This window comes from Anopheles marshallii, chromosome 3 (genome assembly GCF_943734725.1).
Source record: "Anopheles marshallii chromosome 3, idAnoMarsDA_429_01, whole genome shotgun sequence".
Taxonomy (NCBI): domain Eukaryota; kingdom Metazoa; phylum Arthropoda; class Insecta; order Diptera; family Culicidae; genus Anopheles; species Anopheles marshallii.
In genome coordinates, this window is record NC_071327.1 from 70069782 (window position 1) to 70193165 (window position 123384).

Genomic DNA, 123384 nt, shown 5'->3' on the forward strand with positions numbered 1-123384 from the left:
TGCGCTGCCATTGTGATATCATGTGCTTGCATTTATCTATGCCTGCTGAGGTTGTTGTGTCTTTTAAGGCCGTTGAAATGTCTTGTGCTGCGTTTTTCTGTCATCTAAAAAACCCTGTAATGTGGTTATGGAGGGTTTAAATCAGTTTGGTGATGGAAGATTGTTTCTATTTTATTTATTTCATTTAATTGTAGATTTTTGTTTACAAATTTGTATTAAAAATATAGTTTTCTATCCTATAAAAAATATTATATTTTGTTCGTGTTTTCGATAGTTTGATAAAATGTCGTTCACTACTAGCCTGCAGATTAAACACTTGATTTGATCCGTGTAGTTTGAAAAACCCTTTGTTACCTTTTTCGTATACTTTAATAATTGCTTTGAATCCGACCTAAAGCAAGAAAGATCTTCAAGAATTTGTAAAAGTGAGTAATTGAATAACACTTGCACTAGAATAGATACCAAGAAAATACTGCAAAAAAACCTTGGGTTTTATGGAATACGCCGAGGAAATTCAGATATGTTTAGGAAGCTTAGTGGCACAATTTGGTATTCCCAGTTAATATATCCAACAGGTCGTAGAATTACTGTTAAAAGATCCATGTCATTAATATTTATATGACTTCACTAATATATTCTTCCGCTACAACTATATTTTGCTCACATTTTAATTATACAGTCCGTTACAAAGCTATATTACTACCCTTGATATACCATGCCACACATTCTTCAACAATTTCAGGATGTGGAGCCGCCTATAACACGTGTTTCCGTGTTTTCGATGACTTTGGAACATCAAATAGAGAATGAATATTAAAAAATGGATCTTTTTTTCTACTTTACTCCTACAAGGTTATCAAATTCTCAATCAATTTCATTTTCAATACTTTGTAAAAATTCCTCTATTTCTTATCTCTTCCTTAAGCCTTAAGTTTCCCAAGATTATATATGGGCTAAAAATTACTAAGAAAGTTAAGATTATTTTAACAAACCATTTATTCTGGTTGTCACTTTATACTTCCACTTCAGTGTAGTCAATTTGTAGAACTTAAATCCACTTTTATCGTATTCGTTGGATATTTATGTGAAGTAATATTATATAATTCTTCAAGCAAAATAACAAATATATGCCATAAACTCTTCGAAAATTTCATATTTTTGGAGAGTTTGTAGAATTTGCACTTAGAATATCATTTTCACCGTATTGTAAAATAAAATATGAATGATCTTGTAGCACTAAAGCGAACTGTATTTTCACTATAGAAAATACTTTCTAATATTTACTCCTTTTTAAACCATGATTTTGACAATAGTTTCGGAATTATTAAACCTTTTTGTTTGGTATTGCGCACTTATCTAAAGTAAATCTAGTGTTTTTAACTGACTGCTTAAATTAATGTTTCTATTTAATACGGTTGAAAACACAACAATACGGTTACCACTACTGATCAGGCTTATGTAACCGTTGTTCGAATTTATTAAATTTGGCTTTGTTATGGCAAGCTTTTTCTAGTCTTCACCCGGTCGGTTCCATCCAACTCGGCGAGTGCCTATTTTTGGTGTGTCCGTACGATCGCTTCAATGTCACCGATCGTTTTGTGATCTCATGACACAGATTTCCTGTCCCCGATTGCCATTAGACAGGTGACGGGTCGTTATCATCTCCCTCGTCACACAGCTTTCCGCCCATCGGCCGGTGGTCCATCAATAGTGCTTCCATTTTGATCTGTTTTTCCTTAGGGGAAGTTTTTTTTTTTAAACGGTCAACCGAATCGCCTGTTCAATGGCATGAATGGGATGAAAATGCTGAAGCGCCAATCGCTCAGCTTTTACGTAAGCGCGACCCATCGGCAGGGCGCGGAGGTGCATCGACAAAACGAAGCTTTGCCAATGCGTTGCAGAATTGTGATGCGGTTACGCACAATAGTTTCACTTGCGCTTTCGGGGGGGGAGGGGGGGGGGCGATTGTCTCGCCGCTGTGTTGCGTAACGTTGGGGCAGAAGCGTGCGTCCCAACCTTGACGCATCGCCATACCGCCTCGCATCTCAGCGCGATCGTGTGATAAGAATCGCCAACGCGTATCATCGAATGCACTTTGCGTGCGCACGGTGGGTGGGACTGCCTCACGGGCAATTCGGCGCTGCCGTTCTACACCACCACCACCGTGTGGAGGTACCCGCAGGAGGACGAGCAACAGAGCAGCCGTCCGGTTTTGGGTAGTTCGGTGCACAAAAACGCGACATCAATATGGCCGCTGACCGGCAGAACAGGTCCCAAACACGTTCCATTCGACGGGTAGCTGCCGACTGCTTGCCGGTTGTGTTTGCACTGATGCTAGGTGAGGTGACATTTCGATTGACCTTGGCTCGTTTGATGTGGACGAAGAATGTATGTTTAGGCTTGGCCGGTACGGTACGGTATGTACGAAGCTACCCGTCTTACACTGGAGCTGGCCAGCTTATTCGCGTCTATTCCTGAGGATATAAAAAAAGGGTGCAGTTGAAATCATTTTTGCTCGAAGAATTCAACCTTGAAGGTTTCATATTTGCATATTGTAGCTATTGCCCTAAAGTCGTCGTTCCTGTAGGAGTTGACGATCTCCCACAGTCGCTTTTCCCTATTTTTCCGCAAACAAATTGCAAACAGAAGAGAAACCATTAACCTTTCCACCATCATTAGCAACACAATACGATTCGAAATGCCCACGGGAAAGTGCTCAGGTGCTTCTCCATAAACCAATTCATTAAAACCTCGATCACCGGCGAACATGCAACATTGGGACCGTGCTGAACGGGCCATCAACAGTGGGAGGCAAAAAAAAAACAATCGATACAAAAGATCAGCAACGTTTGATTGTTGCATCGATCAAATGTGGTTCGCTTGTTGAAATAAGATAACGCACTGCAAAACACCGCGCCAACCACCGACGGAACGGTTGGCGGGATGCATTTCTGCAGCCCGTCGAGGACGCTTCAGGCTGCATTAGGTCCACACCACTTATGCCGTCCACTTTCACCCATTATGTGTGACCGTTATGAGTGTTTCACAGTCCACCGTAGGCTGTCGGGGCTTCGTTTGCCGATAGGGCAAACTGCCTATTGGTAGGGCCATCGGGTATCGGGCTGACTTTCGTTTATGTCGCCCGTCCGTTCTGTCCCTGATTGACGGTCCGTGCAGCCAACCGGCGGGACCATTAGCGTCTAACCTACCGGCATCATTACCATATGTTGACATTGTGCGCTAACGCGAACAGTTTTTCTTTTAAATTCCTTTTTAAAGACAGTCCAACAGTGATGTTTCTGGCGTTGTACGAAACGAAAGGGATTTTTTCATTGTTATCACAACGAAAAACGAGGTAAAACTCAAGCGATACTTTTACTGCGTGTATATTCCCTTACACTTTCATTTCACTTATTCGCAACTGGCCTTTAGCAGGATGCTGTTAGATTATTGGACGCAGACCAAGATGGATTGACGGAAGCCCGAATAAAGATTGTTAGCAAATCCGAGCGGGGCAACGTTCACTGGCTATGCAATCGAAGCTTTTTCGGAAGGGGGAAACATTCCACCGTTTTCCACCACCGCGTTGGCACCATGCGTTTGCGACCGTAGCAGGTTTCAGGTTGCCCTTTCCAATCGACCAGCCTTGCTTTCATCTAACACCTTGAACGTGAGCCGGGAACATGCAAGCCTAGCAAAACATAAAAGAGAAAGTAAAACCCTGGAGAGTGTAGTGCACTTTCCTAGCGGGCAACATTGACTGCTGCTGCTTGCCAGTCCCATGCCTGTCACACGGAACGTTTCCTGTTTTAATCGCACTACTTATCTAGGCAGACTTGGGCAACGAGTTTCAGGAGACACATCGCGTTGTGGGGTTTTTTTTTTTCTTCGGTTCTGCCCCATTCATCAGTAGCGGTGGCGCAAAAGGCATCCGTGTGATTTATAAGCTTTTCGGAGGCGGAAGAATTTCTGTCCACGGTTGGTTGACCATACGAAAGCATAAGAGACACCGCAAATTACTCCGCTTTGGGTTTTGTATCGCACTGCGTAGATACTATTCATTTCCGGTGCTAATGTATAATTGCTAGAATTTGAGTTATTTGTTATTTACACCCCGTTCTCACATAATTCCGCACAGCGCAAATGGAATCGAGAGGAGTATGTTGGAAAAGGCTAACAAAGAACTTAAGCTCAAGGTCTCAGGAAAGAATCGAATCATTGTCCAGACTTAGAAGAAGCGAATTTACAACCTCAAGAGGTAACTTATTCTTATGACAAAACGATATCATTCAACGTACAATCGAGAATTTCTTGAAGATTTGTAAACTGATTGTCTTAGTATCAACTGATGTCAATTGTGGTATCAGTGAGGGGACTTAGACTTCTGTTCTGGTCAAACTTCTGGAGTAAAATAGGCAGTGAACCGAAGAGGAACAGCATCTCAAATTCTTGCAACAAATTCTGTCTAGCAACAAAACAACTTCGCAGTGCCCAAACAAATTTGTGACAATCATTTTTAGCCACTCTGGACATCAGTCAACCTACGACTATGCGCTAGTCGTATATACTAGTCGTATACTCACTCGTTTTGCTCTTCGATGCTGGGGCCAGAGGCTAGACTACCGAACCAGATGTTAGCTACTTAATCTGCCTTCTTTAGGAGAGCGAATATCCAAAGCCAGGCTGTCGTTTATCGCGGGACTCCTTGATGGCCGCGTTGACTTCCCGAATCTACTGGGGACAGTATTCGACTCCTCTGATCCGTTTCTTGAGATATGCCGTGTTTTCAACGCCGTCAGCGATGTTTTTGAGCCGGGGATCTCGGCAGCTGAATTGTAACACAGGATATCGAGTGGACTCACCTGTCCATCGACTGAATAATTGGGACAAAAGATTGGGAAAACTCAACTTGACAGTGCGGCTTCAGTTGTTATGTATACTGGAAAGATGATATACTTTTGTTGGAACTCGAGAGCCCAGATGGTTGGCAATACTACTGTCACTATCTAAGAAAAGATCCGGCTGTGCATACATGAGCCAGAACTTAGAGTATTCTGAGAGTTTGGAGAGTGTCGACGAAAGCTTTTATTGTCGTGGATCTCAATGTGAATGAAGTTGGGGAATGAATGAAGCCTGAGAAAGCTAGAAATTAGTTTATTCAACTAAGGAGAATCATTGAGGCCTAGTATTCGTAAAATAAAGACACATTTATCAATTCCGGCCTGACTAATGCCTGGTTTTTTGACAAAAAAACCCTCAAAATCACGGCTTATTGAAGAAATTCCTAATAATAGCTAATAAGAATTCGTAACAGTATGGCACAAATTCTAACTTCCCTCAACGTAGCCTTTTCTTAAACATCTTGCAACATGCTTTATAAAACAGAAACTTCTTACTCAGCCAAAACAGGGCCGCAATGCATTTCCAAACCAACCAACCATTTGCAACAACTGCAACAGTCCACCAACGTATAGACCCGGGGCGCCCTTTCGCACTGCATCGATGGGATAGTTTCAAGAACGCCATGCAATAATGCATGCAGATTGGTTAATATGGCCATTCTGCCAGGCGTGCGTGTGGGTGGGATCGTGGATGTGCAATTAAGATGTGCTATTGTTTCACGGCGTGAAGTTTTCGCGCCTATCGCAGCGCACAAGTTGTTTCGGCATGGTGTGCTGGTGCACACATGGGTTCAGGCGCTCACGGCGCAACGGGGGACCACATGCCAAGTGACCTATCCTTCACGCATGAGAGAATGGTAGGGTTTGTTTTTTGTTTTTTATTTCGCTTGCTGCTCGATACTGTAGAAAGAGAAATCTTTGTATGTAGAAAGAGCCCCATCGTACGTCCGTTTGTGTCTACATACGGTGCGCCGTTTGCCGCTGCCATCCTCCATTCATTCACTGCATAATTCATAAACATATTCAAGGCTAGGTTATGTTTAAGATTGGCTAGCTGCTGAGGTAGGGTTCTACGAGCTATAACCTGCACAAATTAAAGTAAGTAAAGTCATAACGTGCTATTACCACAACTTGCCAATCTGAACTGTGTGGATGTTAAACAAACCTTTAAACAACAACCCCGAACCATTCCTGTTTTTATACACGTTTCGCAATTCGGCGTTGGCAATAAAATTCATCGCATAAACGAACCGGAGAGGAGCCGTAAAGCCTCAAGTAAAAACCTCGTGCCCGGTCAAAAGGTTGAATGTAAATATGAATTGGTTTTGTGAAAAAGTTTGCTCACTTTCCTTTTGCCACATCCAACCTAAAGCACAATCGGACGAGTCTTTGGGTCGTTGGGTAAAAGTAATCTCACAAACCCGAATCGTTCGCTCATTATGGTACGGCAATCAAAGGAAGGGAAAATGATCATGCTTTTTGGGGGTTGTTATTTTATTACACGCGCAGATTACTCCATCCACTGCGCGGTGCGCCAAGTGCGCCAAGTGCGCAAGCCCCCCGAAAACAAAATGTCTCTGCAGGTGGTGAATGCGGTGGTGCAAATGGTTCACGCACCGTTAGGAAATAATTCAAAGTTCACAGCTCCGAAGAGGTTCCGGAGTAGGTGTGAGGAAAGTTTAACCTCGCGTAATTTGTTGATCCGTTTTTTTTTTTCGTTTACTTCCGATCATTTTCTATCGGACGATCAGAGAAATTCTGGTACGATCATCTAGATACAGGCAAAAGTTGGTAGCAAAATGGTAGCAAATTGTGTAAAAAAAAGTGGTTGGAGACACTTTGTGCCTCTGCTGTGTGAATTTCCCATCAGCCGAAAACAAAGCTGTGGATGAAGATCGCCAGATGATCGTCAGATTGTTATGGCATCGGTTCAAGTTCATGTTACACGGGACGGTATCAGCCAGTATCGCCTAGTAACTTTCGTGTTCGTACCCAAACTCGGTAGCCGCACTGCCGTTTGTTGATCACTAACGGGTTCGTGGTCACGCGTAGCAGCAGAAAGGTTCCATCGTGGCACACCTTACGCGTTACGCGTCGTGATCGTGTTCAGGATTAGCAGCGCCTACCAGTCGTGATCGCGCCAAAATGGGGGGATCGATTTTGATGGAATGTTTTGTTCGCTGTCTCGGTCCAGTTTTATGTCCACCGTGGTCGGACCGTACTATTATGGGCTCACTGTCAAGTGGAGTGTATCGACAACAATCGGAGTTACCTCTCTACCGTCCACCCAACGACTGTGACGGATTCTGAAATGTCTATTCACTGACTGTTTCGTTCTGGCGGGCTTTACAGCGGGGTTTGGAGAAACAGTTATATTGCGAAGTGTTGTTTCATTCAAAAAGCCATCAACCGGTCCTCTTTGATGATTCTCTAACAACGCTACTTGGTAATTTGAATTTTCGCCTTTTCTCTGATTCTTCTTGTTTTATTCCCGAAATAAAAAGGTCTAAGAAAAATTAAACATTTAGAAAAAATAGAAAAACAAGCTTTGAATTACTTGAAGCAGAATGTAAAAATTTAAAATGTAATAATAAAGATTATTCCAGGTAATAAAACAAGAGGAAACCGTTCCCAACATAACATTGGCTCAAAACTTCTATTCAACCCATCAACATTATTTATTCGTACAAAAACAATCATACATTCAGAAGCAATCACAACACAAGCCCAACATACTGTCTTTTCTGGTAACTATTTATAGCACGGTACACTAGTGGAAATAAATATAATACTAAGTTTTAATGTTTTATATCAATAACCTGCGAAATACATTGAAAAAAGATGTGAAATTGGATTATCAGTTAAAGAAACTCAAATTAAAACAGACAGGCACCAAACCATCGAACATGAAAAAGAAATATAGTAACAATAGGCTGCAATCCCTATTAAGTCGTCCAGAGATAAAAAAAAGTCATTCGACGACTTGAAGTACACGGTTGGTTAAACTTGATAAAATCATTTTGAATTGAAGGCTTATGCCTCAGAGATTTAAGCTGCAAGCGTATCATCGCAAAAAAAATGTTATACCTTCGAATGCCGTTCATTTTTCTTCAGAATTCGCATGTCAAATATTCATATTGATACTGAAGAAAAACCTCCTACCATTATACTTATTTCCACCAGTGTAGAAATCTATTTTCTATCAAAGAAACTAAGGGAATTGGCGTCTCTTAGCCTACTTCCTGAGGACCGAAAACAATGACCATGTTTTCCGTTCCCTGTCACCGAGAATGAAAGAAGCATAGATTCGTTGTGGAAAGTAACAATTTTACTTGCCCATCATCCGCGTGGGAACGCACACAGCATAATAATGTTCGCCTGTATCAGCTCCAACCGATCATTCGCTGCGGCGTCATGCATATTTATTACGGTTTGTCAATTAAATGTCTACCGACGCCCAAGAAGCTGAAGGATATGTTGTTCAACAAAATTTCATCGATGTCTGGCCATGATTGAGCGTTTTATTTTCTTCGCGTAGTAGGCTATGCTACACACACTGCACATCGCGGTAGCACCACGCGATATGCTATGTTGAAACATCCACTACGCTTGCATGTTGTTATCGTTTGGAATTTGGTTACTCAAACTTCAGCCATCGAATTTAGAGTTCAACTTTCATACGCAAACCCACCGTGCTGCCACCGATTGTGGTCCACAAGGCGACACTACGGAAAGCTCTCACCGCGGCGATTTTCTATTTCTTCTACGCCGGACCCATTCATTTTCCGTTTTCCAAGCGTTCCGACGCGTACGAAGGTATTGATTTAAACAATTAGCATACCGCACCACCTGCACCTGGGTGTCCCCCGAAAAAGGCTCGTACTTCAATGCTCACGACTTTCACATTTCACCTCCAGAAGTGCGGAAAAAAGATCACTTCAATGCGCACTCCAACCGCGTATGTCCAGCAAAACGAAGAGATCCCGGCATTGCAGCATGTACTTTGAAGATGGCTCCACTCCACTCGTACCTCGGCATCGCTTAAAGGTCTTAAATTACCGCTCACGTTACCACCATTGTCGGGGGCTTTTGTTATGTCCAGCGTGTACTTTCTAAAACTGTGCAAAAAAAAACAACCTCGAACGTCTATCGAATGCCTGGCCGGGGCAACCCTGCATGTGGGCTGCTGTAATGCAGTTGGTTCACTTGTCGTTCGAATTTCCTTTCGGGGAAACCGATAGGTACGCCTATCACTGGCCAAGTGTGCTTATCAAGGCACTGAGAAAATGGCCCTCCAGGCCGCATCATCACCGGGCAGCACCTAGAGGAGTTCAACGCGAGACACCGCAGTAAGCGATCAAGAGCATCGATTGAAGCTACTTGGCAGGTAATCAATCTCTCGAGAGCTCAATTTATGACGATCAAGTGTCCGAGAGAGTGAAGGGATCCTATCATCTTTAATCATTTTCTATAGCAATTCGACTTGGCTGCTAATGGTGTCGGATGGATGAATGTTTATCAAAAAAAAAAATCTCTCTCCGTTGTAATCACCTTATTGTGATCCAAAATCTCACGCAGTTTTGATGGACCTTTTTAACACTGTGAAACGGTTCAAAACTACCAAAGCGCCACTGCATAAAGCAGCACCGGCAGCATTAGCGCAACGGTCGACATTTAGGTCACTTCAACACACCGGTGTGTGCACAATCGATGGCGCCGGAATGCAACCGATATGATCCAACCGAAGTCCAGACCGAATTCAAAACATGCAACTATAATGGTACGTTACCCACACTAGACACCCATACGGAACGACACGCAAATGCATCGGCTCATCGAAGTATCCTGCCGTAGACTCGCATTGTGTCACAACCTGCCGCGCGATGGTATCAGCAGCAGTCGAAAGCTGTCGATTTCATTACTTTATCGTTGGAAGAGCTGGAAGTCTGCTCGTCTGTGCATTACCGTTCCCCGATGCCACACAGTTTGTTGCCGTGGGATGAGAACTTTAAGCTACGTCATACCATCACCAATGAAAGAGGCAAAAATACTACGGCGTGAATGTTTTATTCTCGGCCCAGAACGGTCCGGATCGCACTTCAATTCTGGTACGCTTGAGTAGAGAACAAAGGCAGTGTTCCAATTTGCCAGCTACTGAATGAAGTGATGAGTATGAACGTTATTTACCGCCAATTAGGTCAGTGTCTGGGAAAGTGAAATTGAATCCAGTACGCATATGTTCATGTCGATATTTCCCTATTTGTGGCCGTGAGCTGCATTAGCTAAATCGCTCCCTCATTTGAAGATCGTATTAGTTGTCATTTATACGTGAGATTCACTTATATCTTAAAGGTTAATATATGTTTACAAGATGTAAGCTGTGGATAGAAAATTTTTTTAAGCTCATAGATATTTTATAAATTCTTTTGCAATAAGTTGGGTTACTTTGTGGAAAGGAATGATTCTAAAGAATTATTTTTAATAGTTATAAAACAGCAATCTCTGAAGATTTATGAATCTCTACTTAAATGTTTGCTTCTAAAGCTTTTATATTTCATATGTCTATATTATCTAATTTTTACAAATAATCTAAGCATTCTTTTTCATCATCGGCACAACAACCTCAAGAATTCTAGGCCTGCCATTTCTGGCTCTTCGTGACTTTTCTTTACCCGTAGCTGGATATTCAGTCCTGCGTTCGGTTTGGCGATTGGTCCGGATGGGATTTTGGACCGATCATTTCGTGTGAAGGCCAGCGCCACTATCAATACACCACCGAACAGCCCCAAACCCCAGCATTGGAAGCCTCCATTTTAATAGAACAACTCAGCAAATAATCTCAATATTCCATGATCAATACGAAGTGCATAATTTTTGAAGAGATTCGAGATTGGATTACTTTATATGCTTTTGGGAGTAGAAAACTGCACAAAAATATGGTAAATAAAGTAATACAAATAATAATATTTAATACAGTACTCAGATCTCTGAGTAATCCTTTAATTAAAGAAGATAATTTATTAAAAAAAGAAATATTCAATGCATCTCTTTACCTATTTGCATTCAAACTACAGAAAAAAAAAATATCATCACAAGGAAATCCTCTTAATGGAACAGAAACAAAAAACCATTAATTACACAATTAAACTTCTTCAACATTGCCAAGGTGTTTGCATTTTTATCTAAACAGTGTTGCATCATCACCTTCGCCGGCCCATGAGGCAACTTTCTCCGGCGTTCGCCTAGGAAGGCCATTCACGTTTCAATACCGGCGCCCGATTGACATTGGCGTACGGTGCGAATCCTACCCCGTCACGGTACGTGGTTAATCAACCGATGATCGATCGGCCCACGGGCAAAGCAAAACCTCTATTTGCATCCGCTAAAACCGGGCCGTGGCCCCCGGAAGCTTCCGATAAACCGATGTCGGAAGTCGAAACTACGGGCTAATGCGAAAATTACGCCCCGAACAGAAAGGGAACAGGATCAAAATTGTCACAACTCGGTAAAGAGAAGATAATGTTCCTGTTTCAATATTTCCATTATGAGCCGTGTTGTTTATGTCTCGTGAAGTAATATTTTACATTTTGTTGTATTATTTCCTGCATTTGAAGTGAGTCACGTACTTTATGTAAATGTTCTGCGCAAATTGTGGACGGCTCGGTTGTATAAAGTTGAAGAACAAAACGCACAGCAGGGAAGAGTGTGATGATGATGATGAGGGTGGTTACGCAAAGCACCATCGGCAGTGACCGTTGAGAGAGAGATGGTAATGGCTTAAGCAATGCCACTTTTCCACTTAAATCGACCATACGCGTCGACGCATCGAGAAATAGCGCGTAGGGTAGGGAGTGTTGTTTGGCGCAGTATGGTAATCCGATCAAAGATCCAGCTAAGCTGTAGCAACGGACTATGCTTGAAATGATTTTTTCTAAGCTGGACATAGTACCATTAGCCAGCGTGTTTCCCTACGGTTGAACTATATCGAATCAATTCCATACGCCCGATGCACTGACTTTCTCTGAAGTTATTCCCTTCGAATACGTATATGAAACGCATTTAATGGATCTGAGATCTCAAGACATCTGAAAATATCATCAAAATGTAACTAGCTCAGCACCATAACAATATATAGGGTCGCTTAAAGAGTAAATAATGGACGAAACTTGTTGAGCAACGAATGGCGAGAGTCTTTCACACGACAGAAGCGATACAAAATCCCATCAGAACTCTCTAGCTGACTAGATCTAAAGAACAGTTAAGAAAAATCCGAAATGGCAGACCTCACGATCACCAAGGTTTTAAAGTTGGTTATCTTACATATTCTTGGGAGTTGTTGCACAATTTTAGTATTCTAAATTTAGGCTTTATCTGCTTAATTTGCTATAATAAATTCGACGCTCCAAACAATGTTTTTCCGGATTAAAACCAAAACAAAGAAACGCTGTTCGGGAACGATTAACTCGATCAGAGCAATTCTGGGAAGAATTAAACCAATTAAGCTGTGGAATAATTGTTTCAAAGTTGCACGGTTTGTCCGCCTGGCACATGTGCGAACGCGTGGACGTGGTTTTCAATCACGCGACGCTGCTGACTTTGACCTGCCCAAATCAGCTCTTCCGCTTGATTTGATTAAATTCTCTAACGGCGAGCACAAACACGGTCGAAATTGTGGTGATTCCTTCGCTGACGTTCGCATGGGACGATTCCGTGCTGCTCCAAACGTACCAACCACGGGAATGGGATGTCGTTTGTGTGAAGAAAAAACAAATGATCCACTGGTAATTACTGTGGGTTGCTCGCACGATGCTGTAAAGTACGATGTTTGTAAATTGAGGTTCCACAAACAGCCCCGCTCTCTGATGTTATCTTAGGTACGAGCTGGAGAGCAAATGATGTTCCACAGTTAACCTGTAACCTATTCTAATTCTGGAAGCCGCTTGTGGTGTGCAACTTTTTTCTAACGTATCTAGCATTATGCGACACACGCTCGGACAAGCCAAACTCCTCAGGTTGGAACTGTCGTAAAGAACAATCGCTTATATGTGCAAGACACTGAGGTTCGTTCTGAGAACAATTTAAGATATGTACGCAGCTAGTTTCCTGCTTCACTGCGTTCACTGACTCCGCTGTAAGGAAGATGACATTCTAATCGATCCCCGTCGTTTTATCTCCATTTCAGGTCATCTGCTGGTGTCGAAGGCCCCGACAATTTCGATATCTCGGCCATCGCTACGCAGCGACAGTGCGCAACGTGCTGCGATCACATATAAGACGCGATCTTTGACCGGCAATCATCAACATTCCGTTAACAGACGATCTCTTTCACCATGGGGTGCGACTGTGAATCATGCATAGCGAAAACGCTACTGTCCGTGTTCAATTTTCTGTTCTTCGTAAGTACACTTGGCTTGATCCAGGATCATGCTATGGATATAGACATAGACGAGCTGATACATTTCTTCGCTTTATTTTAGGTCCTAGGCACGATCGTACTTGGTGTAGGCGTATGGCTGGCCACAGATAAGACATCGTTTATAGCGCTACTGAAGATGGTCGAAAACGATCAGCTCGAGGTGAGTAAAGCGGTAGCACCTTTCGCAATTAACCAACGTTCCCAGCAACATGTTCCGAATGCACAATTACACGCCCCCGGCGCGTTCTATCGGTGCGGCGTCATCGTTTGTGATAATTCGTTACTTTAAATGCATCATTTGCACTCGCAGGCACGCATCGTGTTGCGAAACAGACACTGGCAATAGTGCGCACACCGCACCCCAACTAGCCCTTGTGGACACCATATACGACTGCAAAGAATACTATACTTTTTAAACTCGTTGAGTGATTGATTACACTACGTTGCATCATTGAATGCATATATGAGGTGCAGTGCATACCCTCCAAGCACCGCATTTGTCGAATCGAATTTGCATCCGGTGTGTGTTGGCGTCTTCAACTAGCGTTTGAACAAACGTGGGATGCATGCAACACCACGGCAAAGATTGTTTGACTGTTCAGCATATTTAGTATATAGTGTTTGTCATAATTACTACCCATCAATTTGTCATTTCTGTTGCGATGAAGCAATGCAATGTGTCAGCTAGTATTACTTAAATAATAACAATAAATCTACATACTTTACAACATCTCCATTCTACCCTAGCATATTCGCATTATGCATGCTAGACTAGCTATAAATCCGCATCGATAGTGCATAGATTCAGGTCATTGACATTAAGAAATGCAATTTCAACTGCAGGTGGTCTAGTACCATTTACCGTCAAGACATTGGACCACATAATCGCATGGTGAATATTTTATTCATTTGTAACAAGCACCAGACAGTCGGTCAGTCAGTTTATGATAGGGACTTGGTAATGTACTCATACTATACCCCAAACCTAAATCAATTTTTAAATAGTACTTCAAAGCCTTTCAATCGTAAAAGGAATGCTAGAATTCCTTCCAATGTTCCAATACTCTACGACGAATGGCAAAGTTTACCACAGTGGAAGTCGACTGATTTTGTGCTTCTCTTTATTTCTATCCAAATATTATTCTATCTCAACGTGGATGACATTCTTCCCACTTCAACATTTTGTTACGAATTTGATCGTGATTTATGTATTATTTGATAAAAGTTGCTTTTTATTTTTTATAACCTATTTTCTACAAACTCATTAGTCATCTGGTATGTTAAAGTCTGCGCGAGTAGAACGTGTAATGATTTTGATGTTGATTTTCATGTTAATTCTGCATACATAAGCATGCACCATTCGTAACCGAAGATACCTTGAATGTCCACGCATTCGTACGCATCCGTCGAGTGTGTTTAATTTGTTCAAACAACACCTTCATACGGGGATGTTGCAACACAACACAACAGCGAACGATTAAGTGACACTTCGTTTGTTAATTAAATAAACGCCGTACGTCCGGTACGCCACACTTCCACCCAGTAGTTGGACCCTGATCCACGAAAATGGTGGGATCGCTGTGACGATCACTAAAAAAAAAGCACGTGGGATGAAACATCTATGAGCAGCATGTAATAGTGGCGTAAATGTGTTAACAGTTAATTTATATCATCTTATCACTTTACTTTGCTTTCTTCCACAGCATTTCACGCAGCCGGCAGTGATAGAGCAGCTAGCCTATCTGCTGATTGTGATCGGATCGGTGATGTTCTTCCTCAGCTTCCTCGGATACTGCGGAGCGATACGAGAAAGCCAGTGCCTTCTGACAACGGTAGGTAAACATGGGCAGCGTGTGCCGGAAGGGTACAGTAGAGAGGTGATACAACAAGCCAACTGTTTACACACGACCCTAACCCTAAAAGGGCAACCGTTTTAAAGCCATGCAGCAATGCGTTTTGGGTGCTTGCAATGTATGCACATCACACGTTTGCAACATTAAACTAAAAGATGTATGTGTCCATTTGAGTAAGGAAATGGATTTGTCACGGTAAACAATGTTCAAACTAGACAACGCAATCGTTGATTTATTTCCCACGTCAGTCAGCGTGCACTTAACGTTAGTACTGACACGTTATTAGTTTGTTCTTTATGTAGATACTTTTACTACTTATTTTAATAAGCTTTAGACATACAAAACTGAAACTTATTATCCTACTAAATCAAACTCAAGTACACTAAAGCAGATAAGAGCTAGTGCAACTATCATTCTCATCGTGTAAAAACACCTCACTAAAGATGATCGCAGTCGATCGTGTTAGTGAGCATCGTTAATGAATGGTTCCGTTTAACATACGCTAAGCTTGAACCATTACTTTTTTGTACACATTACGCTACAATTGGCCATTGAGTAGTTAGTTGCTTGGATCGTTTAATTTTTTTTTCTCTTCTTAAGCTGTTCGACCCACTTATGTTAGGTAATAGTGCGCTCCTACAGTGGCTGAGACCTGCCTGCGCCCTTGCCTTGTTCCAGTAACATTCCATGTTGATGTGTTTCGGTTTTGTGATGTTGAAAACGAAAGCTTCGACGAAGCGGCTTGTTCGCTTCGTCGACGATTTTGTTTCGTTTATTTTTTCTGTGATTGTTTTATATGCATCGCCGAACGCACGTTTACTTTACGTCATGTGCAAATGATGGCCCCGTAGATAGAAGATACGGCTGGAATAGCAGCATCCGCTAATGATGAGTCGTTTTTAAATTTCTTGAACTTTCTTCAGGCACTACTATTTTGCCAATACGTTGTTAGATTGTTGTCTTTTTTCCGTTTTTCTTGTGTTGTTGTTGTTAGGCATGAATAATTTAACATGAACGATGCAATTCATTAATTTCAAACACGTAACCATTTGCAGTTATGCAATCTGTTAAATTAATACATGCATCAAACGAAGGAGATTATTTATGATATTGATGATTAAATGTTATGTGACGTCCAAGATTGAAAGAGCACTCTATTTACGACCTAACCTGTTTAAAAGATGATACTAATAATTCTTTCTTGTCCACGTTGCAGTACGGTCTATTTCTGTTGGTAATTCTAGTAGCGGAAGTGACTGCCTTCGGACTAGCCGCGGCGTACAAGGATCGGGCACGAACGGAAACCAAAAACTACCTCCAGACGACGATCTCCAATTACTACACCAGCAACGAACGCAACCAAACCGATGCCGTGACGTTAATGTGGAACTACATGATGTCGGAGCTGCACTGCTGCGGTGTCGACGACTACCGGGACTTTGCTCTGTCCGAGAAGTGGAACGAAAGCAAACGGGATAAGATTATACCGACGGCGTGCTGTGTGCAAACGGCCCTTTTCCAGCCGCAGGATAAAAACTGTCCCTTCTCTCCCACCGAAACGAACAGCTACTTCAAGAAGGTAATTCTCGAATGTTTTGGGGGCACTGGATAGCAATTGGTTTAATATTGCGTTCATTCTTCTATTTCAGGGATGCTACAATGCGCTCACCGACTGGATCATGTACAACCGGAACCTGGTCATCATCGTTGCCATAGCGGTGGGGTTGACGCAACTGTTGGCAATATTCTTGGCCTTCTGTCTATGTAAATCGATCGAAAAATATCGAGGAATGCGCTTGTAGACCAGCCCGCCAGTGTCCTCGTACCTCCTGGCCTGATTCGCAGCATGATGCTGCCTGCACAACATCATCATTAGCACACCTTTTGCATCACAGACCAGTACACACCGAATTGTTTTACGCTCTCATCATTCTGCATTGCACAGGAGAGATTAAACCCGGTACGGTAAAGTGCACTTTCGACGACGAAGTTAACATACAACTAGCCCGTTTAGTACAGCGCGAGTACTATTACTTTCGATAGCCTCTACACATCATCCACCAGGAATCTCTTGAATTGTTACTGTTAAGTCGGACCTATGAAATTACACCCATCCGTGGGTGTATTCGTTTCACGAATGGGGTAAATTAAATTACATCTGGTATGGTAGAAGCATAGTACTACAGAATTGCAGTAGTAAGCAATTGATTCATTCATTTCGCCCAAGCCATTGTTAGACGTGAAATCCTTTTTGTGGCGAGTTTCGATTCAGTTAGAATGTATTTCGTATTTACTCTTTTTTCCGTTCTCTTTTTGTGTCGCACAAACAGTGACATCTCATTTCTCGAATTACTGTTTTTTTTTCTTCTTTCCCTTTTGTTAAGTTACGTGTTTTTAAGTGACGAAAAGTAAAATATAACGATATATCGTAAGGAAAATCTAAATTTCTGTGTTTTGCTGTGTTTCATTTGATTATACCTTCACGTGTTTGCATACAGATTCCCAATCAAATGGCCAGGTGTGAGTAATTTAAAACATTGTAGCTGCGTTTGAACATTTCTTCACACAAATAGGAAGAAATTAAGGTACGCTCTAAGACAAGAGAGAAAATTGTCTGGCTTCAAACTGTTATTACCGCCTTTGGCAGTCCATCTAAGACGTGTAAACTAAACTATCAGAGTTCACTCAAGATATAAGATAATGAAAACAAAGCATACGTTTAATAGTTGTCATATGCTTTGTCCAAACGTATTCCAATCGAAAAAAAACCCTATTTACCAGCCGAAGCAACCACCTTCAGAACGATGTTATGCGCTCTATTGAAATTCCGTTGAACCAACTTACCAAGCTTGTTGAAAAGATCACGCTTAACATCCAAACAATTTCTCAAAACCCTCGGTTCTCATCAAGAGTCTACGCTAGGCGACTGAACTTGACTATCTTGAAAAGGTCTTCCGAAACTAGAGTGCGATGAACAGTAACGATAGGACCGACACAATGATATTGAGATTAGGTCAATGATACTGATGAAGTACATATTCCAGCCTGGCTAAACTTCTATACTCAAAACACTTATCCGGATCAGTCTTGTTATTGGAATGACGCCCGACACACTCCGTTGCGTTACAGGTCATCCAAAGGGACACTGGAGCCTTAATAGGTGATGCCAATGATAGACATACGACGGCACTTTAGACGACTCTGGCAGCAACTCAAAAAGCACGTGTTTCCCCTACAAAATGGCAAATTGATTGGTATATGAAAAAAATATCCAAGACTCAATACACTCAATGCTAGGGTGCACTCAGTTACTGTATTATAACTACCTTAAAACAATACCAGTTTTGTTATAGTTACTCCGTATCTAACTTCCAGAAAATGGGTTTGAGGAGCAAATCTTCAAAGCACCTGTACACAATCGATGGATTGCATGCCAGGCAAGATACAATACCCAAACCAACAACAGTGCTACAAGCATATATCACTACCGTTAACCCATTAAAGAATAATCTTTCAAGTGTTTCCGATAAGAGACCTTCGTCTTCAATATGTTTTCAAATTTCCATTGTGAAGTAACCGGTTAATCTTACCTATCACCCAGTTATCGTCATACTCTATCTTTACTGCTACGGAAAAAAAACCAAAACCAGTCAATTTCTATACGGGTAGCGAATTGGCTTCAAATTAGCCTCCTAACCTAGCCTTTTATCTGTGCTCGTGATAAGATACGGAATTTCGCTGTGGTCATTAAATCTTTCGCCATTGCGTATAAATAGCGGACACCGTTGGTAGCACTCGAACCGATCGGTCGGTTGTTTAGTTGCGATGAAGAAATTGTGTGGTCTTAGCTGTGGTGTGCTGCTGCTATCGGCATTCGTTGCGGTAGTACCTAGTGGCGTTCAGGCACGTGGCCTTAAGTCCGGACGAGCCTTCGACACATTCCGGCTGCCGAATAGTACAGTGCCGACGCACTACACCCTCCGGCTGGATACGGATGTGCACCGCGGTGTGTTCGACTACACGGGCAATGTACAGATCCGTATTAACGTGGTGGAATCGACCAATCAAATAGTGCTGCACAGTTTGCGCAACGTAATCACGCACTTGGAGCTACGCAACAGTGCGGGTCTGAAGATTGCCTATAAGAATTACGAATTCGACGAAGAGAAGGAATTTCTCGTGATCAATGTGGCGACGACGTTGCAAGCGAACAGTGGTACCTACACGCTCGAAATAGACTTCACCAACAGTATCGATCGGAACGATCAGGCAGGATTCTACCGCTCATCTTACGAGGATGATGAAGGTGTTACTAGGTAAGGTATCGGTGTAAAAGAAGACCACAGTGTGCGAAGAGGGAATCATTATTTCTCCTCCGTCAGATATCTTGGACTAACGCAGTTCGAATCCGTCGATGCAAGAACCTCGTTCCCCTGCTACGATGAACCCGGCATAAAGACAACGTACGACATTTTCATCGTGTGTGGCATTGAGTATCATGCCCGGTCCAATGCACCACTTCTGGGAATCCAACTGATGGAGGGTGGCAAAAAGTTGTCCACCTTTGCCAGAACGCCACGCATGCAGACCTATCTGGTCGCTTGGTTGGTATCCGATTTTGTGTACGAGCGTGAAGTACTGTCCCAACCCCAGCTAGCGGTCGCAACCTGGGCGAAGCCTTCTTCCGCCCATCTGCTTACCTACTCGGTCGATGCCTCCACGCGTTTCATGCGTGCCATGGAGGAGTACTTCGGGCAGCAGTACAGCATGTCCAAGATCGACAATGTGGCAATCAAAGATGCGGACTACAGTGCCGGAGCAATGGAGAACTGGGGCCTGGTAACGTACCGGGAGTCGGCTATCTTTTACGAACCAGAGCAAGGCGAAGCACGGCAGGTCGGAGTCGTAACGATCGTGGGTCACGAATTCACGCACCAATTTTTCGGCAACCTGCTGGCACCGAAATGGTGGAGCTACCTGTGGCTTAACGAAGGTTTCGCGCGGCTCTATCAGTACTACGTGGGCGATATTGTACGTATTGTAGTTAGGTTAATTCCTGCGACACAAAACCATTTACCATGTCCTCTCCATGCCTTTACCACCCAGAGCCACCCGGAACTGAACCTTCGTCAGCGGTTCATTACCGGACCACTGCAGGCTGCACTAAGGGCAGACGATTCGCTCACTGTTCGCCCCATGACGTACTACATCGATACGCGCCAGGGTATCTCCAGGCTGTTTGATTCGATTGCATACGACAAATCGGCCTCTGTTCTTCGTATGATGAACTATGCCTTGGGCGAGCGAACATTCCAGAAGGGACTTCGCTACTATATCCAACAAAAGTGAGTGGCCCTGGGCATCAATTTACTAACCGCTTTCATTCAAACCTCTACCTTGGTTGTCAAACTTACAGCAAAGACCATGGTGTGGTCGAGGAATCCAATCTGTTCGACAGTATTGCACAGGCTGCCGAGGAAGACGCGGTCTTGCCCATTTCCCTTTCCATGCAGGAAATTTTCGGCTCGTGGTCCAATCAGCCCGGTGTCCCGTTGGTGAAAATTCGCCGCGACGGCGATGAGTACTACTTCACGCAGGAACGTTACGTTGCTGCAGACCCGCCAGCGGAACCGTTCACAAACGCTTGGTGGATACCGATTTCCTACTCGACACCGAGTGACGCAACGTTTGAGATGTTGCCCGCGTTCTGGATGCCACCGAACGTGTCGGAGGTAGCGTACACGATCGCAACTGCCGAGGGCGAAACGGTTTCGTTCAATCCCCTTTCGACCGGATACTACCGGATCGAGTACGACGAAGCCATGCTGCAGGAATTGGTCGAGCGAATGAATACGGATCACACCGCCTTCAAAGCTCCCGCACGTGCCCGGCTGGTCGATGACACGCTCAACATTGCGCACTCGCGCGGTGGCAACTATGCGGTGGTACTGCAGCTGCTGAATTATCTGGCAAAGGAAACGGAATATGTGCCCTGGATGGTTGCGTACGATAACCTGCGCCACCTGCAGACACGGCTGCGCAGCAACGCGAAGGCCTCTGGTTTGCTGCAAACGTTTGTGGAAAAGCTCGCTGCGCCCATGTTGGAGAAGTACGGTGTCGATCAGGGATTGGGAGACTCCGCCTCAGTCCAGGAACTGCGCACGATCGCGATCGAGCTGGCTTGCAGTGCTAGTGAATCGTGCCAAGCTGGCGCCCAGTCGGCCGTTAACTCTGTAGCACGCGGTGTAAAGCGTCACTACAGTGCATCGGAAGGTGCGCTGCTGTGCAGTGGTCTACGGCAAGTTAATGCCGACCAACGCAAAGCATTCGTAGAGCAGATTTCGCACGCGCTCGTCGATAAGAATCTGGACAACATTTTCGCTAGGCAGTACCTGGAGCAATCTCTCAGCTGTACGGGACTCGATATGACGAAGGTGGAATCGTATGGCAAATATCTATTCGCACTAAGTGAAACCGATCGGTCCAAAGCGCTACATCGGTTGTTCGTTGAGTCGAAGGTGCCACTCGCCGATGTCGTCGAATCCCTGCAATCGGAACTCTCGCAACGAACTAGGTACGTTTTTGTACCGGAACGGCAAGACAGTGCGTTAATGTTTAACCTTTCCCATTCCCTTTAATTCATCACAGCAACTCCGTTTACCGCACCAACATCCCGAAGGTACTGTTGGAGGTAGCTCGCTACGTAACGGAGCCATCCGAGATGGAGTTATTAAACTCTGCCACAGCTACTTACGCACCTTGGATTGCCCCAGAAATCAAGGAACAGCTTGCGGCTAATCGTAGATGGCTCGATCGCAATGTCGAACCACTGGTGGACGCCCTGACACGCTTCTTGAACGTTTAATCCTACTAGCTCAACAGATGCGCCTTGAAACGCTATTTCTAATGTCTAATATGCACACAACAAATCAATAAACCTAAACGGAAATATTTACACTTTATTTTTGGGTCTATCATTCGCCAATAAAACAATAATTCTATTGTTCATCTAATCAGGGGCACCAACACTTTTATCATCATGATTGGTGTGTTTCGAATTATCACGCGTGTACCTCAGTGCGGTGCAATACATCAGTGTGAACAAGCTCACAATCCTATCTTATGGATTCGTAATCTGAATATGTATCTTATCCTAATTGATTGGTGGTTGTCTAAATGACGTAAAGTGTTTGCACTTATCGGTTACCGACATAACCGTCTGGTATGGCGCGTGAACAAGCAGAATTCCAAAAAGCACGCCGGTAGAATATGCTTCCTATCATGTAGATATTTATTTTTTATCAGCGTTTGCATCTGTTTATCTGCTTGAAAGGGGTAGTCAAATGAACTGATTATCTATTGTGTGGCAATCATGACCTAGCAGATCATTTTGCCAATGGGCTTCGATGGGCTGATCACGTCATGAGAATGACACCGGACGACCCAGCCCGTAAAGTCCTTTAAGGTCGTCCAAATTGAGTTGCAGTGATGGAGTTGATGCGTCCACCAGAAAGGTCGGGATAATGGATTGGCAGACGATGGCGCTCGATCGTGAGCGGTTTAGAGGACTGCTGCAGCAGACGAAGATCGCGAAGCGATTGTAGCGCCGAATAAGTAAGTAAGTAAGGTAATAGTGCCATCTTTGTCGCTTCCGACGTATATCCTCAAATTAGGAGCCCAAGTCTAAACATTACATAAACCACTGCACGATTTCAAAAATATATATATCATGCAACCAAAAGAGAGGAATCTTATAAAGATACCCAACAAAAAATTCTCATGATACATTTAGAATGACACAAGCAATACTGATTTTATTTCGTATCAAGCACTTTAAGATGTTTTAAATTCCTCCCATCGATCTTCTAGCTAACTGTCTTCAAGGGGTTTGACAGCTTTTACTCATTTGAACACGTTTTAGGCGCTTAGACTAAGATAAGCTATTTTTTATTTAGATTTTATTTCAACGAATGGGTTACACAACAGTGAGAGAGTGAAAAATATTAAATTCGCGAGCGATCTGACGATCGTGGTAAACACGTTCAGCGCCGCATCACCCAAGTTTGGGTGACGTTCTATGAAAATTGCCTTGAACGATTTTGACATAGAGATCGTTTGAATCTCATCCTAAAGAACTTCCCAACGCTTTTTATGACTGTTCGATCACGTGGTAAAGATCACTTCAAACTAACCAGAATGATATTTTGAAGATGAGTTTTCCTGATGTGAATTTCTTGTACTTGGACGTAGGGTCGCTGCTTTGTACAGACACATTGATTGGCGTTCTAATCTGCTCCAAAAAGAGAAATAAAGATCGAATACAAAATACCACACAATGAAAGTAATACAATTTATCCTTTTGATCTTTAATTCTTTCTTTGATCTTCAAATGCTTACTTGTAGTGCATGTGCGTCTCAGACAAAAGCCCTCGAGCTTCACACAAAAGCACAGCAATTAACGAGACGAACCGTATTCCATCACTAACACCGATGCGCACACGAGCAACAGGTTCTACGTTTGGTCCTATCCCATTCGCTGCACATTTCGTATCGGATCGCGTTACAAAGATGAAGTCATTTGCGGTGATGCTGCTTCTATCGGCGTGTCTGCTTTTCGCTGTACGCATACGGGGTATCGTCGCCCAAAACAGCGACCAAACGTCTCACATCGTAAGTGCAGTGTATTTTAAGCTCATTTACAACACGTTCAGAAAGCCAATGTTTGACCACATGTTCATTTTGGTGCCTCATCGTACCAGGTACTGCTCGGATCAACAAGACCCGATGGCACGCGTGAATTCCGGTGCGGTGGATCATACCTCGGCCGTAACATAGTGCTGGCCGGTGCACACTGTATCAGCGGGAAAAATCAACCCACCCTCGACACGGTGCGTTTCGGCAGTGGTACGAACAATGTTATGCATTTTCGCATCGTCAACCACACGCTGCACTATCGCTACAAGCCCCAGTTCGAATACCATAACATGGCTGTGTACTATCTGGATGCGAGTCCCGATAGTGTCGGTGCCGGACGCTTCAAACCGGCTTGCATACTGAAGCCACACATGAAGCAGGGCATTGTGCAGATGGTTGGGGACAGCTCGGACGGGCGCGGATTGTCGCTTCAGTCGACCTCGCTGGATGTGGTACCGTCCGAAAAGTGTCACGAATACTACAATCCCATACCGAAGCTTCGCTTCGGTGTGCTGCTCTGCTGTTTCTGTGCCATGAACTCCGACACAACCGAATGCTCTGTAAGTGAAGTGGTGATCGCGATCGCTATCGCAGTCGCTCTTCTAAGCTAATACACTTCGATGTCTCATTGTTCCAGAATATGCACAGCTCTCCCCTACAGCTGGTAATCAATCGGAACGGGAAGCGGGTACCATTTCTCATCGGTCACAAGTCGATCGGTAAGGCTTGCGGTGTCAAAAGTCCAGCCGTCTTCACACGCTACGGATCGTACTACGAGTGGTTGGAAACCATCACCAATTTACCGTTGGAGGCGACCGGTAAAATCATGCACAACCCTGGCCTTCAGTCACCGATTATTACTATTAACATGTGTTTCCACTTACAGATTGCTTTAGCCGCTACTGATGAACCGGGAGATAAATTGTCATCTAAAAGCGGCGCATGATTATGCCCAACGATTCTGCCCCACAGCAAATTGGGCCATGCGCACAAAACCTGTTTACAATTTGGAATATTGTTAACAGTAGACAGGAAAATCCCACCAAATGATTTGGGATTTTTGAATGTGCCGTGACGCATTGGGTCGCCAGTAAAGCTGAACACGGTACACATAACTTAGTTATACATTTTCCACGTTACTGATAAGTTCATGTAACTGTTACTAACCAGACAAGAACAAAGTTTCTGTAATCAGGAAAAAAATAGTACTGTCTCTGATACTACGTCCATATTCAAATAAATGTTTGTATTTTGCCATTCTATTCATGCAATAAACATTATATTTCTCACTTCAAACTTTTGCCTTTTTGGTTTGTCTCTGCTTGTGAGTATACGCGTTGGCGTTGTTTAGTGTCAGTATCATTTGATGCATCCGTCATTTTAAAACTGTGCATGCTATAAAATGCGGATGTACTGCTGAATATAACACATAAATGAGTCAGAGTTCAGTGCATTCCCTATATTCCTACGGTATGAGCAGGTTTAAGCTAATTGAATCAAAATTAACAGTAGATCCCCTCTACTCTACCTGATTAATTACGACTTAGTATTAACAAGATCAAAGCAAAGTGGTACGCCGTGTGATTTTTTTTTCCTATCTCTCCCCAATTATCACCATCAACGGAGAGGGTACTTTTAAGATATAACGTTTGATTAATTAAAAAAAAATCTTTTACACAATCCTCCTCATTCTATTCGTCAAACGTAACGACAAAAATTCCCCCGGCGAAGCGTCGATCAACGAGATGCATCACATACATACATGCCTTCGAGAGGTGTTGTTGATCTTCCAGCAACTTTACAGCAGCGTTCTAAGTGTGCGTATTAAAGGCGGACATAAAACCGGGCCCTCTACCAAACCCGAGCGCGTCCGATAGATCCAGTAACGCGTGCACTGCGAAGTTGAGCGCAGGTGCTCCCGTGAGGGTAGAAACCGGCTTCTTCTAACCGTGGTACTGCAGTACGAAGGCTGTTAAAAGTGGCTAGAAAAGACAAAAAAAAAAGCAATGGCATCAATTAAAGGAGTCCTTCTCGTTTTGTTTGTTCGCTTCTTTTGTGTCGTTCACAACCGGATTCAACCGGCGGAGCGTGTCTTTCCGACCGACATCAACAAAGCTTTCCTGCCGACTGTCCGTCAAACGCTTAACGGTGAGTAACATTTCACGCTGTGTGAAGCTGTGCAGCCGGATTGAACAATTAAATTGTGAAATAATCGAGCGCTTTAAATATTGCCCGCAGATTGTCATCTACGCTATCACAAGTATGGTGATTATTATCTCGTCTATCCCATCTACGGCGTGCCGGCGAGGCAGGGAGAATTCGCACACATGGCAGCGATCGGTTGGAGACAGGCGAACGGTTCGATAAGCTTCGATTGTGGTGGATCGCTCATAACGACGCGCCACGTGCTAACGGCAGCGCACTGCGGTGTAAACGCTGATGGGTAAGGATTGGAATCGACCAGTGTGTCTGCAATGCACGACCGCTACTTAACGAAACGTCCTTGAACAGGGTGGCCCCGCAAGTGGTACGTTTGGGTGTGATTGACATCACCGCAGGATTGTACGATCCACAGAACCAGTTTGCCCAGGAACACAGCATCGCGAGCTTCAGGCGCCATCCGGAACATGAATATCGGGCGGAATACCATGATATTGCGCTCGTCACGCTAGACCGTGCCGTCACACTGAACAGTGCGGTAGTGCCGGGGTGTCTCTGGACCGGTGCCCAGGTCCCGATGCGCCGCCTGGAAGCAGCTGGCTTTGGGCAAACTAGTTTCGGTGGCGAACGTACACCGATTCTGCTAAAGGTACAGCTGTCGCCCGTCGATAATGCCGCCTGCAGTCGGTTCTATCCAGCGGGCCGTCGACGGCGCCAGGGTTTGATCGATCAGCAGCTTTGTGCGTCCGATGAGAGGATGGACACGTGTTACGGAGACTCGGGTGGTCCGCTGCAGCTCAAGCTGATGGCAAACAACCGGCTCATCCCGTTCATTGTGGGTATTACATCGTTTGGAAGGTTTTGTGGAACAGCTACACCGGCAGTGTATTCCAGAGTCTCCTCGTATGTCGACTGGATACAAACGGAAACAGGCCTATCGTTCGATGCTAGAGGTATGGGGTACTGTACATTTACTTTTACCACATATTCGACTTATATAGCGGTTTGAACTCTTCCACATTTGTAGCATGTGCCGCCCGGCACATCAATGAGCGCGAAATTGAGGAAGCCATGGTAGCAAATCGTATAGGAGATAAAGTGTTTGTTGAGCCAGAGAGGAGCTACATGGACCTGGAAACGGTAGCGAAACATCGTGTATATCTTGGATATAGCACCTCCACCGGGCGCATCCAATGGAACTGTGGCGGTGTGCTGATCAATGAGAACTACGTCCTCACGGTGGCTCACTGTGATCGCTTCGTTCTGAATAAAACGCCCGATTACGTGAAGGCTGGTGATTTAGATATCTTCAAAGATCACCCTCAATCGCAGATCGTGCAGATCGAGCAGTTCATTAAGCATCCTGACTACCGGCCCGGTGGTTCAATCGATAATGATATAGCGCTCATTAAGCTACGGAACAACCTTAGGTAGGTACGGCGGCAATTACTTACTGTGCAATGACTGACTAACGCGACACTATTCGCATGGGATTCTTGCAGATTGGAACCGAACGTAGTACCAGCCTGCATACTGAACACGGAATCGCTTTCGCTTCCTTTCTACGAAATGGCTGGATTGGGTCCCTACAACATGAACAACTTTCTCATGGATGATGATCCTGTATCGACCAGTAGGTATTCTCGTTACGCCCTATATCCCTCCACTATTATGCAATGGTAATTTGCCCACAGATAATACGCTGGTTTTAACCAGAATGAGGGCAGACAGCAGCGCTTGCAGTTGGCAATCGGGCAGTAAGATTATGTGCACAAGAAATAATCAATCTCTGGTACCTGGAACATGCCGGGTAAGTGTGGAATTCACCATTACAAACTCGCCTGAAAAACATACGCTGCCATCTTTTTTCCCCACAGATCGAGCACGGTGGTCCATTGGAAAGAGAAATCTGGCATCACGATCGGTACTACACGTACGTGTTCGGTTTAACCGTTGCCGGTGATGATTGTGGCTTTGGGACGGACGCAAGCTACGTGAAGATCGCTTCCCATATAAGGTGGATAGAACAGACGGTATTGGGTAACAATAATAGGAGGAGACAATTCCGATCAGTCAGAACCAAGAGGCAGATCGTGTTTCCAAACTCGGGCGAATATGTCGCCACCTATTCGGTGATACAATCCTGTCAGCTACCAGATGGACAAAGAGGATCCTGCGTGCCATATTCGTCCTGTTCAAGGGGCATTATGGGAACAACCATTTCCATATGCCAACACGGCATCGAACCGATTGTTTGCTGCGGTACTACATCCACCACCCCAACACTAACACGGCCAACACGCCTATCTGCTACCGGACCCGGCTATAAGCTTAACAATTGCGTCTCGTACTGGAAACAGTACAAACGTCCGCCTATAGAGGAGTTCGAAAACATCCCGTCCGAGGGTAGACCGATCGGTGCAGAAGAGTACCCACACATTGCTGCGATCGGGGACGTCCAACAGAACGCATGGCCTTGCACGGGTGTTCTGGTGAGTGATCGATACGTAATCAGTGCGGCTAGCTGTCTGGCGTCTGGACGTGGTTTGAGAACGGTCGGGTTGGGATTTGGAGCTGGTAGTCCTGCTACATACGAAATAGACGAGATCATCAACCACCCATCCTATGGGCGAAGGTTAAAGGACAACTACAACTTGGCGTTGATACGGTTGAAGAGTCCGGTTCGATTCTCTTCCAGCATGTTGCCAGCTTGCTTGTGGACCAAGAGTGAGATGGTACCTTTGAAGCTTTATACCGTTGGAAGAGGCACAGGTGGTAAGTGGAAACATCAGTACGTGCTTTAAAGACCATTTGAATAATTCAATTGCTTCCTCAATCATGTTTCAGGACAAATGCATGTTTATCCGAGAAGCGCCATGTACAATGCCGACTGCCGTGCATTACCCAGCGGCGACAACACCATTGCGGACGCAGAAAACGTATGTATTGAAAACTACTATGCCACCGATACAGTCTGCGCGGATGTGGCCGGCAATCCGGTGGAAGGAATCATTGATTACAACGGTACTCGTATTCCGTTGATCGTGGGCACTACGTCCTACACCGCGGGATGTTTAAAATCTGCAACGGGACAAACAATTTCAATCTTGTCCCGAATTGCAGTACACATGACATGGATAAAAGACATCGTTGAACGATAACGGTTTAAGTCAACGGGAGCAACAACAGTTATCTGTTGGCAATGGACGAAAGTGAGAAAAAAGGTTACAAGGGACTTTTCACTCTATGTGGCAATATGAAATACAATCTAACAAAAGTTTAAAATGTCGCATAAACTTTACACCGTTCAACTGGTTGCGTTTGTACACTTAGGAATGTTTAGGTGAGTTTTATTTACTCGAAGAGTTCGGTAACTTAACGCCTATAGTACTGAGAATTTGCTGTCGACTGTTTCTGGATGACTAGTTTTGAAGTTCCCCCCGGGGGTGTGGAACGAACAAATGTGGCCGGTGAAGATTCGCTAAGTCTAAGGCCACTCGTCAGTACTATCAAACGAGTGTTCGTACGTTAACCATGTCAGTCCATTGCCTTCCGGTTTGTGTGAGGAGGGTAGCATTACGTGCCGCCACCAGGTACGCTTACGCGTTAAACCTAGGAACAGTTTCCAGTTGTTGCGCGATCCGAAATCGTACGGATTTCGGTAGGTTTTGTTCATAGCTGCTAATCGCTTTGTTTCCGATTTGTTTATGTGCGCCTCAATGCTGGTTTCACCACGTGTGATCAGCGTGCTGTGCCAAGCGGTAAGGGAACCAAGAGCGAACAGAGTGGCCACGTTTATCAGCGCCATAAAAAGTATCGCCCCGTGAATGGTACCAGACCGGTGGCTTGGGTGTGGTATAGGTAAGTCATGCTCAGCAGGAGCCATTCCGTCATGTTCGTAGTCATTCATTTCAGTCTAAAATGGATGGTAAAGACGTAAGACCAACGCGGTGGATCTATCTGTACCCATCCCTCATTGCTTTAATATTTACCACTGGAATTATGTGCCCGGAAAGGTTGAACCGCACTGGGTGTCCTTGCAGTGGTTCCATTTCCTTCCAGTCATCTTCATCGAGAAACAGTACACCATAACCCAGATCAAATCCGAACGATATGATGAAGAGAGTGCCGATTGTAGTGTACAACATGTACAGGAAGAAGTATCTATGGTTGTGATAGCCAACACAATTATTAAGCCATGCTGAAAGAAAAACACCATAACATTACCATATCAGTCAGCTAATAAAATAAGCTACCAAAAAGGCTCGAAAACTTACGACAGTGATGGTCCATTCGAAGCACGCATCGATTGCATACCGAGCAATGATGTGTGCGAGGAGGTTTTGGGGCTACGCACTTTTTGCATATGCTAACCGCTTCCACAATCAATTCCTTCTGTTGAGTTGCAAAAGCACAAAAATACACCTATTACACATACACCTGTGGCTATAACCATTTCATATACCTTACCTCCGGTGGATAACCCGGCGATACGGAGGCAGCTTTATAGAAATTGTACACTACATTTAACAGCAACCAATGGCCCACAGTCATCAAGAACACAGTCATGTAACGATTTCTGTTCCACCAGTACGGCAATCCGATCCAGTAGCATATCGTTACGACGGCAGTTGTTAGACATACGACAGCAAAGACAAAAAACTGGGAAACACATCGGAAAGGAAATTGGAAACATTTTAACACAGCCTTTCATTCACGATGCCAAACGTTCCGTACTTACCGGGCCTAGAAGATGGGTGAAATTGTCAACGAACCAAAATATTGGTTCCATACAAACGTCCGACGCGTACGACTGGTTCATATGGTGGTTGTATGTGAGCGAGCGAATGCATTGCTTACCGTACTGAATGCGAAACCGAATTGTTTGGCTAAAAAGTAGCAAATAATAGTGGATAAATGGAACGCTGCGCCCAAATACAACAGCTAGCTGTTAAGAACATGTTTACATTTACCAATTACAGCCACAGTTATCGTTTCACCAAAATATTTACCATATATTCTTTGGAAGCTCACGAAGACGCCACTGGATACGACTCATGATGTGCTCTCACTACACGGATGGTAACATAATACAATTTACTTTCTTAATTCCATTGGTGCCAAAAAAGCGGCTAGCGGTGAAAAAGTGGTTTGCTGTTTTGTTGATGTTTGGAACAGTGCTGTAGGATTTGCGACTGACGCACATGTCAGCATGCATAGGGCCAAGGTGTATACATTGCGTACCAGCAAAAGTAAATACAAAAAAGATGAACCGGTTGCTGCTTTTGGGTTCGACAACCATGACAAAGGTGTGTTTATAATCGCACATGCACAGTTTGCCTCGTTTTGCCGTGTTAAATGTGTTATCACCGGTTAATTTTGTGATAAAATTTTGCATTGGACATGCTTCCGAAATGTTCTGTGCGACACCTGCTTTCCAACATAGAATACGAATATTTCTCCTTTGGCCGATCCATTCGAATTACCAGGAGGAATGATGAGAACGTTTCGCTGGCCTCTGTCCGTTAGCACCGCTGAAATACTGGCTGCACAAAGATACGGTAAGTACCCTCTTCTAACATTCTGAACCACGAGAAAAGGTAAATGCTATAATCGTATTCGTTGACAAAATCTGGCGCGTATGTTGGTCTCCTTGTTAATAGTCGTAACGATCTTCTATAAGGCCTTTCTTAAGTCACGCAAGATACATGATGTGTGAAGTCCTTAGTTTAACACAGTCATGGAAAATGCTTTTCCGTTCTGCAAATGCATATAAAATCTGCACCTAATGTTGCCGCGATTCACTCCTCTTCATCCGGTCTCCGACAGATTAAGCTTCACCTTATTCAGCTAAACGCATCCATCTAATACAGTATGCCCATCGCATGCCTCAACCTAGTGCCTAGTAGGTATCTCTAGATATCTCTAGATCATCGATGTCTACAAGGATATTACTATTGATTGGCTCTGCACATGTTCGGTATCTTCAGAGCTACTCGCTTGCCTGTCGATCAATAGCAGATAAATCCGCTACATAGCAGATCATCTACATCAGCATCATTAGAAAGGCCAAAACCGGAACGCGAGTTCGTTCGTTTACGTTTGCGTAATCAATTATCAATGGTGAATCAGATTAAAAGTTCACACCATATAACACACACACACACATACAGCAAACGATCGTCAGCACTGAGTGCACACATTCTTTGCATAATTTAGCATAGCATCATCAGAACACCGGACTTATGGGCGGGAAAAGTTAGACTGTTTTTATAATTAACATCTCTTTGCTACATTTCGCGCTTTCACTTTAACTATAATCCAGCTCGTTCACACCTCGTTTGTACATATAATTTTACAACACATATTAAGTTCACGAACCTTCCCAGAGATGGTTGTGCTGATAGTTAGTCCATCGAATTGTTTAAATGTTTCAAAGATAAAAAACAATCCATCACTGCTTTGTGTACCAAACTTTTAATCTCATATCATGATTTGTTATTTTACATCATTTGTCAGTGTCCCGTTGCCCAGTCGGAGTATATAGCTATCTCTATTGTCATGGTTTCATGTTGGCCACTATCCAATCCATGTAGCTGGTCACACGCGTGTAAATTCCCGGGACACTTTCCTTACCGCACGATTTCACACCAGCCGAAACGATACCGAACTGCACGAACTTAGCCCCTGATACGTCCACACTGAAGCCCAACGGACCACCGGAGTCACCCTGGCAGGAGTCAACTAGCCCTTCACCGCCCGCACACAGCTGCCACTCGTCGGCGAGCGTCACGTACAGGAAGTTATCGTTCATCTTTTGCTGACATTCCGGTATTGCAACATGGTTAACGATGGCTTGCAGCAACACTTCCGACAGCGACTGCTCTTCCGTCGTACCCCAGCCGGTGATGATGTACTTAGTCAATACTTTACGTCTTACGGCTTCATTTACCGGGAGGCAAATTGGCTTGATGGAATCTAGACGGTAACATTATACATCACATCAAACATTACGGTGCGGATTTTACGGAAAATTACGCTAAGGCGACTGCTCTAACTTACCACTATACTGAACATCCTGGGCCATCCGGATTAAACCAATATCGTGTCGAAATTTGATCGGGCGATTGTAGTTTTTATGTACGATCATCGACTCGATATCAATTTCGATCGCTGGATCTGCACATTCGGTTTCACCATCACTATACACGTGACAGTCCTCTTCCTTGCGTTTGTCATGCTCACCGAGACGCACCTTTGTTCTGTGAGGATGTAGAGAGTGTAGAACAGCACATACATAGCAGAAGTAACAGTTTGGTCGATCTCTTTATACTTACAGCTGGAGCCTGCTGGATGTTTTAATACAGTGTGCCGCTGTTAGCACGTAACGCGTGTTGATCAGCGATCCTCCGCAACCGTCCAGCAGCTGACCGTTCGATAGATATCGCAGCAGCACCATCCAGGGGTATTCAAACACACGAGTCGCATTACCGTGCGCTATCCGGTTGATCGTGATTGTTCCGCAGTCCGTCGTCGGTAGCAGGCTCCAGTTCAATGTGGCTGGATCGGGATCGACGCCAACCACCAGCACTGGCCCAGTGCCGACTTTGACCGGAGGCGCAAGGGTGGTAGTGGAGGTAGTTGTGGTCGTAACGGGAACCGGCACAACCTCCAACGGTTGACAGCATATGCTACGCACCACACCGGGCAGCGTACAGGCCGCACGGTTAATATAATTCTGTATGCCCCTCGACGGTGGTGTTGGTGAGGTAACGATCGAGTAAATGTTCCGGCATCGTTCAATTGAAACGCAGAATCCCTCCGACTTTGTCGGTGTTTCGCACTTGGGGTCCTCTTCTGTAAGTGTGTACAACGGGAATGTTTTGATCAGAAAAAAAAGCTTACACAAACACAATCTTATACGTTGGATGATTTGTTAACCCGTTTTGCAGTAATGGTACGGCAAATGGAGTAGGGAAGGGAGCAAAAGGTCACAAAACTACTGTACGCTTATTAAGATGAAATCCAAACTCACGTGATAACACTTCGCTGAAGGTTGTAATCAGTGCAAGCGCCAACAACACTTTTGGGAGACCCATCGTACCGACGGGTACCATGTACAAAATGACGTATTACTTCAGGGATACCCACTTGCAGCAGCCACCCAACATTCGGCCAACACTTCAGTTTCTTTCTAGGTAGCCCTGAAAGCGCTACACGCAATGCTCTAGTGCGATCTCCTCCCGTACGGTCAGAGGTCCAAAAATGACTGATCCGATCGTGCATGCTCAAATCGCTAAGATCCCAGTCGCAAGATCATCTTTCGTTGAGCAGCGCGAGAAGCTGAGCCGATTGTGTGGACACACTCACACACCGGTATGCCGGGCGCACGATGAGCGCAGCAATGGGTGAAAACAACGCATGGAGAAATAATGCTTTAATCGTTTATTTTTTCTCTCTCTTTGCTACCATATGGTAATGAAACGATCACGATCATTCGGTGGAAAGTGTTTGGAAACCATGGGGTGTAGTGATGTACAGCCTAGAATGTGTAAGGAAAAGCACGATTTCCATTTGTTTCTGTCTTGTGATTGCCGTATTGTAATTCTTATATTATTTTAGCATTCATTGGCTACCAATGTGTTCAAGTTGTAGAGCCACATTGTCCATAGTGCCATTGTTTTCACAACAGTATACTCACACCGGTACATTAACGGCCCCTTCTCCTACAGTTATCAAGGAACTTGGAGAGCTGAGATGACCCCTACAAACTTGATCCGATCAGCTAACACAACAAAACGAGATGCTGCGTATTCGTCCCTGTGCGAGTCCAATGCCGTATTCATTCTCTGGACGGATTGCCTACCGTAGCAGATGCACACGTTCGTGCCGTGCCTTACTAGTATTCAGGGATTTCTTGGTTCCGCGGGGATTCCCAGTAAGCGGTCTTTCATAAACACGTACTATGGACGTGCCGCTGGGACCGGTTTTGACACTCTGGGTATAATATTTCGTGTTAGTTGGAGGCAGATCCTTAAGCGAATGTACGAACCCCGTACGAAAACGAATGCCGTACCCAACGAAGTATTCACAAATTTGTTTCGAACTGATAAGCTAAAACTGAAGTCGTGTTTTTTTTTTTCATACGTTTTAATCTGTCTTATCGCACAATAAAAAATTGTTTAGGAATACATTTGTTTCATACCCGTCCGGGGGGGAAATCCTTGTGATGGATGGAAATCCGTCATGAAAGTCTGTTTATTTAAGCAAACGCTCCACACTGCGTTTTCTCTCAGTTCCGTGTAGTGCTTTGCTATTAAACTGCTTGTGTATAATTAAGGTTGTGGTGCGCAGTTGTTATTCTTGGGAGGACACTTTGTGATCGTTGAGAGCAGTTTTTGTGTTTGCTATTATGAATGATCTGGGTTAAAGAAGTGGCGATGGAGATATAAGGAAAAATCAAAAACCGGTTTTGGGCTTACAGTTACTGTACACCGTACACCCGATAGGAAACGTTGGAGGCTCGCCTATGAAGATGTAATGAGCAGAACTCCCAATAAAGTTAGTCATCAAGGCTTAAGCATGATATAGCCCATTGCGCACATATGTTCTGCCTACAATTCTGGTTGGATTGCCCATGAAGACAATCGCAGATGCATTAAATGCATTCTACAGCCCATGGCTCTATGCTAGCTTGTGGAAGAATATGGTTGGGATTTGGGAGTTGGTCAATTTGAGTTTTTAATTATCAACTACGTGATATGTTCTGCTTTACATTAACTTCTGGGAAACGACCAGAGTAGAGATCAGGTTCGTCTCCGCGAGGGAAAGACCAAAGTCAACCTGAAGCTGAGTCAAAGCGTCGTGATCTTAAAACGACGATCGCTTTAGCCGAGAGGCTCATGTTACGTTAATATGTGAGGCTCTCCCACACTGTATATCTCCCATATTGAGAATGTGTAATCTACGTTACAAAGTGGAATTGAGGTATGAGGAACTTTAGGTGCGACGGATCCGTAATATTCTGCCGTAAGTGGTGCAATATAGAAACGTAGGATTTAGCACTGAAGAGCCTTGTGATAAGTGATACAAAACCCAATATTTAACACACTGTTTTACGGATAATCTTGATTTTTTTGTATTCTTTATTACTAAAACGAAACAGAGCTGCATAATTTAATATTGGGGATGATTTCCTGTTTCCTACCACATTGTTCACAGCAACGCACACAAAATAATTCTAACCCTTACGGTCTGGTCCAAAGGTGCAGTAGAGGTGCGTGATGCGTGTGGTTTTATGAATGGGCAGAACGTGCTGCGTCAGAAAGTTTTCATTTCCCCCAAGTCCTGTGAGACTGTTAGCCATGTGAAGCCTTATCATAGAGATCTACACCACCCCTGTTTGCGCAGAAACCGGGATGCGTTAGGTTTACCATACCATAGCAAAACAAGAATTGTGAATGAATTCTTACTTATTCAAACTATGCCCACTGTGTATGTGTGTGTGTGTGTTGTCTATTTCGAACCCAAATTGCACAAACATGATATCTGGAACTGGATGGTCTCGCGAAACATTCTTCATATGGTACATTTTTAAAAGTACGCATTACCTATTAGACCAGGTTCTGCATTATTAACACTATCCCTCGCAGAGGAGTCGCCGTCGTCGTTGTCGCCACACGCTAATGCACAAAGTATTAAAACAAACCTATTGTAACTAGGCTGGGTATTTAAAATGTGTGCCTATTGGAAACACGCATCATCACATATGATTCTTCCGCAAGCAATCGGGACAACGCGCAAATACATGTGCCAGCATCTTGCACCGAAGTATGACGGCCGACAGTAGCAGGCTCCTACATACATACGGTTGAATGCATTACCAGTGCGTGTGTCAAGCCACTATCGATCTCATCCTCTCCCCGATACAAGAGCTATTGTAATGCTCAATGTGCTGCACGCGAAGCAACAGAAGAACAAACGAACATGTGTAAGAAAAGATCGTAAGGATGTGTCGATGTGGACTACATTGCCAAACTCTAGGTACCTTTTTTTGTTGTTGTTGCTACCACTACTCACATTTCTAGCTTTTCTACCAACTAACACATCTTCTGCACAGGTGAGGGGAGCTATACAAGCAGAAGTGCAAAACACGTACGAAACGTTTGGATTTTTTTCCTTCAAGTATTTTACCTTGCACGGCACTATGATGCGATCGTATCAACTAGGGACAATTCTGCTTCCAAAAACTTATCAACTAACGAAAAAGGAGCCTAGCGCCTAATAATTTAAGCAATACTCCCTTTTGCTCTCGCACACCCATCGTCTCACATCATCCATTTCTTTTTTTGTTCATTTAATTTGACCTCCATCATACAAAGGATGATAAGAAGTCAGCAGGTGGGCCTTTACCTATTTCTTTTTACACCCTTCAACTCCATCGCGCATTTGTTGCGAAACAAACTGTCAATTCTCCGCGGGAATATACTGTAGTTAGTATATGAAAAATTCAGTCCAGTCCAGCCCCTACGCTCACTTCCAACAACACCGCGGCCGTGTCTCGCTTATTTTTAAGACCGTTCGTTCATGTACCGATGTGTGGTGCTTCATCATAAGCTTTCTACATTACTCTGTTGGTGTTGTTCTTGTCGCTGTCTGTCGGGCTGTTGAGAAGGACCGTTGGCTCCGTTGGAACTTCGGCTCCCATTTGCCGATAGTGCTTCCACTGCTTGACTAGTGCTCTCTAGACAGAGTGTTGTCGGTGCGACACCTTTAGAACCGTAACGCATTGGAGCCTCTTCCTTCACATTGATGCGTTCCGGGGAAATGTCTAACGGTTCCGCCTTTATCCTGCCGCTTGCGAGCAATGGTTTCAGTATGCCCGATTCGTCCGGTGGTTTACAACCATGGCACCCATTCCTTCCCAGCTGTCCGGCACCGGCAGCCTCACCCTCCTCCTCATCGTCGTCCTCATCCTCTGCTTTCACCTCATCCGCCGCCTCTTCGTCATCTGGCTCGTCGTCCCCATCGTCATGCTCGCCAAATTTGAACGAAAAATCATCAAAACTGCTTCCGACGTCTGTCTCCACCGTTGCCCTTTCGTTTGTTCCTTTGTCAACAACAAAATCATCTTCCGACAATGTTTTGATCTGCAACAATTGCTCCATGGCCGACAGATTAGTTGTGTTAGTAGTAGTGGTAGTAGTACTAGTAGTAGTTTGTTGCTGCTGATTCTGCTCCTGCTTCAAGGCCACCCTACTGTGCCGTTCATGGTGCCGGCAATGATGGTGATGCTGCTTGTGGCGATATTTTCGCAGCACGTTTGCTTTGGCCACCATCTCGTAGCATTTGGCGCAATGATACACTACGTCGCAACCGTTGCTGCTTAGACGATGTTGCTGCTGTTGCTGCTGCTGCGGCTGCACACTGTCGTAGCCGCCAACCATGTGTTTGTCACTACTGCTTCCAATCGCACCGTCCGTTTCGTTCCAGTCCAACAACAACTTTGCCCGCAACAATCGCTTATCGTGTTCCCCGATGCTGCCATCTTCTTTAAGTTTTTTCATAATCGTTTCCAACCCTCTGGTAGGAATGACCGGATCGTCCAGGTTCGAGATTGATCCGTTCCGTTTCCGCTTCAGCGACGTCGAAGGCGATGAAGCCGTTTTACTGCGCCATTCATCACTGCTAGCACCGATGAAACCACGCGAGTTGAACAGCAACATTTGGCCGCCGTTGCGATTGTAACAACCACCACCGGCGGTCGTTGTACCGAAAATGGTTTCACACAGCAATTTGCTCTCCATCTCTACCGGTAGCAACTTGGCGCGATTCGCCAAATTTTGGAGTGTGTGGAAAAAGTTGTAATTTTTGCTACTCTCAAGCGTTTCGATCGCGTGCAACCATTCCTTCGATTTATGCAGCACATCCTTCAGCTGACCGGCAAGTGGTAGAAATGCTTCGATGTTTTGCGCCCGCTCCAGCAAACTATCGATCTCGCTGATCTTGTGTTGTGTTTCCGTCTTGAAGCACTGATTAGCGGACTGCTCCCAATCAACGATCTGTCAAAAGCAGAGAAAAGAATGAATGATTAAGCGTGCATTTTATAGTATTTTATAGCATTTTACATTACATACCTGCAGCATAATGCCGTGCAACTGGGACAGCTCCTTCTCTAATACTGTGTGCGGTAATATTCGCATACCTTCGTTAATGAGCTTCTTGATTTCCTCCAGCGATAGCCGATCGACCGTGTTTTCGCGCAACGTTCGCACCTCCCGGTACCATTTGTACTGCGTCAACCGATCCTTCAGCTCCGTTATCTGCGGCAGCTCGATACACAGCGCATTCCCGTCCTCGACCAGCTGATTAAGCTGCTGCACATTGGTGTCCTTGAACCGCTGCTTCAACGCTTTATCCGCCTGCCGCAGCCATTCCTGTCCGATGCGCTGCAACTCCCGCACACTATCGCCCTCCCGTATAACGCACCGCAGATTGTTGATTTCATTGATAAACAGCTCCAACTCATCCATCGACAGCTTGTACTTGGCGCACTCGAGCGAGTTGCGTGTTCGGGTACGTATTTTATTAATATCAAGCTGCTGTATGACCGTAATGCACTTCTGGGCCTCCAGTATGGACAGGTTCAACCGCTCCAGTATTACACTGTTTGGGAACTTTTGGCTTTCTGCTTCGTGCGCAATGCTTTGCAGCTCCTCCAGCGTGATGCTGCTCGCCACCGACGGATCCAGCACGTCGCGCACCCGGAACAACCACTTCTCGAACGATTCGGCCTTCACTTTCAACTTTTGCACCATCAGCGGCAGCTCGTCCAGCGTGTACCGGTACTTGAGGGTATGGTTTTCCGGGGGACATTCGCATAGCTCGGCAAAGTGGCGCAGGCAGGCCAGGTTCTTGGTACATTTACAATTGACAGCCGACAGGAAGCAAGTGGTTTTGCAGATTTCACACTGCCTGGCGTCATCCGTCAACAGCTCAAATGCTTCTCGCTCAGCGTTGGAAACACCCTATCGAAGTTAAAGACAAAAGATGATAGAAGTGTAAAAAGCATTTCAAAAAAAACATAAAAGCATCCAAATGTAAAGCAACATTTTTGTGACTTACCCACTCGAGAAGATTCTTTCGCAGCTTTTTCTCCGTATCGACCATTTCCGCCATATCGATATAGCACGCCGTTGCAATACCCAAATTTAGCCTGTCCGGCTCGAGCGCCATCTTGCACACGAGCTCGTCGTGCGAAAACACACAGTACCGGCGCAACTTCGAATAGTGGTTGACGCATTCCCGGCCCATCTTCATCCAGTCCGCTGGTGCAAAGTTAACCGCCTCGGCAAAATTATATCCCTGGTTAAAACCGGCATGGTACGCGCGCGGGAATGTTACGACAAATTCGCCCGCGTGCTGATCCGTCCGGTAGACGGGCACGTCCGCGTTCATCAGTATGTTCGGATTCATGATCGTCACCAGCTGGTGCAGCAAATCCGGCTGCGAATGGAACAGCTCCGGTGCGGCCGATTTCATCGCCAGCTCGAAATCCTCCGCCCGACTACCCGGCACACCGTACCACGTTTTCGGTTCGCCCCAGTGCAGATAGTTGATCGAGTAGCTCCAATGGTCCTCATTGTGCCAGCAAAACGTAGCAAAACACATGCCGACATACATCCACGGCACCTTCATGCCGCTGATGTCGGCGTTAATGTGGCCAAGGATGGATTCGTCCAACACTGGCAAGTTGTTGAGGTTCCAGCTCGATTCCGCATACTCCTGATCGTTCGACGTGAGATACGGTGACGCTTTGGTCGGGAACCCGCTGCCGTGATCCATCGTGTGCAGATCGGCCCCATACTCGACCGTCACGTCCTCGTCGATCGATGACACGATGCGCCAAAATTCCTTCTCCACCAGCTCGGTCGGTACGAGATGGACCGGCATGTTAAAGTAGTTCGACTTGAACTGATCCGCCATCTCGCCGAACTGCTGCAGCGTGTACTCGCGTTGCGCCTGCTCGAACCCGAACGCTTCCACCGGCTTCGAGTTTTCCTCGACAATACACTTCGGGCATCGCCAATCACCCTTCGGAATGTCCTGCAACGGTGGCATCAGGCAGAACGTATGGTACGATGCATCACACCCATCGCACAGCAGCATCGATTCCTCGACATCGCCCCGATTGCACATGTGACAGATATACTTTGCCATCGGATCGTACCCATGCGTTCCACCCACCGCCCCCTTTTCCTCCTTCGCCACACTGCCATTGCTGGCCGCCTGCTCGCGTGCCGCAGCCGCCAGTTTGCTCGCAAACTCCAACATACTTCTGTGCCGCAGTTCCTTCTTGCTCGGTGACATCTCATCCGATGAGCCACGCACACTGCCGCCTGCACTGCTCCCGGCCGTCGAGGGTGGTTTGCTGTTGCTCTGCTGCTGGGCAAAACGTTGCGAACGCCGGGCAGCCGTCATCGGTGGTTGCACCTGCTGGCGCGACTCGATGCAGTGCGGCTCATACTCACAATCTTCCGACGGTTCCGGATCAATGTTGGCCAAATCCACCACCTTTCCCGAACGATACACATCGAACGGATAAAGCAACCGGTCGTAGTGGATGCGTAGATTTGAGCCGACACTTTTGCCCTGCTGATAACCCATACGGCACGCCACCTTCGACCATTTGCGTTCCTTCGTCACCACCTCCAAACCACCCTCCTGATTGACGATCTTGTGCAGCGTGTACAGATCGAGCGGTTTCCGTTCGACCATCGGTATCTTCAGCGTCGTTCCTTGCAGCTCGCAAAATTTGGCTATTTGATCGAGAAAGTTCAGCTTGATGCGTGTTTCCGCTTCCAATTCATTCAGCCGCTGAATGCGTGGCGTAAAGGTCAGCTTTTCCACATCCACGGTGAACGGAGGCTGCCAGGACTGTTGCATGGTTTGAGGTGTTTGAGGGTACACGTCGTCATCCACCGGGAAAAAGGATAAATCGATAAGAAAAGAATTGTTATTATATGAAATAGTTTTCTTTTGCTTTTGCTTAGTTTTTTTTTCCCTTAAATAAGCTTTGCACTCAGTTTCCTAGCAACGAAGCTGCCTTTACAAGGTGCTTCCTTCCTGTTTTTCGGTACACGGTAAAATTATCAGAGTTTGTTTGCGTGGCAAACATTTTTATAGATTAAATAAAGGATACAAAACAACGAGGCAAAAAAGACGAGCACGGACAAAGTTTAATAATTGAGTACACTCACGCTCGGCGGTCGTATTTTGCAGATCCCATACTTTTCCGCCGTCGGGCGTATTTTGTTGATGTAGACGAGCGGATTTTTGAAATCTTCCTCCGACGGTTCGAAAACTGGTGCTTCCGGTGGAACGCTGAACTGAAAGTCATCGCACTTGTCGAGCGATATATGCGGCCGGTTGCCACCCTGCTGCTTTTGTTGCTGATACAAATGGTTGCGATTACCGTGATGAGCATTATGGTTGTGATAGTTCATCGGTTGCTGCTCTTGCTGCTCATCCGCACAATCAGCAACCCCCGGCCCGGATGATGCTCCGGCATCGGCGGTCGCAATGGAACCACGGCTCGGTGAATTTCCAGCACTCAGGCCCGACGAAGACTGAGCATGTCTGCCGCCTCCATTGACCGTCCCAGCGGAGGCACTGTTCGACCCCGGGCCTCCCCCTGTCGCACCCGTCATCGTTGCTCCGGAGGACCCATAGGTGGTGCCGTTGGCGTAATTATCACTACCACTGCCACTGCTGCTGCTGCTGCTGCTACTGTTCCCACTGCTACTGCCACTTCCGTTCGTCAAAGAGTTTTTAGATTTATTTTTCATCGTTCTCAAATGCTACCATAGCTTCACGGTGCCAGCAGAACAATTGAACGGGGCAACGAGGAAGAAAAAAAAAGATGGTGTAATGGAACTGATTTCCTTCAACACTGAGTCTGATATCCAATTGCTATAGGCGGATTTTTCTTCATCCAAGGACACGAAGCGAACATATTTTTCCTGCTTTTTTTCGTCGCTTTTTCCCCCTTTTCCTAAGCGGGTTCTAGGCGAGCACTTCACGGGAAAACATTTACACACATCGGTAGCATATTTGACGACAATTGCGGGAGGCAAACGTGAACGATGAAAAACGGGGTGCTGCTGGTTGGTTGGTCTGCCTGCCTGGCGGCTTGTTCACTTTTTTGTTTGCACTTGGCGTAATTCGTAATTCACATCGACCGACCGACCGCGAGACGGGTTCAAGCAAGCAAAACCGATGCCCGAATGCTGCGATAATGTAGTGGATAGATTTTCACTTCACAGAACGAACCGTCGTACATACACAGTATCGAGAGATTTATCGTTTTTTTATCATTATGACCAAATCACACAAAAACTCCATGCGAATCGAAAAACACACACTGCACACTGAGGTGAATTCCCGCATGAACGATTTTCCCGTGTCGGAGCAAAAACCGTATTCGTCGCGTTTGCCTTCCGTGGACGGGCCAAAGTGGCGTACGTGAGATTATTACTTCGACGATTCCCGTCGTACGGGAGGTTTGCTTTTTCGCTGCAATCACTAGCCAGAAGTTTCGTCAGGAAGAACGCACTGCTTAGTTCGATGAAAGAAAATCGGGGTCATTTTCGACGAAACCCCCATTCGTCGACGACCGAATGAACCGTAGCACAGCACCAGGTGACAATATAACTGACGTGTTTATATGTCGATGGTTAGCGAGTTGTACTCATACCCCAGGTGTGTCTTTATCTTGATTTAGAAAATCCCCAACAGACGAAACAGGCAGCGATTCGGAGAAAGCAAACGATAGGAAATGATTTTTTATGGTTTACAATATAATCATAAACTATTCGGTTTCATGAAACATGATAAATGAAAATAACACTTTGATGATTGCTTCTACACGCGTGTTAAGGTAATAATCTTCATAAGGGCACAGGCACAGGCTGTGCGATTTCGCCGCATGCGATTCACATCGAACACATCGTTCACATTAAGAATGAAAACTATTGAGGCGCTTTGCTTAGGGACTGGTCAATGCTTTGCCGCATCCGCATCTGCCAGATCAAACTTGTTGGATATTGGCGGACGGCAGCAGCTCTCATTGGTGTCAAATGCCATACAAAGGCATGCGGCAGAACTGTGACCAGTCCCTTAGCACGCCGTGTCAAATTTTGTAGTTACATTATTTTTACAGCAAACAAATCAGTTTTTACAGATCCATTCATCATTGCTCCTGATCCAAGATCAGGTCCCACATCCAACTTTCTTTGCCTTCCTTATTCCGCAAGTTTGAGCACCAAGCTCTTCTATCTCTTATTGCATTGAGACTGGCACCTAGGGGCCATATGTTATAAATATTAGCAAATAACAATGAAATACCAAACTGGTAAAGCATTGACTTGAGGTGGTATGGCCAATATACGCACGACAAAATTGGATATGCAGTCAGCATCAACTTTCGTATAAAAGCATGCGTCAGAGATTGCTCAACTCCGTTTCGGTTGTGCACACGAACGTTTCGAGATGGCTTAAGATTGTACACCTCGATGTCAAGGTGTGTACATGTAGAAACAAGCTGCCTTGTTTATAGTGGTTAGTCGTGGAATAGACATAAATAAATTTACAACTTTTCAACGAGTATTCTGCACATAAGATGTAAGTTTGTTCTTGTTATACACCATTTTAAGTTTTCCGGCATTTGCATCAGCAAATATGATCTCTTTATTGGGCTTATTTGTTCGATTCGAATTCATAACTGCACTAAAACCCCTCAGCACGCGCAGATAATTCCTTTCGTGAGTGACATTTCAGCAGAACGATCAAATAACAACAACACATTAATTTATCGTCAATCGTAGATATCGCTGGGGAAAAAATAGCTACTCGCAATAATCCGACAAAAATACGATGCAAATTTGCGTGCTGCAGGCGTCCGTTGTCGAATGATGCGCTACTCGGAAATACCGCGCGAGCTTGCCGATAGACAAACGTGCAAAAGCAGGGTAGGTCGCGAGACGAAAACTGGCCGAAGCTTGTCGTCAACAGGCGGCCACAACGAATCGTACGATGGCGATGGTGATGATGGATATGAGCGATTCTCCACCTCCTCCTCTGGGAACGTTTCGCAACAGCATGTGGAAAAAGCGCTCGACGGCAGCATCGATGCGCCATTGATCGAGGACGGCAAACGCAAACCCGAACGCCAGCGCGATCGACAGCCGCTGGACGATAAACATTTGTGCCATAAAGCAACTGCAGGTTCGATCGAAAGTCTCAACGATGGATGTACGGCAACGTCGTCATTTAGGTAATGTTCCCGAGTGTTCAGCACAAACCGAACGTTGATGGCATTGATTGTATTGTTCCTTTTTTTTTTTTGTTTTTCCGTCATAGGCCATGGCATAGCTATTCGAAAAAATCGTACAGCTTACCACCGAATACAACGATCAGCGACGTGGGGTCGATTGTATTCAGCTGTCAGCAGGTATCACCGGCCGAGCTGGCCGCCCAGATAACGCTGTTGGATTTTCCCATTTTTAATGCAATACAACCGGAGGAGCTGACCGGCTGCGGCTGGACGAAGAAAAACAAACATACTCTAGCGCCCAATGTGGTGGGGTTCACCAAACGCTTCAACCATACGACGTTTTGGACTGTACAGGAAATACTCAACGGCGTCAGTCCGAAGGATCGGGCCGAGATCATTAGCCATTTTATTAAGGTAGTTAATGCACAAGGTCGTCGCGTCTTGCATAATGCAATCCAGGTGTATCTGTACATTTTTGTTTCCTTTCAAGGTGGCAAAGAAATTACATGACATCAACAATCTTCATTCTCTATTTGCCGTCATATCTGCACTCAAAAGTGCGAGCGTGCATCGGCTGAAGGAAAGCTGGCTGCTGGTGGCCCGCAAAGATCAGCAACAGCTGGATCGGTTGAGCGTTTTATTTGACGAAAGCGATAATTGGGCGGCATTGCGCAAATGTTTAAATCAATTCAAACTACCGGGTATACCATACCTAGGTACGTTCGGAAGCTTGATGTCATAAGGGGATGGGGTTAATGTGTGTTCCGGTTGCCATTTCAGGGATATTTCTGACGGATATTATCTACATCGATTTAATGCACCCTAGCAAATCGGGCGAGGAGAGTTATGCGCGCGAAACCAAAATGAACAATGTGTTGCGGGTGTTGTCTAGCTACCAAAGTTCGAACTATACGTTCATCAGTCCAGTTCCACCGACGCTACGTTACCTGCAATCCCGGCGGTATATTGACGAGCTTCAGAACATATTTGAGGAGGATCAATACAAGTAGGCTTGGTTGCGTCTCGTTACCATATGTGATCTCGTTCTCGATCTAGCATGTACATTTTGTGATTTTAGAAAATCTCTCAACCTGGAGCCTAGTGCAACCGCGTCCGGCACTGCGTCCGTGGGTACTATGCGTTTACCAAAACCAAAAACGGACCACAGTGATATCGGTAGCCGCAGCCTGAGAACTTCCATCGCGTTGACAGAGGGCGAAGATTCTCCCGACTCGACGCTATGCGTACCAAACACACGGCAGTTTATACCTGGCCACCGGAAATGCTACAGCTTAGGGACAAAGTATGTCGCTCCTGAAGCGCATAGCCTCAACATGACTAATGACCTTTCTTTTTCTTTCTATAGCATTTTTTATCCAAGATCTTCCGAACAATCAAGCGGCTCCTCATCCGCTTCGAGCAGTCGTCACATGAAGGTAGTGGATGGTTTGAGTAAGATGCGACATTTGCTCGACGACTCGTATGTGGAAGCTAAACGCGCAAACAGCATCGGTGCAACCGGTGTTAGCGGTCAAAGCAGTGACCATGAATCGGAACACCCGACTACAGCACTGCAGCTGGTCGAGTTGGAACCGATCACGACCGGTAATTTGGTCGAAGGTTACTTGAAGCGAAAAACTGTCCTAAAGTATGGACGCAAACCGACCGTCGCATCCTGGCAAAGGTACTGGGTACTGATATGGTCCAACACAATGATTTACTTTCCTCCAAAAACCTTTAAAGGGTATGTGTGTGGGGTGGCGTATAGATGGCTATTCGTTCGTACTAATCTAGTCTTATCTTTCCAGCAACGAACGAAGTAATTTTAAAAAGGAACCCTCCAAAATATTCCCCCTAGAAGGATGGACGGCCGAAGAGTCGGATCTTCCGCTGCAGGACGAGTTCTTCCAGCTGGTAAATTACAACCATGGGCACGCGTATCGTTTCAAGTCGGGTTCGAACGCTTCCGCCAATCGGTGGCTGGCAGCACTGAAGCAAGTGACCACACCGAAACCAGCGGAACCACTATCTATCTCGTTGAATCTGATATCTTTTGAATAGCGCGCGCTTATCTCTCTTTTCTTATGCATTGATTTTTCTTTCGTTTTGTGTTGCAAATGGTTTGCTTTTGATATTTGCAAAAAATCGTACTCAAAAGATTGCCTTACGTGGCTACGAAAACAATCGGCAAGACTGGTTTGCGTTCATCATGCATTATTACATATTATATTGCCTCAGTAGCAAAGGAATGCGCTTATGATGTGTCCATTTCCGCTTATTGTAATGAATTCTCAAAGTTTTATTAGTTTGGCTTGATTGTTTGTGAGTACACATATTAGACGTACGGCCCGTTTGGAAATTTAATGCTTTGTGCCTAGTATTGAATCGGTGGTGTTAATCAAATAGCCGCGTAGTTGTTAATAGCTCCGGTATCTCTTTCTGTTGTGGTATTTTGAGGAAGAAAACCCCCGTTGTCTCCGTGTGGTAACACCTTATAGTAGGGAGGCGACGAAGAAACACAAGCAAAAACGAGCAGCAGGAACAATGTTTAGCTGCATGCAAATGGTCGTGTAACACATTATCAAGCTTAAAAGTACCAATAAAGGTGTTTTCAAAAATGTTAAAAAGCGAACTGTGTTGTTCAATGGCTTGTTTCATCAAAAACACATGATTTTTTGTAATGTTATATCTGGAGAGGAATTTGAGATGAGTCGTTGGAATTATGAGTTTACTCTCATAATATTCATGAGCACTGGAATGGTAAATGCAACAAACATTTTCGGACTATTTGGTCAAATTCTTGACACATTTGTGTATTGAACCATCCACTAATTAAGGCTGATTTTACGTTCCTAGTTCGAACATTTTAACATTTTCGACAATCAGCTAGTGATAGGACATCCACTGTGGATTGGCTTGATTGGACGCTTAATTCGTACCGGATGTTTGGAAAATAGTTTGCTAAATGTCTCTGTGTTCTGTGTGTTAATCCAGAGATGGTTCCGGAATGTACCAGAGTTGGAGTAATCCGAAGTTTAAAAAAAACAGGATTTTTATTGAATTGGAAAATAGTTTTGTCAACAGTTCAATTTGATTTTACAATTTTAGTAACGTCACCTATCGGTTCATCCAAGACACAAACCATAGCGTTAAACATACAGTGCTGGTCGCGTGTACCCATACTGTCGTATTGAATTCTTTTTTCTACCACCCCAACTGTCAAAGCGTTCGGCAATGAAGCAACCTCCGCGTTGTACGCTTTCATCGACAGAAAATTTTTCTAGTGCCCAGAGAAAGGAGACGCCGAGGCGAAATTGAACGAAAATTTGGGAACGGAAACAGTGCAGACAGGTGAATAATATTTGGCAAAAAGACTACATCACGTCGTTGCGTACCGTTTTGCGCAAAAACGCAATTGTCGAGTGTGCGGTGTACCTTCAATTTGGGGCGGACTGCGAAATAGGTTTCGGCTCGGGTTAATAGCGGGCACGGGTCAAAAAAGTGAATCGAAATTGACAGGGATCGCTCTCTCGCGGATGGGCGTGCCGCTGTATGTGCGATATCATACCGAATTTCGGAAACGGCTTGTGTGCGAGCCGCAAGCCCCAATGTGTGTGCGTGTGTGTATAATCGTTGCGGTCAATCGAAAAGAAGATGAGATGATGATGAAAATTATGAGTAGGAAAAGTTAGGCTGAACTATAGCTGTACAAAAAAAAGAATACAAATCGGACCCGTCTAGTGGGCAAGTGGTTGAAAAGGGGGTCGGTGGAGTCGGACGGGGGTTGATGAGAGCAGAGCAGGCTGGGGAAAAAACGCGAAGCTCCTATGCACCGCAGTCGTGTGTATACGCGACGTGCGTGCGCTCCGGTGTGTGCGTTGTTTTAAGGATTCCAAATTTTCTCTATTGCGCACCCATACGTACGCATGCGGGCGTATAGATTTATGTATGCATAATATATATGTCACATGCTATACATACCCCATCGATAAGGAAAAGTCGAATTGGTGGCAGCATATACATTTAGGGCGAATGCGGTCATGAGGTGGAGAATCGGTGCGATGGGAGCGAAAATTGAGATTGAGAGGAAGCGTGCATGCGTATGTGTGGATGTGTGTGTGCGTGCTGGCAATTCACTGGTGTGGCAGAGTGACGAGATTGAATGGAACATAAAAAATGCAGCAATAAACAAGGGGTGGGGAGGAAGGCGCACGCGAGAGCATAAATGACCCGAAGAGCTCATAGATTGATAGAGATGACATCATTTCTATATATTTACCAAGTATAGAGCGGTCCACCGACATACAATGGAGCGGTCTGTATGCGCGGCGCAGCATTATTGGTGTTTGTTAGTAGCGTTTGCACTTGTTGTGTTCGACACTGCTAAATTCTCGCAATCCGTGTGTCAGATTAGGTTTAAACTAGCTAGATAATCGAGGTTGACCGCTCTGTACGGTTTAGAAGTGGGCAGGGTATAGCAGACGGTCAAAGTGTCCACAAAAGTTCAGAAAGACTCAACCTGTAGGGCTGGGTAAGGGCTGGGCCAACACCTCGCTTCTCAAACATCATCAAGTGCAGAAATCAAGTAGGCACGATCGTAAATGTCAATATTTAATCAAACGTGAACGAAACGCGAAAAGAAAGAGCTGCAGAGCGATAGAGAACGCTACATGGGGTATCTCGTTGCATGTTATCGCTAATAGATATTGGGAAATCATTGCAGGATGGCAACCGAAACCGAGACGGCAACGATTCATACAAATGGTGGCCTGGAAACGGTATCCGAGGAGGAGGGCACCAAGCCGCGCCCGGCCGACATTGAGGCGGATATGCGAGAAATGGAACGCCGCAAGCGGGTGGAAGCGATCATGAATTCGCGCCTGTTCCGCGAGGAACTGGAACGAATCGTGGATGGGCAGATGCGCGAAGGATCGTCGACGATACTGCAGCAGCTGTCCGATATTATGGGCATGCCGGCCGCCCGTATCGGTAGCGTCTTCAAAAGCTCCAACTGCGTGGTACCGATCAACGATATCCGTGGTGTGGAGTCGATGAGCTACGAGAAGGGTGAAAAGATACTGCGCTGCAAGCTGACCGCCACCTTCCGGCTGATGGATCTGTTCGGGTGGACGCAGGGTATCGCGTGCCAGATTACGGCCCGCCTGAATGCCGACCAAGAGCTGTTCCTCGTCAACCCGTACGGTATGCTGTTCCACGAGATAACCGCTTCCTCTCTGAACAAGGTGAACATGCAGGGACAGATCGTCGAACATGGAACAACCAACTTTGGCATCAACACTAGTCGTGAGTAACGATTCTTGGGTTTATCGATTGGTGTGTGCGTGTTTAAATTAATGTCTCTCTGTCCCCATGCATTTTTCGTTCCACAGAGTTCACCCTCCACTCCGTAATCCATGCTGCCAGACCGGATATTCGTTGTGCAATATATGTGGCTTACAGTGCCGTAACCGCCGTATCGGCACTGAAGCAAGGATTACAACCGCTCACGAAGCACACTGCCCTCCTGGGAGAAATAGCCTTCCACACGTATGCCGGAGGTAAGAGGCATGTTTTTCGTTATTAGCAACCCACCAGAATGATGGAAGTTGATTTGTTTAGTCCCCCAGACTAACTAAGAGGTCAACATAAAGTATATGATCATTGTATTAACTCTAAAACAATTAACTCTAAAAGCAATTTCTATTCGCTTGATTAAAGAATAGTTCTTTTAAAGAATTTTCGAGTTATAATTACACCGATTGTTTTGCATAACAACAGATAAAAAGTTTCGAACAGAACCAAACAAATTAATCTGCATGATACAATCTGATTTCAATGCACCGCTCTGTATCTTTTCAATTGCTTGACAGATATTGTCTCAAAATTTAGGTTTCCATATCATTGACGCTTTTTACTGACGAGTTCAATGTCACATATTGCACATATGTAGCTAAAGCGAGCTGCGTGCTCACAGCTTAAAACAAATTCTTACGCGTTATCTAATCTTACTTTCCAAAAATTATTGTATTATTGTATGTCCAATCACCATTCTTACGGCTGTTGTTTCATTTTCTTCTTTCGCCTTCAGCACTAAACGAACCGGAAGAGAAGGACAAATTATTGCGCAGCCTGGGACCCGTCTCGAAGGTGTTGCTGCTGTCCAACCATGGAGCATTGTGCTGTGGTGAGACTATCGAGGAAGCATTCTACCATGTAACCCACATGGTACAGGCTTGCGAAGCTCAGCTAAAGCTGTTGCCGGTTGGATTGGAGAACTTGATTTTAATTCCGGAGGAAACACGTAAAGCTATCTACGATGCTGCCCGCAAACCGTCCGGTGAAGGCCACGAGGCAGCTGCTGCTCAAACTACGGACAATAAAGAAGGACAACTTTCGAAAGTATGATCAGATGTTAAACATTTATAGGCTATTAAATTATTTTGAATAATTTCTTTATGTTTATATAACTTTCAAATAACAGCTAGTGTCTTTAAATTAATTATGAAACTAATTCTCTTACTTTACTTTCAGACCCCGAAGTGGCGTGTTGGTGGTTCCGAGTTTGAGGCCCTTATGCGAATGCTCGATAATGCCGGCTTCCGTACCGGGTACATCTTCCGCAATCCGTTGATCAAGGGCGATATTCCAAAGCCACGCAACGACATCGAGGTACCACCAGCAGTGTCATCATTAGGCTATTTAATCGAAGAGGAGGAACTGTTCAAGCAGGGGTAAGTGTTGGGAACCGTCGGAACGCATGAATGTGCATACGATTTGGGCAATCTATTTCCGTACCTTTTGTGCTATATTTCAGCATTTGGCGCAAGGGAGACCCGCGCAAGGTTGGCGATCGCACCCGTTGGTTGAATTCGCCGAACGTGTACCAGAAGGTGGAAGTGCTAGAAACTGGTACACCGGACCCGAAGAAGATTACCAAGGTAGAGATTGTAACAATTGAAGGAAACCTAAACTAATGCAGCTAATAATGTGCGCGGTACACAGCAGCAATTATTTACCAATGCCTTCGCCTATATAACGCCTACGATTCCACAGCAATACTACTAACGGTCATACCATACGATCGATCGATTCAACAGTTCGGTCTTTTTTGCGATCAGTTAATGTGGGACAATCTGTTTGTTTTTTTACGCACGTTTTATATCTCCATTCTTTTGGTCTGAACCATTTTACAAACACAACTAACCAACAAATCGTAGTTTGGTCTATATTTACACTACCGGAAAGGTCTGGAAAGGAATCTTGCGTTTTTATTTTCTTTCTTTTGCACAAACTAAATGTAACATTTTTTAACCAGTAGCGGGGCTTTAATTTACAATCTAGCAAATTATCTCGATACAAAATTATATATATTTATAGAAAAAGAAGAGCGAAGATGATTGATTCGCACATGTTTTATTCAAATTCGATTTGTAGAATTTGGTGAACGATAAATGACCAATGTTTTTCGTAGTTTTGTCTAGCCATACCAAAGATGTTTCAAATGTTTGTTTTGTTTTTAAAACTAGTATATCGATAACTAAATTCTTCATATCAATTGAAAGCGCCTGATAACATTCCCATTTCAATTCAAGTAATGCAAACGAAAGGTGTTATGCAAGGAAAAAGAAAGATAATAACAACTAACATTCCAAAATACAAGCAAATATTTATTAAAATATTATAGTTACATGCAATCGATCCGTAATTAGCTCCCATTTAATACTCCAGTACATTTTGGCCCGTGTGTGTGTGGTTTTGGTTTAGTGTGCAGCTTAATTGATTGCTAATGGCTTGTTTTTATCTGAATCGGAAACTAACGAAAATAGTTGTGTAGAACGAATACAAAGCCCCAGTGTCGGCCCCCAGCACGAATTGTTGTTAGCCTTTTTAGCACAAGCAGTGTAGTGTAATTTGTCAGAGCATAGATAACACAACGCGGCACACTCTACAATTACAAACGTTTGTTACATTAACGTCAAGCATATTAATCAATTTAATAATAAAAAGCCACTAGCCACTAGTGTGATGCAATGCCGGTGGGTTTGTCACAAAACTGAAGTTGGTGTTTTTTTGTGTTTGAACTGTTGAACTGCATTTGTTCGAAATGTTGGCCGTTCATGCTCATCTAGATGGTTCATAATGTCATGTTTGAAAACAAAACAACACTCAGTTTTTAACATCCCAACACATCATAATGGCGACATTCTATTTGGAAGGCGTTTTAAAGTGAATTATAAGCTGCCTTTTGTTTCTTCTAAGCTTACCAAACTGATGTTCTAATTGAATCTCTTTCATCTTCTTTGTTCTACTTTCCATTTGTTTGATTGGCGAACTCGCGATTTAGTGGGTCGCGGAACCCTCTCCAACGCATTCGTCGACGCCGGTTAAGATCGAGCATGCGCATCAGTTTGTTCCGACCAACACTAATCCGAGGGAATTCAAAAGAATTCAACAACAGGTAAGTGAACGACAGTTGGGCGAAGTGGTTCGGTGTGAATCATGCCACGTTGGGGGATAATTCTTAGAAATTCAATTCATCATTCTACTGCTTTCTTTTTGTTTCTCCCCCGCGTTAGATTAAAGATAACCGCCGCGCAGATAAAATATCGGCTGGACCACAGTCGCACATTCTCGAGGGTGTCTCGTGGGATGAGGCAAACCGGATGAAGGATGCAAACGTGTCCGCCGCTGGTGACCACGTCGTACTGATGGGTGCCGCCTCGAAGGGTATTATTCAGCGTGGCTATCAGCACAACGCCACCGTATACAAGGCACCGTACGCAAAAAATCCATTCGATTCCGTAACAGACGACGAATTGAACGAATACAAAAAGACGGTCGAAAAGAAACGGCACGGTGACGGTAAGCACGAATGCACGCATGCAAATTCCCCTCCCGTCCCTGACATTTGCTCGCGCGCACACCTCGCGTAACGCAAACAACAAACGACCTTCATCACGTGTTTTGGTTTTGTTTTTCCCACAGGCACGGATACAGATTTCTCCGAATCGGAAGCACTTAGCTCATTGCAGATTAGTGGCCCTGCCAAGGGCGCATCGCTCGTCAGCCCGCCAAGTCAATCGGAACAGGAAGACACAACGGCAGGTAAGATGTTTTGTCTCTCGTCTACCGCGAGATAAACACACTGGATGGCGCAGTTAAACGTGACCGTAACCGTGCATGATCTTATTTGGTTGTTTTTTAGAACATCACGTCCTAAGAATAGAAACTAAGCAAGCGCCCAAACCAAGCCAGCCAGAGGTAGTACTAAGCGACGGTAAGTACGAACCGAAAATCAATGCTTCCCAGCAATGTTTTGTGTTTTGCTTGTTTGTCCAAATGGAAATGGAATGGAGGAATGTGTTTTAGTTCCCTCTTTAGTAGTACATTTAGTTTCAGGTTTTTATAGCGGATTCTGATTGCAAGAAGCAGTAAGTGAGTAAATACAATACTTCTATATTTGGTGATCTGCTACCACCTTGAACACTTGCGTGCGCCAGGAATTGTTGGTTGGTGTTGGGTTTTTTTAATGGCACGTCCGGTATGTTTACGGTGGTATAGGATCATGTGTAAACGTTTTTGCATTGTCCGGACAACGGTACACAGTTGTCGTCAATGTGCTGTTACTCTTTTTTCATGTTAGTGACTATACTTCGGGTATGGTACATTTATGTGTTTTTAAAATCCATACTGATAAATTATAATAATCACGTTTATTCTTATTTTCTCCATTAACGTTTCGCTGTTTGCGAATGATTAATGCTCTCGAAACTAAACCCCCCATTCTGCGTTGTGGCGCGGATCCAGATCTAGGAGCGGTTTATCCAACGTTTCGGACGTGCAATTACAATGGGTTCCGCGTCGCTACCGACATGGTCAACGTGCAACATTTCCATTGCGTCAATGAACGGGATGATGCGTCACAGCTTTCCCATGAGCTGGCTGTACCAATTTGGCGCTTGTCTCACCGTGGCATTGAGTGGAAGCTGTTCAGATCCTGTAGCTTGTCAAACGATTCCTACGATGAAGATGTTCGTCGCATCGTCGAGAACTTGTACGGATATCGTGCTACAGACTGTAACAACAACGTCGGAGGGTTGAAATACAGTTATCTGTTCTCTGTGCTGGGTAATGAAAGGCCAATCGCTTACAATAGTTTGGCAAGTGCTCGCAATTCGATTCGCAATACTGGCGGTGTGGTTGTTGCACCCTTTGGTTTGATAAAAGCTATGTGCAATGTGTTCTACAAAATGGAGGGAGACCTGCACGACTTAACGCACTCCTTTAGAAATATCGTCGACACTGTGGTAGAAAAAATTCCCTTAGAGATGAACGATTCATCAGATGATGGTGCAGTGGATGATTGAGTTGAATTCAGTTTCTCTGTTCTACATTTAACTATTCTTCTTACTATTAGCATAAAGTTTTTTGTTTTTGTTTTGCTGCGTTTAAACACGAAAAGTATCTAGCCCAAGTAAGCAAGAGCGCCTCTTTTCATTGCCACTTTCCACTGTTTTCGTCTCAGGCGAGCAAGTACAAAATGGCGAACAATCCGATGCACATATGAGCACCTTCTCGCACAGCAGCAAAGAGGTAAGTAGTGGAAGCGGAACCTATTTCGGTTTTGGAACAACCTGGCCATGGACCTTCGATGTTCTAAAAATGTGGCTTCTTTCTGAGTTGCAGGATATTTCTACCGATGGATCCCCTAAGAAGGACAAGAAGAAGAAGAAGGGCTTAAGGACACCATCGTTCTTGAAAAAGCGAAAGGACAAGAAGCGCGTCGAGTCCTAAATGCGCTGTTCCATTCGCTCCAGAGCATGGACATACAATGGCAGACAGAGCATAAGCGAGGAGGGGAGCTTTTGTGTTTTCTTCATAAAGTGATGAGCCACCTTTTGTTCGGGGATGTTTTTCCTGACACTCACCGGATAAAGTGAAGCAACGATCGTACACGTGCTCGTCTAATGTTGAAGAAAATGCACTGCGCCACTATCCATCACACGATTTCCTGTACGACAAGAGCCGAGCAACCAACACGACTCGATTATACAAAAAAGGCCCATTATTATACCCCGTATTAGTATGTAAGTTTGCTGGCTAGAAAGAGCGAGCGGGAGAGTTGAAGAGAGAGAGAGAGACAACAAACTGTTTTTTTGTTTTTTTTTCGCTTGTATTGTTTTTCATTTTATTTTTTACAAGTTTTGTTTGTTGTAAACTGTTTTCCCCCTTTCGTTAGAGCATACAATTGACGGAAAAGCATCATCGAATGCGAAAAAAGATTAAAACAAAGTTGAATTCTAGGCATCTTGGGGGACACGGTGTGTATGCATGAAATTGTATGAAATTGGACAAGTGCTCTGAAACTGCAACAATACACAGTTTAAGTTAGTAAAGCGCGTGGTAAGCGCAATATGAATTGCTATTTATGAATCAGGCACGATTAAATGGATGTTATGTATTTATGTTTTACGGGCAAGAATCGCACGATAATAACAAGGCCAGAATAGAGAAATTCTCATAATAGTGCTGCAGCACGCACTAGTTGTCCTGTGTGCGTGTAGAGGGTCGTTCGATTGCGTATTTGGACAGTTGGACATGTCCCGGCAATGCAATTATTGGATGAGAATACAAAAATCCGAGCAGAAAGAGCTTTTTGTATGTGGTAATATGCAATCGCTGAAAATGATATATAATGTTTTTTCCTCTTTCTATTTTTATTTAATTATAACTTTATTATACTACATACGATTGGAGTGTGGATGTGGGTGGTGCAGCTTCAAAGCGGGGTGAAGCAAATGGAGGAAAAAGAAAAACAAACGAATTCAATGATATTTCCCCTGAACGCATGTGGGGCAAATGGTGGGAGTAAACTGCATAAACGTTGACAATGAACCTATTCATCCCGCGCATTACACACAATGAATGAAGCTGAAACACTTCGAAAGCATTGCCAGCTTTTCCTTCGTAAATGAATGATAAAACAAAGAAACAAACACAGCCGAAAATAAATCGAAGTAGATATACTGAAAAAAAGAACTTTAACAGATAGTTAGAACCGAACGAGAAAAAGGAAAAAAAGCGATGAGAAACAATAGATATAGAGCAAAATGGAGATCATCGCTGGACATCGTTCGATGTGCCGCAAGCTAAATGTTTTAGTAAGAAATCAAAATCATCCAACATGTAGCTTCTTTTCGTTTCGCATCCTGTAACTGATATTGTACTGCAACGTCTTTGGTCAACCACCCTTATACACGACATGGTGGAGATTTAGAACGAAAGAAACAACATAACGGAACATTTTCGAACGAAATAATAGAACGAATAGCTTGAAGCGGGAGGAAGCGATAGAAGAAATGAAAAAAAAACATACACACGAAAATCATAACGAACAAGACGTTAAACTAAACTAGCTATGAAAGAAGTCAGTTGAGCATGATATATATCCCCACACAAGTTGTTGAAAGTGATGAAGAACTAGAGAACGAGTGAAGTAAAGAGGTGAGGAAACGCATTTGAATGGCATGCTATGATTGCATAAATAGCTTTTTTTTTTACTACCGATGAAATGTCTTCGTTTACTTTGTTTTGATTTGTTCGCCGTGGCTTACCTTCAATTAATGTGAGTATTTTAATTTTGCATGCTACCCGCTGCTAGAACTACCGCCTTTAGCCTTTCCGTGCGTATTTGATAAATTGGTAACATTAGCCGTTTGTTACCCCAACGTGTGATAGGATCGCTTCTCTGACGCTGGCGGTACTGTGAAGGCGAAGCTTTTTCGATGTGCCGTGAAATTACAACTTAGACGCGAGAATCGTTGCGCCTCGGATTTCATATGCGCCGTACCTCGACATTTAACTCCTCGTCGTATGGCCTCTGTTTAGGATATTTCTGCGTCAGCTGTTCGGGTTTGTTACATAATGCCCCGGTAGCAATGGTACGATTACTTTGTGCATTTAATTTTGGCTCCTGCCTTCTCGCCCTAAGTTGCGCCAGACGTTCGTTATTGCGTTTAAATATAAGAAGATGGATTTAAGCCTAAGCAAAACATCAAATCCGTACAGTGTGTAGTATGTAGTATGAAGGAGGCGCTATGCGGTTGCGTTTGCGTGGGCCTATTGCGTGTGTGAGTTGAAGTGTAGCTTCTGATACGCAACGATATTAACTCGGTTGCCGAAGGAAGAGATGACCGATTTTGATTTCGATGGAACATTTGAAATATGTTTTGTATGTTTGTTTGTTTTTTTTTCTTGTTTTCTCTCTTTGAGGAACAATATGCAATTAGAAAGAGAGATAGAGAGAGGAAGTGTTGTGTAAGCTTTTTTGCTCTGTGCTTTTCCTTAAAAAAAATCTTTCATCAACATATAGGATATTTACAAAAACAAAACAAAAAAAGAAACACGAAACCCGTCTCGTGCTGATAGACGACGTTCCCTGATAGAACTTAAATAAGAAGAAAAAATGCAGACCATTTGAATGGACGATAGAAGAATTCACCGGTGGTAACACCTGGGTCCGGACGATGCTTTGAAAGGAAAAGGCGTATTTTGGGCAAAAGCGAGTGCGTGTGTAATGCAAATTAAGAGAACCAACAGTGACTGCTTTTTTGTAAGTGAGCATATATACATAAATATATATGAATGTACATCTCTTGTAGGTTCTGATCGTTCCTTGTGCTATTTTCCCCCTATTCGCAAAATTGATATATGCAACCTGGAACACCACAAGACGCTCCTCGGTTCGTGTTAAACTATTTCGATGCTTGAATATTATTTACAAAACGGATCGGATTAAACAAAAAAAATAAATAAATAAAAAAGCGATAGGAAAACCCCCGACAATGACAATTACCAGCACACAGCAGAGCGGCACATATTTATTACTATTATATTCTAGTGTTTTATGGCTGGTTTTTGCAACAACATAAAACAAAACAGTGATGCTTTGAAATGTGGAGTGATGTGTTTGAATAATGCGAAAAGATTCGGAACGAAGAAACAAAAAAGGAAGAGGAAAATCAAAATTAAATATTGCTTTTATTTCTTGTTTGTTCGTTTTGGCATTTAACTATTAACTATTAATTTATCAATTAAACAAATGACCTCCCTCCCCCTCACACACACGGAAATGTATGTGTGTTTGTGTGTGGAATTTGTTTTGCGTGGTTCGATTTTATTACGAATTATGGTTTTCTTTCTTTCGTATATACGGTTCCGTTGCGCAATACCATTTGCTGGCACAAATTTAGCCATTAGTGAAGCAAACAACAAAACGCAAATGAAAGGATAAATAAAACAATTCCTACCTTTAAGCGAGATCGTTTGATTTTGGGCTTGGTCTGAACGACTTTTCGGGCTTTTGGCATTGTTTTTTTGCATTTCCCTTTGTATAGTTTGAAAGAACTCATTGTGCTTTTGTAGTTAAAGCATCGCAAAACAAACAACCGGTAAGTGCAAATTTAATAACTAATCTACCTTTGAGATTATGAACGATGGCAACGATCGATAAAGACAAGCGTCCCGCGTTAATGGATCGATCATGTAGCTTTTAAACTTAACACACGCATTTGTATGTAAAACTCCTCCCCCCGGAAACCATGACCCGCTTCGACCATAAATCTGGGTTCGCCCAACATTTTTCTTGACATTGCTCAACCCAAAACTGAACATACACAAACACACGGCGGAGTTGAGAGATATGGCGAACAGAGGACTTTCCCATGCTCTAAAATTTCCATTCATGCGCTTACGAAGCATCATCGTCATGAAGTGTTTCAAAAATCACCATTCAATCAGGCTGATAATGGTTTTTCCTTTACTTCATTTTGTTCGCGTCCGATCGTGACGGTGTGATAAAAACCGCGAAGCTGAAGAATTTTTTGGTTTCCATCGGGAACATTACTAGCGCCACGATACCGTTCTTTATCGTGGCGTGTTTATTTTATCAGATACATTTGGGAAAAAGTGTGTGGTATATAAAAAGAAAGAGCGACCACTCCAATCACCCTTTATTTGGTGCTCTACAATCGTTCCAACAGCAGCGGTACACGATCGCACGGGGGTTTTGTTTTAAATTGTGATCGAGATTTGTGTAACTTGTGGAGTAATGTTTGCTTCATCAATACTGCCAGTGGCGCTATTCGTAGTGGTATGTACTAAGAGTGAAACATTTACTATAAAATAAGCAATCGAGCATATTTCTGTCTAGCTAAAGTTGTAGCAACCCCAAGCCGGACTAATTAAAGTAGCAGTCATGTTCCTAAGTACACTATCAGTGATCAATGTGATACGCGATTGACCGATAAATTGTCGCTTGTTATATGAATCATTCGTGAAAGAAGTCGACATGGATGTCGATAAAATCCCCCCGATGAAACAAAACCGCTTGTACAGACACAGGTTCGCAGTAAATTTATGGTATTTGAGGTACAGCAGTCGTTTCCGGAGACATTGGGAGTAGTCCAGGGCACCGGAATCGAAGTAATCCGAAGCACCAGAGTCGACTTCACTGCCATCGGAGTTGTCCGAAGCACTGGAGTCGATTTCGGTGTAACCGTAGAAGTCCGGAGTTCTATCGATTCCAGAATCGACATTGGAATTTTCTTGGAGTCTGTTTTAGTATGTCAGACTAGACCCAACTAGCTCTCATCTTCTATCAAGACCCTGATGTCTCCCAATATCTCCTCACTAGTAACATCAGTCTTATGCTTCTGCGTGATCCCCTTTTGGTCCGCAAAGAATAGCCTCTCATCTTTGGGATCTGAATCACTTTATTGTCATGTATACCATTGTAAGACCGGATTTAGACTTCTGTTCTCCTGCTCCGGAATTACTCCAGAAGGGTCAAGACATGATAAATGTCGTGTTGGATCTATTCGGCGAATATGAAGCCTTCTACACGATCAAGATGACTGTGTTTACAAATAAGCTGTTAGCAATATCAACTTAAGTCTGTACTTTAATATATAGTTCTTATAGTATAACGATACATGCCACATCAAACAATAAATTTCTAACTCTATCTCTCCTATTCCCTCCATGCCAATGATTACGCGTAGTGTTTGATAAAAGCGACCACAGGGAACCTGGTACTGTCGGTGACACAATTCCAAACGTCGAGCTGTAGCGATCGGCAGGCGCCCGGCATTTTTTGTACCGATTGCAACACGGTGGCCGTATGCGTGAAGATTGGTACCGTGTGGGAAACGTTCTGGGTTGAGGCATGCAATCCAGCCGAGGGTCTGTACTGCAACGAGTTCGACGGCGGCTGTTCGACGAGCGCCGGGTCGTGCAATCCGGGCGGTGACGGAAACTTCGAATGCAACACACCGGGCATATTTCCGGATCCGTTCAACTGCCGGCTGTATCACATGTGCTTCATGAACGGCAACAACCCGGTTGCCATTAATATGGACTGTGGTGGTGCGGCCTTTTCACCAACGACCGGCGATTGTTCACTGTCGCTGAACGATACCGTGTGCCTGTCACCGCAGTTCAACTGTAACACCTTGGGTCAGATGGATGCGTGGCCGGGAAATAATAATATCTACTACATCTGCGTAGCGGAAACGGTGAATGACAATCGTGTGTTGCGCCCACGCCTGTACCGATGTCCGGCAAATCAAATTTTCCAGCAGGGGCAGTGTATGCAGCGCGATTGGTCTGACATGCCACCGGGTACGATTGTGCCGTTCGAATGCCAACGGCCGGGATTGTTTGCCGATCCGGCCCACTGTCGTTACTATTACAGCTGCAGCTCGGAGCTTGTAGCAATGCATTTACAATGTATGGAAGGTACTTACTTTAATCCGGAAACAGTTTCCTGTGTGTTGGGTGTGTGCTAGTAAGGAGGGGACATTACGTTCCATTACTGTTTTGTGCAGCAAAAACCAATTTCAATAAAGATCTTTAATAAAGAGCAAATCAGAAAGACTGTTCATAAAAAATGAATGCAATATGAAACGATTTGGATACGGTAGTGCATTTTTATGGAATTGTAACCAGGAACTATTCATGATTTTATTTTACGTCGTCTAAAGAATGATAAAAACTTCCACAATAAATATAAAACTATTGCAAGTGTATCCTAACATTCCGTTTATATTTTACAAATACATTTTTTTTAAATGTTGTTAAGATGCAGCTGACACGTGGTTCCATGTGAAAAACCGTTGCGCAACGATTCATAAATTCAAAAATGACAGCTCGTGCTTTGTTGTCTTTGGGAATAAAACACGCTTATTTGTAACTCCAAGATCGAGCAAATAAAAGACAAATTTAGTTATTGTTTTCAATTTTAAATAAAAAATGAATGTTTTTTTTTCAATAAAACCAAAAATTACAAATATTCAATATACGTAATGTAAATCTTGTTGTCCATAGCACCGCCCTATGTGCAATCAACAACAAGGGTAAAAATCGAGCAGCACAACATAAATCGTGTACCTTGCGAGCGAGTCGGTCGGGTCGTTGGCGTAGAGTAGTGTTTAAATGGATTTATTTAAATGAAATCCTAACTCATTCCTCCCAAAACAATCGGTAAATTGTGTGTGAAGGTTTAGGCAATAACACGCGATACAGTGCAACATCGGAAATATAAGTTAAAGCAGCGAAATTCGTTCATTATATTCACGCTACAGCGCGAGTGCGTTTTTGAACCTGTTTTCCCGAAATTAAGGAGAGGGAGAGATTTGTTTGCGAAGATAGCGTTCTTCGGCTTGATGGTGTGCGTGCGTGCGGGCGATTCCCGGTGTTTGTGTTACCTTTTGCGTGTTTGAAAGCAAACGAGAAGCAAACACAAAACGAAACTGGAGTATGTGCAATGTAGAAAGGTGCAAGGCGAAGGAAAAAAAGGGGTTGGAGAGAAAACCTAAGAATGCGTGTGCTTCCTGCGTGCAGATCTGTGTGAGATGCACTTGTCGGTGCGGTGTGTCCTTATCCGTGGTTTTCTTTTGTGTTTTATTTGTGCGCGTTGGGGTTTTAAAAAAATCAACCGATAAGTGAAACATGAAACAAAGTCGAGCTGAAAAGTTTAGATAAAAAAAAACGTGGGCACCGTGAAGTATCGCGGCATTTAGCAAATCGTACGAACAACGGTCCAAGTGAGCGGTGTTGTAAGTGATGAATGAAAGCTTCGTAAACGGTAGAAGGGTAGCGCTAATGTGCTTCAACCCCCCCCCCCCCCCCCCCATCCCCCCCCCCCCCATCAAACATCACACTCCCTTCGAAGACAAAGTGCGCTTTTGCCGTACATGTATAGTGCGAATGGTGTACCACACGCTATTTCTCGATGGTGATGCTGCCCCTAAGCCAAGGGGTCTGCAAGACGCGTGCATACCCAGACACGACCCCAACCTTCCAATGGGCTGGAGCGCAGTGAAGAAAGAATGTGTGAGAGGGTGAGGTAGCGACGGTCATTGACAGTTTACCGCTAGATTGAGAGTTTCCCGTACCTGCTGCGATGGAAGCGGAGTTGGAGCACGAGTCCTCCGTCCCGCCCCTCCCAGTACCTATCGTACATGCCGAACTGTTGGCATGCAGGCATGCTGCGGCTCGCGAAGCTTTCTGCGCTCTCCACATCTCCACATGCGCGGTGTTCTCGTGTGATTTTGCTTACGCAAGCATATTTTCCATTCAGCCTTGCATGCCGGGGAGTGAAAGATGCTGCGACTGACTGCTGATCGCGGCGGATAACCTGTTTGAGATAAACATTTCTCTCAACTGCCCGCTCTGGGGTGTGTGTAGCGGGAAAAATGTAGGCCGGTTGGAACCATAACAGGAACTGCTATGATAATGAAGATGGACCTTTTTCTTTATCGGTTCTTTCTTTTTGCTACCGGATTTCAACAAAATGCGTACGCGTATACGAGCGATGGAGTATTTAAAACTTGCCTTAGTATGGCAAGGGATAACAGAAATGTTTAGCCTACACTTGTTTTCAGTCATTCATCTATGATATACTGTATGATGGACATAATTTAAAAATACGAACTCCTCTCAAGGGTCTTTAACGCTTGAACATTTATTTATGAAATTCTTTATGGCGAAAATTATATCACTCGAAAACTAATCAAACATTAAAGTAGTAGCAGGGGTTGTATTATATGTTTCCAAAATTAGGCAGTCCAATTGCATGTCAGTTCGATCATATCGATCGCTTGTATGATCTCGCCATCTCAGTGTCCAGTATGGAACGGAGCTTTCCCCAACGAAAATTTAGAAAAAGAGAACAAAATTAAAAATAACTAAAATTAAATTTTTGATTTGCTGATTAAAAGCTGATTTTTGACGACTGGCAATAGTTTAGGATCGGAAAAAATTAAAATAAAAAAAACTAATAACATCCTGACTAGTGCCAAGGGCTAGTGTTGTGCTTAATGAATGTTTTGAGAAGGATCATTCATATGAATCCTAGGTGAGAAGTCATTCAAATCAGAAATCGATTCCTAAAAGAGTCTTGTTTTGTCAGAGCGTATCAAGTTCCCACATTCTTACATACATACAGAGTAACAAAGAGTTTTAAGAATCTGTATCAGATTCACCCAACATATCCTCCATCCACGGAAGACATTCTGAAGATGTTGAAAACATGCGATGTTGCCTGTTGTTTAACATACTTGGATTGATTAAATTCGTTATTAGAGAGAGGACTAAAAATACTTCAATTCGATTATTCTCGATTATTATCTTACTTAATGAATTTAAAAACAATTGTCAAATAATAAAGAAACATTTATAATAACCTCCACTATACATCCTATTTCCTCGCATTGTCTAAAACTAATGCGAAAAAATGAACTAGTCTTAGAAATTTTCAAACAATTATGTGTAATAACATACGTATACAAAAAATTATAAAGACTTTCCTGGAACAGCACAGTCATTTTTGTGATGTGGCCATCAAAATGAAGCCAATACTCTGCTAAGGGCCTTTTTTTAATTAACTTCGACCGCTCCCCAAAAACATCCTCCCAATGTCCTCATCCCCCCCATCCTTGGCTAAAGGATACCGTAGAAAGTTCGCATGTGCAAAAATGCCGTTTTTATGTGAGATTGCTTTATTTACGAAGACCAAATGTCGCGTGTACGTGCCCAAGACTGCGGGAAGGTACAGTTTGTGCACGCTATGTGAGGATATTTCGGTACGCTTTTTGCTTTTTTTTTGCACATCCAAACCAAGACAAGTGTGCTTGTATTGGCGTATGTCAAGCCAAAACCCTTGATCAAAACCTCCGTGTAGGGTGGGAAGCTACCACCTTCCGTATGTCCATAATTTTCGCCACTCGCCACGCTTCGGGGGTGAGCGAGAGGCCCGTACGCCGTATCGGTGTTCTTAGCGCGTTTTCTCGGTTCGCTCGGCGCCGGGAGAGCGAACGCTTCGTGTGTATCCTTGTGTTTGTCCTGGTTCCCGTATACACACAAGAAAGAATGGGGGAAAATCGATATTTCCCTTCGGGGTGGGTAGCGCGGCGTGCACGTGAAGGGATAACGCCACCGCTAGCGATGATTCATCCTGTTTTTCGGGGCGTACGAAGAAAAACGGACTAGCCGCGTAGATATAGAGGGGTCGCGTTAATACGGCGACCAAACAGCCGGCCGTGCGTTGTGTACGTTTCGTAAGACTGCGCTCGGTTTCGTTACCATAGGGGTTGGAAAAGCTTCCAATCTAGCAGGGGTGTGCGTGCTAGTAGGGGTTGGTTATTCCTTAGTTATTAGATCAGTTCAGTGCAGCGGATTCTAAGCGTAGGTTGGAAAGTTTTCCCCGTGTAATAACCGTTTGTGTGTGGTTTGTGCCCTTCTACTCCGCAGATCTAACAACTACCATGTCCAGCAGTGTGAAACGCTAGTAGCAAAACTTAGGGCTGAAAACGCGGAACAACAAGCCGGCAGCAGAAACGAACGAAAAAACACCGGAAACATTTCGCTATGAACGTGCAACGGTGCAATCTTGCGGCTCGGCTTGCTCTGATAGCGGTGCTGCTGCAGCTCATGTTGCTCTGCAGCACATGCAATGGATACATGATAATAGCAGGCGAAGATGACGAACCGGGCAAGGTACTGTTCAACTCGTCCGTGTACAAGCTCGGCTCGGAGCGGCAGTACAAAATCAACGCACACAAATCGGCCCACTACGTGCACCATCTGCTGCGGGTCGATCCGGACAATGGGCAAGTGAGCCTGAGGCGAAAGCTCAAGTGTGACGGCATCTACTATCCCACACTGTTTACGTTTTACGTCGACTCTACCTCGAACCGGTTGCGTAGTATAGACTATTACAGCTTACCGATCAGGATATTTATCGTGGGGCGCAATTGTTCCGACCAGGACGAAACGGTAGCTGCCAGTTTTCGGAAGTTTTTCGAAGAGGACGATACCGGCTATCATCACTACCAGCGATACAGACGTGGGGCGGTGTATCGCTTAGCAACGCCCGTGGATACTCCGCTAGAGGTGCGCGAAGAGGATGAAACGGAGCAGAATGATCAACGCATGTACGGCGAGTATTTGGGCGATCGGTTCCATTACTATCGCGCCGAGTATCCGTGGTTGGCAGCGACGAGCGTTACCAACTATACGACATTCCGCGAAGGGGACATACTGTTCGATACCGTGCTGGAGAACGAGTATCGGCACGACATTATAACGCGCAAGCGGCGTGAAATTCGCGACCTACCAGCGGACCGGATACATCGGAAAATCGCCGACGCCAAGCAGTGGATCTCCGAAACGTACGCTTCGTATGCCATCCACTCGACGGACAAGTGGAAGCACATTTGTCTCAAGAAGTCACAGTACATCAACTCGATCAGTGCGTTTCTGCCCAAAACGGTGCTTCACCACTGTACGGTTCGGTACTTGGATGTGAATGACGAACGGTTTGAGATCGAAACGCGCACTGGTGATTTGATTGCTACCGGCGATCTTTGCATACCGGAAACACTCTGGAAGGTGATCATAACGTATAGCGTGAGATGTGACCGGAAGGATATTATCGATGCCGACCATCGGCTGAAGATCGTGTACCATCACCAGGAGCTGAATGATACGGACATTGCCAAGCGCGTTCGGAGGGAGTTGCGCAATCAAAGTCCCTACTTCGAACAGGCACTGTACGTCGCCTCCGTGCTGGAGGAACAACCGTCCGGTGCGAACGTTATCACGGTGCGGGCCCGCGATCCAGAAGACTCGCCGGTGGTATATTCCCTCGTCTCGCTGCTAGATTCCAGATCGCAGGCAATGTTTAAGGTCGATTCGCGTACCGGCATCGTCACCACTTCCTCTACGCTCGATCGTGAACTGATGGACGTACACTACTTCCGTGTTATAGCGACGGATGACAGTTTCCCGCCGCGTTCCGGCACGACCACACTGCAGGTTAATGTGCTCGATTGCAACGATCACACGCCGACCTTCGAGGCGGAACAGTTTCACGCGACGGTCCGCGAGGGTGTTAGCGTTGGTTCGACGGTAATAACGATACGGGCCACGGATCAGGATATCGGTAAGAATGCCGACATAGAGTACGCCATCACAAGCATCATCGGGGAAACGCAGGAACAAACCGGCACGGTACTGGATGGAGGTGTCGATACACCCCATCCGGTGGAGAACGATAGTGGTGGTGATGCGCAAAAATTCCGCATCGATGCACGCAGCGGTACGATATCGACACGAAGCGCGCTGGATCGAGAAGTGTCGGGCATGTACACGATTATGGTAACCGCAACCGATATGGCTACACCGCAAACGGAACGCAAATCGGCCACCACGACTGTGTTGGTGAAAATTCTGGACGACAACGACAACTATCCGCAGTTTAGCGAACGTACGTACACGGTGCAGGTGCGCGAAGATCAGTGGGCGAATGAAAATAACGTGGTTGCCCACATCCAAGCGACGGATGCCGATCAGGGAAATAATGCTGCAATTCGGTGAGTAGCTGGCGACCAGTTATTTCATGTAAATATTTGAGCACGAATAATGACGAATGCATTGAGGAAATGGACTGATTTAATAAGAATTCTCTGCTACCAGTTCTGCCACGTGACGCACTTTGTGTTCTTCTGATATAGACGAACATGGCAATTTACAATATCTTCTCCCTTGCGGAGTAAGGCGTGATGTTGCAGAAGCTAACCGAGTGCAAAGTGTTCTTATCATTTTCCACGAAAGAATGTTTCCTGTGAAATTGTGCAAGCGATTCCATATCTACTTTTTACGATTCTGTAAAGTGCTTCACTATCATTTTCTTATTCGCTTCCGCTATTCAGTAAGTTTTGCTCGCCATATCCTGTCTTTTGTAAAACCCGGCAATCAACTAAAGTTGTGTGTTTGACATTGTAATTTAAAAACGATTGATTGCACTTGTTCTCGATCCACATTTTCTCTTTCTTCTGCACGTATTATGTTCTCACTTAGCCTTTGCTCCGAATATCCTCGGTAGCAAAAGCTCTCCATCAAACGCAGCTAATTATTTTATTTTCCATTCTCTTTTATCATTCCACTACCGTCTAAATAGATATGCAATCATCGGTGGAAATACGCAATCACAGTTTTCCATTGATTCCATGAGTGGTGATGTGTCGCTGGTGAAACCGTTGGACTACGAAAGTGTGCGAAGCTATCGGTTGGTGATCCGTGCGCAGGATGGAGGAAATCCTTCCCGTTCCAATACGACACAGCTGCTGGTGAACGTGCTGGATGCGAATGATAATGCGCCACGGTTCTACACTTCCCAGTTCCAGGAAGCGGTGCTGGAAAGTGTTCCGGTCGGGTATAATATTGTGCGCGTGCAAGCGTACGATTCGGACGAGGGAGCAAACTCGGAGATAACGTACAGCATACAGAATCGGGACGATGGGATGCCGCTGGCGGTTGATCCACGGACCGGTTGGATTCACACAACCAAGTCGCTGGATCGTGAAGAGCAGAGCCGTTACAGCTTCCAGGTCGTTGCTGTTGACGGAGGAATTCCTCCAAAATCGGCGAGCACTTCCGTCATTGTAACGATTCAAGATGTGAACGATAACGATCCGTCATTTAGCCCGAAATACTACGAAGCGATGTTGGCGGAAGATCAACCACCGGGTACACCGGTGACCACGGTGACGGCCACCGATCCGGATGAAGATTCGCGGCTGCATTATGAAATCACTGCCGGCAACACACGTGGTCGATTTGCGATAACATCTCAGAACGGGCGGGGATTGATAACGATTGCGCAACCGTTGGATTACAAACAGGAGCGAAGGTTTGCGCTTACCATCACGGCAACCGACAGCGGCCAGCGGACGGACACGGCCATTGTGAACATAAACATAACGGATGCGAATAATTTTGCGCCCGTGTTCGAGAATGCGCCTTACAGTGCGTCCGTGTTTGAGGACGCTCCTGTTGGTACGACCGTTCTGGTTGTGTCGGCTTCGGATAGTGATGTGGGTATTAATGCACAAATAACTTACCTGCTGAACGATGAGTCTGTGAATGGACTAGGTGCGAACGAACCGTTCACCATTAACGCACAAACGGGAGCCATCATAACGAACGCGAAGTTGGATCGGGAGAGTACGAGCGGATACCTGCTGACGGTTACGGCAAAGGATGGGGGAAATCCTTCTCTTAGTGATACGACGGATGTGGAAATCAGTGTGACGGACGTGAATGATAATGCACCGGCGTTTAAAGTGCCCCTATACCAAGCAACAATTCCCGAAGATGCCTTAATCGGAACGTCAGTGGTACAGATCGCTGCCACCGATCTTGACATGGGGCTTAATGGCCGGGTCAAGTACGCTCTCAGCCAGAGGGATATGGACGAAGGTTCATTTGTGGTAGACCCCATTTCCGGTGTGATACGTACCAATAAAGGGCTCGATCGCGAGAGCATACCGGTGTATCATTTGACTGCTATTGCAAGTGACAAGGGAACGCCAACAATGAGCAGTAGCGTTGAAGTTCAGATTCGACTGGATGACGTAAATGATTCGCCACCAACGTTTCCCTCCGATAAGCTGACGTTATATGTGCCGGAAAACAGTCCAGTCGGATCGGTGGTTGGGGAGATATACGCCCATGATCCTGACGAAGGAGTCAATGCGATCGTGCACTATTCGATCATCGGTGGTGATGATTCGAACTCGTTCTCACTGGTAACACGACCGGGGTCGGACCGGGCCCAACTACTCACCATGACGGAACTCGACTACGAATCACCGCGCAAACGTTTCGAGCTGATCATTCGTGCGGCAAGTCCACCGTTGAGAAATGATGTGTATGTGGAGATTCTGGTGACGGACGTTAATGACAATGCGCCGGTGCTGCGTGATTTTCAAGTAATTTTCAACAACTTCCGAGATTGTTTCCCCAGCGGTGTAATCGGGCGCATTCCGGCGTTTGATGCCGATGTAACGGATAAGCTTACGTACCGCATCCTTTCGGGTAATAATGCAAACTTGCTACGATTGAACAGCTCCACCGGAGGCTTAACGCTGAGTCCGCAATTGAACACGAATGTGCCGAAGTTCGCCACGATGGAGGTGTCGGTAACGGATGGGATTAATGAGGCGAAAGCGATCATGCAGCTTATCGTACGGTTAATTACGGAGGATATGCTCTTCAACTCGGTAACAGTTCGCTTGGATGAGATGACGGAGGAAGCATTTCTGTCGCCGCTGTTGAGCTTCTTCCTCGATGGGCTAGCCGCTATAATACCGTGTCCCAAGGAGAACATTTTCCTGTTTTCCATCCAAGAAGATATCGACGTGAGTGGAAAGATACTGAACGTAAGTTTCTCCGCGCGCAGGCCAGATGTGGCATTTGAGGAGTACTACAGCTCCCAGTATCTGCAGGAACGGATTTATCTAAACCGGGCCATTCTGGCACGACTGGCAACGGTTCGGGTGCTTCCGTTTGACGATAATCTTTGTGTGCGCGAACCGTGTCTAAACTACGAGCAATGTTTGTCCGTGCTGAAGTTTGGCAATGCGTCGGGATTTATACACAGTGATACGGTGCTATTTCGACCGATTCATCCCGTCAACACGTTTGCGTGCAAGTGTCCGGAAGGGTTTACGGGCAGCAGGGAACATTATCTCTGCGATACGGAAGTCGATCTGTGCTACTCGGATCCCTGCCAGAACGGTGGCAGCTGTATGCGTCGAGAGGGCGGTTACTCGTGCGTATGTACGGAGCAGTACACTGGAGTTAATTGTGAAACGTCGATCGCAGGTTTGAAACCGTGCATTTCGGAAGTGTGCGGCGATGGGTACAGCTGTCTTACGAGTGGACAAGGTGGACATTGGCCACCGTACACGAAAACGTGCGAACTGATGTCTCGATCGTTCACGAGAAATTCGTTCCTAACTTTCCCGGGCATGAGGCAACGTCACCGGTTTAACATACGGCTAAAGTTTGCGACGGTTCGTGATAGTGGACTCCTTCTGTACAACGGACGATATAACGAGCAGCATGATTTCATCGCGCTGGAAATCATCAACGGCAGGGTAATATTTTCATTCTCCCTTGGCGACAAGGTGGAAACGGTGACGGTTAACCAGCAACGTAAAGTATCGGACGGTAACTGGCACACTGTTGAGGTGAGGTACTTTAACCGCACCGTACTGCTGTCGCTAGACAGCTGTGATACAGCAACGGCATTGGCCGGGCTTGGAGAGCGTTGGAATTGTGCGAATCAAACGACCCTTGTGCTGGACAGACGGTGTGCATCCCTGGTTGAACCGTGTCACCGATTTTTCGACCTAACAGGCCCACTGCAAATTGGTGGTCTGCCCAAAATTCCCGCCTACTTCCAGATACGTTCGCACAGCTTTATTGGTTGCATTTCTGACTTGTACATCGATCAGCGATACGTCGATCTGGGTGCGTACATCGCGGACAATGGTACGGTGGCAGGTTGTCCGCAGAAGGCAGCGTCGTGCGCATCGGAACCGTGCTTCAATGGTGGCACTTGCCGGGAAGGTTGGGGCGAAGGTTGGGAGTGTGACTGTCCCGATGGTTTCACGGGCAATGCGTGCCAGGAGTCCGTTGCGTTACCGTGGCGTTTTCACGGTGACGGCATATTAAGCTTCAATCCGTTGCTTCGCCCGATTCAGCTGCCCTGGTTGACCGCGTTTTCATTGCGCACTCGCAAGCGTGATACATTCGTGATGGAAATCCAGGTTGGACAGAACAGCTCGGCTGTGGTGTCGCTGCGCGACGGCATCCTGCAATACCTGTACAACGGTGAACCGTTGCAGCTCGCTGGGGCCGACTTGGCGGACGGTCGTTGGCATCGAGTGGAGATTAAATGGATGGGAACCGAGGTGTCCCTTACGGTGGACTACGGCCAACGGAACGGTGTACTGCCGGTAACACAAAAGATTCAAGGCTTGTACGTGGGTAGAATTGTGATCGGCGGATTGGAGGGAACGATCGGTCAGCATTACGGTGGCCCGTCGGAAAACTACGAAGGATGCATACAGGATGTGCGCGTCGGTGGTGTGCAGTCCGTGCTGAAGCGCCCAACGGTGCGCGAGAACGTGCTGGACGGGTGCGCATCGAATGCCAAGTGTCCCGACGAATGTCCAGAAGAGTCTACCTGTGCGAGCAGCTGGGATGATGCGTACTGCGAATGTTTGCACGGATTCGTAGGCAACGAGTGCAAACCGGTCTGCACGGTAAAACCCTGCTCGGATAATGGCGTCTGTCGGGCGGACACGTTCAATGCGAAGGGGTATCGGTGTGAGTGCAACAGTAGCTTAAGTTCTGGAGAATACTGTGAGAACACCGTGCAACAACCGTGCCCGGCCGGGTGGTGGGGTGAACGTAGCTGTGGACCCTGCAAATGTAACGTAAAGCAGGGCTACCATCCGAACTGTGACAAAGGTACGGGACAGTGCTACTGCCGGGAAAATCACTACCAACCGGTAAACGATACGATTTGTCTACCGTGCGAATGCTACACGGTGGGATCGTACGGCAAATCTTGCAACAGCTCGGGACAGTGCGAATGTCGCGAAGGAGTGATCGGTAGACGATGCGATTCTTGCTCCAATCCGTACGCGGAAGTAACCCTGAACGGTTGTGAGGTTGTGTACGACGGATGTCCGAAATCACACTCAGCGGGTTTATGGTGGCCGCGGACAGCGTTTGGAGAGCTAGCGGTCGAAAACTGCCCAGCACCGGCCCGGGGCAAGGGCACTAGACGCTGCGATCAGGTGCAGAGCGGTTGGGGTACACCCGATATGTTTAACTGCACGTCGGAAGCATTCCTGGACCTTCGTAAACAACTCTCCCAAATCGAGGTGGACGGGCTGGAATTGAACACGTTCATTTCGGTCAAAGTGGCCGCAAATCTGCAGCAGGCCTGCATTAGTGTCGGTGGACAGGCTACTGATAAGGAGGGCAGTGGAGTGCGCGATAGCCGAATGAAGGATTTCTACACAATCGATTCTGAAAAGGCGATGGGCGGTACCACTCTGTGGCGGGAAGATGACTTTGAGCTGGACTATCTGCTAAACGATGGGCAATCGTTCGTGCAGAGCAAACTGTATGGTGCGGATCTGCTGATCACCGATCGTATGCTGCACGAGCTAATGCGCTACGAGTCGTACCAGCAGGGATTAAACCTTTCCCACAGCCAGGACAAACACTACGTTCGGAATTTGGTAGAAAGCGCCGGGGAGATACTGGATCGACGTTACGCGGCCGAATGGAAAAGGGTACACGACCTTACCGGACGTGGACCGGACGATTTGGTGGATGCGTTTAACCAGTACATGATCGTGCTGGCACGATCACAACACGACACCTACACGAATCCGTTCGAGATTGTGCACAAAAACATGGTGCTCGGCATGGATATTGTAACGACGGAATCACTGTTCGGCTACGAATCACAGATGGTGAAGCAGTTCAATCATGGCGCGAAGCAGCCATCAAAAGGCAAACAGGAACCACCCGGTCACCATCCCGAAACGGTTATCCTGCCGGATACGAGTTCGTTTTTGCAAAGCTTACCCAAACAGAAGCAGCCCATGATCGCGTTCCCGAAGTACAACAACTACATACAGGATCGATCGAAGTTTGATCGTCACACAAAGGTACTTATCCCGCTGGACATGCTGGGCATTACGGCACCGGACAAGAACGAAATAGTGAATCAGATTGCGGAACATCGTGCGATTTTTACCTACGCTCAGTACAAAGATGCCGGCGAACTGTTTCCAGCCAATTTCGATGAAACCGTAACGCGCCGCTGGGGTGTCGAAATGCAGATCGCCAGTAGCGTGCTGTCGATCGCAATTGTAACACCTTCCACCGGTAAGGAATCGTATGTCCAAGCGTTCCCATCTGCTGGCGGGGTGGAAAAACTCGCCAACAATCAGGTGGAAACGATTGCTCCTCCAACCGCCAAGCACGGATCGGAACGAACGAATGAAAAGCTATCGCTGAACGAGATTAAAATATCGATACATGATATGAGCGATCAGGACGAAGGGCTGGACACGCTGGATCAGCACGCACCGCAAGTCCCGATGGTAAACACGGCCGAGACTGGGGAAGATTTTTTCCACGATGACGATCTCCCTGAAACGGTGGTGCTGGCTCGAAGCGATAAGGGTTCGTCCATGGAACGATCGTCCCAAGAGGAACCGTACCGGAAACGGCGTAGAAGCATTGTAACGGCTGACGATGGTTTCACCGAACAGCCCGAGATGGATTCGACGTCTCGCACGAATTATGTCCCGCTCGGACAAACACATCTGAAGCAAGCGCTTAAATTGCAAATGTGGTTAAACATTCCGCGGAATCGATTTGTGTCCCGATCCAATCCACAATGCGTCCGCTGGAATACGCATGCAAACCTATGGACACGGATCGGGTGCCAGACGGAAATACCGAACTATGAATCGATCGGTAGCAACGATACGATTTTAGTTAATTGCACATGCAACCAGCTAGCCACTTATGCGGTGCTGGTAGACATTATCGACCCGGAGGACATACCGGAACCGTCGCTGCTGGTACAAATTACTTCCTTCTCAGCGTTCATGCTTTCGTTGCCGGTTCTGTTTGCGGTCATCATATCGTTGGCGCTGCTTCGTGGACTTCAGACAAACTCAAACAGTATTCATCAGAATTTGCTGTTTTGCATTTTCTCCGCGGAGTTGCTGTTTTTCGTCGCCATACAGGCGCGAAGAGATCTGCTGGACAATGAGGTATGTTTTTTTTTGTTTGTATGTAGAAGAATATTCGCAACGATTCATTGAATAAAATCATAATTCTTTTCCTTGTTTCTAGTTCCCGTGCAAACTGGTTGCTATTGCGCTGCACTATTCTTGGCTGGCGGCATTCGCGTGGACCACGGTGGATTGCGTGCATCTGTACCGCATGCTAACCGAAATGCGTGACATTAACCATGGACCGATGGGTTTCTATCATACGATAGGGTACGGTGCGCCTGCATTGCTCGTGGGCCTTTCCGTTGGTGTGCGAGTGCATGAGTACGGAAACAGTTTGTTGTAAGTAATGTTTTACCGTCATCACCTAAAGAGATATTTTAAATAGGCGTAATATTGAATGTTCCTCCTTCCACAGCTGTTGGCTATCGGTGTACGAGTCCGTTATCTGGTGGATGGTTGGACCAATCGCAATCGTTTCAGTGTTCGATCTGTTTATCCTATTCCTATCGGTAAAGGCTGCCTTCACGATCAAGGATCATGTGCTAGGATTCGGCAACTTGCGCACTCTGCTGTGGTTGTCCGTCGTGTCGCTTCCACTGTTGGGAATTATGTGGGTTCTAGCAGTGCTGTCTGCGTCAGAAAACTCGCAATTGCTCAATGTGCTCCTCTCGGCCGTGATCATTATGCATTCACTGTTTTCCGTGATCGGATATTGTATAATCAACAAACGTGTCCGTGAAAATCTCCACAATGCCTTTTTGCGTTGCATCGGTCGTAAAGTACCACTGCTCGAATCTTCGATCGCAATCAGCAATAGCTCACAGAACGTTGGTTCACCGAAAACGCCCGGCTTTGCGGGTGGTTCCGGTGGACAGTATGATACAGCACGGAGAAACATTGGCATCAGCACATCTAGCACAACTTCACGCAGCACAGCGAAAACTAGTTCCAGTCCATATCGTAGCGATGGTCAGTTTAGGCACACTTCAACTTCTACCTCGAACTACAACAGCGACGGTGTGGCTTCATACATGCGTGGGCATTATGATGATAGTGCTCTGCGTAAGATTAAAAACGGTGGACGAGACGGGGAACGTCGCAGTCATAGAAGACATCGTCGAGATTCGGATTCTGGTAGTGAGACGGATGGCAGAAGTCTGGAGCTGGCCTCGAGCCACTCAAGCGACGATGAGGAATCGCGCGTTGGACGTAACAGCAGCACACATCGCAGCACCGGCGTATGCAGTACATCGTATCTACCAAACATTACAGAGCATGTTGCGACAACTCCACCGGAGCTGCATGTTGTGCAGAGTCCGCAGGTAATAATTTAAATAATACTACATTTAGGAGGAGTTCTATTGTAGGATAATTGAAAGGCAAAGAGCTGAGTCGATGATTAATCTTCCAATTAATTACAGCTGTTCCCGAACGTTACACCAACCAGATGGCCCACCCAGAATGCTGGTAATTATTTACCTCCTGGAAATGGTAAGCATATTTTAATTGTGCGTCTATGTTAAATTGTTCGCATTAAAAATCTTATCTCTCCTTTAGGTCGATGGTCTCAGGAAACAGCTTCCGATAATGAAGCCCATCCTCACAAATCTCCAACAAACGGTGGTTCACTGCCGAATCCGGATATAACGGAAACTTCATACCTGCACCAGAATCGGATGAACATGCCACCGTCGATTTTGGAAAACATTCAAGAAAACTACAACATCGGCTACTCCAACACAGACCTACGCGGTGATCGAAATTATAGTAATTACGGTAATGCGGATAACTATGTGCCTCCGGCAGATTACGCAAAGCGGTACGATTCGCAAGCATCGGTCAACCCTTCCAGTACTCTTCCCCATCATTACGCATCCTCGGTGAATGGCAGTACTGGTGGAGGGGTACCGATCGCTGAAGCACGCCATACAGGTTCGATGCAGGTCATCAATCATATGCGTGCATACCAGCACGAAAATCCGTACGCACTGAAAGAATCGCTGTACGAGCGGTCCCGAACGCTTGGATATGGTTCGAACGCTGGAGGCGCCGAGTCACCGTACCACGGACATCCACTGACTGCTCCAAATGATTTGTACAGCCCACCCGGTTCGCATGTCATGTCATTCAAATCGAGCGTGCAATCGCTGCTAAAGAACGACTATCAGCAACAGCAGCGCCAACACCATAAGCACCATCAGGCAGGAAATGGTGGCGAATCGGACCGAATGTCGGAAGGGTCCGATAAAAATCCGTACAATTTCCCGTATACCGCCGAGGAGGACCATCTGGTGCACAACGGTGGTTCGAGGATGCATCACACCGGTGCGATGGACAACATGGGCCAAATGGAGCATATTGCTTCCTCTCCACCGCCCCCACAGCTAGTTATGCGTGGCCCTGATGGGCTTTCACCTGCACCGTTGCAATCCATAGGACAGATCAACGGTGGAAACGAGTGAGTAGTCGCTATACACAGTAGTTTTCTAACTAAATAACCCCAGGACTATGCTCCAACATGCAATTATCAATAATATTATCAAACTAACTAATATAATCGTTTCCCGTTTTATTCGTAACATTTATTGCATCTGTTGAAGTAGCTGGTGTTGGGACCGTCTAAAAATGTTAGAATAAACGGTGTCTCCTGCAGCGCAAGGATCTGGGAGAAAATATATAACACATATATTCACAGAAATCTCAACAAGGGAACAACAAAATATAGTAAGGTGAGGTAGTGGGTATGGTTTTATATAAATCTTTATATCTGAATCTAAAGTGTAATTTGAAATTTGGTTTTTATTGTTAGCAAAATTAGAGTATAGTTTTACTAAATTTGGTAGATAATTTTGAAGTTAATCTTTACGAGGTTTACGAGAAATTGGATTCATTTCAAGTAGAACTGGAATGTGGACAGGTAGATGTGGTTGCTAACTGCATCGCGAAATCGATTCTGTATAAAGCTTTTTCAACTGACACATCTTCAACTAACAAGCGGAAAGCTTTGCAAGTGTGTGAGTTGAGAAAGCTTTGCACATGATCAGTATCACCTGGCAAAAGCTCAATATTCCTCATTGAAGAGACAGCGCTACACACATTCCACTTCAACTTGAAAAGAATCTCAATATTATAATTTTTTTTAATTTGATGCATTAGTTTGACTAATCATTTTATTTGAATAGCCTCATTTTTTATTTATTTATTCCATGATGACGGCGTTTGCCGTATTATCAGCCTCATTTCTTAGTTTTTCGTAAAATTTCATCCAATCGTAAATAGCTGTTTACTTATGCTGTACTGTATAAATGCTCAATTGTAATGTTTCATTCTATTTGACTATTCACAGTGTTTCCAATGATGACGATGAGACAACCGTGTAACCTGCAATGTTTAGATAAGTGGCTGACGAGTGGCGGCTTGCAGCGTTTATTTCCACCGTAATGCTCCACATACTTATTGCGTGCTCTCTATACAAACACAGTTGAAAATATTCCCCCGCCTATCCCGGTGCGGATCTCCATTCGTTTTCATGTATATTTACGAAAATGGGACAAAGGCAACCGATGATGAAGCAGAAAGAAAGTTTTTTGTAATATATTTATACTATCAATAGCATGAATATAGCCACGAGGGCTCAACAAGTGGTGCTACATTCATGTTTTGGATGTATATATTTATACAGATCGATTTAAGATATACAATGATTGTGGTCATATTTTAATCAATACTGTTTCTCCACCCGCTTTTGCTTTGTTTTGCAAACTGCACACGTACTGAAATACTGTTTCCGTGACCCAGTGTACTAGTTTATTTTTCCTCAAGCCCAAAGCAATTTTTGGTGGATATTCAAATTAGTGTAAAACAGCCTGAATAGCAGCTTAACATGAAATGCGCGAACAATTTATTTCCCTACGCGAAATATAAAGATGCTTATTTGCATTCTCGGTGAGCGAACAGATCGAAAAACGGAATCAACTGCCATCTACACGAAGGGAGCAAAAAGTGTGAGCACTGCCTTGAGTATAATATTGTTGTTATAAAACGATTAGTACGGCTTTCGAACAATATTGCGCGAACCTGCTCCATATAATCGAATAGTAGATGTTAAACATTTGTAGCGCAATGTGCTTTTTATACGATCATTAAAACTGGGTTTTTGGATGCTAAATTACGCCAGGAATAGAGAAAGCGGATAGGGCAATGATTAAGCGTAAAGAACGAACAAAAAGTATAGAGCAAACGAAAAGAGGCGAGCAAAACACAGTGAAACGAAGAATGAAAGTGCCTGAAAGTAGGTGAATTTTTTGTTTAGATTTGATCTGCGTGTTGTTTGAAAATCGTACCGCTGCATATGTGTAGTGCTAATTTTTACGTTATACTCAATTTTAATTTGCAACTTCAGTTGGAAGAAGCGAGCTTTTATGATGTTTCAATTTTAGACAACCTTTATCTAGGACGTACGAACTGATACCCGATATATTCGATAAACCTTTTCCCGCGCTCTTATTCCTAGGATTACGATCCTGTTGTGCTTAGCGGAGGGGAGCGATTTACTCGAACTGTACGGGAAATAGGTTCCCCAATTCAAAAGACTTGATTGTAACTTTTACTGCTTACTGCCATACCCGTAGAAGAATCCGCTAACAGATAAATTATTTTAGTAACTAAGCGCGTCACATTTGTACAACATGATTGCTTTAGTGTTCTTTGTACCCAACGAAAATACTCTCTTATATATGGTTTTAATTTTACCTGTTCCCAGTGATGGTGATAGTCTAACGCGATACTACACACATTCCATCCAAGCGATTTTATCTCACACATTTAGTTCGTACCCAACACACCTAAACCACCGGCATTGTGCAGGTTCTCCTTGTATATGTACAATTAAGGGCTACACAATAATGGTGCTAAGCGACATTCCAGTGATATATTTTTGTACTTGAGATTTTAACAAGCAAGGTTCTTTTAAGTTAACGTAACTCACTACGCTATAGCTGTAAGATGACGTACACGATGTGGTGCCGTATGTGTGCTTTCCACGGTGTAAGATCTACGTGTTTTATTTTATTCACACCATTCCATTTCGCGCAACGATCCCGCAACGTCCAGGAGGGAGGGCATCCATTGCCCTCGATTTGCATTTTTCTTTCTCCTGTTTTTGTGAGTCCGCGTGCTTGAAACTGCTGTAACTGAGTAATGAGTGACTGTGTAATGCAATAGTGAGATTTTTTAATTGCTTTCTTATATTAGCATTTGTTAGGTAAGATAATATTTAACATTCCGGTGCACTGATTCCATGCGCGAAAGGTGACTCAACTCAACGATTACTGCTGATCAGAGTACAGACAACAGAATTGGCAGGAAGAGATATATGTAGGGTGTAAGAGATTCTTGAAACATGAAATATTTTCATGGACAAAAACGAAACAAACAATAAAACTAAATGAATATGTGACCATATGATACACTATTTTTATTTTGCTGATGACTTAACGATTGATACATTACCTATCTATAGAATGACACAACTGAGCTGAGCTCAAGCTGAGATGAAGTGATCATATGATGATCATATCATGTTCACGACATATGATCATCAGTAAGGCCAGGATAATGAATGGTCGATGACGGCGCTCGATCGTAAGGGTTTAGAAGTAATCCAAGATCGCTACAAACTTTTATGGAATGATATGTAGATAATTAATCATATACCTTTAGTATTTCCTGCTTTCCGTTTCTTTCATAAGCAATCTATTAAATCTTAGCAAGTACACGAAGTAGCATTGTGCTCGCTATCTCTTATTTATTTCCTTCGTATTCTATTACAGAATTTGGACACTACAGTAATTTGCTTAAATAGTTCCTGTCTTATAATTTTCAGAACAGGAAGTGAGAAATGTTCCTTAATGTTGGGTTAATAATGCTTAAGATCTACTTCGACGATCTGTTCTTCCTACCTACCGCTTGTTTCTTTTTCGTTGCCTTGGTTGACTTGGTTGACCGGCCAGCACTTTCGTCTCGTTTTCGCGGCTGTGTCTTTCGCTTTTTGGGCGGTTCTTCGTCAAGCTCGAATAGATCGTCAGCTTCGTCCTTACCGTTACCATACTTAGCTTCCAGCGAATCAATCAACGAACTGAATGCACTTTTTCGCTTGAGCGCAATTTGCTGCTCGAGTGATGCTGTGCTCTCTTGCTGTTGTTTGACCTCCTTCGCTATCTTTGCTTCGCGAGCGTATTTTTTGTGCCGCCGGTTGCGCTTATCCTTCGGTTCCTTGGTGAAGATTGCGTATTCCGGTACCTCTTTTTGATCGATCATTTCCTGCACGATTTCCGCGATGCGCGGTTCATCTTCGCACGTCATGAACGGGACAGTCTGCATCATGAAGTTAATGCAACCTTTTCCGCCGAGGTACGCACGCTTAATGTCGGTACGCTCCGTTTCGGAGCCGATGTAGCTTTTCTGATAGTTTTGAATGTCTTCCGTGGTGAGTGGTTTGAAAAATTGTTGCCACATATCCATCCAATTGGTGCTGGCATCGTCATCATCATCGACGACGCCTCGTTCGTCGTAGATAGCTCGCGAATCTTTGTCACTTAGAATGTTGTACAATTTGCTTAATACTTTAAATTTCTCGGTCGCCTCTTTTTTATCGCTTTCCGGCACACGGTCAGGGTGTGTTTGGAGTGATAGACGATAGTATGCTTTCTTGACTGCAGAAAAAAACGAAATTGATCAATGGAGTTAATTGCCGGCACACACAGGCTTGGTTTCGAACGGTTTTTGCTACTCACTCTCCTGTACCGATGCATTTTTCTCGACGCTAAACAACTCATAAATATTTCTCGTACCGTAGTACTTCTCACACACATCGAGCGTTCCGGACATTTTAGCGAATAGATATTAAGGATGTTGTTTGCAGAAATTTTGTGTAATTTTTACAGACACAAACAAACGAGAGCAGCGTTTCTGAGCAGATACCGGAGCTTTTATTTTGTCTGCAAATGAGCGGGAAAAATAAAAGAAACTTGACAACAAGGCGAAATTTCGCCACCAATTCAGTGTTGCCAACGCTCTGTTGCCAACTTCGAACGAACGATTATCCGTTTGATCATTTTTCAAGTGTAGTGTAGTGGTGGAAGTGTATATGAGCAAAATCGAGTGCAATGTTTTGTTGTTGTACTGAATGTATACGTATAAAAGCAATTCATGTGTAACCATCGCTTCGTTGTGAAGAGCACAACAGAACGCCGTGACCTACGCTTCATGCGGAAACGTTTTCGCCCTGACAGCTGTCAGCTTAGCTCGATTGCATCAGAAACGAAATCGACATTTTTCAGCACAAAATGGCGAATGAAAACAGCAAGGATCAGTATCGCAAGTGAAAAGTACGCCAAAAACCACAGTTAATAATGGAAATACCCGCCAAAAACATAGTGTCCGACGAAAAGTTTTGCATCTGGAAAGGGTGTATATTGAATAGTGTAACCTCCAATCGTCAACCTTCGGATTATTGGCAGTTTCAACATCATTGTCCCAGAGCTGGTGGTGTAGTCGTCGCTGGTATTGGTGCGACCGAACAAAAGAATCAGTGCTTAAGCCCCAGTGCTTTCTCGACGTCTGCGTCGAACAACGGGCACCCCGTTCTACGCATAATTACGCCAATGTTGTTGATGTTGCACGCAACGATGATGACTAATGACGCACGTTTGGACTGTAATATCGTAACTGTGTAACAAGCGGAATAGTAGAAGTAATATTTCCACCATTTCGATTTGCAATTTGCCAATCGTTGCTGTGAAAATTTTCTGTACATAGAAATTGGTTGCTCTGCCAGACGGTGTAAAAAATAGTAGTACGTAGCACCTAACTGTGTAAATATTCATGCCGTGCGCAATGCTCTCCGAACGCAAACAATGTTACTGTCATCCGTCGTCTGAGGATAATCGCAACACGGGTCCAACCATGGCGGAAGTGGAATTTTGTGAATGGTCAAAACAACATCCGCAGCACACGGATCACCTGGCAGATGTCAGCGAACAGCTGGCTGACCTTAAAATGTTTGATCCCACGGAATCGCCCACTGCTCGCAAGCGCCCAAGTTTCGTCGGCTCCGTAATCAGTGTGTTTAGCAACTGGATCAACATACCCACCCGTTACGGAACCAAACCCGTCGTCGTGCAAACTTCCGAAAAAGATCAACATGTTGAGAAACCGTTCATCCCTTCGACACCCTGCATACCGATATTCGAAACGAACAAGATGGGCAAGAGTCAGCTGACGGTACCGTTGGACTACGGTTGCACGGTCGACGATATTGCCATGACCCCGGCAGGCGTTTACGTGGAGGAACTGGCGCACAGTGAACAAAGCGCCCTGCGTCCGCGGCGTGTTCGCAAGCGACGAAAGGAACCATCCAAAGCGAACCAACATACGCACGTGGGCAGTGACGCCAGTGGCAAAGGCTGTGGTAAAAATCGAAAGGACAAAAAACGTCACGCACTGCGAAGAGACATACTGAACGATAATCTGGCCCTATCGATCGACGATTGCAGCTACGGTTATGATTACCGGGAGGGCGGGATGCCGATGCGCACTGCAATGGATGTACAATCGTTGTCTCAACGATGCCTATCGGCAGGTTTCAGTCCCGCATCGACTGGCAGTGTGGGAAGCTTCCAAGATGCGTTGCAAGACATTGGTCCGGAGGAAAGTTTGCTTCCTCGTGCGTCTTCCGACAACGTGCGAGCTGTCCCGGTTGCGCCCTGCAATCCACAACAAATCCACCCTGCCAAAGAAACGCCCCTACCGGACACGGGGAGCACGATCACCGATCGGGAGAAAGAAAAATGTGATATTGATGCTAACCGTGCAGAGTTTGTAGTGTTAACGGAATTCGACGTGTTCACGACACCATCGGCCAGCCCCGCTCGACGTCCGCGTCCTCGTAACCTATGCATGGCTATCAGCTACGTGTGGCGCGGTGATAAGGGCGAGGAAGATGATCAGAGTGATTACACTAGCGATGACCTTACGGAGGACGACGGTGAAGATGGCAATAGTTTGGATGGATCCGATGGGTTTGAATATGATGTTGACGATGATGACGACAGTGTCGTGTTCCGTGAGGATTACGACGACCTGAACGATGATTCTAACTCATCGTCTGGATTCGAGGAGAAGAAGGTACGTGTTTGTTTTATATTTTTAATAACAGATCTGGTTTTTGCCGACTTAATGCCAATTAATCACCTTATCAGAACACTTTGAAGAAATATAACATAATTCAATCGACGGGTTTAAATGTTTTTTTTTGTTTATTATGAAAAAGTAATTACATTTTGCGTGTGCGTTTTTAATTTTGTTGTTGTTGCATTTTAGCATTTTAGCGTTATTGCGGAAGGTCAATGATCACCGCTATTTGTGGATTGTTGACACGATTGTGCGATGGTGACTAACGTTGTGTGTACATTTACAGCTGATCTTTCGTCATTCATGAATCAGCATTCTTTCGGAAATTCCATCTCCCCCACCTCCTTCCTTCGGACTTCGGTCTGGTACATACCTTCGGATCGACGGTAGATTAGCTGTAACTGATGCAATGTTGAAAAATGAGTGTCGTAAATTACATGTTTTAAATTTCGCTACTATCGCTATTTGCGGTAATAATGGTTTGTATATTATTTAAATTTTTCATCCCTTTTTTATGATTCATATCATCATTTCACGGTTCAGAGCATTCAAACCATAAGTGATGGTTTACATGTTGACTTTGACATGTTTGTACAGCGATCATTTGTTCAAGATCAAGAACAGATACGCAACGAAGAAGCTGTCCGACGAGGAAAACGAGCATGCTCGTTCTTTTGCCTATTTGGGTCACTTGCAAAGCAAAATTGCTTTTTTTATTAATGTTTTTGTAAATATATAGAAGGAGAAATCGGTAAACGAAAATCATCGACGACATTGTGATTTGGATGTATTTATTGTAGAGTGATAAAATAGATCATATAGAGTGGCGAAATACAGCAACTATCATGGACCTAGTTCTTAATTTATTTGAGTATGTAAATACAACAATATTACAGGGTTTTACAATAGATAGGATATGGCGAGCCCAGCTTGCTGAATCGCGCAAGTGAATAATGTAAACGGCGAGAAAATTGATAGTTAACTGTCAATTAGTTTACTGAAGTGCAAAAACTGCATATTGAATAGCGTGCACAATTTAGTGAATGCCAAATCGGCCTGTCTATTTATGTGTAGGAGGTTTCAAGAGTTGAGTTATAAAATGAATTCTATCATTGATTACACTTGATAAAAAACTATTCACAATGATTTATTGTTAATAAACATAATTTCTGTACATCAATTGTTAACAATTTTGTAAAATTTTGTCATATCTCTTAACTCTGAAATTGTCTTAACTCTTGAATCCACCCGTACGTAAACAGACTGATCGAATAGAGGTTCATTTAATTTTTGACACGTGATTCCATATCCAGTTTTTGCAATTCAGTAAGTTAATTGAAAGTTTACTACCAATAAATCTTCCCACCGTTTATCTTATTCGCTTGCGCGATTTTAGCAAGTTGTGCTCACCATGTCCTATCTATTGTAAAACCCTGTAATCAAATTCGTAACGTCTCGCATTCGTCTCATTCACAGGTGCGCTTCAACTTGAAACCGGTGGTGCACGTCATGCGAGCCTGGGACTTTGCCTACCGTCAGGCACGCAAAGGGGATTGGGAGATGGCAGCGCGAGACAGTGAGCGATTCCGGAAGCGAATCACAGACCTAGAACCGGTGCTAGGACCAGCACTACAGCCAGCGTTACGTGATAAAATTTATGCCGAACGGTTTAGCGGGCAGGAACATACGCGCAAGATCTTAAATTAAATGTGAATTATAGCAGCAGTTCTGTTCTATCGTTAGGCATTGGCTTTGTATATTTTCATATCTGTATAGTGTTTTTTCTTTTGCTTTTACCACCATCTTGTTGTTACCCGCGTGTCCCGTATAGCAAGATACTCCGCACACATACCCAAAAACAAAGCGTTTAGAAAGTAGGGGGGTTTAATAAATAAGTGAAGCTTGCATTGTATTTATATGTTATCGAAATTTTGCTTTAATTTAACACACAACACATATTAAACGCCCCCCAATTTTTTGTGTAGATATTGCAAAAAATGAAAACCATTCACACACTGTGGGAAACAGAAAATTATAGATTATGTTAAGCTGACTTTAGATTGTTGATAATTTTAAAGAGCCTTTGCAAAAATTATGAAATAAAAGATAAAGAAGGGAATTCCGAATGAAGAATAATCAAAATTATATAGCAAAACTGGTACGTTCGTTACAAGCTTTATATTTATCAGGTTCTAACGATTGATTTATCACAAAACGGATGGCACACGATGAAGATGACCGGTGAAGTGTTATGGGCTTTATTACAACGGGCGCACGCAGGTCTACTGTTGTACGTTGCGTGCTAGAGACTGGTCAGGTTCGGTTTTGTACACTTTGTAGGCGTTATTTTGCGTTGCATTTTGTAGCGTGCTGCCTCGCGGAACGCAACTGCCAGCAGTAGTATAAAGGCGAGGTACAGCACGTATGGCATGTATGGTTCGACGTCCCGTATTACGTAGAAAGCTTGCAGTGTCCGCACGATGTACGATGGTAGCTCTTTCTGATGCTGCATTTAGGAAAAAAAAACCCCGATAAAAAGGAAGAAAAAGCATTAAGTTCTGCGTGGGAAGGCAACCAACTTAGAATAGAGAGTCACCCGTACATATTCGATCCAGAACAACGGTATGATCATGTTACTGAAGCGTCTGATTTCGGGCGAATAGCCGGTAAGCTCCGGTATGGCCAGATTCGTCTGGGTACGGGCACACTGATCCAACGGTATGCCGAAGGATGGATCGACAATCGTGTAGCTTTGCTGTTCTTCCCGGTTTGGTTTCATGCCCGTTATCTTATGTGCGTTGGAGAAATTGCGCGCATAAAAGTGTGGACTGGTGGCGACAATGGGAACATCTGGAAGGAGTAGAAATAGAAGATCAGTTTATAGAGACTAAAGTGTAGACTAACTTAATTGATTTCTTCTCACTTTTCTGTATGGTGTGAACTTATTTGCGCAATAAGTTAAACCTAAACAGAACGTGTCACGACAGAACGTTTTATTTTTGTGGAGCTTTAAGTATCGATCCACCGTTCGCTGAGTATAGGAAGTCCCAATGGCAAAGACAATGTATGGCTAGCGATAACGAAACCACTGCGTTACTGCGGCATGCAAGAATCAGACCAATCATCATTTGCTGACATTGACACTCTTTTGTGTTAAGCATAATGATCCTTGTTTAGCTCAGATCGTAGACGTGTCGTGCAGCTAAGAGCAAACACAGCAAAAAATTCGCTAGCTCTTTCCAACTACAGAGCCCCCCTTATACCGTCCCAGTTAGACGCAACAAAACACAACTTTTACGCTCGACTGTGGTTGATAATTACTGAGCGCTGGGGCACTTGGTTGACTTTAACCAAACAAACCTCTCATCACCCCCCCACCCCGAAAGCTTAGTGGCGGCCCCCCCAGCTTTAGGGAAGGAGAATTGGTTTTCTTTTGGTTGAACGAACAAACCCCCCTGGTGTGTGCCTAACCTTGCTCTACATTACCTAAAATTTAATATACTTCAGCGTGTTTGAGCATGAAATTGATAGTTAAAATGGGTGATAAATTTCTCTACCGTTACATACTGCACATATTTGTGCATTGTGCATGCTACTGTGTGGAGACATTTGAAGTATTGGTCATCTGTGGGTGTGGGATTTCCACAACTTTTGGTTGGGTTTAACATTAAATAAGTGATTTAACTTACTGTCCTATTTATAAGCATTAGATTAGAATGTTTATCGTGATTTCTTTTACGATTTGATTTAACAACTTAACGTAGTAGTAGTACTGCCTTGTGAAAGGTTCTACCTAGAGCCTCAACATTGGCTTGAGAATGTCAGAATTACCTTTGTGGTGTTATATAAAAACAATATTCTATCTCAAAGAGGTGGTAGCGAAGTATCCTTCGAGCGAAAATCCAATAACTTTAACAATCTTACTATCATATTATTGCAGTTGAACGAATATTAGGATACTATTGCATTTTCTGGTATAGTTAGTGTTCTAAGATGCCCACTACTTCCCTGGGCGGCCATGCTTTTGCAGTCGGAGGATTTCTAATTAGGCTCTGAGGAGTTTCACTGATCAGCGGCTCCAGAACAAGCTAATCTAATGTATTAGTCAAAAATCACTGACAAATATGAGTAGTTTGTCAAAGTGATCTTCCAGATCGGTTCAGTGTGATACCCAAAGCAATGCTATGTATTCTTCTTCATAATCATGTTATCTCAAACAAAATGAAGCATCCCGTCTTGGTGGTCTTGGTGATGGCATAGACAAACCTACAACATTAATTTCAATTCAATATCCCTCTAGTTTTCACGTATTCCTTGAATCTTGAATTTAAAGAAACTTAATCCTCCTTGTACTTCTGTGATTATACAGAAGTCATAACGACAAACAGCTGATCAACCTCTATTCACTGTCCGTAAATCTCTCTCAACTTCACCGAAATCATGATGAAATATCTCTATGGATTAACTCACCATGTGAACATTTGGATGTGTCCGTCATTCCATCCTCAAGCAAACCGTACTGCCCTTTATAGCAGTCGGCCGTACTGTTCGGCAAACGATCGTACGAATCATCCGGCAGTGAGTACTTGTACCCCGTCAGGGGACCTTTCTGTACCCGACGCTCAAAGTACAGTGGCACTGCGCGGCAGAGCGTTTTGCGCCAGTAGACCAGCACCGAGTGTTCGTTCAGGTTTTGCGGATAAGTCGCACCTTCGGAGGAGTTCTGGATCGAAGCGAAACAGTCACCTTTGGCGAGACTGAAGCCTGGCACCGTAGGTTCATACTCGTACGTGTTCATCATGAAAAACTGCTCGTCGCCGTAGTGTTTCCCGTGCCGCACGTTTACATGGTCCTCGTTATCTTCGTACATCTGTGGATGGTTGTTGAAAGATAAATTAGAGCAGGAATTGCCAGGACGGGAGGGGTGAGAACAGTGCCGTACCGTTTTTAACACGCCAACATTTTCGGAGGGCACCATGCTCGGGACGAACTTTCTGACCTTGTTCAGAAACGGTGGTCTCGTATCCCACAAGTAGTCGTAGATTGTCATGCGGCTGAAGACGGTATCGTCGGACATGGTGATCATAAAATTGAGCGTACGCTTGACTAAGTAAGGTGCATCCTCCATTCTAGCGGCAACACCCTTTTGAAGGACAATAGAAAACCCCTGCATGATCAGTAAATGGAGGGAAAACAGCAAGAGTTTCCCAACCACACCTACCAGCACGGAAATGTTCGGCACGATGATAGTTTTGTTCAGTATGCCCGGGACATTGCGGTCGGGCAGAAACACCAACCGTCTCCTGGTGACGTACGACATGGTGGAGTTGTGCGCGTGAAACGTAATGTTTTCGTGCTCCAGTGTTTCACGGTACACGATCGGGACCACTTCGCTCAGCATTAGCTGATCGTCTGTCCCATCCATCCAGCGGTCGGAGTTGGTAACGTTGAAGATGAATATTCGACACGTAACCTACGAACGACACATGCAGGGATCACACGGGTGATGGTTAACAGGCAGGTTCAACAAATGCGATGAATGTTCTCAACGTACCAGTACGTCGTCGGTGTCTTTCCACCATTGGAAGTATGGCATAATTTGTCGCATCGTTAGACGATCTTCTAGTATCAGCTGGGTTGGTTTATAGATGTGGAAGAACAGTCCCATTGTGAAGCATAAAATAGATAGTGTGGTAGTGGTGCATATGATACATAGTGCTGGAAGAAATATGCGTTTGTTAATGTACATTTATTATTTTACATGAAAAAAATGCATGTAGCGTATAAATAAGGCTACTGCTACCACCAAGGAGTTGGACTAGCTTGTCTACTCTTCAACCTAGCGATAGAGAGGGCCCTCCGGGACTTGGAGGTGGATACTTTGGGGACCATCTTCTATAAGTCAATTCAGATCCTGGCATACGATGATGACACAGACATCATTGGTTTACGGCTCGTCTTCTTAGCGGATGCTTACCAAAAGATTGAGTAGGCGGCGGGAAACCCTCGTTTTGGAGATTAACGAGACAAAAACCTAGTTGATAGTGACATCACCAGTGGCCCTGCTAACAACTTACGCAAGGGTAAGTAATCGCACCTTCAAATTCATCTATCTTTGATCAGCTCTGACAACAAGATTGACGCTGTGACTGCTCCTACTGGTCTTTTGCTACACTCTGAGGAAACTTCTTTACTCAAAACACCTGTCAATGGGTACTCGTTTCAGTACGTCTCTGAGACATGGACTTTGTACAAAACTGACGAAATCCACTTAGCAGCGTGTGTGTAGAAGGACAATGGATGAGCCACTAAAATGACAAGCTCCGCGAGCTTTACGGTGAACTCACTGTCATACAGCGGATTAGACTCGCCAGACTCCGGTGAGCTGGTCACGTCATGAGAATGACACCGGACAACCCAGCCCGTAAAGTCCTTTAAGGTCGTCCACAGAGGACAGAGGAAGCGTGATAGGCCCAAATTGAGATGGAGTGATGGCGTTGATGCATTCACCAGAAAGGTCGGGATAATAGATGGGCAGACGAAGGCACTCGACCGTGAGCGGTTTAGACACCTGCAGCAGACTTAAGAGAGCTCAAAGAACTTTAACATAAAGACTGACCACAAAGTACAATACCAACACCATAATTAGCTTATTAGAAATCACTCACACTCCCGACTAATCGTACTCTGAAGTTCTGTCTATTGAAATAAAACATACTGAACATCTTTTAATAGAGATCCATACGCACATCTAAGTCTATGCTAGTCTATAGTCTAGTCTATTGGATCCACATCCTAACTCTATTTAAATTCCACAACTACCTAAGAGAATGAAGAAATACTTCAACCAAAATCGAGCTCTTAAAAACATACTCTATGAAGTACCTTCAGCTTTTAAGAATTGTTTTTGAACAAAGTCATCGAAGATCATTACTGTCTAGTTGTATTAATGTTGAGGTATGATACTGTACTACTTTTAAGTAAAGATACGTTGAAGATTGCAGCATAAATTAAGCATCAGTCGCTCGTGAACTATTTTAAGCCAATAATGTTGTTGCAGGTCTTTATGCAAAGTGGAATATATTTGATTCCCATCGTATCGTCGATTATCAACTCAATGGCGTGTCGTTGCATGGAGTACAGCACTGTACGGAGGTCCTACCATTCGCTATATTTTAGTACATTTTTTAGTACACCGAGCGTCTTAGTAAAACTTACACAGCCGCTGGCAGTTGTTTACGCTAATGGATGGAGCATTATTCATTAGCAGAGAAAAGCACCACTCCATGTATCCTGAACTGATAAGCTCGTTAGTTAGCCACGTTAGATGATTGATCGGTACGAAAACAGTGATTATGTTTCGTACGCAGAAAAACTTTCATCGATACACAGCTATCGAGAGGAGGGCTAATAGAAAAAAAACCACACAAACATGCACTGTATCTGCTGTAATATATGCAGCTGTACTGCAAGTGTAATCAATAGCCGGCTTGCGGTAATGTACGGCCGATGCGATTCCCTCATATTGATCAGCATAAACAATAACGTGCGCTGTACGCGAAGGTCATGTACGCATCGCGCAAGAGATAAGCGCACGCTGTAGCAGGGTGTGTGGTGCATTGTGATTCCTTGTTAACCATGTGGGCAAAAGCAGCGTTCTCGGTGTGTTCAATCTCACCCATTACCATGTGCCTACAGGCCATTAATAGCAAAGCGCCATGAATGATTATGTGTTGGTACGGACGAAAAATGTGACTTTAACTTATTAAATGTTTGTAGATGGATTGCGACTCAAACACGAATCAGCAATCTCAAAATGTAAACGATTTCCTATTGGTATTTGCCTTTACATTCCTTACACGTTGGTTGTTTAGGGCAGAAGATTGCCGAACGCTTATCACTTACTCATTCGCAGCTTAGACTACGACGGAATTCTATTTTATTTTCTAGTTAGAAATAATCGGACACCGGAACAGTAATCAAAGGAGGTTTTGCGCTTTACTTTCATCTCCAACTGTACAACGGGCATTTGCTAGACAGCTGTCAGGCGTTACGATTCCTTTACCTTTTGCGTTTCCATGGTTTCTTCGGGCGGGAAGCGATACCGGATTTTGTTTCGTTTTCAGTAACTTCACATCCATCGTTTGGCGGTTAATTCCATAAATTGTATAGACGCTTCACTACTGCACCACAAAAGAGCTACGGCGAATGTGTTCTAACGAACTTCCAGTGACTGTTGGAATAAGATTAGTAGTTCAATCGGATGTCCACTACCAGATCGCGATTCTTTTAACGCCACCACCGTATCAACAGGCTGCCAGCACTGGACTGGTCGGCATCCCGCGCGGGTACGATTAAAAACGCCCAAAATAACGCCACAACTATCGTCATATTCACCGCTTATCAATCCTGTTTTAGTGATGCCGACTCGTTACTCCACCCGATCATCGCGCCGGACCGGGGGGGGCGTGCTGGTGTGCGTGGTTTTGTTGATTGTTTTGCTGGCCCGGCTGGCAGCGGCAGCACTTCGTACCGCCGAGGCATTGATACGGACAGCAATACTGGGTGTGCATTATTTGCAAATGTCGTGATGTGAAGTGACGCCAAGTCGATCGGTGGAGTTCGTCAAAGCTGGCAAGATTGTTTTTCGGAATGGTTTTGCATGTTTCCTCCATACCGTTGGGTCCTGTATTTGGTATGCTGTTGGTGCAACCGGTGCTGCCGATTCCGGTTGTTATGACTTTGGGGCATAGATAGCGCAGCGAATCAATAGAGTTATCACACCCGAAAAGTGTGAAGATACGGACGAAGATAGTGCGCCCCGGGGCTAAAAGCACCCATAATCAGAACCGCGTGGCCCTACGCATTTCTCCCTCCCCCGGTTCGGTATTGTGTTGTTGCGTAAGCCTTCGTGTGCACCATTATGCTCTAGATTCGCCATCGCAAATGCCATTGATATTGAACCCTCTTCGTGGTGCGTGGTGCAAAATTTAGCACACACAGATTATTGGCGCATAATGAATCGGGTACGGAGCGAACCGAACCGACAGTATCGATGACACGTAACTGGGACGTCATGCTATTCGAGCAGTGTTATCAGGCCGCCGTGCCGTGATGATGGGATTGGTGGTTGTAGTTTGTGAGTTTTTTTAAATATTTCTACCAGGACTAGTTCATGGGCAGTGATCGCTGCAAACGTTGTGCTGCTGATTGGTAAACAAAACGAGGCGGCAAAAGGGAAACGCATCGCAGTAGTGGTTAATTTCTAGTAACATGTGCTAGCGCTATGGAAGGAGAACTCGAAGATGTTCTGTTCAAAAAGGACGACCCCTCCAAATTGCTACAACTCGAGGAATTAAAGGAACAGGAAGACGGTCTTACTACAGTCTGAGGCAAGTTCTCCACTCAGGTGTTTACCTGTCACGACGAAAGAAGCTGGGACTATAAAGAAGCTATATAGTTCTACTACTATCATACGCTTCTGAGATATGGACTTTGTCCAAACCTGAAGACACCCTATTAGTCGCGTTTGAGACGAAGATGCTCAGAAGGATTTTTGGCTCCGTATATGTGTGGAAAGGACAATGGAGAAGCCGCTATAATTACTGTCTTACAACGATTAAGACTCTCCCGGCTCCGGTTGGCTGGTCATGTCATGAGAATGACACCGGACGACCCAGCCCGTAAAGTCCTTTTAGGTCGTCCATAGAGGACGGAGTGATGGAGTTGATGCGTCCGCCTGAAAGGCCGAGATAATGGATTAATAGACGAAGACGCTCCACCACGAGCGGTTTAGAGGACTCCTGAAAACGAACTAAGCGGTACGGATGTTGAAGATCGGAAAGAGATCCAAATGCATCCGTTTGAAGGATCGGTTGTGTAAGTTGGCTGCGTACTTCGCTCTTGTTTAGCCTGATTGAAGAAAAGTGGTTGAAAAGGGATTGCATATGTCAAGGGACCGACCGTCCGTAGACATGTTTGTCGTCAGCAGTAACGTCCTTTGCCAAAAGTCCCTGCTGATTGTGGAATTGAATAGCCAAAGTCTCAATTCTTAAGTCCTTGCGCGAAGGTGCGGAAGCACCTCATGCAGCGCTGAAGTTCTGGAATCTAGAGAATTATTACAGTTGATCGATATTATCATCAATTCCGTTATTGAGTATGCTGCACGACTGCTGCAGACACTTCCAAGACCATTACGGAGCATGTTTTAGGGTTTGTCCGTAGAATCGGTAGCTTTAACATACAAGAACTCCGGTGCAGATCTAAATGGTATTGACTAATTTTGATAAACATTGAAGAGTATATTGACTATATTGAAGCGAATATTTATATGAAGAACAGGCCATAATACCTTCTACCGGCGAAAAGACAAACACGTCTAGTACGCTGAAAGACATCTGAAGCTGACAATCAGTAGACGATATCATCGGCTTATGCGAGAAGACTAACCTTGAAGAACGCAGACTTGAGCTCTGGAGGAATTATTTTATTGGACTATCAATTCTCGTTGGGACTTTTCAGTTGGAGTTCGAGAGTTAGTTAGGAATTCTTCAATATTTAGCCATGGTTAATCGTTCAGATGCTCGGATATCTTTCTCAGATTCGTTGCTTCGCCTTACCGTATGATCTGGCAGTGCATCGTCCAGCTAACTTTCTCATTCGGAAACAGTCAAAACCAAGCGTAAAACGTTACTGTTGTCTTCGTTTTATTTCTGTCCACTTTGTTTCCGTTCGTACAAACGTTACAGTGTCACCGTGCGGGGTTTCCGTACCGCGCTACCGTTCCCAGACCGTTTCCGGTCCCACAAAACCGGTGCGTACAATGGTATTTCGCCTTTCCAATTGAGTCGTCGCTAATCATTCCTAAACTATTTCGATACAATGTGTACCCATCACTCACGCTTCGAAGCGATCCTCATCTCGAATGTCACGGGTGCTGTTGCCTGCCTGTTATAGTCTTACATTTAATGTGTATGTTTTTTGTTGCTGTTGTTGTTGTTCCATATGATGTTCTACTCAAACCATTCCCGTACTGTGTGTTTGTGATTTGTTTGCTTCTTTTTTGTGTGTGTGTGTTGGTTTTGTTTATGAATTACATGTTATCCCCACCGGACCTTAGCCACCGTACTATTTATACACTTACGAGCTAATACATATTACATTTTACAGTACACACACAGCGGTGTGTGTAAAGGGTTTGTAAAAGGGACGCTTTGCCACATTGCAAAAGAGAGTGCGTACAGCAAAGATCGTACATTTACACGTTTGGCAACTGGAAAGCACGACGCCAACTGCGTTCCGATAGTGCCTTTTGCCCCGGGGAACAATTGTTGGCGCGCGGTTGGAACAGATAACAAAGCACATCTGCTTGTGATGGCGCACGATTTGCTAACGTTACATCTCATTGTTTGCGAAATTCGTTTCGATCTGACCCATGACGTGGCGATTGCCGTAACGCACAAATTTTGAGTTGCCATTTTTAAAAAAACAAAAAACCTTTCACTCACCGTCGGTTCTGTAAATTGAGCAAATGGTGTGCGGTGTATGAAATGGAACGGGATGGTTGCCAGTGTGTGCTGCACCGTTCCGCTAGGTGTACGTTTGTTTGTTAAGTAGTAAACTCATTGCCCATAACCCTAAGACACATACACCATCCGTTAACAATAGTTGTATAGTGGCCGACTTGGAAGTGGGCCGCTTCCGGTCAGGCCCCGCGTATCCGTGTATGGCCGCCGGCCATCAACCCGAACGGCGGCTTATGTATCTCAGCATCAAGTATTCCCCATTTTGTTTTTTTGTTTGTTTTTGTATAAATCACATAAAATTACTTTCGGAAGGTATTGGTATAATATTGGTTGTAAATAAACCCTTCCCCGCTAAACCCTACGCTTGGCGTTATTCGATAACAGATTCCGTTTCGGGCGTCTTTTTTTGTTTTGTAGACATTCGTTCGTTGTTTTTGCGCTTGCCCGCTCATCATTCTTGGCAAAATGTTTTGGCCATTGCTTGTACACCAACAGGCAAAGGTGGGGTTGGTAGATTGAAGGAAGGATCGTACCGCACACCGCTGGATTTTGGGACCGCATTATGTCCCATTCTGTCACATTCAACTGTCACTGATCCACTACTTGTGCTAGTGTGTCAAGTGGTACTGTACGACAGCGACAGCTTCAACCTTTTGCCCCGCATGATCGCGCATAACACACATTTCTTAAGGTTTTTCTTTTCTTTTGCTTCTTCACTTTCCTCGGAATGGCTTTCAGGCTTTACAGGATCCGTACGGGTTTGTCCCGATACAGGATGAGTCTCTTCATGGGGTTTGTTTTTGTTTTGTTTTTATGCTATACAACCAGCGCTATCACCATCATCGTGTGGCTTGCGGTGTGCCCACGAAGAAGTTGCAACCGACCGACCGTGCTGCTCCCAAGCAAGCCCAACCCCTAGTTGCTCTTGCTGTTCATCCCATTGTCCAGCTTGGCCTTCTTTTTCGCCTGATCGACAGACGCGGTGGCTAGGTAGTTCGAACCCTCCAGGTGCAGCGTACTCTGGCGGTGCGACTTTCGCACGAGACAGATCACGGCGACGACGAACAGGAAACCGCCGAGCCCGAACAGTGCGATCGTCAGTATGAACTTGGCCCGGGGCGGTATGTTCGTTGCCACCTTCATAAGGTCCAGTATCTCGTCCGGCAGTGAATCGATGCCCTCCTCGAACCACAGGATGGGGAAGACGATGTCCGGGAAGTTGGCGACCTGTTTGATGTCCACCACCTGGCTGACGGCAAGGTTGATCTGGATGCGGGCCCGTGCCCTCAGTGCCGTGCCCATGTCCTATCGTGTTGGAGATTCGTGATACGGAAGCGATTATTGGTTTGCAGCCGATCGTAGAGGTTTTTTTTAGGTACTTACGGGTTGCACATCGATGAACAGCTGGTGCTTGTCTTTTTCGGGCGGCGAAATGCCCTCCACTGCCGTCCGTAGCGTTTGGTCAGCCATGTAGAAATGCGGAAAACTGAGCAAAATCGGCGAGTCTGGTAAGGCAAGGAATAGGTAAGGTTAGGTATCGTCACGTACAAGGGGGATGTAATTTAGCGGGCTTACATAAGTATAATATATGTAATTTAATTAATTTGTCTCAATGATCAAACGCTGGCCACTATTCGTGGTTTGGGAATAAAGCGTGCACTTCGTTACTCGATTTCTCAACCTATTCGCCATGATTTACATCCAATGGAACATATTTTCAAAGCATTTACTCCATGCTGTGGTGGTCAACAGTAATGTTTATGCATAGCTCAATTTAAATCTAAATTAATCAATTCAACTTATTTAAAATTTAATTAGTTGATCATTTTATCTAGTAAATGTTATAGTACTTCCCAAATTATCTTCGAATATTCTTTAAATAAAGAGACCTTCCTTAGTTTGTTCGGGTAGGGTTCGTCTCTTATCGCTCTTAAAGTCTTTCCGAATTACTATTGCCTACTTTTAGGCGGATATGAATATATCACTTGTGACACAGTTTATAAAGGGCTTATCTCGAATTTGTCCATAAAATCAAATATCTAAAAGGAATTATTGACATTTCTCTACTAATATCGATTATAATGATGGAATCAAGATTCGGAATGGCAGTAATATTGCAAATTCCCTAAACAGAAATAGTGACCTGCGTACTAGAAAGACATCTTCATTAAAAAAACAACGATTTCTACTCACAAAACAAATAAACAAAAATCGGTTGTAATGAATACGTACCATACTGGCAGAGAGACACATTGAACAGACCGTGCGGTGCACACGGCGGACCGGCCGGACAGTAGCACATGTTGTTCGGGTTCTTCTCCACCGAGGCAAACACATCCGGGGACGGTGTAAACCGGTACCCCTTGACGCCACCCCGCACGGTCACTTCCTTCTCGAAGCTGAGCGGCAACAGCCGGCACAGGTCCTTCTCGTACACGTGGAGTGTGGAATTTTTGGTGATGCGCGGTGGGAAGATCGAACCGTCCGTACCGTTCAGCCGGTTACACTGCTCCGACAGCCAGTGGGTTTGATGCGAACGGCCATTATACTTGTCGATGATGCCGTACTGGTTGATATCGTCCACACCGGTCCAAACAGTCACAGTGTCCTTGGGTAGAAAAATGGAAGCGAAATGTGTAAAATTTTAATCACCGATTACCATTAATTAGAGATCAAACGAGTTCCTCCTCTGCATTCTAGAGCGAATTCTTGCCACATTTCCCAACACATTTCTACGGGGCCGGGAATGCGGAAATGAAGTGTTTGCTATGTCCACAAATGTCAACCGATTGACGTCAGGGTATCGAGTAGCACTTCACAACGAGCGGCCATACCAGCGGGGGCTTTGGGGTTTTTGTAAAATGTCACGTTGCTAATGCGCCAAGTACGTGTCTTGAAGCAGCAACCCTCCAGACTATTGATACACGCTCGCTGCCATGCAACGTTTGCACGATCTATTATGAAGATGTCACACGCAGTGCTTACGATCGCGCTCGATCGTATTTACAACCGCGACCGGGTTGACTCACCCGCGAGGTGCTGTTTTTGCCGTACATCAGACCGAACTCTTCGTACGGTAGCTTCTGCTCCTTCGGCACCACGTCCTTCGCCAGCTTGAGCAGCGGATCTTCGTAGCCCCACAGCAGCTGACCGACCGACACCTCGACGAACGGTTTTATCTTCAGGATGTCCATAATGCTCGCCATCGCCAGTCGTAGAAACCTGTTTCCACGGGGCGAAAAAAAAAAAAAAACACACACACCAAAATAGATGCGTCGCAATCGGGCCGCGCATTAGTTAACACGTGGAGCAATCGGCATCCCATTGCCGGGGTGGGGGCGGGTGGGATGTTTGCCTTCGGTCACATTCGCATTGCTCGTCGTTTGCTTACCGTGCGGCATGTTTACTCTGCGACGTGGCGCTCAGCATCGGTATGTTCGGTACGATGACTACATCATCCTCCAGCCCGCCGGACAGGTCCTCGTTGAAGATGTACACCCGCTTCTGGTTGTAGCTGATGGTGCCGTTCGGGTTTTCTTTAATGTTGACCTTTTCCCATGTTTGACTGCAGGGAAAGAGTGTGAAAACGTCAAGCCAGACGGCAAGATTAACATACGTATCTAACTTTAAACAGCCAATCGGTGCGTGAATTCCTGGAAAGATTAACCTGTAGCTGTGATAGGCAGGTCGAAAATTTAATTCCTCTCGATAAACACTAACCATTGACGTGCGGTGCGACCTTGAGTCTATGCTAATTATAATCCAGGTTTCGCAAAAACCATGCGTGCAAAAAAAAAAAAAACCATTTGATAATGATCAGTAACAGTGGGCAAATTGGGCAGGAAATTTCAACACAAAAAAAATCGACCTGCTTTTATGACGATTTGGTCTAAGGTTTTATCAAGCGTCCATTATCGCTTGGCAATTAGGAATGTATACGGTGGCACATATGCTAACGCTGCTAGGCAGTAGCGTTCAGGTGTTCAAGGTGAACATTAAACATTAAACCACCGTCCACAAATCCACGGTGAATCATTGTGGCAAGTCGAAAAGCAAAAAAACACCATACACCACCAGGCTCGTAACACTCACTTTAACCTTCAGGTGGAGTTGCCTGCGGAGTTATCTAACAACAGACCATAAAGCAGCTGAACTATAAACGCTTCTTACCGTTCTCAGGTGCCCGCTTGGTGATATCAAAACTTGGGATGGCCGGTAAGTGTTTGCCACCCCACAACCCCTCACCCCACCCCACTAAACAGTGCTTGAAGTTTGAAGTTTTTTCTCTAACTTACACGTAAACGTATGGTCCAAGTTCATCCAGTATGGGTTTGGTGCCGTTGTTCAGGAACTCGTCCGCGTTCGTGACATTGTAGACGAAGATGCGGATGATCGGTTCGACCGGCGGCCGGGACCACCAGCCGAACGATTGTCCGCCCACCCTCAGCGCCACCTGGTGATCGATGATCGTTCTGATAAAGGCCGTGAATCCGAATGTGACTAGAACGCCAAGCACCAGCAGGCTTAGCGCGAATGCTATCACGAACCCTGTTTGGTGGAAGAAATACCGAAGTAGAAGGTAATTGTAAAGACTGGCTTAGTAGCAACAGATAGCTTGGAGGTTGGTAATGTTTTTATTGGAGAATCCTTCAACGAGCGAATATGTTTTGCAAAATTAAGTCTCAATAGCTCGCTGCGTGCCGTTGGCGATCATGTAACTGATCGGCACACCAAGAGCGAGGGAGCGTCGCCATTGATGTCAGAACGTTGATTTATCGGCTGTCTCTAACGCCTGACCGACCGGTGATAAGTTGTCGAGCTGGTTGGCCTAGCCGAACGGACAGCGGAAGGTCAAGATCATGCCGGCGGTGAGGCCAACGCTAAGGGCAACTAGGTCTCGCACGAACCAGCAAATGCAAATGCATTCATCCGCAATAGCAAATATATATATCGCTGGATGTGCATCTCCTTGGTGGAGTTGGTCGCTTTCGTCGGCTGAAATGTGCACCTTGTGGTGGCGAAGGTGATAGCGCCTCGGCTTGCAGGCCGTGGCGGGTTAACGAGACGACCCATTTGCGAACCGTGCCGGGCCATGGTGTTGCATGCGTGCGGATGACCTAACCGGTGAGCGCGTCGGACATCTGCCGCGGGGTTTGTGATGCAACGCTGCTTACGGCGCAACGCTGCACGCGCCGCCGAATGCACGGCGTGTCCCTCATTCCACCTGAAAATTTGCTTTACGGTTCGCAAATGACCCAAAGCCGCGTCGGCCGACAGGGCCCAGGTTGGGGCGGGTGCATGTGAAAAGTTGAGAAAAATTCCCACCCAAAACTGATTTGGACGGTCGGTGCGCCGCTGCGTGGCCACGGGTAATGAGATGAGGCCCCTCGGAGTATGCTACGCGAAGCGCTGGTAACAAACTTCTGCTCGGTTTATGCATTGTTTTATGACCGAGCTGGCAAAGGTAATACCGCCCTCCTTACGGCGGGAGGGTATGTTGTGTGTTTTTTTTTTGTTTTGTGGGAAAAACGACCCACAAACCGAAACGATAGCTCACCTAAGCCGGGTGGCGCAATCCGGCCCGTTTGTTTTGGCCCGGTAACTGAGCGCATGTACCGCCGGTGGGCTGTAATTTTTTTTTCTTGGTTTCAGTTTCATTTTCTGCTCCGTTTCGAACTTTTCCTATGCCTCTGCCGCACACGGGCGGCGGGGTTTGGGCCGTGGTTTCGAGAGTGTCCTTACATTGTCGTACCATTGACAAAACGCACTGTGCAATGTGCGCGCGGTTTAGTGCAGCCAGATGTGTGTCACTAGCGGTTGAGGTGGTGTTGAACCGTCATAAACCGGTTGCCTTTTCGAGAGCTTTGTTTTTCAACAGGGAAAAAGGGAAAACAGTCACGTTGAGTGGACGTTAATCTCTTCAGCTTTGGGAAAAGTTGAGCTCACAGTGTCGTCTAAAAACCAGTTTTTTGTTGGGAGTTTTTTATTTCAAACGATTGAAGGTAATGTGTTTTAATCCACGTCTCGAACGATAATCCTTCAAGACAAGATCAATGTTAAGGGAAGAATATTGTCTATCACTTTAGCCATTTTGAATGATTTGTAAAGAGTAAAACTCATTTTTGTATACTTGTTTCACTTAAACTTGAGTTAAAGTTTAAGCTTGAACTATTGAACCTATTAAAAGTCGCTTTTTAGGAGCTTGGCCAATGAAGACTTCAATTCAATTCAATGTGCTATAAATTTATGGGAAACTTCAAGCTTACAACGAAAAGACTGTCTGATGACTGTATTTTATTACACAAAAAGACCGAAGTTTAATCCTAAACTCCATTTTAAATCCTTCTTTTTGAGTGCTTGATTCATGAAAGGAATGATATTGTCTACTTGCTTCCCTTGTTAATTCTAAAACTTTGCCTTAAACTAGACTCTTTCACAGCTTGATTAATATAAAAGAACAAGAAAAACGAATTTTTGTAGAATTAAAGTGATGTTTTAGGATAAAATTCCATATCCAAAGCAGTATTTTGACAATTTGAGAGATAAAATTGAGCTTAAACTCCGTCTAAAATCGGCTTAAAGTGTAAAAAGCAAAAAAAATCTTAAATTGCATATGATGTCTTTTAAAAAATAGAGATTAAATTCCTTAAAACACCACTCTAGCTAGTCTTTTTCAGAACTTTATTATTAAAGAGGAGAGTTCATACGTTTCTCGGCTTCCTTTACTGAAACTTCAAGGGGAATTTAAGCTTAAATTGCTTCTAAAACCACTCTTTTCAATAGCAATAACTATTAGCAGTAGAGTTAGAATGACTTTTCTCCCTGTAATCGTCAAAGGGACTTTAAGCTCCAACTTCACCTTATGTCAAACTGTTCAAGAACAGAATTTTGATCTTACGTTTCCAAACACACCAAGAAAAACGCCAAATGAATGAAAACGTTACAGTTTGAAACAAGGAAATCCGCCTAATCGCACATGCAACGCCCAATTGCCTAATTCACCTTCTTTGCCACCCTTTACCAGGCTACCACTGCATAACATTAATTTTCGATTAAAAGGCCACTGATCGGTCGGCTTACGGGTGTGCTTCATTAATGGCACACGATGTATTTATGGTCCGCGAACGATGCTTAACGGGCTGATCGTTCTAGCCCAAATGTGGCTGCGCATAATTGAACCATCCCGTTTCGTACTGTTCGTACCACACTTTCGCGTAACCGAAGGTTTACTAAACAACAGAAAAAAAAGCCTTTTCCCCCCCTCGTAGCTTAATGTAGCTTGTCGCACCATTAGACCTCCAGAAAGACCGACCCGTGTACAGAGAGTGTAACGACGCCACTATCATTAGCACTCTTGACTGACTGTTCCTTGTCTCGAGCCCCTACATTCCGCTCTCGCGCCGCCTGCTAATTGATATCGCGTCCGACGGTGACCCTGAGATGGCCATCAAAATTATCCTTCAAATGCCACCGCACTAAACCGTCCGACATGGACATCAAGGGGGTTGAAAGTCCCGTGTCAGAATACACACACACACAAAGTCACACTGTTCCGTGGTTTCACAAACACACCACCACAAACACACACACAAAAAAAAAAACCCCAAGAGGGCATAAAAGATGGGCAAATTAAACCGGATGAAGCGGTCAGCGCTCACTAGCCCGTTTGGGCGGCCATCGTAGAACCTGAAGATGAGATTTCCTCCCTCTCCCCCACCCCATCAATTCGATCTGCCCCTTGCCTCAGCGCCGTTTGTTTCTCCACTGTTCGATCTCCGATTTCTTAATTGCCTGCGCAAACGGGTCTTTGACCTCAAACGCGTCCGCGCGTTCTAAGGTGCATCTTTGTGTGGCCTTAAGATGGCCGCCTCAAGCAGGAAATGGCGCTCACGAGCCGCAAAACCTGGTTCGTATTAACATGCAAATTTCACGCACGATATTCACCCGGTGAACGGTCCGTAGGGCAGATTAGATACAATTTAACGCCATTGGAAAAAGATGCTGTTGTTTGAGCCGTTTTTTTTGTATTTTATCGCGTATTTTAATACCGAGCTGCTCTTCGTGTGGTCAAAATGGCGTATTAACTAAAGTTCATCTCAGCGCGTCGTAGTAGGCTTAGTTGGAAACAATTCAAAAACTTTCAGCCAAGTGCTGACATGATTTGTACTGAAATTCTCCAACCCAAATCGAAACAATTGCACAACAGTGCAATCGGTGTGGTTATGTTTCACAGTGTACCACATTTTCACACTTTCGTTTCCGCCGTTACTACGCGGGATTTAAGCAAACTCTCTATTTTCACTACAGCGAGATTTTGGTTTTTTTCCACTTTGATCAAGTGAAAATTGATGAAAATTTCCCCTTTATTTCCATTCGGTTTATTAAACATTTCTTGCACGTTGCCTTCAATATGCCAAAGAAAACTTTATCTTATTAATAAAAAAAAAACAAAACGAGGCGCGTTTTGTTAAACATCCCATGGAAAAATATCCAAACTGACCGCTTTCGGTTAGGAAGGGTTTTTTTTCCTGTTTAATCTGTTGCTGTTTATCTTAAGCAGCAGTGAAGGCAGTTTTTTTAATTTAAATAGTTTGTGTTACAACATAACACAATTATTTTTCATCTCATGATCCATTTTCTCACCGTCCGAACCCCGGTTTGGCCATCTCCGTCTCCGCCATTGATTGCTTTCCCACCGTGAGAATGGTCGGGCCCCGGACTCGTCGGTGCTTAATTTTCTCAGGACGGAATCGTCTTATTTTTAAAAGCGGGCTTTTGATGGTGTGGCCCTGCACCATCGTGTTGCTGTCCACAACAACATAAAAAAACCGTCCAAACCGCATGCCAGCGGAGGGATGTGTCGCCTTGAGCTTCCGAAAAGGTGTACCAAAAAACCTTAGTGCGATTTGAACGTTTGCTGCGGTTATGCGCATATGGACGGAGGATGACATTTCGGGGTTACTTGGCAACATTTGTTTCCTTTTCTCTGTGTGTGTGTGTGTTTTACAACCAAAAGGCACACGCGCGCCCGTTTTTATGTGTGCCATATATTTGCTTTCTTTGTGCCAGTCTCGCGCCCGACAACAAGGCGTTTTGCGCATGTTGGCAAGTCCGCGTCACCGAACCTGCGCCCGTGCAAAGTTTGCCCTTACGCAATGGCAATTTCTTTCCATTGAAACCGACGAGAGCGGCCCGAGCACCAATACTACGGTGCGTCGTACGGCCGGGGAATGAGGAACCGGATTCATTACGTATGGCTTAAGCACCCCGCGGACGCCAGGCCACCAACGCCAGGCCAAGGAACCAACCTACGCCTGCAGGTGGACGCGTACGGATGCAACGGTGTATCGTGGAATATGATCAATGGGCACCAATACTGACGCGGTAGCAGTGGTCGGTCCACGCTGGAACAGGGAGTGGACATTTCGGGGGGAAATAGTTGAAGAAAATGTTTTTGTAAAATTAACTAAAAGAACGCCAAAGTTTCTTCTCAAGCAATGGAAACATAGTTGAGCTTTGAGCTCATTTCAATTCAACTTCATTAAAGATGAATAAATATAAAAAAGTGGAGTATTTAAAACCTTAGTAATGTTATGTGAACTAAATTTGTAAACAATTTGTATTTTTCAAGTATTTTTCACTGTCAACGAAAAAGGTTTAATTTTAAAGAAGCTTAAACTTAAAGAAGACAAGGAATAATGAAACACGCTGTAGTATTTGGTGCATAATTTAGTGGAACAACGATGATTTTAGCTTATTTTTTATAAAACAATACATTCCTCACCTCTGTCAATCGAGAGTTGTAAAGCTTGGAAAAAGTTTTACTAGAATTTATAAATATTTCTAAAACATTGGAAAGAACAAGTTGATTTCAAGTATTATTAGACAAATTGGGATTCGTTTTGCATTAAGTTATTCCCAATTCGATATATTTATCTATGGGCAAGGCTTTATCATACTTCGAATGAAGATTGCCACAGTAAGGACTGGGACTTTATGTGGCACAAAAATGAAATAAAAAGCATAAAAATGTGTAGAACAAGTAGTGGTTCTGCAAATCTTTTGGATTTAGTGTTCATCGAAAGCATAGACAGCATGAATTTGAAGGTAAATTTAAGTTCTTTCCAATTTCGTTATAGCTCTTCAGTTTAAGAAGATGCAAGATGTACGATGATTACGTCTAAGCAAACATGTTAACTGACCGAAGATATATAATGTTGATTCAGAAATCATAACGTTTTCTGTTTTGTTAATATAATTAACAATTTAAGTAAATCCTCTATTATTGAAATTATGGTATATTTATATTTGGAAAGGTCGCAAAAGGTTAACTATTTATTTAAATCTCCTCTATTTAATCGTGAACCATACAAGACTTTTAGATATGGCGTCAGCTATACTAAATTTTACGAATTTTGTTTTTGCAGTAAGAGTAAATAGTAGCAAGTAGTAATACATAATAATCAGAAGTTGTAACACTTTCTCAAATGTCCACATGCTAATTCAGCGCTCTCCCACCGTGCGATCGATACACGAACCGCACACCAATAGACAAGGAATAGGCCACACTCACTGCTACGATCACGGAGCGGCGCCATGCAGATTTCCTCGCGTCTTGGCAAATTCAACCACCCCGGACCGAGTTGGTCAGGTGAGTGGCTACCTGAGCTGCGGTGAAGGGATCGCATCGCAGAGGAAACAGAAAGTAACGCAAAGAGAAAGAACGAATGAAAGCTTTGCGAAGAATTGGAGAAATTGAAGCACATAAATCTTTGGCTCCGTTCCGTCCCAAAGCCTAACGCACCGTCAGAGCACTTAGTCCTAGGTGAAGAATGTTACAAACCGGATGATAAACCAGTTCATTATCGCGCTAATGCGTCGATAAGGAACAATCACACGATACGCACACTTGCAAACCCCTTTAAATGACATCTCGAATCGGGCAGAGCACACACGTTTGCACGGAAAGTGAAATACTTTCACCGCGTTTGCCTGTAAACCCTTGCATGATCGATACGCCCACAGTGCAACCGGCGGGAGGGTATTGGTTGGAACTTGTCGAAACAACAGCACTGCATACTTACACCACTTTCGAAGAAAAGCGCTGGACAGTTTAGCACATAACCGATTACTTCTGCCGTACATTGCTTTGCTTTGTGTTTTCTGTTGCGCTGCTGGCGGTTGGCCCCCACCCGCTCTGGCTACGAGGTGTGGTTGAGATGCTGGACGCACGTACCAGATTTACCTAACTAACGTTACACACGGTGAAGAAATGAAGAAAACAAAGATCCCCCGGGGGTCGTGAAAGGAAGGGAAAGCGGGCACTGTTCGCGGGGTTTGTGTTTTTCGTTGTTGTTTTTTGTTTTGCTTTTGTTGCATCCCAAGGTGATCGATTTCTTTCACTCCATTCGGCCGCGGAATGGAATGTTAAAATGGATCTTCTGGGTGCTTTTGCGTGAACGTTTTATGCCATCCTATGCCAAACCATTGGTTCCACTCGCTGTCCATTATGCACTACACTCTCCGGTTTGGGTTTTGTTTTGTTTACACACGGTTTTGTTGGTTTCGTTGTTGCTGCTGTTGCCACGGACACGATCTCCGTTCACCGCTCTCCGACTGTCGGTGTCCGACTGGACAACGCACGCACCCGTACGACCTTGCCCGCATGTCCGGTTTTGGTTTTTGGGGGATTTATTTTGATTTCGCCGTTTACCTTTGGCCCCCCCGTGCAGCTGTGCAGCTTGTGAAATTAATAACTTCGCGACAAAATGGCTCCCCATAACGATCACTTCAAATAATATTCCCCAACAACTCCCCCCGACAAGATCGGATTCGATTTCAATTGGATTGCATTAAAGATGCTAAAAATAATAAAACCAAACAAGATCAATATTAGGTACATCCAAGGGTTGACGGCCATTTTATCTCACGGCCGACCGGTGCGGTGCGTTCGGTGGAGGATCGCCACGAGGTTCGCCTTGTTCGTACGGTCCTCGCACTGCTCGCAGGCAGCCCGGGCCCCGGAAAAGCGATACCCTTCTCCGAGGGAAACCAGTTCTCGCACACGATAACTGCCATCCGAACCGGGCCGAGTGGCCGTGCGGTTTCGCAACGCTCTTGGTGGTGTTTGTTTATGCTTGCGACACAACCGACCACCAGTAGAACGCGGAAGCGCAACCACAGTTTTCGTGGACGATTGGACCGAAGGTCGTCGAAAAGTTGGTTCGCGCTTGCAGGCTCTTTGTTTTAGCGGATTTGTTTACCAATGTTGTCGTGTGTTTGTCTTCCTTCTCTGATAACGGGCCGATTTATTCTAGAGCACAACCACCGTCTGCTAATTGGTCGGATTTTCAACATGAATGTCCGCAGTTGCTTCTCTTCGCACCGTGAAGTTCCGCAGGTTTGCATGATGCGCTGCCAGCTGAGGTAGCTGAGGCAGCTCAACAAACGGTTGCAACACAGACGTGCGCAAAATGTCACGTTTTCGAGCGGTCGCTCGTTAGGAACGCCAGAAACAGGTTCGCATAAGGCTACATATGGCCGGCCATATGGATGGCGTTCCCAGCGATAGATTGCCAAACTGAAGAAGAAATATCCTAACGCTGTACGAGCTACAGCCCGTCCGCACGGGACGGAATTTGTTGCCGTTCGCCTTCGAGGCACGCGTTGCTGGCGCTTGGCCTGCACACCACTGGCTGGCAATTCAAGGGTTTCAGTTGTCGGGTCGAGCCCCGGACGGCATTATGCAACGATGGTGGCCACCAGGTGTGTAGCAACCGGGGGTGTGCTGTTACCTCGCCGGCTGTGTCTATCCTCGTGTCCATAACGCACCCGTTGTGCCGACTCCTTGCTGACGTTCTTTTTGGGAACTGCAAAAGAAGAGCCCGCACAGTGGAATGCTTCCACTGCAGGTAGCAACTAGCGAGTTCCAGTTCTGAAACGTGCCTCTAAAGCACGTATTGCAAGCTGCAGACAAAGGCTGAGAGATAGAAAGAGAGAGATGAAGCAGCTACGGTGAACGGTGACATTTGGACACACTGAGGTACTTAGTTCATAGGAGTATCATCTTCTGTCGTTACCACCGTAAAGATGCGTAACGTAAGCTAACGTTTCTCAACGCATCTGCTTGTCATTTCGTCGAAATGGATTGATTACTACATTGCGCCAGCAAACGCCGCACTATTGAACAGTGCCGACCGTCACCACTATTCTCACCTCGACTATTCGAGATCTCTAATGCACGTGCTACAGCGAGCTGTATTTTGACGTTCTTTTTTCTACCTCACGGTTTGAAGTGTGCGTCAAGCTGCTACTTATCCCAAAAACGCGTACCGTACCGCGCTCCAACGTCTGCATTGACTAATAGACGAACGCACCAGCCGGGCGAAACCGGCGGTGCTCAGAACTGCTGGTCTGAGCAGTAGGGGGAGATCTCTTCGGAGGTCGCAGCAGGCTGTGCTTTCGCCTCACCAAGAGAGATCCTTCTCACAGAGACACACGGGCGTGCCAATACCGTTGGCGTTACGCGACGCCACTCGAGTCGAAGATTTCGGGCGCAGTTGTTTTTTTTTTTTGGGGGGAATTGCGAAAACCCACACTCAACATCATCGACCACATCGGTGATGATGATGATGATGGTGCAGAATCGAATCGGTGCTGTGTGTTGTAACGCGAAACGCACCAGATTCGGTAAGATGTTTCGCCGAGTTAGCGAGACCAGAGCCGTACGTTGAGACTTTCTGATCGCGTTCTGGTCACCTGTGCATTGCCACAAATGTCACAGCGGTGTGTGCAACGGCTCGCTTTACCCACCCAGCAGTCGGGGAGGCCACTCACCCGTAAGATTCCTATTGCGTTAGGCGAACCGCCACACTGTCTCACACTGCTTCTATCAGCAGCTCTTGATCACTTGGACACGTCTTGGTCAATCGTGCCCGATGAATGGAGCCCGCTCGGAATCGGTTCGAGAATTCAACACCGGCAATCGGCACGCAGCAGCGGCGTTCATTAGACACTCGGGGAAAAAATTGGGAAATTCTCGGCGGGGGGAGTTGTAACCACCCACCCAGTTCGGCGGTGGAATTTCTTGGCCGGTTAGATACACACCGACACCGACGCTTCTAGGTGGCGGCGCACCGTGGTGAGTGCAGTTTGGTTTTAAATGGCAACACACGAACCGAACCATGAAGCACTTTCTATGCGAATCCGGCGATAACGGCACGAGGAACAAAATTTCACCCGCCAACCCAAAACAGTGGCCGTTCGTCTCTTCCTGCCAGCCGTACACCGGCGTTGGCGGTCTTCATGCTGATCCGACAGCGCTTTGGAACGCAGCTGTACAAAACGGTTTCGTTTGCATCGTTTGCATTTAATTAGAGCACTCCGACGGCCCCCAAGCGACAGCAAACAACTTCCCACTCCGTCCGCAAGGTGATAGCACACCGTCCCGGAGCGTACATGGCTTTCTATTAATTATATCTAGGCTAACAGTGCGCCTGCCACGCGCCACGTGCTGTAGTGCTTTCGATTGCGCGCCTCGCAGCGGCTGTTGTACGAAAATCACATTTAGCTTTGCTTATCGATCGAATCGCGGCTGCTGATGGTGATGGATCGGCAGGTTGCACCGGGTGGATGTGAATGTTTCATTGGAAGAAAGCATAAAAATCACCCAACCAAAAGGCATCGTTTCTACGGAGATGCATCTTTTTATGCTTATGTTTTTCCCCCTTCTGTGTGTAGTTGGCCGCTCAGAGACGAATGCAGCCGTTGCAGTTTCTAGACCCCGTGCCTTTTAGACGGGGAAAAGTATGTTTGTTTTAGTTTTGCTGCGGTGAAACCCTGTTTTTTTGAAGTGCAAAATAGAAAGATTTACTACAACCTTGCGTTCGGCACTGTGGCCCGGTAAGGTCCTGGTTCTTACCGTACCCACGTACACGTGTGCATTGCGCTTACTACACTTCTACTTAAAAAGGCGTTTGCGCGTGCGTACATACACCCATCCAAAATCAGCATCTAACAGTGAACGGGGCCAGTTTTTGAAGGTGAAAACACTTTTCAAATGTGTCGGCCAAAGCAAAACGGGCAGGTTTTTTGTTGTTGTTGCTGTTGTTGTTCTCTCTCTCTCTCTCTCTATCTCTCGGATCTCCATGTGTTTGAGGTCATAGTTTAGGGTCGCACCTGGGCTCGCCAACGAAACTAAATTAAGCTGCGTCAAGAGCAAAGTGGCACTCCGCCACTGCTCTCAACGACCTTAGACGAAATTGTTGTGGTCGGCGCAGTGCAGTGGAGTTTGAATGGGGTTTGATGAGTGGGTCGGTTAGTCAGGTTTGAAATGAAAAAAAGTCCCCTCTCCCCCTCCTCCACAACACTCCACTACCCTGACGTCACTTATCGGCTAGTATCGCAAGCACACGATACGATGTGTCCTGTGTTGCAGCGGCTGCAAACCTTGACGAGCGGAGGATGCTGACTCACAAAATGCCTGACCACAACGGGCAAAGGTGACGGATGAAGGGAGTTAATTGCCGGCCCTGTGTAAAGCACTGGCCGCTTGGGGCCGCTTAGAACGGGCTACTTAATTGTAGTCGATCCACGAGGCAAGGATTATAATGGCGTTTTGTGCTCGATCGTGCAGTTCAATTGCAGGCCAGATCGCGGCCACTTGCACGATCGCATAGTAGAATTGAAAGAAAAAAAAAATGAAATGCAACCCCCCACCCCACCACATCGTGCCTGAGTTGATGCTGCTTTAAATTACCTTTCTGGATTGCATTATTACAGACTTCCTTCCAGGCCCTTCTGCCCTGGCCCCTGGTCCCCGTTCCGTTTTTACTGGCGACTTTTAATTTCCACCAACTCTCAGACGGCAGAAAGGAAGGAAAAGTTTTGCCCCGACCCAACGCGACAACAAAGACATGAAACGACCAGAAGAAAGCCACCCCGAACGGACAATGTACCGTCATGCGGCGGGTACCTTTTGTTTGCCAACACATTTCTTTCACAAACATCCGCCTCGGTTTGCTGGATGGTAAAGAGGGAAACCGTCCCGAGCTGTGTGTGTTTTTTTTTCTATTTGGTTTTCTATTTCAAATATTAATTTCCGTTCGTATTTGTATCATTTCGTTTGTAATATAACACTGTTAAACATTAGATTTTAATGCTTTGCTTTAATCGTTGGTGTCACTGATTGGACGAAACAAAATTTGATTGTTTTGCTCAACCTTTACCGCAGCTTGGCTGGCAGCAGCCGTTTGTTTAATGTCTGTCTGCCAAACCCAATCAACGGATGTGTTTACGCAACGGCTTCACCGGTGAAATGTGAAGCATTCGTCAAACACTTCACCGTTAATGGGCAACAAATTTGGTTTCGCGTTCGTCGCTTGCCGCCGCGCTCAAGTCTTTTGTTGTGGGGCGACCCAAAAATGCTCTGCAACAGGCGTGCAGCCGGGAGCACGGTGAGCTGTGCCGTTTAATCGTATGTGGACAGGGCATGCCGACCCGGCCACTTCTTCCGGTCCCCCCCCCCCTCGACCCCACCCCCTTTTTCTGATTGGATAAATGCAAGGTCGTACGAGATGCGGTCGGGTTCGAACCGATCGTCCCGGGTCACGGGATCATTTCACAGCGTGACCGTGGGGAGGGTGTAGGTAAATCTGATTACTTCACTGCACTGCACCCAGGCAAAGGTGGTGTTTTGTCCCACTCCGGGCAAATCTTGCATATCGCGCGAGCATAAAACTCGTTTCACCAGCCTTTCCCGCACCGGGGCGCGTTCGAGACCGTTCTTGACGTGGTGTTACAACCCCGCCCTGTACCGCTTGCCGCTTGGTGTCGAAACCGATCCAGGTAACCGATTGTTCGTGCTGCACACATTATCACAAACAGCGTTCACACACGGTGGCCGACACACATCAGCCGAGGTGAAGTGAATCCCTGTTTCTGGCCCGTGTAAAGCCCGGTCGATTTTCGTGGACTTTTTTTGTTGTTGTTTAATTTAGCAGAACAATACAAAGTAAAAAGCAAAACGGACCAACACACACGCACACACAAACACACACATTTATAGCTTTATGAAGTGACTCTCGGTTGCTCGGGTGGACATGTTTCTCTGCACGGGCTGGGCACTTTTCAACCTGCCGCGCACTGGCGTTGACTTTACACAGGCACGCCGCAACGTTGGGTGCACCGGTTAAATATTTATCAACTGTATCGAGCTGTTTTATTGCGTCCCAGTGGTCCCAGGAAACGGTAGCACCACTCGCCGATGGAATGCATGTCCGAACCACGGTGCGTTTGTGGTCGTACGCTGTGCGGCACACGGGCAAACTGGTTGCACAACGGACGGATCAACTTTAGCAAAAGTGCTACTACCAGCCGTACCAGCCGCGACGCGTATTCACATTCGCAGACGCTTGGGTTTCGATTCAAACGATCGAACGATTGGACTTTGTCTGTGTGTGTGTGTATGTGTGGTTTTTTTTCCAACTCCTCCGGATTTTGATATCGAGGCCGGTTGTCTACCCTTTCCCTCTATAGCACACACACACACACTCGCACGCACACACGCACACATGATCACGCATAAACAGACGAACCGTTGGTGATTGCGGAACATTTGTCAACCGCGAAACATTTCCCAACGGCCGTGTCACACGCGGGGCCTTTCAGTTCACACCTTCCATCCGCCACGGATCTCGTCGGGGCACACGCCATTTGCCAACTCGATACCGAGCAGCACGATAAGTAACACTGTATGTTTGCGACAAACGTAAAAACCAATCTGGAGATTCACAACCCGGAGAGTGTAGCGAACAAATCGGACAAACAAAACAATATCCATAACGGCAGTAAACCAAAGCGCACAACGAAACCAAAAACTACGCCAGATCGTGGTTTTCGCTCCCTCTGGCACGGTCGAATGTAGGGTACCGTGTAGTATGGTTATTGTGGTGGGAATGTAGCTGCTTGTTTTTTTTTTTTGCAAACCTAAAATAAATCAATCACAAACACACACACACACACACTCGAAACACCGAATGGAAAGGGCGAAAAACAGGCAGAAATTCCGCAACGCACGAACGAACCACAGCCAGCCAAACGTTGCGTGTGCGCGCTTCAACGTTCACTCGAAAACTGGTCGCCGCGGCCGTCTTGGGTGCATTGCGAAGTCCAAACTCATGCCTGCTGTTTTTTTCCCCATCATCGGGCCACACAATCAAGACGGCGACAACGACAACAACGCCACGAACGCCCCAGCCACCACGATCACCAAGACGCGCGAAATCGAACGAACGGCGACGGTGACTTTTAGTGCGGGGCCCGCACTAGGGTGGCTTGAGCCTTGTCGGAATGCCGCCACCGATGTGCTAGCACCGAGTCCGAGCCAGTGTGTGTGTGTGTGTGTGTGAGGGAAATATGTATGTATGTGTGAATGTTGGTGGGCTGCTGTAAACCTGCGGCGAACTACAAATTACTACTGCATCACTACACCGTAGGGCCCGATGTTAGTGCTCTGACGCTCTGGTTGGGTTGATAAGTGAATGGGACGCGTGCAGAAATGGCGGATGGGTATTAACAACTGGAATTTGGTGAAGGTTCTTAGAAGTTTATGACAATCATTCAATGCTTTAATCCATTTTTTTAGTAGTCTTGATACCAATTTTACGCTAATATTACTTGAGAAGACTCAGGAGTGGCTTGAGATCATAATTCGAAAATGTTAGCAGTTTTGTTATTAAATCAATGAATAACCTCGAAAATTTCCAAAATCATTGCTTTTAATTTAAAACGATTAATGAGTTTCATACTAAGGTTTGTTCATTTCGCTCCTAGAGGGCGTTAATTTGAGATTGTCTACCCAACTCACTTAATCACTCCACAGCTATACACTCATGTTGATTGATCTCATTAATGAGTGTAATAACTCACAACTGACGTAAGACAGTGTGAATCAGTATGAGAGTACCAGAATCGGAGATCCATTTTATTGGAATTTAGATGGTTCCTGTTTGAATTCGGTTCCCATTAATTGATTGTTGTGCTCACTTAAGTTGATGAATGGTCGATTAGTGAGATTGAATTACATTCATCCATTGTAATTTAGTGTTGACATCACGAATAGAGATACTGTCCTTGTTCACTAATGAAATCGATGAAGAATGTATTATTAAATATTTGAAATATAAATATCGTGTCGATAGTAGTGACAACTCTGTCTATTGATACTGAATACTTCGTCGAAGAGTGTCTCCATTCTTCTCGGCATCTTCTGTTGAGGAAATAGTTCGTAGATAGCAGCTAACTGTTAACCTTAGCTTATGCAGCTTGCGCTTTCCAAACTTGAGTTGTTCAATTTGCGTAATATTGAGTATCTTATATCGAACTTCTGACAGTCTAGAGGTCTCAAAGATCGACAGAATGAGAGCAAAAATAAAGGAAGCAGAAGAAAGAACCTGCAAGCTGACCCCTATCTTTCAGAGAGACTTGCAGCTCTGGGAAACAAACGCATTGGGATGGTATACCATTTCTGTATGGCAAAAGTCTTCAACCATACTCTGTAAACACAGCCATCACGAGCTGTCAGTGGTAAGTATCGAAACACAGCAACCTTAGAGAGACATTGGAGTGCAAACATCATTTGCAGATTAGAGAATGCCATTTTAGGGAGACCTTGCAGCTTTGAGAGGCACAAAATGTATTGAAAAAATGAAGGGACGGTCAAAAAATTTCATCTTACAGAGATTTACTATCTTTGAAAGGTACTACCTTAACGAGACTTGGCTGTATTTGTGTAACATGCGCCCAAACAACCGGTTCACATCAAGGAACTTTTCAACCATTGCGGTAAGTTACCCACTGTCGGCCGCAGCTCACCACTGCTAGAGCCAAACGTAACTGAAGGAATTACCTTCCCCAACTAAGAGTAGTTTGAGCTGTGGCGTACACAGTGTACAGAGTTGTTTCATAGCAAACGATGTGTTTTTTTTTTCCTGCCTTTTTTGTTGCTCGTTCCTCTTCTCCACAGCCACATTAATGTTCCACAGTCATTTGCAGAGGCCGCAGTGGATTGGGTGACTGGGCTGACGGTAGGGGAAAAACCTCGCATAGGAACGACTGTGTACAGTGCTTTGACTATTGTGCGGGGGGGAAGAATCAGAGGTGTGCTGAGCCTGCACATAAAGCTGCGCGCGCGGCCTCATGTACACCGGAGAGCTTTCTTTAATTTCTTTAACGCACGATTAAGCAATGCTTCCATACCGGAGCAGCCCCATTGTACGTTGCGGTGGCTTGCTAGAAGTTGAAATTTATGGCGGCCGGCTGGAATTTGCTGGTGGTTGGAAGGTTGACGCTCAACGGACGGTTGACGGTGTGTCGTTGTTTTGCTGCTTTTATTGATACTGTCACCACCGGGCACTGTCTTTTCAACCACCAACGGTTTACTCTCTGGGCACCGGGAAGCGGACGGGGTTGAAACATGACAGCAAACAAGGGGTGAAGGGAAATAAAAACTACTACATCAAACCTTGAACTCAAATGGACGCACTCGCTGGGGGTTTTGGGTGGCCAATTCTCAGCCACGGGGAAGGAATTTGATTTCCATTTAATGTCCGTGCGGTATTGTCGGAGCAATTTAAATGTCACACGCTTTTGTGGTATCAATATACTTTTTTTTCGGGGCCGGTTCTGCCTGATGGGTTCATCTTTCATCGCGATCGGTGATCATTTACGTAACGGCCGTACAATGCCAATGCAATTTCTGCTCACCATTGAACAATATATTATTTTTCCCTTCGTTCCGCTTCGTTCCTGCTTTTGTTTGGGGTTTTATTCTTTATTTGTCCAACGAAACGCAAATCCCAATTACTTCTTGGGTCTGTGGATGAAAGGTTAAAAATGATGGTTCGCCCCATTGTCTCCGGCTGCTGGTGACCAAGCAACGGTTTTACCGAAGGCAACCCGGGCGCGCTAATGAACCATGGGACACATCACAACATCACGGTTGATCTGTTTCGATGACAAATGACGGTAGCGTTTGGCCCTCAACACCAACCGGGCTGTCAAGCGATGGGCAAGCTATTTTAAATTCAGTTTCTAATCACGGCTAGCCTCTAAACGGCACGCTCACCGTCCTCGCGCCACAGTCGGATATTGGTGCGGCTCCAAAAGATGCGCTCCGCTCGGAAAGGGACCGCGTCATACACACCGAGGGCAAGGACGGTGAAGGTCTTTTCTCGCATCCGTCCACCATCCAACACCGGTTTCCGTACTTCCCTCGCTAAACTGCTAGTGTCAGCAAAAAATAATAATAATATTCCCCGGTCCGATCAGGCTTTGTTCCCGTGGGCACGTCCAAGAATCAACGGCTCGGGCAAAACACCGACAAGCGTTGTGGTCAAACTGCTGACGCAAAACCGAAACAACCTATCGGCACCCGCTCGACACCGTTTTCTCATCTTGTACCGTCACAGCCTCCACCATTGTGGACAAATTGTGGTAACGCGAAACGAAGCCACCAGAAAATCAACAAATGAACGGCAAGCGCAGAACGCAAAAAAAAAGATTAAACGAGCGAGAAAAGACCAACACAAAAACACACACATACAGCATTAAAATAAATAAAAGAACTCTGCCAGCAAGTGGCAGTTGGGGAGGGGGAAGGATGCGGCTGAAAGTAGCAGCATGAATGTTCTAGGAAATCCATTAGCCAACGCTTCCGAGATGTCCCCGTGCCGACATACCCGCGACAGTGATGCGGAGGTTGTTGTTTATTTATGCAAAACAATATTTAAACTATTTGTTTAATACCTGATCAATACCGGTTACCGGCAGGAATTTTTCTTCGGGAAGGGCTAAAGGCAAACAGCCAGAGGTTTGGTGGTTTCGTGTCGTGTTTGGGTCGACAAACACGCTTAAGTATTCAAACTGCTAGTATCGCCAGTGAACCTTCCCATTTGATCGAGTTTTAATTTCCGGATTTCGATGCGACCTCATTATCTTACTGATAAAAGACTGTCTCAAGCAGCCTTGGGATTAGTTTATAGCGAAATGCTAATACATTCTGGTGGAGTTTATCCATTAAGGAATTATTTTACCTCAGAAGGAAATGGAATATTCTATCAAGGACAAGCGATAAACGTTATCGGGTGAAGAACAAGCTGAGAACAAGGTTAAAAGGTGAACAAAACCCCCTCCAACTTATGCGTCAAAGAAACGCGGTGCTTGGGGCAAATGAAGCAACAAAAAAATACGATCAATATCATTAAGGTGCAAATTGTACCAGCAAAAGAGATTTATCACCTTTCACAATTAGCCAATTATTTTCGCTTGATCACGCAACGTACGTTCCACGTGCGGTCCCGTGTAGTGATAGTGCCCGTGCTGTTCATTAATAATGAACGCTTGATGAACCGACTGGGCGCTGGCAAATGATTCCCTCTGCTAACGATGAGAAATGATCCGAGTGCGGAGTTCGCGGGGTTTTAAAGTTCTTTTCAGCGGTAGGAATTGAGTGTGTGTTTTTTTTGCTTCGTTTACAACCGATTGCTTCATATCGCCGCGCTTTGAATGGGTGTGATCGTTCAGAATGATCCAGCTGCACTGCAGCGATCCCGATACGATCTAATTTACGATCGGTGTGTATGAAACTATTTTATAATTGCTCCGCCACGGTGGGAAAATTCAGCCCGTTTCGTGCGCAAACAACGAAATTCGGTGCGCTTAGTTCCGGACGATCACGATCGGTCGTTTCGGGCGTTGCGCCTGGGTTTGCATGTACCTGTCGCGGCCGTGGCACATTACTAGAAAGCGAGAATACACCAACCGGCCGCCTGAATTCAGCGCCCGGCTCACGATCGTTCGGTCTTGATAACAGCTTTGTAAGCTTGCAATTTTATGCTAATTATTCCAAATGTTGTTCTGAGTGATAAACCACCCTCTCCACACCACCCCTCACACACACATCATCCCCAGCATCCTACTCAACAGTGGCAATCTACTACCGTAGACACAGCCGGCAAGGTGACTCGTTTCTTTTGACCTTCTAACAATTTTGTATAATAAGGATCGATCGCGAATGCCATCGCGGTGACAGTACGGGCACGGGGCCCACTTTAATTGCTATCACTTGTGCAAACGTGTTCTGCTGGTCGAGTGATATAATGCAATGCGGTTTAGAGGCGTAATAGGAAACGGTCCGAGGATCCTGCCCGGTGCGCTGCTAAACCGGATGCGAGCGTTCGACTGGTTCGACGCAGGGTAGCAATCAAAGCAACCATCGTTACACGTCACTGGACAACGCTGTGCGTGCGAAGCATAACTTCCTGGAACTGGAACGTCAGGCTCCGGAGTTATGAATCAATACCGTCCGCATCTAGACGTGTGGAATTTAACGTTTTTCATGACTCAACTAGAATCTTCTATAAATGTGTGTGTGTGTTTTTTTTAAATACACTAAATGTTGTCGATGGATAATTGACGACTCCATCTTGGCACGGCCATGATGACGGAGCACAAATTTTTTCGACATGTTTTGATTTGCATAAGAGCTCTTCTCGGACGGGTTTCATCGTCTCGAATCACATCGTACAAGATGTTCTACAGCAATTGAAGATGTGTTACTGCCTTCGCTGGTTGTTTGTGACATTTTAACGGGGTAGTTCTGATGCTTTACCAGCAGCAAAACAACAACAACAACAAAAAATCCCAATGACTCATGCTAAGGTTATGTTTGACGCTCGTGTAAGGCATAAGCGTCAGGGTATTGCCATTAATATTATTGCCCCCCTTGCAAAAATCACACACCGACAATTAGTTAGTTTCAATGAAGCGATGCTAGTGCGGTGCGATGCGCAAATAATATAAAAAACCTCCCGTACTGCAATGGTTCATTGTGTTCTTACAAGGATTCGCACGCAGCACGCCCGTCTGGTCATAATCGAAGGTCATATTCAGCGTACTGCGCCGACCGCGCTAACCTTTTAAGAAATGGTCACCATTGGCGTACCTTTATGGCATACCGAATGTCGGGCCGGGTTGCATTTGGCGTTGCGTGAGTACGGCTTAATCAGCGCACCAAACAGACTGACCTTATAATGATTGTTCGTAACCGAAGGGCGTGAAACGGTGTCCACCAGCCATTTAAATGAATTCTTTGTCCGTTAGAGTAAGTTGCGAGCGTTTGTAAGGAATCCTTTCTTTACGCTGCAATGTTCAAGGATGTTTTCTAAATGGTGACAGTATGAAAGTGGCTTCAACAACAGTGGCTAGTATTATTACGGAATATTGTGCATTCAAGTGATGTTCAAGCAGATGACAAATCATCGTTAGAAATGCGAATTTCAATTAGATATACTAAACTTATCACAATATAAACCTACAAGTAATCAAGTTACAACAAATCGATAACACAAACTGCTAACAAAGCAAGCAACAACATGCTTTAGGCAATTTGAAACGATCTAACACCGCATTGCATACTTTGCGGCGCTTATGGATCAGTGCTGTCAAACTCGCTTCAAACGGAAGCTTTCGCCGAACTGCGTTTGAGCGTAGTTTTTTTTTTAATAATTGATTACTATTAGTTGGGTATTTTATGATTGTTAAGCATTAGAGATACTGATTAAAATATGTCAAGAAAGATGTAGAAAGATAATTTTAATTCTCATCAATAGAAGTTCTGGTGAAGATAAAAAATTAAAAAAATATATGTTTTTTGCTCAGTTTATCGTAACTTATCGTTTTTTAAAAGAATGTTTAGTTAGAAAATCGGAGTAAGATTGACTTTAAAACTTCCTTTTCAATATATTTGATGTAACAATTGATAAATAACCTCCAACAGCAAAGCGTGAGTTATGGATTGGATGAAAGTAACTGATTGTTTTATTTTCCCCACTAACCGAATGCCATCGAATAAGCACACGGGCACAGGCCTAGATTTCATTTACTACCATTGACATTGAAGCAAACGCTCATACTTTGAGGCACTCTGTTAGCACAACACCGCTACCGACCTGAGCTGAGCCATTTGGTAACGAAGTCACGCATCCACACCGATAAGTCAGTGAAGGTTGTGAAGTATTTCTTGTCTTGTTTAACTGCCCTCCACCCCCCGCCGCTAACAATTGCCAGCGATCGGTCATTAGGAACGCTCTGCGCATAGACAACAAACGAGAGAAAAAAACACACAAACAAACATTCACATTCGTTGGGGTAGTCTGAAATTAACACTACCTAATGTGTCAGGAATCATGGACAAGTGTCTCGCTACCAAATGGAAACCCCAAACGCACTGAGGGTCATCCTCGGAAATGATTCACTTGCGCTACAATTTGAACAATCACTTTTTTATAATTACCATTAGAAACAGTGCAATAATACGGTACAGCCGCGAACACAATAAGGAAGCTGAAATAGTGGTCTGAAGAGCAATCCGCCGCTCGAATGCTTTTATATCAATGGTGGAAGTTTAAAGGTACATCCAACGGTAATTATGCTGTAAAATGTGGAGCTCAATGAAATGGAAACAAAACAAAACCCCTTTCGAAGCAGTAGATGTCCTTGTGCGATGTACTGCCTCAACGTTTGTTACGTGATATTCTTCGTGTCATATTTCCGATTAGGCAGGTAGTATACTCCTCCATATTAATACACTATGTACTACACACGTCTCAGAGTGTAGATTATTACACTTTGTATTAATGTAAAACAGGTCAATAAAACGAAAAAGTGTTGAAGGTACCTAAAGTGTTAAAAATTAAAGAACCATAGTTTAAAATTCAAAATTAATTCTTTCGATTAAAACATCATTTTTGACCCGAAACGTGAATCCTGAACGTTTTTTTTAATAACGCGTCTTTTTATATTTCATTGCTCTTAAGCCTGGTGGTATGGTACCAGTACAGTGGCAGCAAGTTTATCAAAAATTAAAGACAAAACATTAAACTTCGTTAAGCGCTTAAGATACGGCCTCTATAATGTCCACTGATCAGCAGGTCGCGAAGCGTTATGCTTCGGCGAGCTAGCAGAGGCTTCCTAGGCGCTACGCTTCAGCTGGTGTAGCAACCGAAGGAGTTGCCCAATGTAGAGCAAAGCATTAATTTTTATAGCCGGAAAACGGCGAAATAAACATGTGTATTTGATTTTTGTCATACATTTATAATTATCGTACAAAAATGACGAAAATTACAGTTTTAAGGCCGCATATCAGAGCACCTTCAGTATTTTAGCCCAAGTTAGTATGTTGTGAAATAACCAATAAAATTGTAAAAAGAAGTTATAAATTGTCTAAAAGACTTTTTAAAGACATTTCCACAAAGATTAATATTTGCAATTGTAGATCACATATTCTTCATATAATTACTAATATTTTTTAAACCAAACGATCGAAGGACGATCACACAAAAACTAAAGTGGTTGAAAGTTGTGTCTAATGTTAACCAACCTCGCGAGCCCCTATATTCTATTTCTAATCACATTAACGCATCCGAAACAGTTAAATGGTCTAAAATGCGTTCTCGCAGCAACATTGCGACCATTAGCACTAATTACCAGCACGTTGCCCGTAAGAAATACCCCCAATAACATTAGCCCGCACACGCAGTTCCTTCTTGTCGCTGGCGGGTTTCGTTGTGTCTGAAGAGCAAAAAAACAAAAAACAAACGCCTTCAACATTAGGCCAAAACCACCAAATCTAAGCGAGATCAATTAACGCTTCACATCCGAGTGAGCGCTGGCGCGCAAAACCGCATCGAACCGCAATCGGGCGTCATGCTAGGCGGTGGAAAATTTCGGTTGCGTTTTTTTTTGGGATCAGTAGACGCATGAACCGTTTTCCACCGCCTGCTTGCATGCCGGTTTTCGCGAAACCAAGGATCTTACGGCACGGCACGTGACCTACTGACAGTGAAACTGATCGATTTCTCGTGGGGCCTCGGACGGTGAAGAAGACGAAGCAATCGTACGTTTCGTGCACCGTGCCAGCTTTTGCACCGGAATTGGGTTGGTCATGCGTCGGTTAGCAAATCTTTAAATCCACGCAAACGCGCTCTGGTGCATGGCAGCACGACAGTTTCGTGCACGTTTGGAAGGAAAGACCGACGGCGAGAGAGTGCAGTACAAAAATCGAGTTG

General features: G+C 45.0%; 15 protein-coding genes across 16 annotated transcripts; 9 read left to right on the plus strand and 6 right to left on the minus strand.

Moving 5' to 3' along the window:
* The first annotated feature begins 13231 nt into the window (after positions 1–13231).
* LOC128713527 (tetraspanin-9) lies at positions 13232–16972 on the plus strand. The gene is made up of 5 exons (XM_053808387.1): positions 13232–13297; positions 13379–13477; positions 15021–15149; positions 16387–16749; positions 16820–16972. The coding sequence occupies exons 1-5, from the start codon at positions 13232–13234 to the stop codon at positions 16970–16972; spliced, it is 810 nt and encodes a 269-aa protein (XP_053664362.1).
* A 2023-nt stretch (positions 16973–18995) lies between these two features.
* Positions 18996–22035, plus strand: LOC128711687 (glutamyl aminopeptidase-like). Its single transcript, XM_053806570.1, has 5 exons — positions 18996–19486; positions 19553–20201; positions 20277–20515; positions 20587–21744; positions 21819–22035. The coding sequence occupies exons 1-5, from the start codon at positions 18996–18998 to the stop codon at positions 22033–22035; spliced, it is 2754 nt and encodes a 917-aa protein (XP_053662545.1).
* Positions 22036–23738: 1703 nt separating this feature from the next.
* On the plus strand, positions 23739–24770 carry LOC128714971 (serine protease snake-like). The gene is made up of 4 exons (XM_053809853.1): positions 23739–23840; positions 23930–24424; positions 24502–24682; positions 24751–24770. The coding sequence occupies exons 1-4, from the start codon at positions 23739–23741 to the stop codon at positions 24768–24770; spliced, it is 798 nt and encodes a 265-aa protein (XP_053665828.1).
* A 1100-nt stretch (positions 24771–25870) lies between these two features.
* On the plus strand, positions 25871–29185 carry LOC128711565 (transmembrane protease serine 9-like). The gene is made up of 8 exons (XM_053806447.1): positions 25871–26012; positions 26103–26307; positions 26376–26977; positions 27052–27454; positions 27527–27657; positions 27719–27834; positions 27902–28799; positions 28872–29185. Exons 1-8 carry the CDS (start codon positions 25871–25873, stop codon positions 29183–29185), a joined length of 2811 nt encoding a protein of 936 aa, XP_053662422.1.
* Positions 29186–29511: 326 nt separating this feature from the next.
* LOC128713477 (palmitoyltransferase ZDHHC16) lies at positions 29512–31083 on the minus strand. Its single transcript, XM_053808337.1, has 6 exons — positions 31037–31083; positions 30766–30913; positions 30495–30686; positions 30302–30419; positions 30017–30225; positions 29512–29940 (listed from the first exon to the last, which is right to left on the minus strand). The coding sequence occupies exons 1-6, from the start codon at positions 31081–31083 to the stop codon at positions 29512–29514; spliced, it is 1143 nt and encodes a 380-aa protein (XP_053664312.1).
* Positions 31084–32583: 1500 nt separating this feature from the next.
* Positions 32584–34141, minus strand: LOC128713097 (serine protease easter-like). Its single transcript, XM_053807960.1, has 4 exons — positions 34060–34141; positions 33362–33881; positions 33087–33286; positions 32584–33002 (listed from the first exon to the last, which is right to left on the minus strand). Exons 1-4 carry the CDS (start codon positions 34139–34141, stop codon positions 32584–32586), a joined length of 1221 nt encoding a protein of 406 aa, XP_053663935.1.
* A 3492-nt stretch (positions 34142–37633) lies between these two features.
* On the minus strand, positions 37634–42871 carry LOC128713730 (lysine-specific demethylase lid). The gene is made up of 4 exons (XM_053808596.1): positions 42284–42871; positions 40149–41960; positions 39161–40051; positions 37634–39085 (listed from the first exon to the last, which is right to left on the minus strand). The coding sequence occupies exons 1-4, from the start codon at positions 42869–42871 to the stop codon at positions 37634–37636; spliced, it is 4743 nt and encodes a 1580-aa protein (XP_053664571.1).
* Positions 42872–44992: 2121 nt separating this feature from the next.
* Positions 44993–47418, plus strand: LOC128713387 (ras-specific guanine nucleotide-releasing factor RalGPS1). Its single transcript, XM_053808245.1, has 7 exons — positions 44993–45357; positions 45444–45771; positions 45848–46073; positions 46138–46363; positions 46436–46660; positions 46724–47101; positions 47166–47418. The coding sequence occupies exons 1-7, from the start codon at positions 44993–44995 to the stop codon at positions 47416–47418; spliced, it is 2001 nt and encodes a 666-aa protein (XP_053664220.1).
* Positions 47419–48893: 1475 nt separating this feature from the next.
* Positions 48894–56151, plus strand: LOC128715207 (protein hu-li tai shao). The gene is made up of 12 exons (XM_053810089.1): positions 48894–48907; positions 50081–50661; positions 50748–50915; positions 51446–51756; positions 51889–52088; positions 52172–52295; positions 53702–53815; positions 53934–54219; positions 54343–54462; positions 54563–54634; positions 55883–55950; positions 56038–56151. The coding sequence occupies exons 1-12, from the start codon at positions 48894–48896 to the stop codon at positions 56149–56151; spliced, it is 2172 nt and encodes a 723-aa protein (XP_053666064.1).
* Positions 56152–60466: 4315 nt separating this feature from the next.
* LOC128715121 (uncharacterized) lies at positions 60467–62204 on the plus strand. Its single transcript, XM_053810002.1, has 2 exons — positions 60467–60508; positions 61419–62204. The coding sequence occupies exons 1-2, from the start codon at positions 60467–60469 to the stop codon at positions 62202–62204; spliced, it is 828 nt and encodes a 275-aa protein (XP_053665977.1).
* A 4081-nt stretch (positions 62205–66285) lies between these two features.
* Positions 66286–78922, plus strand: LOC128715176 (protocadherin-like wing polarity protein stan). Of its 2 annotated transcripts, none has more exons than XM_053810059.1 (7): positions 66286–68291; positions 68879–75578; positions 75661–75881; positions 75958–76864; positions 76964–77033; positions 77100–78000; positions 78889–78922. In XM_053810059.1, the coding sequence occupies exons 1-7, from the start codon at positions 66286–66288 to the stop codon at positions 78920–78922; spliced, it is 10839 nt and encodes a 3612-aa protein (XP_053666034.1). The 2 variants fall into 2 exon arrangements, with proteins under 2 accessions (XP_053666034.1, XP_053666033.1); XM_053810058.1 differs by lacking the exon at positions 78889–78922 and adding an exon at positions 78143–78179.
* Positions 78923–81476: 2554 nt separating this feature from the next.
* Positions 81477–82430, minus strand: LOC128712168 (J domain-containing protein CG6693). Its single transcript, XM_053807063.1, has 2 exons — positions 82337–82430; positions 81477–82255 (listed from the first exon to the last, which is right to left on the minus strand). The coding sequence occupies exons 1-2, from the start codon at positions 82428–82430 to the stop codon at positions 81477–81479; spliced, it is 873 nt and encodes a 290-aa protein (XP_053663038.1).
* A 1008-nt stretch (positions 82431–83438) lies between these two features.
* Positions 83439–86441, plus strand: LOC128715202 (uncharacterized). Its single transcript, XM_053810085.1, has 2 exons — positions 83439–84728; positions 86211–86441. Exons 1-2 carry the CDS (start codon positions 83439–83441, stop codon positions 86439–86441), a joined length of 1521 nt encoding a protein of 506 aa, XP_053666060.1.
* Positions 86442–87036: 595 nt separating this feature from the next.
* Positions 87037–92875, minus strand: LOC128710810 (scavenger receptor class B member 1). Its single transcript, XM_053805662.1, has 7 exons — positions 92800–92875; positions 90289–90452; positions 89956–90207; positions 89677–89877; positions 89205–89604; positions 87337–87584; positions 87037–87240 (listed from the first exon to the last, which is right to left on the minus strand). Exons 1-7 carry the CDS (start codon positions 92873–92875, stop codon positions 87037–87039), a joined length of 1545 nt encoding a protein of 514 aa, XP_053661637.1.
* A 4299-nt stretch (positions 92876–97174) lies between these two features.
* LOC128710808 (scavenger receptor class B member 1) lies at positions 97175–107404 on the minus strand. Its single transcript, XM_053805661.1, has 7 exons — positions 107344–107404; positions 100555–100807; positions 99651–99824; positions 99289–99481; positions 98492–98867; positions 97643–97764; positions 97175–97564 (listed from the first exon to the last, which is right to left on the minus strand). The coding sequence occupies exons 1-7, from the start codon at positions 107402–107404 to the stop codon at positions 97175–97177; spliced, it is 1569 nt and encodes a 522-aa protein (XP_053661636.1).
* Positions 107405–123384: the final 15980 nt, after the last annotated feature.

What these genes read in the sequence shown, in the direction of transcription:
- LOC128713527 (XM_053808387.1), top strand. Translation starts at nt 13,232, where the DNA reads ATGGGGTGCGACTGTGAATCATGCATAGCGAAAACGCTACTGTCCGTG. An exon ending in TGTTCAATTTTCTGTTCTTC is followed by an intron (nt 13,298 to 13,378) that starts GTAAGTACACTT and finishes GCTTTATTTTAG; the next exon opens with GTCCTAGGCACGATCGTACT. An exon ending in GCCAGTGCCTTCTGACAACG is followed by an intron (nt 15,150 to 16,386) that starts GTAGGTAAACAT and finishes TCCACGTTGCAG; the next exon opens with TACGGTCTATTTCTGTTGGT.
- LOC128711687 (XM_053806570.1), top strand. Translation starts at nt 18,996, where the DNA reads ATGAAGAAATTGTGTGGTCTTAGCTGTGGTGTGCTGCTGCTATCGGCA. An exon ending in GATGATGAAGGTGTTACTAG is followed by an intron (nt 19,487 to 19,552) that starts GTAAGGTATCGG and finishes CTCCTCCGTCAG; the next exon opens with ATATCTTGGACTAACGCAGT. An exon ending in GAACTCTCGCAACGAACTAG is followed by an intron (nt 21,745 to 21,818) that starts GTACGTTTTTGT and finishes AATTCATCACAG; the next exon opens with CAACTCCGTTTACCGCACCA.
- LOC128714971 (XM_053809853.1), top strand. Translation starts at nt 23,739, where the DNA reads ATGAAGTCATTTGCGGTGATGCTGCTTCTATCGGCGTGTCTGCTTTTC. An exon ending in GCGACCAAACGTCTCACATC is followed by an intron (nt 23,841 to 23,929) that starts GTAAGTGCAGTG and finishes TCATCGTACCAG; the next exon opens with GTACTGCTCGGATCAACAAG. An exon ending in TTTACCGTTGGAGGCGACCG is followed by an intron (nt 24,683 to 24,750) that starts GTAAAATCATGC and finishes TTCCACTTACAG; the next exon opens with ATTGCTTTAGCCGCTACTGA.
- LOC128711565 (XM_053806447.1), top strand. Translation starts at nt 25,871, where the DNA reads ATGGCATCAATTAAAGGAGTCCTTCTCGTTTTGTTTGTTCGCTTCTTT. An exon ending in CCTATCGTTCGATGCTAGAG is followed by an intron (nt 26,978 to 27,051) that starts GTATGGGGTACT and finishes CCACATTTGTAG; the next exon opens with CATGTGCCGCCCGGCACATC. An exon ending in AAGCTACGGAACAACCTTAG is followed by an intron (nt 27,455 to 27,526) that starts GTAGGTACGGCG and finishes GGATTCTTGCAG; the next exon opens with ATTGGAACCGAACGTAGTAC.
- LOC128713477 (XM_053808337.1), bottom strand. Translation starts at nt 31,083, where the DNA reads ATGAGTCGTATCCAGTGGCGTCTTCGTGAGCTTCCAAAGAATATATG. An exon ending in GAGCTTCCAAAGAATATATG is followed by an intron (nt 30,914 to 31,036) that starts GTAAATATTTTG and finishes GCTACTTTTTAG; the next exon opens with CCAAACAATTCGGTTTCGCA. An exon ending in TCACCCATCTTCTAGGCCCG is followed by an intron (nt 30,687 to 30,765) that starts GTAAGTACGGAA and finishes TGTGTTTCCCAG; the next exon opens with TTTTTTGTCTTTGCTGTCGT.
- LOC128713097 (XM_053807960.1), bottom strand. Translation starts at nt 34,141, where the DNA reads ATGGTACCCGTCGGTACGATGGGTCTCCCAAAAGTGTTGTTGGCGCTT. An exon ending in ACATCCAGCAGGCTCCAGCT is followed by an intron (nt 33,287 to 33,361) that starts GTAAGTATAAAG and finishes ACATCCTCACAG; the next exon opens with AACAAAGGTGCGTCTCGGTG. An exon ending in CCAGGATGTTCAGTATAGTG is followed by an intron (nt 33,003 to 33,086) that starts GTAAGTTAGAGC and finishes GTTACCGTCTAG; the next exon opens with ATTCCATCAAGCCAATTTGC.
- LOC128713730 (XM_053808596.1), bottom strand. Translation starts at nt 42,871, where the DNA reads ATGAAAAATAAATCTAAAAACTCTTTGACGAACGGAAGTGGCAGTAGC. An exon ending in GCAAAATACGACCGCCGAGC is followed by an intron (nt 41,961 to 42,283) that starts GTGAGTGTACTC and finishes ACCATGCAACAG; the next exon opens with TCCTGGCAGCCTCCGTTCAC. An exon ending in GAAAGAATCTTCTCGAGTGG is followed by an intron (nt 40,052 to 40,148) that starts GTAAGTCACAAA and finishes TAACTTCGATAG; the next exon opens with GGTGTTTCCAACGCTGAGCG.
- LOC128713387 (XM_053808245.1), top strand. Translation starts at nt 44,993, where the DNA reads ATGATGCGCTACTCGGAAATACCGCGCGAGCTTGCCGATAGACAAACG. An exon ending in TCATTAGCCATTTTATTAAG is followed by an intron (nt 45,772 to 45,847) that starts GTAGTTAATGCA and finishes TTTCCTTTCAAG; the next exon opens with GTGGCAAAGAAATTACATGA. An exon ending in TTTGAGGAGGATCAATACAA is followed by an intron (nt 46,364 to 46,435) that starts GTAGGCTTGGTT and finishes TTGTGATTTTAG; the next exon opens with AAAATCTCTCAACCTGGAGC.
- LOC128715207 (XM_053810089.1), top strand. An exon ending in CTTCCACACGTATGCCGGAG is followed by an intron (nt 50,916 to 51,445) that starts GTAAGAGGCATG and finishes TTTCGCCTTCAG; the next exon opens with CACTAAACGAACCGGAAGAG. An exon ending in GAGGAACTGTTCAAGCAGGG is followed by an intron (nt 52,089 to 52,171) that starts GTAAGTGTTGGG and finishes GCTATATTTCAG; the next exon opens with CATTTGGCGCAAGGGAGACC.
- LOC128715121 (XM_053810002.1), top strand. Translation starts at nt 60,467, where the DNA reads ATGTTTGCTTCATCAATACTGCCAGTGGCGCTATTCGTAGTG. An exon ending in CAGTGGCGCTATTCGTAGTG is followed by an intron (nt 60,509 to 61,418) that starts GTATGTACTAAG and finishes GATTACGCGTAG; the next exon opens with TGTTTGATAAAAGCGACCAC.
- LOC128715176 (XM_053810058.1), top strand. Translation starts at nt 66,286, where the DNA reads ATGAACGTGCAACGGTGCAATCTTGCGGCTCGGCTTGCTCTGATAGCG. An exon ending in GGAAATAATGCTGCAATTCG is followed by an intron (nt 68,292 to 68,878) that starts GTGAGTAGCTGG and finishes CCGTCTAAATAG; the next exon opens with ATATGCAATCATCGGTGGAA. An exon ending in GAGATCTGCTGGACAATGAG is followed by an intron (nt 75,579 to 75,660) that starts GTATGTTTTTTT and finishes CCTTGTTTCTAG; the next exon opens with TTCCCGTGCAAACTGGTTGC.
- LOC128712168 (XM_053807063.1), bottom strand. Translation starts at nt 82,430, where the DNA reads ATGTCCGGAACGCTCGATGTGTGTGAGAAGTACTACGGTACGAGAAAT. An exon ending in AAATGCATCGGTACAGGAGA is followed by an intron (nt 82,256 to 82,336) that starts GTGAGTAGCAAA and finishes TTTTTTCTGCAG; the next exon opens with TCAAGAAAGCATACTATCGT.
- LOC128715202 (XM_053810085.1), top strand. Translation starts at nt 83,439, where the DNA reads ATGCTCTCCGAACGCAAACAATGTTACTGTCATCCGTCGTCTGAGGAT. An exon ending in CTGGATTCGAGGAGAAGAAG is followed by an intron (nt 84,729 to 86,210) that starts GTACGTGTTTGT and finishes TCTCATTCACAG; the next exon opens with GTGCGCTTCAACTTGAAACC.
- LOC128710810 (XM_053805662.1), bottom strand. Translation starts at nt 92,875, where the DNA reads ATGGATGTGAAGTTACTGAAAACGAAACAAAATCCGGTATCGCTTCCC. An exon ending in TGCCGAACATTTCCGTGCTG is followed by an intron (nt 89,878 to 89,955) that starts GTAGGTGTGGTT and finishes GTCCTTCAAAAG; the next exon opens with GGTGTTGCCGCTAGAATGGA. An exon ending in ATGTTGGCGTGTTAAAAACG is followed by an intron (nt 89,605 to 89,676) that starts GTACGGCACTGT and finishes AACCATCCACAG; the next exon opens with ATGTACGAAGATAACGAGGA.
- LOC128710808 (XM_053805661.1), bottom strand. Translation starts at nt 107,404, where the DNA reads ATGTACGGCAGAAGTAATCGGTTATGTGCTAAACTGTCCAGCGCTTTT. An exon ending in CAGAGTAAACATGCCGCACG is followed by an intron (nt 99,482 to 99,650) that starts GTAAGCAAACGA and finishes CCGTGGAAACAG; the next exon opens with GTTTCTACGACTGGCGATGG. An exon ending in GCAAAAACAGCACCTCGCGG is followed by an intron (nt 98,868 to 99,288) that starts GTGAGTCAACCC and finishes TTTCTACCCAAG; the next exon opens with GACACTGTGACTGTTTGGAC.